The sequence below is a fragment of the Gossypium hirsutum genome, chromosome D06 (genome assembly GCF_007990345.1).
Source record: "Gossypium hirsutum isolate 1008001.06 chromosome D06, Gossypium_hirsutum_v2.1, whole genome shotgun sequence".
In the NCBI taxonomy this organism is placed as follows: domain Eukaryota; kingdom Viridiplantae; phylum Streptophyta; class Magnoliopsida; order Malvales; family Malvaceae; genus Gossypium; species Gossypium hirsutum.
Window position 1 is genome coordinate 37,776,808 of NC_053442.1, and position 135,694 is coordinate 37,912,501.

The 135,694-nt window shown below is 35.5% G+C and overlaps 2 protein-coding genes and 1 non-coding gene across 9 annotated transcripts; 1 reads left to right on the plus strand and 2 right to left on the minus strand.

Moving 5' to 3' along the window:
* Positions 1-48,935: 48,935 nt before the first annotated feature.
* On the minus strand, positions 48,936-49,042 carry LOC121218909 (small nucleolar RNA R71). Its single transcript, XR_005915393.1, has one exon. It is a non-coding gene; the product is annotated as a small nucleolar RNA R71 (small nucleolar RNA).
* A 41,699-nt stretch (positions 49,043-90,741) lies between these two features.
* LOC107902039 (uncharacterized) lies at positions 90,742-111,394 on the minus strand. 7 transcript variants are annotated; one of them, XR_001685576.2, is made up of 23 exons: positions 111,067-111,303; positions 109,590-109,974; positions 108,648-108,761; positions 108,480-108,559; positions 108,055-108,201; positions 107,815-107,963; positions 107,604-107,734; positions 107,390-107,512; positions 107,198-107,271; positions 106,082-106,669; positions 105,835-105,946; positions 105,558-105,695; positions 104,956-105,285; positions 104,304-104,577; positions 102,591-103,840; positions 100,942-101,341; positions 99,882-100,813; positions 99,729-99,794; positions 99,504-99,629; positions 92,822-93,066; positions 91,535-92,712; positions 91,223-91,335; positions 90,742-91,114 (listed from the first exon to the last, which is right to left on the minus strand). XR_001685576.2 is itself a non-coding variant. In XM_016828278.2 (23 exons), the coding sequence occupies exons 1-23, from the start codon at positions 111,192-111,194 to the stop codon at positions 91,104-91,106; spliced, it is 7,089 nt and encodes a 2,362-aa protein (XP_016683767.2). In that variant the 5' UTR covers positions 111,195-111,303; the 3' UTR covers positions 90,742-91,103. The 7 variants fall into 7 exon arrangements, 5 of the variants coding, with proteins under 5 accessions (XP_016683767.2, XP_016683766.2, XP_016683768.2 ...); XM_016828278.2 differs by having other exon boundaries at positions 91,540-92,712; XM_016828277.2 differs by having other exon boundaries at positions 90,742-91,335; positions 91,540-92,712; positions 111,067-111,394.
* A 3,217-nt stretch (positions 111,395-114,611) lies between these two features.
* Positions 114,612-119,721, plus strand: LOC107902040 (conserved oligomeric Golgi complex subunit 4). The gene is made up of 2 exons (XM_016828281.2): positions 114,612-116,460; positions 118,980-119,721. The coding sequence occupies exons 1-2, from the start codon at positions 114,847-114,849 to the stop codon at positions 119,607-119,609; spliced, it is 2,244 nt and encodes a 747-aa protein (XP_016683770.2). The 5' UTR covers positions 114,612-114,846; the 3' UTR covers positions 119,610-119,721.
* The last annotated feature ends 15,973 nt before the right edge of the window (positions 119,722-135,694 follow it).

The following is a 135,694-nucleotide window of genomic DNA, read 5'->3' on the forward strand; positions in this document are numbered from 1 at the left end:
ATAGGTTTGGATAACTCTCTTTCATTGTATCTTCTGACTCCCAAGTTGCTTCTTCAACTCCATGTTTATGCCACAATACTTTAACTAACGAAATTTTCTTATTTCGTAATTCTTTGATCTCACGAGCCAGAATGCTAATCGGTTCTTCTTCATATGACATATCAGAGTTAATTTCAATCTCCATCGGACTAATCACATGTGAAGGATCAGATCGGTATCTACGGAGCATCGAAACATGGAATACATTATGAATATTTTCTAACTTAGGCGGTAACGTCAATCTATAAGCAACCGGTCAAACACGCTCTATAATCTCATACGGTCCAATGAATCTCGGACTCAACTTGCCTTTACGACCGAATCTAAGTATTTTCTTCCACGGTGAGACTTTCAAAAACACTTTATCTCCGATCTAAAATTCTATATCCTTTCTTTTCAAATCCGCATAAGATTTCTGACGATCCGATGCTGATTTCAGACTATCCCGAATCACTTTCACTTTCTGTTCAGTCTCTTTAATCAAATCAACCCCGTGTGTCTTATTTTCACTAAGCTCGGTCTAATACTATGGTGTACGACATTTACGACTGTATAAAGCCTCGTAAGGTGCCATTTTGATACTAGATTGAAAGCTATTATTATAAGCAAATTCAATCAAAGGTAAGTGTCATTCCCATGTACCTTCAAACTCGAGAATGCAACATCTCAACATATCCTCAAGTATCTGAATGATTCGTTCGGATTGACCATCTGTCTGCGGATGGAAAGCTGTGCTAAAATGTAGTTTTGTACCTAAAGCATCTTGTAGTTTCTTCCAAAATCGCGATGTGAATCTCGGATCTCTGTCTGAAACAATAGAAATAAGCACACCATGCAATCTCACAATTTGAGAAACATACAACTTAGCAAGTTTATCGAGTGGGAAATCCGTGCGAATCGGAATAAAGTGTGCCGATTTTGTCAACCTATCAACAATAACACAAATTGCATCTTTCTTGCTCTGTGTCAACGGTAAACCGGATACAAAATCCATCGTAACTTGATCCCATTTCCATTCAGGTATCATGATCGGCTGAAGCAATCCAGATGGTACTTGATGCTCGGCTTTTACTTGTTGACCTATTAAACATTTCGAAATAAAGTTAGAAAGGTCTCGTTTCATACCATGCCACCAATAATGCTGTTTCAGATCGTTATACATTTTCGTGCTACCCGGATGAATAGAAAATTGACTATTATGAGCTTCATTCAAAATTATTTGAATTAACTCTGAATTTTTTCGGAATACATAATCGGTTTCTGAATCTCAAACAATCCTCAGCATCAACTAGAAACTCTAAATCAACATTTAAGTCACACTGAACTCGTTTTGCAATTAAATCATTATCGACTTTCTGAGCTTCACAAATCTGTTGAACAAATAACTGTTTTGCTTTCAACTCAGCTACTATCGCACCATCATCAGACATAGCCATATGCGCGTTCATTGCATGCAAAGCAAACAGTGATTTTCGACTTAGGGCATCAGCAACAACATTAGCCTTTCCCGGATGATAGTCAATCACAAGCTCGTAATCTTTTAGCAATTCTAACCATCGGCGCTGTCTCAAATTCAGATCCTTCTGAGTCATCAAATACTTCAGGCTTTTGTGAACGGAATAAACATGACATTTTTCACCAAACAGATAGTGGCGCCATATTTTCAACGCCAATACAATAGCGGCTAATTCCAGATCGTGCGTTGGATAGTTCTTTTCATGCGGCTTTAACTGCCTCGAGGCATAGGCTACAACTTTGCCTTCCTGCATCAAAACACAACCCAAACCATTTAAAGATGCATCACTATAGATAACAAACTCTTTACCCGATTCTGGTTGAACTAAGACTGGAGCTTCGGTCAAAAGAACTTTCAACTGATTAAAGCTCTCTTGACACTTTTCTGACCACTCAAACTTAACATATTTTCGTAATAACTTTGTCATCGGGGTCGCAATCATAGAGAACCCTTTCACGAACCGTCTATAATAACCAGCGAGCCCCAGAAAGCTTCGAACTTCTGAGACATTTTTCGGAGGTTTCCAATCAAGTATAGCTGAAATTTTACTCGGATCAACCCGTGTACCCGATGTTGATACAACATGGCCCAGAAAACTGACTTCCCGTAACCAGAAATCACGTTTACTAAACTTTGCATACAACTGTTTATCTCGCAAAGTTTGTAACACAAGTCTCAGATGTTCGGCATGCTCAGTTTCGTCACGAGAGTAGATCAAAATGTCATCTATAAATACTACCACAAACCGATCCAGATACTGTCTAAAGATCTGATTCATCAAATCCATGAAAACAGCAAGTGCATTAGTAAGTCCAAAAGGCATAACAAGAAACTCATAATGTCCGTACCTCGTTTGAAAAGCAGTCTTTGGCACATCAGAGTCTTTAACTCGTAATTGATAGTAGCCTGATCTCAAATCTATCTTCGAGAACACAATAACCCCTTTCAACTGATCGAGCAAATCATCAATCCGTGGTAACGGATACTTATTCTTTATAGTCACCTTATTGAGTTGTCGATAATCAATGCACATTCTCATCGTTCCATCTTTCTTTCTCACAAATAGAACTGGTGCCCCCCAAGGAGAGAAACTCGGTCGTGTAAAACCTTTATCAGTCAACTCCTGCAACTGTGCTTTCAATTCTTTTAATTCGGTCGGTGCCATACGGTACGGAGCTATCGAAATTGGAGTCATCCCCGGTACTAACTCAATACCAAACTCTACTTCTCGAATAGGTGGTAAACCCAGTAATTCTTCAGGGAACACATTTGGATACTCACATACAACAGGTACTGATCCAATCTTCTTTTCTACCACTTTACTATCAAGAACATATGCAAGATAAGCTTCACAACCTTTTCTCACATACTTCTGAGCCAACATAGAGGATATCACTGCCGATAAACCATTCAGATCATTAGATTCAATCCGAATAATCTCGTCATTCAGGCATCTTAAATCAATAGTCTTCCTTTTGCAGTTAACCACAGCATCGTGTAAAGTCAACCAGTCCATACCCAAAATTATGTCGAACTCGTCAAATGGCAACAACATCAAATCAGCCATAAAACACAAATCTCGAATCATCAACGGACAATTCTTACACACTTTGTCAATCAACACACACCGGCCCAAGGGGTTTGATACTTTAATTACAAACTCAGTAGACTCAACAGGCAGAGTCTTACTGAATACTAAGGTCTCACACACATAAGAATGAGTCGAACCAGGATCAATCAACGCAATAACTTTAGTATCATAAAGAGTGAAAGTACCAGTAATAACATCTAGAGAAGAAGCCTCCTCTCGAGCTCGGATAGCATATGCTCTGGCAGGTGCACGAGCCTCAGATCGAACTGTTGTGTCCTTTGTCCCTCTCTGACTACCACTTACATTACCCAAATGCCTTGGCGGTCTACCCCGTACTGACACATTACTCGGTCTAGTATTCTGCGCAGTATTTTGATCAGCTACCATCGGACACTCTCGAATGAAATGATCCTTTGAACCACACTTAAAGTAAGAATGATCATGTAATCTGCAATCTCCAGGATGCCATTTCCCACAATGCTTGCATTCTGATCTATTTTGTCGAACACTACCAACACTAGCAACTGAAGTAGCTCGTGAACTCACAGGGGGTCGATCTCGATCATGCTTAGGAAACCCTGCAGTAGCTTTAGATCGGCTATGATCCTCTCTGGATTTCCTTAAGGCCGACTGGAATGATTTACTAAATGATCTTTTACGGGAATCTCGAGCTTCATAGTCAGCTTTTCTCTTCACTTTCCCGAGCTCTTCGGCTTTACAAGCTCGTTCAACAAGTACTACGAACTCCTTTATCTCAAGTATTCCAACTAACAGTTTAATATCTTCATTCAGCCCATCTTCAAATCTTTTACACATAATAGCTTCAGTCGAAATACACTCTCGAGCATATTTACTGAGTCTCACAAATTTCCGCTCATATTCTGTCACTGTCATCCGACCCTGTTTCAATTCAAGAAATTCCTTACGTTTCTGATCAATGAATCTCTGGCTAATATATTTCTTACGGAATTCAGTCTGAAAAAATTCCCAGGTCACTCGCTCTTTCAGAACCACCGATACTAGTGTATTCCACCAGTGATATGCAGTGTCCCGTAGCAAGGATATGGCACATTTCAAGCACTCGTCAGGGGTGTAAGATAACTCATCAAATACTCGAATAGTATTATCTAGCCAGAATTCAGCTCGCTCAGCGTCGTCATCATCAGTAGCTCTGAACTCTTCGGCCCCGTGTTTTCGAATTTTATCAACAGGAGGTTTAAGTAATCTCATCGGATCACTTACTTAGTTATAACAGGAACCAAAGATGGATTAGTCAGGGGTGGAGGTTGTTGTACAACCGGATTTGTTTGGACATATTGAGTAAACCAGTCATTCATCATTTGGTAAAAGGCTTGTTTAGCCTCTCCCTCTTGGTTACTCGAGGTCAGTCGAGAATCTACCGGCTCTGTCCCTTGCGCGAGAGCAGGCACTATACTCTCAACATCATCAGCTACGGCTCGTTCGAGATCCATTACTATACGGAAACACATTTTTAGATGTCAGCAGTCATCACACTATCCAGTATAAAAATTATGGCATGTATAGCTAGACTCATACACACTACGTTAGTCTGAGAATCGACTACCGTAGCTCTGATACCAATAAAATGTAACACCCCTAATTCGTATTCGTAGCTGAATTAGGGTTACGAGGCATTACCGAACAAACACAACCATTTTTAAAACCAAACTGATCACAGAAGTGGAAATTAAAACATTTTCGCATTGCTATGTATATACAATCCAAATCTAACCAAAATCATACTCAAACCTATACATGCCATAAGATCAAGTTCAAACTGTTAACAAAATACCAAAAGAAGTCGATAGTGTGATAGACTATGCTGATGATCCCCGAGCTCGTAACGCGTCTCCAAAATCTATAAAACAAATGAACAAAAACAATCAAAGTAAGCTTTTATAGCTTAGTAAGTTTATAGCATAACCAAAATACATATAAACGATCATATGTATAATCATTATATACCTAAAAATCAAGTTACATACATAATCATTAATTGCATATATATATTCCAAATATACTTATCATTTGCATTTCATTGAATGCTTGTTTATGATCTTTCAAAAACATATGTCAAAAACTTATATTTCCACTTATAAACTACATGAATCATATGCACATTTATAATTCTAATCCACATATGCCGATTTCGTACAAGTATATTCAACAACTTTCATATCAACCAATGTATATATGCCTATTCACTAAACTTATAGATTGAAACATTTATAAGCTCATCGAATACATATAAATAAATATTCATATACTTATTCATTATATATATAACCCAAAATCAGTTATATTTATATATCTATCTAATGCATATAATCACATAATTTAACATATTCACCGGCACTTAGCCTGCTAGGCTTATAGCCTGATTCATATCACCAGCACGTAGCCTGCTAGGTTTATAACCTAATTCCGATCACCGGCACTTAGCCTGCTAGATTTATAGTCTGAAAAATTCACCGGCATTTAGCCTGCAAGGCGCTTAGCCTGAAAATTTCAATTTCACAGATACAAGGATGATTTCTCATATATTTCTTAATAGCAACACACGTTCATAACATTTATGTATAATTCACATCCTCAACTCTATCCCAAGAAAATTTATAATCCCTGTTCGAATCATACAAGCATTTACAATTTATACTTTTAATCCAATGCAAACCTTAAACATATATATATACATATACATTTGACCATATATATATATCAATATATAATTCCATACCTAATTTCAATACAAGAAATTATACCTGTACGTAAATATATATATGCATAACTATATATTCGAACCTCACACATATGCATATATATATAACACTCATACTTAAAATTCATTACAAGAACATATATGTAAGCATACTTTTTCAAATATAGCATATACATATAAATTACAATTCACATATACATATCTATTCGAAACTTCTCATACAATCATGGGTTACATAACTTTAAATAAATCCAAGAGTTTATACATGTATATACGTATATATATATTCGCACCATATATATATTATACATACCTTTGATTAAAATCAAGAATTTATACCTATGCAACATTCTTACTTTAACTAATTTCAATAACTTTTATATATATGTATATATATTCTAGCATTATATACATATATATATACATACTCATACCTTTATCTAATTTCAAGACTTGTTCATGTATTTACATATATATATTCGAATCTAACATATGTATATATATCTTTCTTACCTAAATTTAATACAAGCGATTTACATATATATATACATATACATGCTTATTCGAATATCAACTATACTTTTATACATTTCTTACCTTTATTTCAACCATAAATCTATACAAGATTTTACTTGTATATTCGAACATGCTATATATATATAAATATCATCCATACTTCAAAATTTATTCAATCAATATACTTTTAATTATAGCTCAACACATAATACAATTAGTATACATGTATAAATATTGATTTAATAACTTTTAATTGCTAATAGACTTACCTCAGACGATGGAAAATCGAAGTCGGACGATTATTCGACTAATTTGGCTTTTCCCCGATCTAACTCCGATTTCTTTGGTTCTCGATCTAAATATATTCAAAATAAGATAATTTATTTATTAAAACATTCAATTTAATCCAAAAACACATAATTTGGCAAATTACTATTTTGCCCCTAATATTTACACTTTTTGCAATTTACTCCTTATTGCATAAAACACAATTTACACAAAATTTGCCCATAGCACACAAGGGCCGAATATTCATGGTTCTCATACAAGTCCACACATTGCATTTATTTCACACTTTAGTCCCCAAAAATTTAATTTTATAATTTAGCCCTATTTACTCAATTTCACTAAAAATTCAAATACAAAACATATTAATCTAACAAATATATTTCATATTTCACCTACTAACATCATAAAACTCAAGCATTCATCAATGGCACATTTCAAAATCATCCATAATTCACAAAATTAAGATATGGGTTTTGAAGAACACGAAGCAACGATCTCAAAAACGTAAAAATTATCAAAAACCGAAGTAAAACATACCTTTAATCAAGCTAGTTTTGTGCCGAAACTTTAACAAGCATGGATGAATTCTTTCTTTGCTATATTCGGCCAAGAAAGATGAAAAATGACCTTTTTTATGTTTTAATTTAACATATATTAGCATAAATTTTAGTTTACAAATTTAACCTTAAATAAATAAATTATAAAACATATAATATAATGGCAATGTTGACCATTGCCACCCACTATCATCTAAATGGCTTAATTTCCATTTAAAACCCCTATTTTTGAAAGACAACAACAATTGGGTGCTTTTAGATTTAACCCCTAAAATTTCATTTTATGCGATTTAATCCTTTTATTTAATCGGACACTCAAACGGCGAAATTAAAACACGAAATTTTCACACTAGTAAATTCACACATAATAAACACAAAAAATAATATAAAAATATTTTTCTAATTTAGATTTGTGGTCCCGAAACCACTATTTTGATTAGAGTCAAACCGGGTTGTTACAAGAATTCCAATATTTGATGCAAGAGATGCGTAGAATGGCGAAATAGAAATTTGATAAATTGCATGATCGATTGGATCGAGTGGAGGAAAGAGCCCGACGAAAGCCAAATTCACCGGTACGAGAGACGGAGTTAAGATCATCACGATGACACTACTCGACAAGAGACTCTTATCAAGACTCCTATTCAACAAGGCGTTCGAGACCAAGAGAAGCAAACTCCGAGTTTGAGTCTTTTCGAGATGATAAACAAAAAGGTAGACATGTCTCTACAAGTGCATCAATTTATTCATCTGTGAAGGTTGGCTCACGAAGAGGCGAACGTGTATCAAGATCATCAAATTATTCGGCCACGGAAGATCTATCACAAAGAGATGATTGTCATTTGTATGAAGAATCCTTATTTTATTCTCAACAAAAGGCTCCCCATTTTGATGATTTTTTTCTTTTGTAATGAAATCGAAACAGCATGTGAAAAAGAAAAAGAAAAAGAAATTGCAAAAGAAAGAGAAATAAAAAAAGTGAGAGAAAAAGAAATCAAATAAAAGAAAATTGAAAATGAGATTGAAGAAAGAAATGAGAGTACCAAAGAAATGAGTGATATGATTAAAGAGAGAGGGTTTGAAAATGAGTTGGAAAATGAAATAAGCGAAAAAGATGAAGGTGAAAAAACGATGAGTATTTGTACTAACCGTCCTATGAGTTCTCCTTGTATTGTTTCTACTTTCCAGGTTTCTCGAAATCCCATTGATAAATTTCAACTTCAATACTTTTCTGAGGAGAGACGATTTCGATTAGTTGAGGAAGGTAAGATCGTAACTGACCCTAGTCCACCAGCGCCTAAAGGTAGGCACGGTAAGGGTTCTATGTTAGTCGAGCTTCAACAAATTCATATGCATGATAATGGTGAAATTGCCAAAGACTTAGTTAGTAAAAGAATTTCCTATCTTGATTTTTCTAAGTATCAATTTTTGATTGGTGATGACTTTGATTGGGATGATGGTTTGAAGAATTTTTCTCAAGATATGTCTGGTGTTGACAAGTTCGATGATGAAGCAATATTAAAACAACACAAACAAAATTTGGGCTTGTGTGATAAAAAGTTGACATCTAATTTGTTTGCTTGTGTTGATCATGTGAATTATCTAATTTGTGGTGTGAAATTTCCATGTTTACGTGTGCGAATGAAATATGAAGGGTTTGTGATATAGGGTTGCGCGTGGACCAAGATCGAGTTGCCAAGTCATGGGAAACTCCTACGAAAGCTCTAAAACGAACAGATCTGAAAATTAAAACAAAGAACAAGATTAAACTAATCAGATCTGAAATTAAATTTCCAAATTCAATTAAAGGAGCAGCAAGAAACAAAGAAATAGAATAGATGAATCAAACGAAATTGGAAGTATAGAAAGATTGCGAATCGGTCAACAGATTGATTCGGCCAAGAATGCCCAATTTCCAGCAATCAATTGATTCCCAAATTGAAAGAAATCCAATTGGCCAAACCCTAGGAATTGGGGATTTTTGGGTTCGAATGGGTGCTGCCAATAGGAGAACAACTTAAACGATGAGATCTTGAGTTTAATCAATGCTGGAAAACAAACAAGAACAGCAAAATATTAGATGAGAAATCGGCACAAGTATAAGCAAAGAAAAGTAAAGAAAGAAATTGAAAACAGCAAGAATTAAAGGATAAGTCCTAAAGATCCTTGAAATCTCGAAATATTTCACAAATCTCTTCAAACGGCTCTAATCTCCCCTCCAAAGAATATCGATGGCAAGAAGAAGGTTGAATATGGCTCCCACAATCAAAAGATTGTTAAAACAACTTCTAAAGAAAGCTCAAGAGAGAATTCTTGGAGAAAACCCCAAAGAAAATTCTGCACTCTAACAAACTGAAATTTAATGTATTGAATGATAATAAGATGTTTACAAAGGGTGGCTGGCCAATGCTTATATAGGCCTCCAACAAATCCTAATCTAATTAGAAAACTTAAAAAATTTAAACTTAATTAAAAAAACAAAGGAAAATTCGGCCATGCATCCTATTGGGCTGTTTTGGGCCGAATTTAACATGTGATATTCCTAAAACTTAAAAATTAACTTAAACAACTAAAATGTTTACAAATTGGGCCCTTTGACATTTTGGCCTGATTTTCAACTAAATATGTATGGATTTCTTGATTGGGCTGGGAATTTGCTTATTGGGCCTCGCCTTTAAGAATTTGGGCTTGTGATCCATCTCCTACCGAAATTGGGTCGTTGATGCTCGTGATGGAGATCCACGCGCTTTGGCTGCAAGATTCGGTTTCTTGGACCAAGATTTCCAAGATTTGAAATCTTGATTTTCTTGATTCTTGAAATCGCTCCGAACAGCAAAATTGGGCCAGGATTCGATTTCTTGATTTTCTTGAAAATAAGAAAGTGAATCTTGATTTTCTTGATTTGAGCCCATCACCTTCTTAAGCTTGGGTTGGGCCTTTGTGACTCGTATCCGTTTGATTGCTCGAATGTATGTATGCCTAAATCCTATTTGCTTGACATGTGTGATGTGTTGGTGAAGATGAAATTTTTGTTGCATTGCGAAACGACTGATGAAAATTGCGTTTTTAAACCCGAGGTATATATTCCTAAGTTGTTGTCAAGCCAAGGTGAGTATCAAAATTGTGTTTCGAATCAATGTGTTGACCCCTTCTGTTTGCTTCCGGCGTTATCTTTATCTAGTTCGAAAATAAAGCATGCGAATATCATTGGCTTGCAAAGCCAAAATTCGATTTTTGATTCTGAAAATTTCTCCATGTTGTGGTTTAAAGGGTTTGAACTTGTTTTGCATAAAAATGACATAAGATTACATTTTGTCCTTTCTATAATGCCAATCTTGAAATTATCACATCAAATTGAAATGGCAAGAGGAAGCTTTGTTTTTGACCCCGAAGATAATTATTTTTTGTTCTTATTAAATGGGCTTGGATTTTGGAATTTTAACCTTCGAGATTATGCTTTCGACTGTTTTGTGGATCGGGTTTGTTTCTATCTATGAACTTTTTGATTTATTTTGGAAAGGTAAGGCCAATTTTCATTTTTGATCCTGGCATTGGGTTAAGCATCCTAATTTTGAATAAGAATATGAAAAGATCCTTTGTGTTTATAATTCTTAGTGTCCCTAATTCATTCCATTCTCGTGTAGGTGACACTCTAAAATGATTCCCTCTTAAAGAGGGAGGCCATGAATACAATCTGTTTTCTTTTCAAGTTATGTTTGATTTTCAGGTTCTTGGGAGCAAGTTTGTTCCAATAATCAGCAAAGGGGTTTGTGACGAAGAAATATTTTTCGCGAGCAAATGGCCCGATTTGGGGACAAATCTCTTTAAAGAGGGAAGGGATGATACGACCACGCCCCGGGAACACTTTTGAACCAGCTCCCTAAGCATTTCTTGCAAACCCATACGAGCTGAACTAGTTCATTTCCATCTCGTTGAGCTCCATTTAACTCATTTCCAGCTCTAAGAGCTCGAACTAGCTCAATTTCAGCTCGATAATTTTTGTTTCAGCTCAATTTCATTTATGCGATTACATAGTTGCTGAAATAAATTAATATGTTAATTTATTTAGCTCAATTTATATTCGGTGTTTAATTGGTTAAAATCTGGACAAACATTATTAAATTTGTGTTTATTGCATGATATTAAGTTGTCCTAATTACTAAAGCTCATAAATAAGTTTGTGTTATTGCATGCTTTTAATTCGTCTTATCTTATTTCAATTAAGTGTGTTTAGTTTTAATCATGTGTTTTTAATTTGTCCAGGTTATATTCTTAATTATATTCAGCTGAATTTTGCATTAATTAAGTTCATTCATCTGTGTGTAGGTTGGCCGAAAGTGGGAATACATTAAGCAAGGTGCATGCATGTTGGGTTCAATGTACCTGGCGATACATGCATGGAATGTCAGCAAATTGCTTGTTCACACCATGAGACTTTACAAAACCGTCCATTCACACTTCCAAGGGCTGCTCAAATTCTACTTAAATGCTGGTGATGTTTCAGCAAGAGTTGCTTCATAAATGGGCCAAATTAAGATCATTAACTGAATTTAGTTGCTGCCAAGAACTTTCAAGATTCATTTGCTTAATTGAGGAGCTGATTTTTATTCTTCATTCAGCCGAATCTACCTTGGTCTTCATTCATGAATTAAAGCTGGAATTTAGTTCAATGTTTGCTTAGATATTAAGTCTTGAATCTGCCCATTCGGCTACTAGACTTTAGGCTATAAATAGTTGCTGATTTTCTTGTAAAAGGACTTTTTGTCAAATTTCTGAATGAACTATTATTCTTGTGAGGTTTCTCCCTCTCATATTTCGTGTGAGTTTCGATTTGGCTTATCTAGCGTGCTAGTGGCGTCAACCGAACTCTTTCTAAACTTATCACCAATCCTGGTGTGGCATTCATCCATTTCAATATACCTTCGGTTCTTACTTTGCTAAGTAACTGGTCGAGGTCCATAATCCTGTTTCCATCTTTTCACCTTAAACCATATAAGATTTGGGGTGATACTCATTATAGTATTGAAACTTTCTTGAAGTTTAAGTTCTATTTTCCATATCCATCATTTACCTTTTTCTATCCTACCTTGTTTCTATTCTAAATCGAACCTACCAACACCAAACCACTCATCTAAACCCCTTTCAAAGGTTCCGCAAACCTTAGCCTAAATCACCCAATTTTGACAACTCCAACTACTCCTAGTCGACGATAGGGCAATCAAGTGAATCGACTCAATCAACTGAGCCGGATCACATCACTCACTATCTCAGCAATGTAAATTTTTGTGAGCCTTTGCAAGGTGTAGCTTGTGCGAACATTTAGGAATTATGCACTCTTGGTAAGGCAATCCACAATCACCCAAACAGCATCTTTCTTTGTTGAAGTCAGGGGCAAACCTGACACAAAATTCATGGTGATTTTTTCCCACTTCCACTCTAGAATTCTGAGAGGCTGAAGTAGTCCTAAAGGATACTGATGTTCTGCTTTCACTTTCTAACAAGTTAGGCACTTTGCCAAAAAGTGTGTAACAGCTTGCTTCAATCTCAGCCACCAATACATTTCGCAGAGGTCATGGTACATCTTGTTTCTTCTTAGGTGCATTGCATAAGAACTATTGTAGGCTTCACTAAGAATAGCTTTTTGTAACTCATTGTCATTTGGCACGTAAAGTCTTCCAGAAAAATAGAGTATCACTTCTTCATTTAGTGCGAAGTCCCCTCGATCTCTTTGTTCCACTTGGCGAACCCTCTTTGCCAACTCTCCATCTGAGGCTTACTTTTCTTTGATTTGTTATGACAATGTTGGTCTCACTTGCAGTTCCGCGAGAAATCCCCCATCACTTGTCACGTTTAGCTGCACGAGTAGAGCTCACAGCTCACTTATGGATTTTCTACTTAGTGCATCAGCTACCACATTAGCCTTGCCAAGGTGATTCTCTATCACATAGTCTTAATCCTTCAAAAGCTCTATCCATCTTCTCTGTCTTAAGTTCAACTCATTTTGAGTGAGCAAGTGACTGCCTCTGAACATACCATCATCCAAATTGTGAATATTGCAACTAAATAAAGTATACGGGTTAATAAGTATTCGAGTCAAGTTGTAATGTAGTTACAATGAAGTAGGTAAGTACTCCAAGGATCGTACCCAAGGGAGGGAGTACTAAATTGATGTCAACCTAAATGCAAATAGAAGTAATTAGTAATTTAAATAAACTATAATACAATAAAGCATAAAAGGAAATATTTTCAAGTTTTTATAAATAATGAAATAGAAATAACAAAAACCTAAATATAAAGAACTTCAGAAAAACTTTAATCAATTCAAGATATGGGTGATTAGCTCGCTTTGGTGGTCATAACTAATTCCTATTTTTGGTTTCTATTCAATCAACTAGTCATTAACCTAGTAGGATCTCTCAGTCGTCCACTAAACTAATGAGTCAGCAAGAACTATTTATCTCTCGACCTTACAGTCCAGACTGGTTTAGTTCTAAGGTTTTAATGGATAAGCCATACAATTTTTGGGTTAATTCCCACCTAAATGATTTCCTAGGGTCGTCAAGCCTAAGGTTTAAGTTATTTCTCTCCCAAATAGCTGACCCACTGGGAAAACCCTACATAAGAATCAATCAATCACACCTCCAGTCGCTAATCCCCCATAAAAGGATTAGTTCCTCATGGATTTAACGAAAACAATAAGATAAACATAAATAACAAATCAAGAGTGGAGTTTATAGAATCTTGTTTGTATTTGATAGATGAAGCGTAGAAAATCCACTAGTGTTTGATCGCGTTTACAAACCATATTCGCTGAAGAACATAAAAATAAAAGAAATAAAAATAAACCTAAAGCCTAAAACTAAAAACTGAAATTACAAAGAAAAACTTAAAGTCTAAAAAATTGTCACTAAACAAGTGTTTTAAAAGCCTATTTATAGAGTTGGGGTTGTCGACGTCCTCAACATTAGGTCAGCTGAAGATCTCGTGTTTAATTTTCATTGTACGAACCAAAATACCCCTAGATCGTAAGTATTTATGGTACAAGGTTGATATCGTGACACCCTAGTGCCTATGTCGCAATATTGAGAGCACTATGCTCAATTTCTAGGTAACTTAAAGGGTGGGTCGTGGCATCTCTTGGCTATGTCGCGACACCCAAGTCAGTATAGCAATTCCGGCATTCTACTGCCTATGTTGCAACATTGAGCATCCTGTGTTGCAACATAGTGACCAACTTCGAGTTCTTCTACCTTTGAATGGTCTCCTGCACACTTACTAAGTACATTAGCTCGCCTTTTGGCCTCATTCGACCCCTAAGGTCAATATAAGACTTAGAATGCACTTTTTATTGAATTTAACTAAATTAAGAAAGCATAACTAAATCATACTAAAATTTATCGTATTCAAGCTCCTCAGGTACAAAAACTAGTTTAATCCATTACACCGAATTACGACAGATCATCAAGTACTTGAAACTCTTGTGGTTCATATAGATGGTACACTTCTCACCATACAAGTAGTGTCCCTGAATTTTAACATTGAACACCACTGTTGCTACTTATAAATCGTGGGTTGGGTAGTTTCTCTCATGAACCTTCTGTTTCCTAGAAGCATAAGCTACCACCTTTCTTTCCTGCATTAGCACGCAACCCAACCTCATGTGTGAGGCATCACTCAAAATTTCCTTCCTTGGTTCTTTGGTGTGTATCATTTTAAGTTTTTCAAATCTCTACTGTCTTTCTTCTATCCACGCGAACTCTTCTTTCTTCTGGAGCAACTTTGTTATGGGTGTCGCTATAGTGACCAACCTCTCAACAAATCTACGATTGTACCCTGCGAGCCCTAAGAAGCTTCACACTTTAGTAACACTTCTTGGATATCTCCAGTCCATAATGGCTTTGATTTTTTTGGGTTTACGCAAACCCCTTCAGTTAAAACTATGTGCCCCAAAAATGCAACTTGCTTAAGCCAAAACTCATACTTGCTGAACTTTACGAACAATTGTTTCTCCCACAAAACTTAAAACACAGTTCACAGATGAGTGCCGTGCTATTCCTTAGTTTACGAATACACTAGAATGTCATCTATGAACACCACCACATAACAATCCAGGTATTCATGGAACTCTCGATTCATTAGGTCCATAAATGAAGTAGCTGCATTTGTTAACCCAAAATGGAGCATCACTAGAACTCATAATGCCCACACCTCGTTCTAAACAATGTCTTCAACAAATCAAACTCCTTCTCCTTAAGTTGGTAGGAACCAGATCTCAAATCGATCATTGAAAACATTATGGCACCTCGCAGTTGGTTGAATAGATCGTCAATTGTTGGCAAAGGTTAATTATTTTTTATAGTCAGTTTGTTCAACTGCCTGTAATTGATGCACATCCTTAGGTTATCATTATTTTTCTTTACAAATAGCATTAGCGATCCCCATGACAAAGTACTTGGTTGAATGGTGCCTTTGTCAAGAAACTCTTAAAGTTGTATCTTCAACTCCTTAAGCTCCATAGGTGTCATGCGATATAGTGAAATGGGCACTGGTGAACTATCAGGGTACAACTCAATAGTGAACTCCACTTCACGGTCTGAAGGTAACCCAGGTAACTTGTCAGGAAACACATTAGGAAAGTCTTTCATAATTTGTATCTTGTAAAATCCTGTCTCCATATCCTACGAATCCATCACAAAAGCGAGATAGCCTTCGTAACCTTTACCTAGCATCTTTTCTACCTTCAATACCAAGACCATGTTAGATATAAATTGAGCTCACTCACCATCCACCAAAACTTCTCCGCCTTCACTACTTCACAGAGTGACCCTTTTCAACTCGAAGTCAATCTTGATGCTTAGTTAGCCAATCCATCCCCAAGATCATGTTGAACCCATAGAATGACAACTCCATCAAGTTTACATAGAAGACTTGAGCTTTAATCACTAGTGAACACCTACAATACACTCTATTGACCAACATACTATCCCTAAACGGACTATTGATAGTCACACCTTTATCTATGGTTTCTACAAGGATTCCCAACTCACAAGCTAGCTCATTCAAAATACAAGTGCGTTGAACTAGATTCGATCAAGGAAAACAATGTAATAGTTCGTAGAGTGAAGGAACCTATAATGACATCGGTGGCACCTTGCTCATGTGATTCCCTCATACCATAGACTCATACGAGGCCTCCTATCTCATATTGGGTTGCGACCATGCAAGCTAAAGTTCATTGCCTAATTTGTCTTGTTTCACCAGCTCACACTTGAGTAGGGGTCGCAGTTTGAGCCTACAGTCCCTCCTGACGTTTTGGGCAATTCATAACTCTTGAAAATATTTATATTTAAGGCCTCTATGTAACACCCCCTAAATTGTATCCGTCGCTTGAATAGGGCTACGGATAATTACCAAAAAAAGGTAACTTAAAAACATACATTTTGTACATCAACATCATCATAGCATAATCCATTCGTTTACATGCATATAGTCCCTTATCTGAGCCTTCGAGGCCTTAAATACACTTTAGAAATAATTCGAGACTATTTTGGAATAAATCAGAAAGTTCAGGAAAAAGTTAGAAAATTTAAACTGTAGGGGTCACACGGCTATGTGGCTAGGTCGTGTGACTCACACGCCCGTGTCTCAGGCTGTGTAACATTCGAAATAGGGACACATGGTCATGTCCTAGCCTGTGTCCGTGCCCGTGTAACTTTCAAAGTTAGGTCACACGGCCAAGCCACAAACTCGTGTGCCAGGCTGTGTGACTCTCGAAATGGCCACACATGTCCGTGTGCCAGGCCGTGTGCTAGGCCGTGTAACTGCCTGAGTTGTAAACCTTAAAACCAGTAGGGGATGCTCGACAGTGTCCCATGGTCGTGTGTCATACATGGCTGAGTCGCACGCCCGTGTGTCATACACAGTTGAGTCACATGCATGTGTCTCAGGCCGTATGGACATGAAATTGGCCAAAATCAAGCCATTTCCATCACCATTACAAGCATGTACCTACAAAAAAATTGCACCCTTGACCAAGGCATTACAAAAATACTAAAACTTGCATAAAATGATCAATTCAAATGACCAAAACCATTCAACCAATATGCCATATAAGGCACCTCAAAAGCAAGCATACAAACTTATCTATACATATGCATATTTGACCATTTTTCAGTCATAACATTTAGTCAAATACCATTTCATAACATACGATAATTATGATCCTTACAACTTCCACACAAACATACCATTTGGTCATTCAAACATGCACCATAACTTAGCCATATTAACTCACATCATCAAGGCATCAAAAGTACCAAGATTACATCAATAAAAATAACATATACATGCCAAACTTATCAACTAACATTCAAACACAAGTCCACCTATACATGCGATTATAACCTTGGCCAAAATATTAAAAACTATGAATATAATCGATGGATAGTGTGATAGATCTCCGATGAACATCCAACCCGATCAAGCTTCCGATTATCTATAAAACATAGTAAAGAAACTACGTAAGCATATAATGCTTAGTAAGTTTGTAAAACATAAACATAACTTACCATTTCAATGCCTAACCTTAAATTAAACATGATACAATCCAACCATAAGCTTGGCACAAGCCTAAGCATCACCAACAACACATGTTAGTGCATCAACTCATAATTCACTTGAAATAACATAAGATAAGTCATTATACATGAACAACATCATTTGAAATCATCATTTTCATGAACATAGAGATACTTTCATTGAACATTTCCTTTTCAATCTTTTTAATAGATTCATGACATAAGTCATTTGAACACTTACTGTTTGTTTCCTTTTCATGCCCATTGAACTATTTAGAATAACATAGGATACGTGGGGAAGCTCACACAAAGTGTGCTAAACATATAACCTTTCATTTCCTTTTCATTTAAATTATTTCTCACACGAGCTATGAAATGGGTTTGCTCACACATGTTGTAGGTCAAAATGTAAACTACACGATGCTGCTCACACAAGCTGTAGAGTATCCACAACAAATGCAAGACCTCAACCATCGGTAGGACATTCAAGACCAGCACCCGAAACATGGTAACCTTAATGACATGTCATTTGTATCCTACGTATTTTTAAGGTTCAAATGAGGCTCTATAATCATTGTAACATTGTTGGATTTCCATCATTTAATTTCATGGCAAATAATACATGAACATATAGATCCATATAACATTAAAACATTATTTAATCATATGAACTTACCTCGATGACAAAAACATCAAAACGAGATCAACTAATCCAAGGCTTTAAATTTTCCTCTATCTAGATCCGTACGAGGTCTATCTTGATCTAATAGGCAAATTAAATCCATTTAATACTTTCCTATTCAATTTTGCCCCTAATATTTTATCTTCTTTACAATTTAGTCTTAAAGCTCGTAAATTGAAATTTAAGCAATTTCATCCATATTTAATGCTAGTTGAATGCACTTGGGACCTCTACCAACCTATACAAATCAGCACTTCAAAATTTTTTCATTGAATTTTATTACTTTTATAAAAAGTCCCTAAATGACAATTTCATTAAAAATCCCTTTACAAAACTTGTTTATTTAACAACAAGGACTCATAATCTTCCACCAAACATCTAAAACCCATAAAAGCATATTCATGGTAAAACACTAGACGTTTAACAGTTTTGCAAATTAACCCCTGGGCTAGCTAGATTAAGCTACAGCGACTTCAAAAACATAGAAATCATTAAAAACAAGATAAAAAATTACTCACATGCAATAGATGAACTAGTCAAACCTTCAAGCACTCTTCAATGGAGTTTTTATTTCTCATTTTCGGTGGGAGAGATGGGCTAAAAAGATGATATCCTTTGTTTCTTTATTTTGCTTTAACATATTTATTCCTTTATTAAATTAACCTTGTTAATTAACCTTAAAATCACTTAGTTTTATGTCCATAAATGTCCACCAATAATAATAACGGTCTAATTACCACATAAATCCCCTTACTATAAAATTTCATAGCTAATTGATAACTTTGACTTATAGAACACTACTTTTGCACCTTTTACAATTTAGTCCTTTTCACTTAATTAAACATGAAAACATCAAAATTTCTGAACAAAATTTTTATACGACCTTATTAACTCTCCATAGAAGTTAAAATAATAATAAAACATAAATTTTCTCATCAGATTTGAGGTCCCAAAACTACTGTTCTGATTTCACTGAAAGCCATTTGTTACACTCTAGATGGAATTAATTGTTTGAATTTAAGTACATACATCTGCATTTTTAGGATAATTTTAGAACATTGCATAGCAAAGCTTGGGTTGCACTACATTGGCCATTATTTGTTATTTTTATCACTTGGGGAGGAAAGGTGTGGTTGTGTGTGAATACAGGTGTAGGAACAGCAAGAAGATGATGTAAGAAAATAAGGGAAGTGAAACATTACCTTGACAAGTGGCAAGATTGATTGCCAATAGAATTACCATGGCAATTATGGGAAAATGACTCAACACTCTATCCACGCCACTCTCAACTAACTGGAAGTGTACAAAAGAAACCAACCTGAAAAGAGGAATGAAAAATGTGTACTGAGGTGGGACGGATCTACCCAAGAAAAGTAGAAGAGAGTAGAAGAAAAAAGAGGAGAGGAGAATTTGTGTGAGAAAGAGACTGGTGACAGCAATCCTCTCTCTGCACAGAGAAAAACTCCATTGGAAAATTTTAGAAAAAGAAAAGGTTGTAGCTATAAGAAAAGAATACAGACGTGAAGAAGGGGAAGAAACATCTATCCTGGATTCGCAAACGAATAAAAGAAAAGTAGGAGTGTGGCAAGAAATCCTACAGTTTTGACTTTAGTTTTCCTGATTTCTATGATTCAAACTTCTTTAAATGTTGATGAATGATTTAAATTCAGTGTTTACTTTTCCACCCATGAACTAAATATTTTCTAGTTTGGAGTTTTTGGGTGGATGTTTATCATCTTTAATGTTCATGATTTGAAATTTCCTATATCACTATTTCATTCAATTTATGCCTATTTTAAATACATGCATGTAAGCTCTAGACATAGTTAATTATATGTTGTGTTCATAGATGTATTTTTAATTCTGAAAAGGTTAAATATATTGGATCTAGAATCATGTGGTGCAAGCGAATATTCGCCAGAATACTCATAGCACTATAGATATAGATGTTGCGAGTTGTGCAGAGAAGATCGTCCACTACAGTTATTAATCCAGAGTTCTGTAGATCTACTGCACCTTAGATTTCTAGCTTAAATCTAGCTATCGAAAGAGACAACTTACAGTAGTAATTTTCTGAGCAGTTGATTAGACAATATTTTTCCATGAAATTATTTTGATATGAGCATTTCACATGAATAATTCTAGCCCTGTTCATTCAACAACAGAATTACTCTTGCTTTTCTTTGTAATTTGCCACTACATTTTATTTGCCATATCAATTTTCTGTTTTGAGCATTAAATTACATTAATTCATTATACCAACTTCTTATTCATTTTAAAATTATTTCCTGCTCTTTAGTATAGTTAATAGGATTATAATAACCTAATCATTTTTTTACCAATTTCTGATCCCTGTGGAGACAATACCTATCACTTTATTACCTGAATAACATGTACACTTGCACAATTGCATTAGATATTTACATGTAATAGCAATTCATAATCAATTGGACCTTCAAAACACACTTAAAACAACCCAGAATCACTTTACGACACTCACTAAGATGTCTTCCCTCACAGTGCTCGCAAAGTGGCCAACTCGCAGACTTGTGTGAACCCTTTTTTCCATCCTGGGTCTTGTTCTGTTGTCATGAATGATCCAATATGAAACTTAGTTTAACATTCCTACCCAAATTTTGGAGTCACGATCCCTTTTGAATGCTTGCCCAGACACTTGCTTTCCTATTCCATCTTCGGTTTGGGGGGCCTTAATTTTCTTGATGACTTTAGCTTTATCAACCAATTCGTCGAAGTTCACAACATCATGAGTCACTAAATAAAGCTAGATTCCAAAATGTAGTCCAAAGCAAAACCTTTTACAATGATTCTTCTCTTGCGAGACCATCTCTATTGTGTATTGGCTTATTCGAACAAATTTTGCCTCATACTCAGTCACAAATAGCTTGCCTTGTACCAAATTGATGAATTTACATTTCTGAGCTTCCATATCTCCTTCTTAAAAGTTCCAAAGAAGAACTCCTATGTTAACCAATTCGTAGTAATTTCTTACTTCATAGTGTTTCACCAATAATGGGCTTCATCGGTAAGTAAGGACCCAATGCATCCCAACTTCTCAAGATTAGAACATGTCATCTGTTCAAGGATTTTCTCCGCACCCTCAAACCAATATTCATCCTTGGTAGGACTAGATCCTCTAACACCACTGAATTCCTTACTACTTAGATCTCGCAGACGTTCTAGTGGCAATCCACGGATCATAGGGGCAGTGTTGGCACCATTAGCTCACTGAAAATCCCTAACCATAGCTTGAAAAAATGGCTTCGTCCCATCTTCTAGAACATTTTACCTTTGAGGTCACTCATGCGTAACCAAAGTCACGTCCCCTGCAGAGGGGTTGGCAACTTCATTGACACGGTTCACATTCACTCTACGGGGAGGCATTCTTGCTTTCTCTAAACGCACACGGGACACTAGATTAGGTAAGACATCAAACACATGTAATTGGGTATCCATACTTATAGACACACTTGCGAACACATTTCACACACAACAAACATACACGCGAACACAATTCGCCAAAAAACTACTACTTATAGGAATGACAAACAGCGGAGGGATGATCTGAAGCGTAAACCTGTAAAAGATACAGTCAAACCAAGGCAATGTTTCCCAATCTTACTCCAATCAAGCAGTCATACGTATACATATAGATCACTTCAAAATTCATAATTCGGTGGACTTACCTTATTAATCATGGCAAACTTGCTATGCTAAACTGACGAGCTTGTCTTGCCACTTCAGCGACCTCACCTGTCAGCCTAGCGAATCAACCTAGCTAACTTTGATACCAACAAACGTAACCCCCAAACCCAATCGAGTAGTTTTGACCTGAATTGACGAGCTACATTAGCCATCAAAGAGACTCTCCATTTACTCCCAACCTAACCTCCAACACACCACGTATGTACAACATATAATCTGCTAAGTTATAACACAGCAACAGAATAAAAGTATACATAAAATGTAAAACATGTGAGCTTATCGAACAAATAGGGAAAACGGTTCGCATGCCACCTAAACAGTAAGACTTAAAGGCTCACATGATATCAGTGGTTCGTATACAACCTAAGTTCACACATAACGAAAACACCATGGGTTCGCATGCAAACGGGCTTCACAACAAAAGAGTTCATTCATTCAGGGTTCGCTAAATAATAGGGTTATCATAACTAAGGGTTCGCATGCATAATGGGGTCGCAAACATACAAGGGTCACAATAAAACTGGCTCGTGTGAAGGTAAAATGAATACTTTGAAAAAATTAAAAGAATACAATATAGCACGGATGTAAGGAGAAATAAAGAAACATCAAACTTTGTTTAGACCGAAGAGAAGAAATTAAGAACATAGGTTCAATTAAGGATTTTACAAAATAAAATAAATCGAACTTAAGAAAAATTGTTCCAATAATACTAGCAACTATAATAAGACTAACCCCACACAGTTAATCCCATCGCCTTTCTCCCGGGTTCACTGGTATCTGTTCAGGAATTAACCTTACCCAAGTCATCTACCTCGCCACTGCAATCCGCAACCTACTTACCTGCAAAGTAAGAGAGGAGTGGGTGACTTAATTGAGAATTCAGTGAATATTCAAAAACCATCAAAGTATGCTTAAAATACAAATTTTAAAACAGAAATGAACTTAGTTTGAAAATCATTTTGCTTGTTAGGTTCACCATAAAGACACGAGACCCAGTTCACATATCCTAATTGTCAGAAAACATATAAGTTTGTAAAACAGTTTCAAAGGTGCTTGTTGGAAATTGTACTTAAAACTGGGCTTATTCTTGTTCATATAGCATGAAACATACTCTTATACTTGTCTTATCAAAATAGTAGAGGAACATGAAACATGTTATTAACACTTGTCTTAACTTACTATTGAATAAGCAGATCTCCTTATAACACCTCAGAATGACTCAAAGAGTCCATACATGTCCCATAACTGTAGCATAAGCTAAACACTCGCCTGTACCTCAACAGGTCCAATTGAATTGAGTCTAGCTCGACATTCCCGTATCTATCCACATGTCCAAAGGCCTCAATGCCCAAATCATGAAAATTGTAGGTGAGTACTCACATTACTTTGGTATACCAATATATCCAACATAAAGCTCACAAAGGAGCTCACACAGAATACTTATCACATAGAGCTTACATATGGAGCTTGCTTGAAAACACTTGTTTACATAGAGCTCACACAAAATCTCGTAAAAACACAATTTATAAAATCGTACTATAAAAAAAATATTTAAAACATAGGCTCACATTGGAGCACGAATAAAACATAACTTGAAAATAGATTTTATAGAAAAGCTTACATTTCAAACTTAGTTTAAAACCTTAAGTTTTTAAAAGCATAATAGTACAGACTTATTGAAAAATATAATAGTTAACACGCATTTTACAATTAATGGACACTCACCAAAAAATTGAGAATTTTAAATGATTTTTTCTTTACCTTTATCCTTGTTGGTAGATAGTCCAACTGGTTCGCAACATACATAACCACGCACACAAATTACTAAACAAATAAAACATACACTAACACATAAGTGAACCTAGCTTTCTAGACAATCAAACCTAGCAGGACAGAGATTCACTCTGGTTGCTACGAACTTGATTCTAAACTGAGACTTGACAATAGAATAATCGATGAGAGAATTTTCAAGGAAAAATGGCTTATTTATAGGCACTAAGTGTCTTAGTATTCTTAAGATACCCTACTTGAATTAGGAAACCCAAGTTGGTTTAGAAGAATGTTATGTACACAAAAAGTATCCTAGATACACAATATCTTAATTTCCAAATTCAAGTCTAACTCAAATTTGGCTGGCAAACCCCAATTCGCAACTCAACTGACGAACCCCAACTCGCCAAACCAACTGGCGAACCCAACTTGCAATGAATCTGGTGAACCCACTTACCGCATCTTTTGGCGAACACTGCTTCACCGTCTCTCTGGCGTACTTTTTACTGGTATTCTTTTGCCAAACCCTCAATTCACCAATAAATTGGCAAACTTTCACTTGTGAGGCCATAACTTCCAGGCCCTATCTCGGGATGTTATAGTGTGAGAAACTATGATCCTGTCCATCATTTGTCACTCAAAACATATAGACTACATGACCGTGTGTCAAACCGTATGTGCCTAATTGGAACCTTACAGAGAAAGTTACCATACCAAACATCTATATATACCACAACCATGCAATATACCATTTCTCAACCTATCAAAAGAAACCAAAGGCATGCCAAAACAATACTTATATTATTCATCTTAAGTGCTTAACCAATATGCCACAATTGGCACCTCAATTCAACAATTCATATCCTACCATTCATCAACAATCATGCATCAATATTCATACTTAACACTCACATATGTTCATCATTTCAAATAATAAGATTTCATCAACAAAGTTCATCATTTGTAAGTGTCAAAACTCATCAAGTAAAATACACCATATTGACCAAAACATATATGCCACTCATGTTGCAAACCAACCAAAATAAGATCATCACTTTCAAACATTACCCTTATATCCACATCAAAATGAACCAAAATATAAGTTTCAATCTCATTCACATATGCATATCCATTATCTTGAGTAAATCACATTTCAAGTTGGCTATTCACTTGTCACTTCATATATCATAATAATACCAAATCATCTAATATCATCAACATCATTAGACTAAGACCATGAACATCCAAAATAACTTAAACGCAAATACAACCCTATATACATGCCATATAATTGAATCTGGAATAAATAAAAGACCACCAAATCAGAGAATGGATAGTGTGAGCTTTGAGTTGATCTGACTGATGCTTTCCGCAAAATAACCTATTCAATGACAAAAAAGCAAACAAGATAAGTATTACAAATGCTTAGTAAGCTCATATGAAATTTACAAAACGTACATTGACCTTAAACTAAATTAAATTATTAAACCAATTTGGTAATTAATACGACATCATTGTCTTCCTTGTACTTCCATATGCATGTTCACAAAAACAATCAATAGGTTAGTTTATTTATAAAATAATAACTACTAATGCAAATCATAAATACTTAGTTTACGATTTAATACAACAAAGCATGAAATACCTAATTCATCCTCAATTTATAAACGCATATAATTAAGTTCTCTTTCATATCACAATCAATCATGCTCATTTTTCATTTCAATTTAATTCATTCGCTCTTTCTTTCACAAGCAATTCATACGTATAACAACCAGCTTAACATTTAACCTTTTTATTCATTTTAGAATCAATTAATTGCTATTTTTGCTTGGAGAACATTAGTAAATTAACTTCAGATAATCGGGGTAACTTTGCTCACACAAGCTATCTATCTGGACATTAACCATTACTTGATGCTACTTACACAAGCTGTCAAGAATCCGCAAAAAATGCTAGATTCAAGCCATCGATATGGTATCCACCACCGGTACATAGTACCTGATAACTATAACACTGGCACATAGTGCTTGATAAATATAACACACGTACAAATTACCTGATAATATGGTCTCCGGTAAATAGTACCTGATAAATATAATCACCCGCACATAGTGTTTGATAAAACCTAATGACATGTCATTTGTATCTTAGTTATTCACTAAGTTCACACGGGACTCCATATTCATATTTATTTCATCCCAATTCATTGAACATTTACATATGCATGTAATTCAACCATATACATTCTCATATTCATTCACATTTATAACCTTTATCTCATTTCAGAATTTAATCCTTTCAATACTGAAGTCGTTATTTTGCAACAACTTAATCACAATTAGTATACATACAACTCAACATAAACATGAATTAATTGAACTAAACATCATACATATATCATGGAATTATATAACAATTTCACAATCATCCAATAACACATCTATTCATTTTATCATATATTTCATTATTTTTCGATATAATCCATTTGATACTAGAACTTTATATATATATATAATTTCTAACTAACATTTAAATAAAATAACACAGTTGCATCAAAATTTAACAAGTTAAGTCCATACAAACCAACACAGCCTCAAACACGACTATAATGACTATTTCACAATTTTTCCTTTTTTGTGTTCGTCTACTGATTGGTTCAAATCTCAATCTATAATATAATTTAATTCAATTTATCAATTTCAAGCATCACAAAATAGCCTATTGTAATCATATAATAGTTCAATTTCATTTTTCAAATGTTTCCTAAACTTTTACATTTTGTTCAATTTAGTCCCTAAAATCGAAATAGCTAATTCTTTCAAATTCAAGCTTTGTTTTTTCAATTTGATTTCAATTTCATCCCTTTACAACCCTATAAATTCAATAATTACAAAAAATTATGTTAATTTTGAAATATTTACATTTTAATCCCTAAACTCAAAATTAACAAATTACAGTTTACAAATTAGTCATATTTCTTTTCTACGCTTCAAATTATACCATTTAATATAAAAAAATCAATATTCATCAATGGTAACTTTTAAAACATTTGACAGTTTTATGATTTAATACCTAGAATAGCTAAATTAAGCTACAACGATCTCAAAAACATAAAAACTACGAAAAATAGACCTCGAATAAGCTAACATGCAAGGATCGATTGTTGGGAAAAGTTTGAAACTTCTGATCTCCCTTCAATGGTTGTTTCAAAGGTTTGGAAAGATGAGAAAAACAATTTCTCTGGTTTGGAAAGATGAGAAAAAAAATTTTCTCTTCCCATCCACTAATGTTTCCTTTTTAAACATTAACCTTTTTTTTATTTTAACATAATAATTAACAAACACCAAGCAAAATCACATGCTTAGTCATCCCATTATCTTCAAAGTACTTAATTTTCCATTTAAACCCCCAAACATTTATTAATTAAGCATTTTAACTAATAAAAATCAATACCAATTAACTTTTATGGTTTTTACGATTTAGCCTTTATACCTTAATTAACCATTTAATCAACCAAATTATTAGACCAAAATTTAATATAACCTATATTACAACTCTGTAAATATTTTTATTAAAGATTTACGGGCTTGCTTTATGGAAATGGGGTCCCAATGCCTCAGTTTCTAAAATCACTTGACTTTAGGGTCAACCAGTTGTACACTAACTAACCAATTAACAAAAATTATCATATCAAAATTCACTAAAAACTATAATAAACTTGCAAATATTATTAAATAATATTTATTGACTCAATCATCAGAATACGGAGTTCAGAAACTACCATTTTCGATACCACTAAAAAATGGTTTGTTACAGATACCTTAGGCTAAAACTTGAGTTTAATGGAATAGATGAGAGCATGAAGTGGTTCTCCAAGTATTTTTCCAAAAAACTCATGGTGGTTATTGAACTTTTTGAAGAGATTTCAAGAAAAGCTTGAAAAATGAAAGAAAATAAAGTCACCGCGGGAAAAGAGGAGTGGTCGGTTGCAAGGATCAACGGGGACTTCCTACCTTCAGTTCTTTCCCTATAAAAACCATCTAAGTAGGCCAAAGGCCGAAGTGTAAGTTTTCTAAAATTTATGCCCCGTTTCCCTAATTCGTGACCCAAATGTCCAAATTTATTCTATATACCAAATATCTCATTTAAACAATATTTCTATCATAAAATTCTTCAAGAATGGCCAAAATACCTTTTTTGCCTTTTTGCCTATTTTATGCCTTTAAATACAATTTCTTCACAACAAGTAGTTATTATGTCACACATGATTTTCATTACAGTCCCGAAGTTAAGGGAGAGTTGGGAGTTAATTGAATAAAATAGTAAGTTGGTGGGTTGTACTAGAAATTTGGAAATTTTTGTGGCTAATTGGTAATTAGTTGAGTTTAAATTTTCGTTCAATTATGTGGAATTGGCTGGTTCATTAGTGGGAGGAAAAATTATTACTGATGAATGGTTATTTGGGGAATTAGACCATACGTAAAGAGAGTTATATTTATGTGTGAGGAGGATTATTTTGGAGGTAAAATTCTCCTCATTTCTATTTTATTTTATTTTCTTCTCTTCTACGTCTTCGACGGTTCCTTCAGAAAAGAGGAAGTTGAGGAAAGCTCTACATGGGTCAGTGAACATGAATTGCAAGTTTGGAAATAAGAGAATTTAGTGAGCTACTACCTGGACGAATGAGGCTCTGGCATTTGGAAAAGCTAAACTGGCGAGGACAAAGGATAGCAGGTGAGTTTCCGTACTCCATATTTGGGTGTTTACTAGTTGTGCTGGTTGTATATTTTATGTGTCTGTTTACTCTGACTTCTATGGATGTATATTATTGTGGTGAATGAACAAGTCATGCAAGTAAAAGGCTAAGTGAGTGCATGAAAGTATACAAGTATGCTCTATATGTTAGAAATGTGTAAACGATGTATTGACATGTGGCGTGCTTTTTGTTATCATAGTGTATATAACATTATGCATGATATGTATGTTAATAAAATAAGGAGTAAGGAGGGAGTTACTTTAGCGGGTTAGTTGAAGATAGAAAACATTGGCATAATGGAGCAATAGACTGATTGATAGGGGATTTGAGGAAGTCTGGCGACATCGTGGAATGGCTATCTACTGGCTCTTCAGAGCGACACCGCGTAAACAGTATACAAGCTCTTCAGAGCGACACCACAAAAGATGTTTACTGGCTCTTCAAAATCTAAAGCCCCTGGCTAGTTATGGAATGATCCATTGGTGAACAGGTACACCTTATGGCGAATTGATCTCCTGTCACACCCCAAGTCTGGCAAATCTAAGATTTTCACGTTTAGTGGCAAAATAATCTGTTTGGCAAAGTGTAACCCGCCCATATGTTTCTTTTGGCTCATATGTGGGCTTATAGTATCTATTGTGCAAGTAAGTGTAAAGATTTTATTTCAGATTTATTCTATTATTCAAAGGTTTTTTCATGGGGTTTATCAATGATTAAAATGATAGTAATTTGTATGTTAATGAGTTTTAATGATGGTTCTATATTCTGTAAGTAGTTGTTGCTGCTAGTTCGAAAAGGATGGTTGAGTTTGGAACCATGAACTACCTTAGGTGAGTATCAGGTGAGTCTTTACCTTGACTCTTAAATGTGAAATGTTTAAGTATAAGTATATATATAAATATACAAAGGAGAATGATATCTAAAGTAATCGGTAAGAGTATGAATATAGTAAAGATGAGATGTGTCATATGATGATATGTATAAATTTTTGTTAAAAAGAGTATTGTTTGGTAACCATGTAGGTAAGGTCTGAGATACGAGATGTATGAATCAGTGAAAGGTGAAATTTTGGATAAGTAAATGTTGAATAATGTCCCTTTGTGAAGCCTTTGGTAGGGCAGTTATATTGCTAACCAGACTGGCAAATCATGCTACGAAAACAAGCGTAAGACCATCAGGTTCAGACCTATGGCATCTTAATATAATTTGGAAACACTCATGGTATAGCCTCCAATAAGAAGAAGACTGAATTGGCAGATCACAATACATGAATGTATGTATAAGTCCATGTGGCTGAAACCCATGGCAGGATATGTCTACATGTACATTCATGGTGTAGCCTTCGGTAAGGTGTAAATCGAATTGGTAGATCACGATACATGAAATTATGTATAAGTCCATGAAGGAGAAACCCGTAACACCTTCTGTGAGAGTCCATCGGGACAGTAAACGCATGATTCTATATGATGCCTTTGTGGCATGTTCTGTATGATGCCTTTGTAGCATATTCCATAAGTTGCCCTTATGGCGTATTCTATTTGGTCCTTGTGGTATACTCTGCTAAGTTTGTATAATGGGATGTGATTATCCGCCCTTTTGGTAAGTTCTGATAATTATTTGGTAAGTAACTCTATGATAAGGTTACAACACATCTGAAGTTAATGTGGTTGTGTGAGTTCTATGATGCAATCAAATTAGTCTAATAGGAATTTCTTAAAAATAAGTGTGTATTTGTATGTTCAGAGAGAGTATCCGCCATGACAATCTGTCAGTTTGGGATTTAGGTGTATTCATAGATATGAATGAGATATATACCCATAAGTCTAGTTTAGCTATAAAATGTAGGGTTGAATATGAAGTTATCTGGAATTCTGCCATATCTATGTTGTATTATATCTTCTTCTAAAATCATATAGAATCTAAGTTATTATCCTGAGTATCTGGGGTTCTAAAATAAAGTTGTGTGGAATTTATTAGAATGATGGTATTGAACAAGAATATAATTTTATTGGCAAACTGATAGTATTCAAATCTACATAAGTGTTTTCCAAAAGTGTATGTATTCGCTAATGATCAGTATTTGTGAATAACCATTTTGGGTTAAGAGTAAGAGTGATGAGATTATCTATATGAAGTGGGCTCTGAAGATATATTCTTTAAAAAGTACTTTTGCATGTGTAGAAGAGAGAACTAGTATGCTAAGCATGGAAGTTGGTGTAAGTGTGAGCTTAAAATTTTGAAAGTATTTGCCCAAAAGTAAAATGTTAATGATGGTAACAATGTACAGATATTCACTTGATGTTATAAAAGTATCCACCAAGGTAATTTTGAGTTAACTCTCACTAAGTTCTTATAAACTTACAAAGGTTATGTTTGTGTTTCAGGTAGTGTGGTACAAGATACATCAGGAGGGACGACGTTAGAAGTACGCCAAGAAAGCGACAGATTGGGTTATTATGCATACCATGGAAATTAAATTATTTTCTTAACCCAATTCAAATCCAGTTAAAATCACAACAACTTCACATTACTAGAATCTATGAGGAAATAAATTTAATTAACCTGTTCTTATCAAACTTGTAACACCTCAAACCTGGCCTAGACGTTATGGCCGAATCTGACGTGTTATATAGAAGTGTTTTACGAAATCAAAGTCTAATGGGGAAATTCGTTTAGTAAATATCCAATTAGTTATTGTAGTTATTGTAGGTTTAGGGTTAAAATTCGTTTAACACCATTTGGTAAGTTATAAAAAAAACACCACACGGTAAAACGGTTTGTTATTGTAGGTTTAAAATTTGCGGAAGCTAATTAAAAGAGTTTGTCCGTGTTTGCCTTGAAAAATAGGTTTTGTTGTGAAAACTTATTTGAATCCGTTAAGCAGTTAAAAATAAGCAATTAGAAACCCAATTAAAAGAAAATTAAAATACCAGAGGCCTTGTTACATAAAAATCACCCCAAAGTAAAATTTAAGGAACTGGTCTAAGATAAATTTTAGCGGACGTGTGGCCACCTCCGAGTCCCACGGGGCGCCAAATCATCTAAGGTTGGGGATTACCTGCACGGTAAAAAATAAAAGGGTGAGTGACGTGAACTCAGTGTGTAATCCACTATCACACAAAAACAGTCTGGCTCGAGCCCTATTCAGTATCAGTGCAGTGTGGCCTTAGCCCAATATAGCATCAATGTCGGCCTAAGCCCGACAATGTATCAGTATGGTGCAAGTATGCAAACCCACCCCAAATCCAGCCAGCACACCACCCGTACCAACCCAACACACCATGTGGGAACTAAGTCGCCCCACCCAGCCCACACACTAATATTGCCGCATAGTTGCCAGTAATAATAACGCAGCAGAGCTGCCAGTACAGTATATGTGGCAAAGCCACCAGTAACAATAATTGTGTCAGAGCCACCAGTATTAGTATGTGTGGCAGAGCCACCAGAAACAGTACTTCCTCCATAACACAATCCCAACCCCATGCAATATGTCGTGACATAAATTATACGTGTATGTAGTATGTCCTACTCAGTTAGTCATATAAATATATCATAGAACCCTAATAGTCATTTTACCCTATCGAGGGTATTTCGATAACTTTACCCATCGGGGGTATTTCGATAATTTTACCCATCGAGGGTATTTCAGTAATTTTACCCATTAGGGGTATTCCGGTAATTTTACCCATCGAGGGTATTCTGGTGATTTTACTCATCGAGGGTATTTTAGTAAATTTACCCATTGAGGATATTTCGATAATTTTACCCATCGAGGGTATTTCGGTAATTTTACCCATCGAGGGTATTTTGGTAATTTTACCCATCGAGGGTATTTTAATAATTTTACCGATCGAGGGTATTTTGGTAATTTTACACATTAAGGGTATTTCGGTAATTTTAAACCCATAACGGCATAAGCCCATGGAAACGCCCATGGGGCCTCTACAGTCTAACGCCCAGTCTCGTGGGCTCGATTTTCCCGTACGACCGATCGCAAGCTCATGTGGCCTCGATTGCCATGTTTCTAACTTTTCGGCTTTTGTCGATTCGTAGTAGAGAGGGTGTGATTACACACCTTTTTGCAGAGTCATTCCAAGATCTACGAGCACCTAACCTAGCATTATCGAGATCCGATGTTAGTTCATAATTGTTAGGGTAACACCCTCTTAATGACACTTAATCCGAAATATCTTTCTTATCCCGTTTGAATGAGGGTGACCTTAATCCCTCAATGCTCGCTGTTCAAAAAACGATCACGCCTTTGCTACCTCCTAAAGAATAGTCAAGAACCAATTAGAAAATGGTAGGGCATATTCGGCCATCCCCAAAAACAAGAGGTAAACTTATTACCTTGCTAGATGTTTAAGATCAAAAGTGTGACTCCTCCAACCCGACCACACTTCGCAACTCCTCGAGGAAGATCCTAGAATCGCAAAGGGTGCAGTACAAGAAGAATGAAATAAAAACTGGTTAATGGGGTTATTCGATTTTGGAAAAGAAAAGAAGAACACAGGTGCACACGATTTTAAAAGAAAAGCAGAAAGTAGCCTTTGATCACTTACCGATTGTTAGAGCCGTTGCAGGATCGAAATAGATAGGGGAGAATTTTCAGTCACAAACCGAAGAAGAGAAAGAGTTACCAAGACTAGGGTGATAGGTTTGGCCAAAAGAATCAATGGTCAAGAAGGGGTGATCAGGTAGTTGGCCGAAACTAGAGAAGAATAGAGAAGAGAGGAGTTTCGGCAAAAGTTAATACCAAAGGAGAGAAGAAATGGTCAATTGCAAAAGAAAGAATAGCAAAATCTAAAACAAAGATGCACAAGTGGTAAGTTGTCAATTCGACACTAGAGAAAACAAAGAGAAAATTCTAAAACCGGTGACAAAAACTGACCAAAATGAGGAAAGAAACCCCTTAGCCGAAATTCTTAGACTCCTCCTACCCATTCGGCACAAACACTCCCACACTTCCTTGATTTTCTCCACAAAACTCTCCCTTAATCCTCTCCATGATTTGCTCCTACAATCTCTCCATAACCAATTCAAACAACTCATCATCAGTGTTTCAATCCAACTCTTATACTTTCCCAGCTCATCTGTAAAATAAACACTCTATTGTTTATCCCAGGATTCAAACCTCAAATCTCATAGGTACACCACACACCACTTGCCACAAGCTCTTTTTGTGTCTTAAACCAAACGTTAATTTTAATAAGCCTAAGTGCCAGTGTCCAAGTTCATTTAAGGGAAAATTTTAAAATTTTTGTAAGAGCCAAGACTTGAACCCAGGCTTCTCAAACACTCCCAAACATACCCAAATCACTTAGCCATTAAAGCAAACAAGTAATCAGTGCCAAAACATTCAAAAATTAAATACTAGAATTTTGGGGCGTTACAAAATTATTATAACTTAATAAATTTAATTTCCTACTTGAACTTCAATTATTTAATTAAAAATTAGTAAAAACAAAACTTGAATTATGATCAATCATTAATGAACTAATAAAACTTCATTAATGAATTAATCATGATTGATGATAATATCATAACAAACAATCGTAGAGCATTTAGTATTCTTAATATGATTTATTTACATGTTTAATTTTCATTTACTCACAAATTAACCTATTTTTTCATTTTAGTATCATACATAATTCATTTATTTTAATTAATTAGTTTCAAACCATAAATTTCATTATTTATTATATATTATATTCAAACACACCTCTATGTTCTAAGTACGTAATTTTCACACTCATACACGTGTGATAGGTATAATAAATAAATTTTATTATATAATTGACTAAAAAAACTAAAACAACATAATTACCCTTATATATTATTTAATTTATATAAAAATAAAAATTTTAATATTTTTTACTTTTGACATTAAATTTAACCTCATCTATTATATGTAGTATAAAAATATATAGATAAATAATAGAATCAAAATCTTCATCTTTCTTTGTTCTCTAGGTGTTCAAATCCATGAAACAAGAAAATTAATAATACTTAAATTATTGCACACCTAAAGCGTGGGTAACAAAAATTTATATAATAAATTTATAAAGAAATTGATATAGAAATTAATTGTGATTTTAGTTAAAATGATAAAGTTAAGATTTGAAGATTATGATATTTTGGGTTCAAATTTTATCATTTGTCTTTATATTTTAATTTTCTATAAAAATTAAAAAAATAAAGAAATGCTCTCAAAATAATATTTGTTGTTTTGTAAAAAATAATGAAATTTTGGTAAATTTATAACCATGTTAGCACTAATTTTTTTGATACAATGCTAACATTCAATTTTATTTTAAAATCGAGTGAAGCCATGTTGAAATGGTTAGGCCTAAGTTAGATACATAATTTAATTAATTAATAACCTCAAAAAAGTTGAATTAATCTATTCATTGATAATTAAGACTGACTGTGAAGGTCGTAATGGTGGTACCTTGGTTATGTGATGGGATCATATTAAATACAACAAAATATTCTGCGATTTGGAGGATATTTCTTTTAAAACTTGGTTTACTTGCATTTATGATGGATCAAGACTATATGAAAGAAAAAAATTTTGGGTCAAACTTATCAAGCTCTCAAATACAATAATCGATGATGAAAATTAGTTTGTCTTGAGTGATTTCAATCAAGTTCTTTGGTACAAGGATAAATTTTTCTCACTCAGATGATCTAAAAGTGGCTAGAGACTTGCTCAATTGTCTTCAAAATCTTGGCAAAAGGATCTTTTACACGTGGACAAACAATAGGTTGTCTAGTGATGTAGTAAGGAAAAGGCATGATCGGGCTTTTGCAAACTAACAATGTTTAAATAATTGTAATAATATGTCTATTCTTAATATGCTCATCATTCACTCTAATCACGAAACTATGGTTGTCTCTACCAATAAAAAAATTACTTTCCAACAATGACCTTACCGATTCAAGGCTATATGGGCCTTGCACCTTCAATGCATGAATGTACTCGATAGTGCTTAGATACAAATGTTGAGGGGTCCCCAATCTATAGATTGGTTTGCAAGCTCAAAACTACAAGTTCTTTCCTTTGAAAAAGGAATAAAAAAGGTTTTTGGTGATATCAATAGTAAGAAATTGGAATTGGAGAAAACTTTCACGAAGCCCCAATCTTGTACCAATTCTCCATGCTTTTCAGCCACATGAAAAGAAAATCCAGAATCCACTTCGACTCCTTGAAGAACAAGAATAGTTGCACTAGCTTTAAAAATTAATGTTAGAATGGAATAAATCGGGGATCAAAATACAGAAAGTTTCCACCTTACAACAAAATAATGAAGATCCAAGAATAGAAATGAAGGAAAAGCTATTTGAAGAATTTGTGGTTTGATGACCCAAATATGATGAAACAAGTCTGTTATGGTACACACTATTAATGACCCGTCACCCAATTGGGTCTTGGTCGAGTTCTACACGGTTCGCACTTTAATAACTCTTGAAAAGAGTTATATTTCATGCCTTTAGACCTAGCAAATTGCTTGAGCTCTGGTACATTTAGTTGCATTTTAGGACATTTCATTTGTATTTTTATCATTGCATTAGGAGCTTGGAATGTATTTAAATGTTAGCTACTTTTAATTGCGTGTGGAAGGGTTGTGTTTGGTGGTTTGGCAGGTGCAGGATGTGGAGAAAAAAATAAATGAGGGAAGGTTTGTCAGGGCAAAAGGTTGGATAGTTTGCCAACTTGTATACCGTAGCAAATCTAGGAAGATGACTGAGTTAACACTCAACGCATACCATTATCAGCCAAACTCTACTTGTACCAGAAAAATCTGCCTAAAAAAAGGAGAAGATATCATGGGCTGTTGGATTTACCCTAGGGAAAAAGCTTATAAAAAGCCAAAGGAGAAAACCCTAAAGTGTGTGGAGATCTAGAGGAAAAAAATAAAGGGTAGCGACTGACTAGAAATAGAAAAAGAAAGACAAAGGTAGCCCCTCTTAGCCACCACAGGACACTGTGCCGCAAGAGTGTGAACTGGACAAGCAAAAGCTATCTTCCTGAAGTTCTTCCATATTTCTTACCTTGTTCCTCCGTGAATTGATTTGATTGAAACTATGTTGGATGATATTTTGGTTTTGAATTTTACTTGCCAACCCATAAGCTAAATCTTATAAGGCTGGGATTACATGATGAAACTTTATTTTCTTTAATGGTTAAAGCATAGATCTAAATTAGTTTACTGTTTCATTCAATTGTTTTTATTTCTAAATTGTATGCATGCAAATCCCTAGACATAGATGACTGTGCAGCATGCCCATAAACTAATCTAATTCTAAAAATGTTAGATTAGTTGGACTAAATTTGAATGATATGAACAAGTACTCGATCGATACTTGTAGTAGGCTCTAGACATAGAGCAATATTCATATAGAAAGAAAACAAAACAATGCAGGATACCATGCTAAAGGCCTATAGACATATACCGCTTAAGGAAAGGTAACTTGAGGTTTTTGCTCTCAAAAGAAGAATACCACTTTAGAACTCTTCTAAGCAGTAGATTGAGTATAATTTTGCTGAGGCATTATTGATAGAAAGGGTAGATTCTTAGTAATCCTAACCTTCTAAATCAAAATCATATATCCTCTATCCTTTGCCGTAGTATCTTGCCATAATATATTTAGTTGTTTACATGTTAATTACATATTATTCACGTAGTTATTCTCGTAATTATCGTTGCATTTTTACTCTTGTTTTGCCTTAGCATTTTCCAGTCTTAGTTAGTACACATTTAGCAGCACACATTATTATTCTTTTAAATTAGCACTGCATACTTATCTTTGTTTTGCCATAGCATAATCATAATTTGTTATAATAACTTAACCACTTTTATACCTAATCTGATCCCTATGGAGACGATCTTACTTATCACTCTATTACTTGATTCGACATGTATACTTGCACAATTCACATATCATTTTACACGTCACAAGTTTTGTGACAGCCCAAAGTTGACCCTAGTCGGGAAGTAGTTTCGGGACCGCTAAACCGAGTCACCGAAATGTTTGAATGTGATACTTATTGTCTAGAATATGTAATTATGAATGTGTGAAAATTTCAAGCTTCAATTTGGTTGATTTCATGTGAATTTAGTCAATAGGACTTATGTGAGAAAATTCTAAAATGTGATAGGTCAATGTGTGAGGACCTATTAGTGCATGTGGACAAAGGGGGGACTTGCATGTCAAATCCCCCCTACTAGTAGTGGCCGGCCATGACAAGCATGGTAGACCAAGTTTGATGGCCAAGACATGTCATAGACATGTTTTGTTGGTGCATCATGGGTGGAAAAAAATAAAATAATAGGCATGGAAATTAAATAATGAAAAGGAGTATGATGATTACACAAAAAAAAGGGAGTAGTTGATTCTTTTCCCCCCCATTGCCGTGAGCTAAAGAAAAGAGAGGAGAAGATCTTTGTTCATCCTTTTCTCACCTTCATTTAGCCTAAATTAGAAAGAAAAACAAAGAAAAATTTTCTCATCCTTTGGTTCATCCTTGGCCAAAAATTTTATGGAGGAAAGAAGAAGAAAGGTGAAGAGATTCGGCCATGCATGTAGCTAGGCTAAGGTATGTTTGATGATGTTCCATGAGATGCATGCATGTTTTAGTTGTTAGCTTGAGTTCTACCTAGCCCATGGTCTAAATCTTGCTATGTGATGGAAATGGCACTTGACCATGGATGCATCATTCTTGGTTGATGTTTGATGTTGTGGTGATGAGGCATGAGGATGAGTTAAGATTCGGCCTAGGTGGAGGTCGTGTTAATGCCATTGCATGCAAAATATGAAGCTTGTTAATGATGCATGTGATGATGGCTTGATGATTCTTGAACCTCCTTTTTAGCATTTTTGTGTGAGCACATATGTGCATTGGTTGCTAAATGGAGAAGAATCGGCTAGCAAGATGTGTGCTAAGGCCGAATGTAACTTTGCATGTTAATGAGCAATGCATGTGTTAAATTGATGAAAAGGGGGAGGATGCTTTACTAGTGTGTATATGTGTGTATTAAGTGTTGAAATCGACCCCAAAAATAGACATGCATATTCGGCCAAGGGGAAAGAAATTAGCTAATATGTTGTGTTGGTGCATGATTTTTGCATGTATGAGACTTTAATGTCTAATGTATAAATATGGGCTAAGTGCCTTGTGTTCATCTTTTTGATGCCTAAATGATGAAATCAATTTATTTGTTTAATTAAGCTCAAGAGCAAAGGGGAAATAAATCCGATAAAGGGAAGGAAAAAGTGGTCGAATAGTTAGCGGAATCGTTCGACAACACCCGAGGTAAGTTCTTGAGTAAGAGAGCTTAAATTACGATGTGATTAAATCATGCTCTATGTGTGGCTATTGAGCCGAATGTGCAAGGACGATATGTGCCTTGTGTTTGAGTTTCGCAAATGAAAATGAAATATGAATGTGCCATGAATTATTGTTAGATGTGCATGATTAATTGAATGCTGTCCGGGCTAAGTCCCGAAGGCTTTGTGCTAAGTGAATATATCCGGACTAAGATCCGAAGGCATTTGTGCGAGATACAAATTCCGGGTTAAGCCCCGAAGGCCTTTGTGCGAGATACTAAATCCGGGTTAAGTCCCGAAGGCATTCGTGCGAGTTATTAAATCCGGGTTATGTCCCGAAGGCATTGTGTGAGTTACTAAAACCGGGCTATGTCCCGAAGGCATTTGAACGAGGAGCTATATCCGGTTAAATCCCGAAGGTACGTGATTTGGTAATGAATGAGCTTGCTGTAAAATTCCAGCGAATACTCGAAAAACATCCCAATATGGGGATATGTTACGTATGTGTTGAATTTAATCGAGCCCTTACAAATAAATGTTCGCTCAGTTGATAAACGAGCTACCGGCCTTCGGCTAAGTTAGTCTATTGTGTATGTACATAAGGGTTGTTAATGTTGTGAAGCAAGTTTGATATCGGTAAATTGCGTATTGTGAAATATTCCGTTTAGCTAAATGTGTGTTATTCTTTGTTTATGCTGGAATTCCTTGCTCAAAACTTACTAAGCATAAATTGCTTACTCGTTACACTGCTCCTCTGTTTTATAGATTTTTTGGTTCTCCAGCTATCGGACTCGGGATCTTGAAGTCGAAGTCGCCCACACTATCAAAGGCTCTTTTGGGTACTATTTTGGTTGAATTTTGATATGGCATGTATAGGACTACCCATTGTGGTTTTTCGAGTACTTTATGAAATGTATAAGTGTACAGCCATGCGAAAATGGCTTGTAGAAGTGGAGTATGGCATTAGACCATTCGTGTTTATGAATGTATAGATGGTTTCATGATGTAACTATAGTTGGAATGGAAGTGTTGAGCAAATGATCAGCCATTGGAATGGCTAAGTATGATCATATGTGGGCATATGTATGACAAGGCCCTAGTTGGTCCATGAAACCCCGAAAATAGGTAAGGTTTACTTTGAAAACAGAGGCTGACAGCAGCAGTGGTGTGGATTGGAAAAATCACAAGAATTCGTAGGAGTGGAATTAAATAGTGAATAAATTATGTAATCGAACCTTGATGAATCTACTTTCATATGAAAGTAACGAAACAATCATATGAACAGTACAGTAAGAGATATTCAGGTTCTTGTGGAACAGGGCCAGAACAGTTTCTGGATTCCCTGTTCCGACTTTGGAAATTCACTATAAATTGACCAGAGATAATTAGGAGTGATACCATATATGTATGGATTCCTCTCTGAGTCTAGTTTCCATAGAAACAAACGGCATCAGTATTGAAGCTCTGTGCAGAGAGATATCCAAGTCGTAATGGGAAAAGGTCAGTGTAGTCGACCCCTGTAACATGGGAGACTTTGACTAATAAACTGTACTAATTGGCCCGACCAAAAATTCTAGAAAAAAATACATAGGTAGGGACATGAGTCTAGTTTCAGGGAAAAATCACAAAACTGATTTTCGAGTTGTGAAACTCAAGATATGATTTTTGAAGCGACTAGTACTCAGACTGGGCAGTGTCTGGAAAAATTTTTCAAAGTTTGTTAACATCTCGTGTCCGACTCCGGTGTCGGTCTCGGGTTCGGGGTGTTACATTAAATTGGTATCAGAGCTACGGTTTAGTCGATTCTAGGACTACCGTAATGTGTTGGGTCTAGCTATACATGCCATTTTATGTGATTACTTGATAGTGTGGTGACTTCTGAAAATGGTAAATGTGTTTATAGTAATGGATCCCGATCGTGACCGAGAGGTAGCTGATGATCTTGAGAGTGTAGCGCCTGCTCCCGCACAAGGGACAGTGCCGGCAGACTCTCAACCTAATGCTAGTAATTCGAATGATGAAGTTAGACAAGCATTCTATAGCGTGATGAATGATTGGTTCAACCAATACATTCGAACTAATATGGCTGTTCCACAACCTCCATTCCCGACAAATACTACCCCCGCACCTACAATACTGCCGGTAACGGACCAAATAAGGCCAAATAAGCCCCCAGTTGATAGAATCCGAAAACATGGGGCTACTGAATTTAAGGCTATGGATAGCGATGATGCCGAGCAAGCTGAATTTTGGCTGGACAACACTATCCGAGTACTCGATGAGCTATCTTGTACATCCGATGAATGCCTAAAGTGTGCCATCTCCTTGCTACGTGATTCTGCCTACTATTGGTGGAGTACTCTGACTTTTGTTGTGCCTCGAGAGCAAGTAACTTGGGAGTTTTTCCAAACTGAGTTTCGGAAAAAGTATATCAGTTAGAGATTTGTTGATCAAAAACGGAAGGAATTTCTTGAGCTTAAGCAAGGCTCCATGTCGGTTACTGATTACGAGCGAAAATTTGTTAGACTTAGCAAATACGCTCGGGAATGTGTTTCGTCCGAAGCTATTATGTGTAAACGCTTCGAGGATGGGCTGAATGAAGATATAAAAATGTTCGTTGGCGTTCTTGAAATACGAGAGTTCGTGGTACTTGTTGAACGAGCTTGTAAAGCCGAAGAGCTTAGAAAAGAAAAGCAAAGAGTTGATGAGGGAACTGGAGAGTTTCGTAAAAGATCCTCGGGAAGGTCTCTTCAACAGACATCGAAGAGATTTCGAGATGATGCGGGCCAGTTTAGAGGCACTTCGGGCCTTTTTAGACGAGATCGTGATCGACCCCCTGTGGGTACACGAGGCACTTCGGTCGCCAGTGTTGGGAATGAACGTCGAGATAGAACGAAGTGTCGATATTGCGGTAAATGGCATTCGGGGAGTTGTAGATTCCCTGACCGCTCCTGTTACAAGTGCGGATCAGTTGACCACTTCATTAAAGATTGCCCGAGGTTGTTTGAACAGAATGAAAATCAGAGTGGGAAACCGGGTGCTACCACTGCTCGAGGTAGACCATTTGGAATTACGGGCAATGCTAGTGGTGGTCAGAGAGGATCTAGAGATGATATAACCAGATCCGAAGCTCGTGCGCCTGCTAGAGCTTATGCTATACGTGCCCGCGAGGATGCTTCTTCGCCTGATGTTATTACCGGTACATTCACTCTCTTTGATACTAATGTAATTGCTTTGATTGACCCCGGTTCTACTCATTCTTACATATGTGAAACCTTAGCATCCAGTAAGACTTTACCTATTGAGTCTACTGAGTTTGTAATTCGGGTGTCAAATCCCTTGGGTCGTTACGTGCTTGTCGACAAAGTGTGTAAGTAATGTCCCCTAGAAATTCGAGGTGCGCAAATAACGAAGTAATCCGAGTTGAGTCTACGGACTTGGAGGGGATGCCAGCTGTAATATCAACAATGTTGGCCCAGAAATATGTAAGAAAAGGGTGCGAAGCATACCTTGCGTATGTACTGGATGACAAAGAATTAGACAAGAAACCCGAATCTGTGCCGGTGGTTTGTGAATACCCGGATGTTTTTCCGGAAGAATTACCGGGTTTACCACCTGTTCGGGAGGTAGAGTTTGGTATTGAGCTTGTACCTGGGACTACGCCGATTTCGATAGCTCCGTATCGTATGGCACCAACCGAGTTAAAGGAGTTGAAAGCTCAGTTGCAAGAACTGACGGATAGAGGTTTCGCTCGACCAAGTTTCTCACCTTGGGGTGCACCAGTATTGTTCGTGAAAAAGAAGGACGGAACCATGAGGTTGTGCATTGACTATCGTCAGCTGAATAAAGTGACGATAAAGAACAAATATCCGTTACCGCGCATCGATGATTTGTTCGACCAACTGAAGGGAGCCTCAGTGTTCTCAAAAATAGATTTGAGATCGGAGCTTTTTGGGGCTCGCCGGTTATTACCGACGATTTATGAAAGGTTTCTCGATGATAGCCACGCCAATGATGAAGCTACTTCAAAAGGATGTTAAGTTCGAGTGGACGGAGAAATGTCAGAAAAGTTTCGACCAACTGAAAACTCATTTGACTAAAACTCCAATTTTGGTGCAACCCGAATCAGGTAAAGAGTTTGTCATTTATAGTGACGCATCCCTACTTGGGTTGGGTTGCGTATTGATGCAAGAAGGTCGAGTCGTGGCCTATGCGTCGAGACAATTGAAGCCACACGAGAGGAATTATCCGACCCATGATCTCGAACTAGCTGCCATCGTGTTTGCTTTAAAAATATGGCGACATTATCTGTTTGGTGAGAAGTGCCATGTATTTTCGGATCACAAAAGTCTCAAATATTTGATGACTCAACGAGACTTGAATCTGCGACAAAGACGTTGGCTTGAGTTGTTGAAAGATTACGAGCTTGTCATTGATTACCACCCGGGAAAGGCTAACGTGGTTGCGGACGCCTTAAGCCGGAAGTCATTGTTTGCTTTACGAGCGATGAACGTGCATTTGTCTGTTCTACCAGACAATGTGTTAGTAGCTGAATTAAAAGCTAAACCATTATTGACTCACCAAATTCGTGAAGCTCAGAAAGTCGATGATGAATTGGTTGCAAAACGGGCTAAGTGTTTTCCGAACGAGGAATCGGAGTTTCAAATTGATGATGATGACTGTTTGAGGTTCAGAAATCGTTTGTGTGTTCCAAGGAATTCGGAACTCATTTCGATGATTCTGAACGAAGCCCATTGTAGCCGAATGTCAATTCACCCGGGGAGTACGAAAATGTACAACGATTTGAAACGTCAATTTTGGTGGCATGGTATGAAACGGGACATCTCCGACTTTGTTTCGAGATGTTTAATATGTCAACAAGTGAAAGCGGAACATCAAGTGCCTTCAGGATTACTCCAGCCGATCATGATACCCGAGTGGAAATGGGATCGAGTCACAATGGACTTTGTGTCCGGACTGCCCTTGTCAGCAAGTAAGAAGGATGCGATATGGGTTGTTGTTGATAGACTGACTAAGTCGGCTCATTTCATCCCCGTACGTACGGATTTTTCATTGGATAAACTAGCTGAATTGTACGTTTATCAAATTGTGAGATTACACGGGGTACCTGTTTCTATCGTGTCGGATAGAGATCCGAGATTCACCTCACGATTTTGGAAGAAATTGCAAGAAGCTCTGGGTACCAAGCTGCATTTTAGCACTGCTTTTCACCCCCAAACCGATGGTCAATCCGAGCGGATAATTCAGATACTTGAGGATATGTTGAGATGTTGCATCCTCGAGTTCAGTAGTTCATGGGAACGGTATTTACCTTTGATTGAATTCGCTTACAACAATAGTTTTCAATCAAGTATTAAGATGGCACCTTACGAGGCTTTGTACGGTCGTAAATGCCGTACACCATTGTTTTGGACCGAGCTCGGTGAAGGTAAAATTTTCGGAGTTGATTTGATTAAAGATGCTGAACAGAAAGTAAAGGTAATCCGTGAAAGTCTGAAGGTAGCCACGGATCGTCAGAAGTCGTACGCAGATTTGAAACGAAAAGACATCGAGTATCAGGTGGGAGACAAAGTGTTCCTTAAGGTTTCACCTTGGAAAAAGATACTCAGGTTCGGCCGTAAGGGCAAGTTGAGCCCAAGATTCATTGGGCCGTACGAAATCTCCGAACGAGTTGGTCCGGTTGCGTATAGATTGATTTTGCCCCCGGAGCTTGAAAAGATTCATGACGTCTTCCATGTTTCGATGCTTCGACGCTATCGATCTGATCCATCGCATATAATTAGCCCATCAGAGGTTGAAATTCAAGTCGACATGAGCTATGAAGAAGAACCGATGCGTATCCTAGCTCGTGAAGTGAAGGAGTTGCGAAACAAATGAGTTCTGCTAGTAAAGGTGTTATGGCTCAAACACGGGATCGAGGAAGCTACTTGGGAGACCGAGAGCTCGATGAAAGAACGATACCCAAACCTATTTACCGGTAAGATTTTCGGGGACGAAAATTTCTTAAGTGGGGGAGAGTTGTGACAGCCCAAAGTTGACCCTAGTCGGGAAGTAGTTTCGGGACCGCTAAACCGAGTCACCGAAATGTTTGAATGTGATACTTATTGTCTAGAATATGTAATTATGAATGTGTGAAAATTCCAAGCTTCAATTTGGTTGATTTCATGTGAATTTAGTCAATAGGACTTATGTGAGAAAATTCTAAAATGTGATAGGTCAATGTGTGAGGACCTATTAGTGCATGTGGACAAAGGGGGGACTTGCATGTCAAATCCCCCCTACTAGTAGTGGCCGGCCATGACAAGCATGGTAGACCAAGTTTGATGGCCAAGACATGTCATAGACATGTTTTGTTGGTGCATCATGGGTGGAAAAAAATAAAATAATAGGCATGGAAATTAAATAATGAAAAGGAGTATGATGATTACACAAAAAAAGGGGAGTAGTTGATTCTTTTCCCCCCATTGCCGTGAGCTAAAGAAAAGAGAGGAGAAGATCTTTGTTCATCCTTTTCTCACCTTCATTTAGCCTAAATTAGAAAGAAAAACAAAGAAAAATTTTCTCATCCTTTGGTTCATCCTTGGCCAAAAATTTTATGGAGGAAAGAAGAAGAAAGGTGAAGAGATTCGGCCATGCATGTAGCTAGGCTAAGGTATGTTTGATGATGTTCCATGAGATGCATGCATGTTTTAGTTGTTAGCTTGAGTTCTACCTAGCCCATGGTCTAAATCTTGCTATGTGATGGAAATGGCACTTGACCATGGATGCATCATTCTTGGTTGATGTTTGATGTTGTGGTGATGAGGCATGAGGATGAGTTAAGATTCGGCCTAGGTGGAGGTCGTGTTAATGCCATTGCATGCAAAATATGAAGCTTGTTAATGATGCATGTGATGATGGCTTGATGATTCTTGAACCTCCTTTTTAGCATTTTTGTGTGAGCACATATGTGCATTGGTTGCTAAATGGAGAAGAATCGGCTAGCAAGATGTGTGCTAAGGCCGAATGTAACTTTGCATGTTAATGAGCAATGCATGTGTTAAATTGATGAAAAGGGGGAGGATGCTTTACTAGTGTATATATGTGTGTATTAAGTGTTGAAATCGACCCCAAAAATAGACATGCATATTCGGCCAAGGGGAAAGAAATTAGCTAATATGTTGTGTTGGTGCATGATTTTTGCATGTATGAGACTTTAATGTCTAATGTATAAATATGGGCTAAGTGCCTTGTGTTCATCTTTTTGATGCCTAAATGATGAAATCAATTTATTTGTTTAATTAAGCTCAAGAGCAAAGGGGAAATAAATCCGATAAAGGGAAGGAAAAAGTGGTCGAATAGTTAGCGGAATCGTTCGACAACACCCGAGGTAAGTTCTTGAGTAAGAGAGCTTAAATTACGATGTGATTAAATCATGCTCTATGTGTGGCTATTGAGCCGAATGTGCAAGGACGATATGTGCCTTGTGTTTGAGTTTCGCAAATGAAAATGAAATATGAATGTGCCATGAATTATTGTTAGATGTGCATGATTAATTGAATGCTGTCCGGGCTAAGTCCCGAAGGCTTTGTGCTAAGTGAATATATCCGGACTAAGATCCGAAGGCATTTGTGCGAGATACAAATTCCGGGTTAAGCCCCGAAGGCCTTTGTGCGAGATACTAAATCCGGGTTAAGTCCCGAAGGCATTCGTGCGAGTTATTAAATCCGGGTTATGTCCCGAAGGCATTGTGTGAGTTACTAAAACCGGGCTATGTCCCGAAGGCATTTGAACGAGGAGCTATATCCGGTTAAATCCCGAAGGTACGTGATTTGGTAATGAATGAGCTTGCTGTAAAATTCCAGCGAATACTCGAAAAACATCCCAATATGGGGATATGTTACGTATGTGTTGAATTTAATCGAGCCCTTACAAATAAATGTTCGCTCAGTTGATAAACGAGCTACCGGCCTTCGGCTAAGTTAGTCTATTGTGTATGTACATAAGGGTTGTTAATGTTGTGAAGCAAGTTTGATATCGGTAAATTGCGTATTGTGAAATATTCCGTTTAGCTAAATGTGTGTTATTCTTTGTTTATGCTGGAATTCCTTGCTCAAAACTTACTAAGCATAAATTGCTTACTCGTTACACTGCTCCTCTGTTTTATAGATTTTTTGGTTCTCCAGCTATCGGACTCGGGATCTTGAAGTCGAAGTCGCCCACACTATCAAAGGCTCTTTTGGGTACTATTTTGGTTGAATTTTGATATGGCATGTATAGGACTACCCATTGTGGTTTTTCGAGTACTTTATGAAATGTATAAGTGTACAGCCATGCGAAAATGGCTTGTAGAAGTGGAGTATGGCATTAGACCATTCGTGTTTATGAATGTATAGATGGTTTCATGATGTAACTATAGTTGGAATGGAAGTGTTGAGCAAATGATCAGCCATTGGAATGGCTAAGTATGATCATATGTGGGCATATGTATGACAAGGCCCTAGTTGGTCCATGAAACCCCGAAAATAGGTAAGGTTTACTTTGAAAACAGAGGCTGACAGCAGCAGTGGTGTGGATTGGAAAAATCACAAGAATTCGTAGGAGTGGAATTAAATAGTGAATAAATTATGTAATCGAACCTTGATGAATCTACTTTCATATGAAAGTAACGAAACAATCATATGAACAGTACAGTAAGAGATATTCAGGTTCTTGTGGAACAGGGCCAGAACAGTTTCTGGATTCCCTGTTCCGACTTTGGAAATTCACTATAAATTGACCAGAGATAATTAGGAGTGATACCATATATGTATGGATTCCTCTCTGAGTCTAGTTTCCATAGAAACAAACGGCATCAGTATTGAAGCTCTGTGCAGAGAGATATCCAAGTCGTAATGGGAAAAGGTCAGTGTAGTCGACCCCTGTAACATGGGAGACTTTGACTAATAAACTGTACTAATTGGCCCGACCAAAAATTCTAAAAAAAAATACATAGGTAGGGACATGAGTCTAGTTTCAGGGAAAAATCACAAAACTGATTTTCGAGTTGTGAAACTCAAGATATGATTTTTGAAGCGACTAGTACTCAGACTGGGCAGTGTCTGGAAAAATTTTTCAAAGTTTGTTAACATCTCGTGTCCGACTCCGGTGTCGGTCTCGGGTTCGGGGTGTTACAAGTTTTTGGCATCGTTGTTGAGGATCAGCAATTTGGTGATATTTGGTTTTGTTATTTTACTTAGTTCCATTAGTTTTATTTAACTTAGTTGTATTTAATTTTTACAGGTTTACCGTCAATGTATGAGAAGAGACATTCTTGCTAAGAACGAATATCTTTTTGACCTAGAGATCGAAAGAACTTTACAAAGAAGGCGGAAAGAACTACGAAAATGGCTAGGTACGAGAATCATCTTGGTCTCAATGATAATTCGAATGGTCAGGATGTTAATCCTCTTGTTCGTAGGGTGAAAGATGACCACAACAGACCAATCCAAGAGCATGTTCTGCCAATTTAGGATGATTTGAATCCAAGGATAGTCAAACCATAAATTCAAGCTCAGCAATTTGAGCTGAAACCAGTAATTTCTCAAATGTTACAAATAGTAGGAGATTTTAGTGGATTACCTACTGAAGATCCAAGACTGCATTTAAGACTCTTTCTAGAAGTTTGTGACTCATTTAGATAACAAGGTGTTCGTGAAGATGCCCTGAGATTTAAACTATTTCCATATTCTTTAAGAGATTGTGCGAGAGTATGATTGAATGCTTTACCGTCAAGAACAACAGCATCATGGAATAACCTTTTCCAATGGTTTTTGCTACGGTATAATCCACCAAATATGAATGCCAAGCTTAGAAATTACATCACATCTTATCAGCAATCAAAGGATGAAACACAATATGAAGCTTGGGAACAATTTAAAGACTTAATTTAGAAATATCTGATGCATGGATTTCAACACTGGACTCAGATAGAGATATTCTACAATGGGTTGTGTAATAACCAATTTTACCCGGACATTTTAAAACTAAATTAAAATAAAAAAAATCAAATAAAGTGTCCAGTTTAATGTCCAAATACATAGTCCCAAATAGTTTTTAACCCACTAGCCTAGCCCAATATCCCAATCCAGTAAACCTAAACTCGATTCTGAGCCCAGCAAACCAACGCGGCCTAAAACGGTGGCCCAATTATTATGTGGCTCAACAACTGCAGCAAACCCTAGCAACATTCAGCCTCCAGCGCCGCGGTCACCAGGGCCTTCCCTCGTACGTGCGCCTCTATGTCACCGCACCTCTGTACGCTAGCTAGCCACCGTACTTGCAAGGAGGACAAACAAACAAGCAGCGAGACATATAACAACAAAAAAATGAGCATGTCGTAGATTGACAGGAAATACTAGGGGAAAATAGGAAGAAAATGTAAAATTTAGAAAAAAATTTATTCTTTTTCTCAGAGTGGCTATAAAGAGGACCGATGGAACTATGTATTTTTTTTACGCATTGAGAATACAAAGGAGGAAAAAATATTGAACGGTGATTTCCAAGTTTCTTTTTTACTTTCATTTTCGCTAGTATCAGTTTTTTTTTCTCTTATTTTTGTGTTCAATAGTCATTAGTTAATAGAGAAAACAATAAAGAGGAAAGGGAAGGACATACCTGAAGACGAGATTTTTGCTCACTCCGCAGCCATCGGAGTTGGGGCGAAGATCGGAGGTCTTCGAAGTCGATATGTCGAACGGCGCAGAGGGTTTTAGTTTAGGTTATGGTCTTTCTGGTGAAAATGTTAGGTTTTTGTTTATTTTAGTTTTAATCTCAGAACTTGAAACGTCGCCGTTTATCATTAATGCAATAGATTCAAAACGGCGTCATCTGATGACCCAAACCAGAGCGGTGACCCGCCCCGGGGTAGGATCCGCGTCCTTTGGTTTGTTGGTCTATTTATTTAGCAAGTCCCTCCGTGTTTAATGAAATTATGATTTGGTTTCTGTTTTTGATTTGTAATTTATACCTCGAATTTAATTCTGTATTCATTTAGATCCGAATGTAAGCGACGTCGTTTCTATGATTTACTTGGATTGTTATGATGTTTCTGTTTAATTGCTAGTTTGGTCCTTCAATCTTGAAACAGATTTCGATTTAATACAAATTCAGCTTTCTTTTAAAAAATTTTCACACATTTTTAATTAATTAAATCCTACTTTCATATATTATAATATTTAATATTATTTGTAATATTTATATGGTGTTTAAATTTATTATTATTATAGTTCAAAATGTAACAAATTACTTTTTTTAAAATTCATTATACACTAATATTTTGAGTCAATTGTTTAAATTTTGTTCTAATTTAATTATTATCTTAATCTTATTTAAGTCTCGATTTAAAATTTGTTGATTATTGTTCTCAACTACAAAAATGTTTTGCATATTTAATTTTGATTTCAAAAGTTTTTTTCAATAAATCGACTTTTATAATAATTCGTTATTTTTAATATCATTTTACTATTGGCTAATATTATCATAATTTTTGTTATCAATTTTCAAAATTATTTCTCTCATATCTAATGTTGTCTTCAAAAGTTTTAGATAAATTAATTCATATTTTAATTCATCATTTTAAACCTTATTTTAATATTTAGCTTATTATTGAATTTTAAATTTGTTTTTAAACCTTCATATTAATTATTATTTTTATTTTATTTAAATCAAAGTATCCTTAGGAATTTGATTATTGATTTATTAGAGGTTTAATTATTAATATAGATGAATTATATGTTTGGTTGCTTTTTAATGTAAATTTAGATTACTATTTATCTTTTGCATTATATATTGCTACTCAATTATATTGTTTGTAAGAATTGCATTTCATTAAAGCATCATAATTGTTTTATTTCACAATCCCGAAAAAGGCTTGGTGTTCATAAGTTCGCGAGAGAATTGTGCCCTAACTTACTGAGCTTCAATTCTTCTCGATGAATTTAGATAATCAAGTACTTATTTTACTAAAATCATACTAATTGTTAAAATAAAATTCTTAAGATCTCAAATGTCAGATCCTAACTTACTGGATACGACATTTTGTTATCTCAATTTTAAAATAAAGGCAATATTTGTAGTTTAAGAATTTCGAGAAATTGAACCCTAACTTACTGGATTCCAATTCCTCGATTGACTGAAATGACCGAATATCCTCCTCAAAATATATTTTAAAAAGGGACGAATCTAATCTCAAAGATGAGATCGTTGCGCTCTAACTCACTGAGTGTAGCGGTATATTTCTTTGAGATGGGTCCGTCTTTTCTATCAACTCAATTGTTTAAGTTTTCATGTCATGGGATTGTATTTTAAAATCTTTTCAAAGTTTCGACACTAAGCCATTAAACAATCGATTCGGTACCAATCTTGGGCGTTACGAGGGTGCTAACCCTTCCTCGTGCATAATCGACTCCCGAACCTGTTTTCTCAAAAATTCGCAGACCTAAAATTATTTTCAAGGTGATCCGATCACACCACAATAGATCGGTGGCGACTCTCTATTTTTATTTTCAAAGTCGATTCTTATTTTTTAAATATAAAATAAAAGTGGTTTCGACAGCTTGGCGACTCCGTTGGGGACAAAATAGGAGAGTCAGGCCGTAAAATTGATTGTTTTTGTCTTATTGTTGAAAATTAAAAATTTGATTTGAAAAAATACTATCTTCTCTTTGCATTTGTTTACATGATTACTGTAAATTGAATTATATATTTTTTGTCATCATATTACATGAAGGCTATTTTTGTCTTACCCCTCTAAGTGGGAGTGAGAAGCTACTCCTTCGTGAGGTTTTCACCTCCGTGCAGGATAGTGGATCACTTTCGGGATACATTCGTACCTATGTCTTCGTGAGATCTGCATCTCCGTGCAGCCATAGGGAAATGTATTCCCCTGAACCGAACTCGGTCTATATGAGCCTATAATGGGTGAAGATCGAGGAATCTGCTGGTTTAGGTACCTTGACTCTAGAACCAAACCTCATATAGCTAACTTAGGAGACCAACCTGGTTAGAATTATTTCAACCTCTAGCGATTACCCGGATAGGTGCTTGATTTTCTTATACTTGCTTTGAATTGTTGTGGTGTTATACTGACTTGTTTGTGTTTTGTTGATATGTTGCATGTCATTGCATATTTCAAGGAGTGTCGATTCAAGTTCAGTTACCAAATTAGAAAATTGTCATGGCAAACAATTTTCTTGATAAAGTGGAGGACAATGCCATTATCTGTATATGGTCAGAGAAAGTGCAATTGGAAAAAGGAGACAGTCTAGCTAAGGAATATAGGTCAGAGCTTTAGGACTACACTCGTATTAGTGTGACGCAAAATAGCTTTCAGGAGTTGAGTGAGATTTGGGATTGGTGGGATGATGAAACCAAGCAGTTGTTCTACTCTAATTATGGGGACTTGCCGTACTTACTTAACATCAAGGTGGATGAACGACCGTTTCGCGCTCTCGCTCAATATTGGAATCCTGCATATAGCTGTTTTACTTTTGGGAATGTAGATTTGGTGCCTACAGTAGAGGAGTATACGGCTTTATTGCACTGCCCTAGGCTTCAGGTTGATAAAGCATATTCCAAAGCCGCATATGTCCTAGCATTTTGGAAGAAATTAATGAGTATTACGGGAATGAGCGAACAATGGATCACGGCCAGGATTAAACAGAAGGGTGAGTGTAAATGTATCCCATGGAGGAATTTGTGAGACTTGATCCTAGCACATCCTGATGGAAAAAAGAAGGTTGATGTGTTTGCTTTGAGTATCTACGAGTTAGTGATTTTCCCTAGGGCACTGGGGCATGTTGACGAAGCTGTTTTAGATCTTTTTGATCGGTTGGGTAAAGGGGTTACACCTATTCCTGCGATTTTGGCTGAAACATTTAGATCTTTGAACGCGTGTAGGCGAGCTGGTGAAGGCAGATTTATAGGTTGTGCGCAACTGTTGATAGCTTGGTTCCATAGTCATTTCTAGAAGGTTGAAAAATTATCGTATTGGGTTTTCTCTGAGCATTACTCCCCGTTAAAAGAGATAGTGGCTACCCCCAGAAGGGACGATATATCAGAAGAAAATTGGATAGCAATTTTGCAAAATCTTCAAGAGGATGATGTGGAATGGAGAGCTCCTTGGTTGATTCCTAATGGAATTCTCTACCATTGTGGAAGCTTTGACTGGGTTCCGTTGCTTGGGATTTGGGGAGCCGTCAGATATGCACCTTTGCTGGTCCTAAGGCAATACAATTCAAGACAGTTTGTGTCGGCAACGTATGGTTTGGCTCAATGTGAGTTCTCGTACCGAGGAGACAATTACAAGAAAAAGGTGAACAAAATTTCTCATGCTTGGAATTAGGTTCACAGGATGAAAAGGCTAGCTGTGGGTTCGATGACAACTCTAGAGTACGGTGAGTGGCTACGTAAAAGGATTAATGATAACATCCCGGAGTTAGACTTGGAGAGTGTTCGACCAATGGAAGAGTATCTACAAGTGATCCCATCAGAGTTGGAGATTATAAAACAAGATTTTGAAAAGAGGAATTTAGAACTTCAAAAGAAAATAGAGCGGTTGGAAGAAGAGAAGATGCATTTGAGGCTAGACGTCGACGTCCAAAAATTAGAAGCTGAAAAATTAAAGAATGGGAAGAATAAACTAGAGGAGGATCTCGATAGCTTATAGATGGACTACAAGAGGTTACAAGTATCAATGAGAACTGTCGGGCTGGGAAAAACTTTAGAGCAGTGGCGATAGGAGATCCAGAAAGAAAGAAGCAAAGTTGATCGGTGGGAAAGAAGGTCCCGGGAGACTCAAGTTCAAAAAGAGACCTTAGAGCGGCAGGTGTTAGAAACTCAAAACTATCAAGCGGACTTGAAAGCTAGAATAGCGGAACTCGAGAGATCATTTGCTGCGTATGGAAGTCGTAATTCTATAGTGGAATTAAGGGCAAGTCTGTGCAAGATTGAAGAATTGAAAAAGAGGATAGAAGGATTGGAGTACACATTACAAGGCTGTAGACAACGGATCGAATCCTTGGAAGGAAACGAAGAGCGTTGGAGGGAGCAACTTCATCATTCGCAGAATCAGATTCAAAACAGGGATTACATTATGGGCAGAGCTATTGCTCAGGTTCGGGAGGTAGCTGATCATTTGTAAACAATGGCGATTCAGACTGATGTTTTAAGTGTAAAGTATGAACTAGAATCGGACCAGGGTCAGGAGTTAGCTTCATTGTTGAAAGAAGTTAGAGCCCTGAGCATTAGGGCAAAGCGATGTCTATAGTTCATTTTATGTAAAGAATTTTGTTTATCAATAAAGTTTTCTAAGAAGAAATTGAATCATAATTGACACTCCTTTTTTGCATTCATTTAATGCATCTGCATTGCATGTCATCATTTGCATTCAAGATTATTAAAAAGGGGTTTTAATTGGTTAAAATTGTGCTTCAGTTAATCTAGAAACCGGCAAAAACTCATCAACCAAACACCGCTACGGTACCTGTGCAAAATCAAGGATTATGGATCAATGATTGGAAAAGTTAGAGCGACTTCAAAAGGAAATGCAAGATCAGTTACAGATACAAATGAAGGAACAATTTGAAAAAATTCAATAGGACATTTCAAAAAAGATGTTGGAGTCTCAAAAGGACATGATGACTAAGCTGACGCAATTATTAAAATGATTAAATAAGGGGAAATGCCCTATGATCAATGATGATGAAGAAGATAAGACTGGGTCCACCTATCCTCCAGGCTTTACGCCTCCGTATGCGCAGGTTCAGACTGAGGTGCAGCCACGTAGATCCTCTGTTTCAATAAGGTCTAAGCGGTTTCAAGCCGATACTCCAATACCGATGAACTCCCAAGCTAGATCAAGTTCTAACCCCAGTGAAAACCCAGTTAATCTTGCTATCCCAGACTTCGATGAAGCAGCTGAGAATGATAAAGAAAAGGAAGAATTACCAAAACAGTTTGAGGAGAAATAGAAATGGATTGAAGAGAAGTTTAAGGCGATAGAAAACATTGAAAGTTATCGTGGAATAGAAGCAAAAGATCTAAGTCTGGTTTTGGATTTGGTACTTCCTTACAAGTTTAAGATGCCAGAATTTGAGAAATATAGTGGGACCAGTTGCCCTGAAGCCCATATTACAATGCTCTGTAGGAGAATGACTGGGTACATTAACAAGGATCAACTGTTAATACATTGTTTTCAGGATAGCTTCATTGGGGCGGCGCCTAAATGGTATAACCAGTTGAGCCGGGCCAAAATCAGCACTTGGAGGGATTTGGCGCAGGCTTTTATGAGACAGTACAGTCATGTATCTAAAATAATACCTGATAGAATTACTTTGCAGAACTTGGAAAAGAAATCAAACGAAAGTTTTAGACAGTATGCACAGAGGTGGAGAGAGATTGCAGTTCAAGTTCAGCCACCACTTTCGAAAAAAGAAATGATGATGCTTTTCTTCAACACATTAAAGGCATCATTTATCATGCACATGTTAGGAAGTGCCTCAAAGAGTTTCATAGATATAATCATGAATGGCGAAATGATTGAACATGCTATTAAAAGTGGAAAAATAGACGGTGGGGAGAATAATCGAAGGTTAGCTTCAAAGAAAAGAGAAGGTGAAGTAAACAATGTGAACGCATACAGTAAATCAATTACAGTGAATCAACCAGGGAAGATGGTTGCTAATCAACAAGGCTCATCGAAACAAGAATCGGGAATGAGGCAAAGTATTGAGAAGCTCCAATTTACTTCCATTCGAATGACATATAAAGAGTTGTATCAGAAGTTATTTAATGCACATGTTATTGCTCCTCGTTACTTGAATCCTCTACAACCCCCGTATCCAAAATGGTATGACACGATCGCACAATGCGACTACCATTCGGGGATTTAAGGACACTCAATAGAAAATTGTACCGCTTTCAAGAAGGTTGTAGAAGGACTTATAAAGTTGGGTGTTGTCAAATTTGATGACTCACCCAGCACAGAAGGTCCATTTCCCAATCATGATGATAAGGGAGTGAATATGTTGAGCGAAGGTACGGGGGAAGGAGTCAAGACTAACATCGCTGAAGTAAGAACTCTATTGAAGTGGGTACGAAAAGAGATGGCAAAAAGAGGGTTAGTTATTTCAGATTTGGAGGAAGGGTACGAGATGAGAAATTATTGTGAATTCTACCATAAAACAGGGCATGAAATCCAAGAATGTGAAGGATTCAGGGCTTTGGTTCAAAGCATGATGGATAATAAGGAGATAAGGTTTTATGAAGATGCGGAAGAAAGGAGGAACATATGTGCGATAGAGTCGGGAATAGGGACCCCGAAAATAAATCATCCTGTAGTCATTATCTCATGCCCTAAGAGTAATGAGGCTAGGGCTCAGGTAACACCAAAAATTGTAATCACGAAACTGTCAAGTTTCACATATAAGGATGACAAAATGGTCCCGTGGAATTATGGATGCAATGTGACAATCCCAGGGAAAGAAGTTGAGGGCAATATAGTAAAAGAATACCAGGAAAGGGGTTCTTATACATGTAATAGGAAGCGTTACGACACTCGAGCAGAGTTGCCAAGAGAAAAGACTCCGACGGTGGAACAGAGGAAAGGGAAGGCGGTGGAATCTGAGCCATTGGTTAATGAACCAATAAAAGAAGAAGCAAAAGAGTTTTTGAAGTTTTTGAAACACAGTGAATACAATATTGTGGAGCAACTGCACAAACAACCGGCCCGCATTTCTGTATTAGTTTTGCTCCAAGTTTAGAAGTACATCGAAGTGCGCTGATGAAAGTACTAAACGAAACATATGTGGCTGATGACATCTCAGTCAATAAATTAGATCGCTTGGTCAACAATATAAGTGTTGACAATTTTATCTTCTTCAATGATGATGAAATACCGTCTGGAGGTAGGGGTTCTACTAAAGCTCTACACATTACGACCCGATGTCAAGGGGACACATTACCGGGGGCTTTGATCAATAATGGATCCGTATTGAACATATTGCCTTTGTCCACTCTTAATCGATTACCTGTGGACAGTTCACATATGAAACCCTGCCAGAATATAGTAAGGGCATTTGATGGAACATAAAGAACGGTTATAGAAAGAATTGAAATACCATTAAGAATTGGCCCAATTACTTATGAGGTGGACTTTTTAGTAATGGATATTAAGCCTTCCTGCAATTGTTTATTGGGGAGACTGTGGTTACACTCGGTAGGGGCAGTACCTTCATCGTTAATCAGAAGGTGAAGCTAATATTAGAGGGTTGATTGGTAACAATAAGTGCGGAGGAGGATATTATCGCGATGGTAACGAGTGATGCACCTTATGTAGAGACCAACGATGAGGTGGTGGAATGTTCTTTCCGGTCCTTGGAATTTGTGAATGCAACGTTTATTGTTGAAGGAAACAGGATCCCGGTGCCAAAGATATCCAAGACTACTGAGATGGGTCTGCAGTTTCTGGTAGGAAGAGGAGCTTCGCTAGGAAAAGGGTTGGGAAGGTACCTTCAAGGAAGGGTTGAAACACCCATGCTGAAGGGAAAGTTTGATCGTTTTGGTTTAGGTTACAAGCCTGATATGAAACAAAGGAGAAAAGAAGTGGAGAAAAGGCAGGAGAGAAGAAGGGCACGTTTAAGCGGAAAGGAAGTCAAGTGGGAGCCTTTAACCTTCCCTCATATATCTAAATCCTTTATGTCGGGTGGGTTTATTTACCCTGAGCGAGGGGTGTCCAGAAGGGAAGGCATTGAAGAGATGTTCGAAAAAGTTCATATCAATGCTATAGAGACAGCTGAAAGAAGGTCATTGCTGGAGATTTGCCCTTACGAACCTGGGAGTGAGCTAAACAATTAGACTGCGGAAGAAATACCTGTAGTCTTTAGAGCTTATTCAGAGTAATATTCAAAACATTATTGTTGTTTTTAGCTTGAGAATGATAAGAAATCCTTTGTGAAATAGGCTTAAGTCTGAATATCTTTATCCTAATAAAATACATCTTTGCATTCATTTCGAGCAATTATTCTTTTATTCTTTCCAAGCTAGTAAATATTTGCCATTTGATTAATTGTCTTCCAAATATTTTTCATTTATAACCTGATCGTACAAATAATTATTCATAAATTTACACTTTGTATATTCTTTGGTGTATCCCCATAGGTCCTCAGATATCAATGACATGAGTGATGTTGTTTCAAACACGGAGTCTCTTTTTGAGCAAGACATGTGTTTGGAAGGATCTCATGACTTTGAAAATGACGAAGACTGTGGTGTATCTCCGGACTTGTTGAGAATGGTGGAGCAAGAGGATAAACAAATCCTACATCATAAGGAATCATTAGAAATTGTGAGCCTAGAGGAAGGAAAAGAGGTGAAAATCGGAACTGATATCACCGCAAAGACAAAATATGACCTCATTGAGTTACTCCAAGAGTTCAAAGATGTTTTCGCATGGTCCTACCAGGATATGCCAGGGCTAAATACTAGCATTGTGGTACATCGTTTACCTATAAAAGAGGATTGCAAACCAGTTCAGCAGAAGCTCAGAAGAATGAGACCTGATATTGTGTTGAAAATAAAAGAGGAGGTCAAAAAGCAGTTCGATGCTGGGTTCTTACAGGAGGTTAAGTACTCAAAATGGGTAGCAACCATCATCCCTGTTCCCAAAAAGGATGGAATGGTACGAATGTGCGTGGATTATAGGCACCTGAATAAGGCTAGTCTAAAAGACAATGTTCTGCTGCCGCACATTGACACTTTGGTAGATAACACAGCTGGCTACTCATTATTTTCTTTCATGGATGGCTTTTTTGGATACAATCAAATAAAGATGCATCTTGAGGACATGAGGAAAACCACATTTATTACCTTATCGGGAACATTTTGTTACAAGGTAATGCCCTTTGTATTGAAGAATGCGGGAGCAACGTATCAAAGAGCTATGGTGACTTTGTTTCATGATATGATGCATAATGACATCAAAGTCTATGTTGATGATATGATTGCAAAGTCTAGAACTGAAGAAGAGCATGTTCAAGTCTTGAAAAAATTGTTTTTGAGATTGAGGAAATTTCAGCTTAAGCTTAACCTAGCAAAATGTATGTTTGGAGCTAGATCAGGGAAGTTATTAGGCTTCATAGTTAGCAGAAAGGGGATTGCAGTTGACCCAGATAAAGTTAAAGTAATACAAGATTTACCTCCTCCGCGCACTCAGAAGGAAGTTCGAGGTTTCCTTGGGAGATTGAATTACATTGCTCGGTTCATCTCACAACTGACAGAGAAATGTGATCCAGTATTTCTTCTTCTGAAGAAATATAATTCGGGTGAATGGGAAGATGAATGTTAGAGGGCTTTTGACAAGATAAAGCAATACTTGGCTAATACTCCAGTGCTATCACTGCCAAGTCCAGATAGGCCATTGATACTATATCTAACGGTGTTTGAGAATTCCATGGGATGCGTATTGGGCCAACATGATGAGACGAGAAGAAAGAAAAGGCAATATACTATCTCAGCAAGAAATTCACTGATTGCGAAATGAGATACTCATCAATTGAGAAGTTATGTTGTGCTTTAATCTGGGCAACCCGAAGACTAAGGCAGTATATGTTGTATCATACGACTTGGCTAATTTCAAAGTTAGATCCTTTACAGTATATGACGGAGTCAACTGCTTTAAACAGGAGAATGGCTAGATGGCAGATCCTGCTCTATGAATTTGACATAGCATATGTAAGTTAGAATGCAATAATGGGGAGTGCAATAGCTGATTTCCTAGCTAGTAGAGCCTTGAGGACTATGAGTCTTTGGACTTTGATTTTCCAAATGAGGACCTGATGTATGTGGCGAACACTGAAGAAAATCCTTAAATGGATCACGTATGGAGGTTAAATTTTGATGGAGCTTCAAATGCTACGGGTAATGAAATTGGGGCAGTTTTGGTATCCCCAAATGGAGATCATTATCCTGTTGCTAGCAAGTTGGACTTGGATTACACAAATAATATGGCAGAATATGAAGCATGTATTATGGGCATTCGTGCAGCCATTGAACGAAACATCAAAGTGCTAAGAGTATATGGGGATTCCGCATTGGTGATATACCAACTCAAAGGGGAATGAGAAACTAAAAACCCTAAGTTAATCGGTTATAGAAAATTGGTCCTCGAATTGGCTGATGAGTTTGACGATATGACCTTCTCTTATCTCCAACGAGAGGAAAACCAGATGGCTGATGCATTGGCTACTCTAGCTGCGATGATTCAGGTGAACAGACTCGAGGTAATGAGGCCTATTCAGATGAGCAGATATGAAGTTCCGGCTCATTTCTACAGTATTGAAGAAGAGGGAAATGATGATCACCATTGGTATCAGAGTATACTACAGTATGTGAAGAATCAAAAATACCCTAATCAAGCGACAGAAAACAACAAGAGAACGCTGAGAAGAATAGCCATTGAGTATGTCTTAGATGGGAAAGTGTTGTACAAAATAGGGAAAGATCAAGTGCTGTTAAGATGTGTAGATGTCATGGAGGCTAGAAAGATCCTAGAGGAAGTCCATGAGGGCATTTGCGGAACCCATGCAAATGGTTTTACAATGGCCAGACAGATCATGAGATTTGGATACTATTGGTCTACTATGGAAGGGGACTGCATTAGCTATGCCAAGAAGTGTCATAAATGTCAGATTTATGGAGATAAGATACATGTACCTCCCTCACCTCTGCACGCTATGACTGCTCTGTGGCCGTTCTCCATGTGGGGTATGGATGTTATTGGGCCAATATCACCAAAGGCTTAGAATGGGCATCGTTTCATATTTGTGGTCATTGATTACTTTACCAAATGGGTGGAAGCTGCTTCATATACAAATGTCACGAAATCGGCGGTTAGTAAATTCTTGAAAAAGGAGATCATTTGTCGATATGGAATGCCTAAAAGTATTATATCCAACAATGAGTTGAATTTGAATAATAACACAATAGCAGAGGTTTGTAGTCAGCTCAAGATCAGTCACCATAACTCGTCCCCATATTGCCCAAAAATGAATGGTGCAGTGGAGGCGGCCAATAAGAATATTAAGAGAATTGTGGGAAAAATGACAGAAACCTACAAGGATTTGCATGAAAAGCTATCATTTGCTCTCTTAGCTTACTGAACATCTGTTAGGACCTCTACTGGGGTAACACCCTTTTCTCTAGTTTATAGGATGGAAGCTGTTTTACCCATTGAAGTGGAGATTCCTTCTCTTCGGGTATTAGCTGAATTGAAATTGGATGAGGCAGAATGGATTCAGTCTCGATACGACCAGTTGAACTTAATAAAAGGGAAAAGGTTGAGAGCCATCCAACATGGTCATATGTATCAAAAACGGATGATGCGAGCCTATAACAAAAAGGTTCGTCCTAGAGAATTCCACGAAGGGGATCTGGTGTTGAAGAAAATTCTCCCTATACAAAAAGACTTTAGAGGAAAATGGCTGCCAAATTGGGAGGGTCCTTAGGTCGTAAAGAAGGCCTTTTCTGGTGGAGCTTTGATTCTAAGTGAGATGGATGGAAAAAACTTGCCAAATCCTGTAAATTCAGACTCAGTCAAGAAATACTTCACTTGAAGGAAAGGGATCAAAGTGAAAACCCGCAAAAGGGCGCTTTGATTCCTAAAAAAATTGATGATGAAAAAATAAAAATTGAAAGGCTAAGGGGAAAACCCGCAAAGAGCACCTTAGGCCAAAGGGGGATTTGAGTTGAAAACTCGAAAAGGGCAGCTCAAATATTGATCAGAATAGGGCATGAAGTGTTTAGAGGAGCTTGTATCTTGATCAGATCGGGGCGTGGCAATCTTGCTATGCCTGAATCAACAAGAAGGGATAGGCGACGTCTTAGGGCATAACAAAGCACTGAAGATCTCCTAAACACATGTCAAACTCAGAATGGCCTTTAGAAAGTTTGTACAGAGAAGTTCAAGCTGCGATATCTAGGGGACCCAATTCTCCTATTATTTATATTTAATTTGTTGATTCTTGGAATACTTTTTTTTCTTTTCCAAGATATACATTCCCAATCAATTTCTTTATTATCCTTCTTTACTATTTGTGATAATTTATTCATTTTGAGCTAGGCCCAAAACCAACTCTATTCTTATCCATTGTTATGACCATTTTTGCAAGCATGTTGCATTGGAATAATGATTAATGGACTAATAAAACCTTCACAAAGGAAGTTTTGTATATTACTCTGAAAAGTTTCTAAATAATATAGGAACCTGAAACAGGACTATTGTTTAGAACACACCAAATTTAAAGGTCGGAAATTTGAGAAGGAAAAATCTAAATTTGGACTTTCTCTTTAGATTTTGTTGTCAAATGCATTGATTGAACAAAATAACAAGATGTCATGTTAAAGATAAAGCTTAAATAAACGAGTAAGCAATGACCATCAGGCAATAGGAAGAGGTTACCTCAGAGAAAAGAGCTTTCACTTGTGCATGAGTCTTTGGTACGACACCCCAAAAATGGTGTAAGAAACCAGAACGATCCAGATCCTATATCCTTGAATTGTGATAAGAGAGGATTGAGGAAAAGCCACATATTTCTACCTTTGGGTTACAGTGGGAGAGTGATGGTACAAATTTTGGGGCCCCAATTGATTAAACTTTAAGGTTTATAGTGGGGGCAATCTGACTAAGTGATGCTTTGAAGAAGCCGGTCAAGCGAGAAGGCGTTGTAGCACGTCAGTGTTAAAGCCTTAATAAACTTCGAGTAATGACAACCTAAGCGGGATCATTTTCGAAAAAATAAAATTCTGCACTCATGCAAACACCATTTACACATGTCTAGTTAGGAGCATTTGATTCATTTTGATCATGCCATCCTAATCATTAGGCATAATTAGGTTCATTATACAGGTCATGTTCCCCAGAGAACAGATCAGTAAAGATCGAAAACAAAGCCTTGCCTCCATCGGTTGCAGTGGAGGTGGTTAAAGATAGTAGATCTTGCCTTCCTGCATTGACAGCGAAGCAGATCGGAAACAAAGCCTTGCCTCCAGCGGTTGCAGCGGAGCTAGTTAAAGATGACAGATCTTATCTCCCTAAGCACTAGCGGAGTAGATCGAAGACGGTGAATCTTATCTTCCCTAGGAGTAGGGAAACAGATTTAAGCCACAAGTCCTATGCCCCTGACGAGTAGTGGAATAGGTTGGAAACTACAGATCTTGCCTCCCTAAGCAGTAGCGGAGTAGATCGAAGACGGAGGATCTTATCTCTCTTAAGTTACAGTAGAGTAGATCGCATCAGGTCTTATCTCCCTGAGATTACAGTGGAATAAACCGAAGAATCTCAGATCTTATCCCCCTGAGATTACAGCGGAGCAGATTGAAGCTAGTAATCCTATCTCCCTGAGATTACAGTGGAGTAGATTAAAATAATAGATCTTACCTCTCTGAAGTTGCAGTAGAGTAGACCGCATCAAGTCTTGCCGCCCAGAGATAGCAAATCTTGTTCTTTCAGGAGCTACAAGCTACGAATCCTATCTCCCTGGAGTTGCAGTGGAGTGGATTGAAACGCCGATTCCTATACCTCTGAAGATGCAGTAGGATGGAATAAGGCTACATAAAGATGAACACCAAGATCCAGTACGATTGGGCAAAATTTGTTATTTTTGAATCTTTGCTTCGTTCCTGTTGCACGACAACGAGCAAAGAGGGGCAGTTGTAATAACCAATTTTACCCGGACATTTTAAAACTAAATTAAAATAAAAAAAATCAAATAAAGTGTCCAGTTTAATGTCCAAATACATAGGCCCAAATTGTTTTTAACCCACTAGCCTAGCCCAATATCCCATTCAGTAAACCTAAACCTGATTCTGAGCCCAGTAAACCAACGCGGCCCAAAACGGTGGCCCAATTATTATGTGGCTCAGCAACTGCAGCAAACCCTAGCAACATTCAGCCTCTAGCGCCGCGGTCACCAGGGCCTTCCCTCGCACGCGCGCCTCCACGTCACCACACCTCCGTACGCTAGCTAGCCACCGTACTTGCAAGGAGGACAAACAAACAAGCAGCAAGACATATAACAACAAAAAAATTAGCATATGGTAGATTGACAGCAAATACTAGGGGAAAATAGGAAGAAAATGTAAAATTTAGAAAAAAATTTATCCTTTTTCTCAGAGTGGCTATAAAGAGGACCGATGGAGCTATGTATTTTGTTACGCATTGAGAATACAAAAGAGGAAAAAATATTGAAAGGTGATTTCCGAGTTTCTTTTTTACTTTCATTTTCGCTAGTATCAATTTTTTTCTCTTATTTTTGTGTTCAATAGTTTTTAGTTAAGAGAGAAAACAATAAAGAGGAAAGGGAAGGACATACTTGAAGGCGAGATTTTTGCTCACTCCGCAGCCATAGGAGTTGGGGCGAAGATCGGAGGTCTTCAAAGTCGATCTGTCGAACGGCGCAGAGGGTTTTAGTTTAGGTTATGGTCTTTCTGGTGAAAATGTTAGGTTTTTGTTTATTTTAGTTTTAATCTCAGAACTTGAAACGTCGCCGTTTATCATTAATGCAATAGATTCAAAACGGCTTCGTCTGATAACCCAAACCCGAGTGGTGACCCGCCCCGGGGTAGGATCTGCGTCCTTTGGTTTGTTGGTCTATTTATTTAGCAAGTCCCTCCGTGTTTAATGAAATTTATGATTTGGTTTCTGTTTTTGATTTGTAATTTATACCTCGAATTTAATTCTATATTCATTTAGATCCGAATGTAAACGGCGTCGTTTCTGTGATTTACTTGGATTGTTATGATGTTTCTGTTTAATTGCTAATTTGGTCCTTCAATCTTGAAATAGATTTCGATTTAATACAAATTCAGCTTTCTTTTAAAAAAAATTCACACATTTTTAATTAATTAAATCCTACTTTCATATGTTATAATATTTAATATTATTTGTAATATTTATTTGGTGTTTAAATTTATTATTATAGTTCAAAATGTAACAAATTACTTTTTTTTAAATTCATTATACACTAATATTTTGAGTCAATTGTTTAAATTTTGTTCTAATTTAATTATTATCTTAATTTTATTTAAGTCTCGATTTAAAATTTGTTGATTATTGTTCTCAACTACAAAAATGTTTTGCATATTTAATTTTGATTTCAAACGTTTTTTCAATAAATCAAATTTTATAATAATTTGTTATTTTTAATATCATTTTAATATTGGCTAATATTATTGTCGAAACCTTTTTTTTGAAAAAAAAATTAGATTGTCAACTTTAAAAAATGAAAATTGGGAGTCGCCACCAATCTTTTATTGAGGTGTGATTGGGTCACCTAAAAACGATTTTGGTCTACGATTTTTAAAAAGCAGGTCCGGGAGTCGGTTACGTATGAGGAAGGATTAGCACCCTCATTACGCCCAAAAATTGGTACCTAGTTACTTAATTAATGTTTTAATGTCGAAAATTTGAAAAATATAATCCTTAGGAAAAACTTAAAAACGTTACGTATTAAGACCCTTATCATTTCAAAGAAAGAAAATGCCACACCCAATGCGTTAGGGCACGACATTCTAATTTCCTCAAAAATGAATTAGGCCAGAATACTCGTGTAATAAAAATTTAAAAGAATATCCATTTATTCAAGATTTAAGAAATCGCGGCCCAATACGTTAGGGCACAATTCCTCCAAAATCCCAAACTTGGAATATTTCCTTTATTATTTTTTAGAAAAAATCTTCATTTCGAGAAATCAATGCGTCACATCCAATACGTTAGGACACAACGTGTTGAATTCCTAATAATGAATTCTTATTTTTGATTAAAGAGAAATACTTGATTGTTAGATTTAACGAAGAAAATCGGAACCCAATACATTAGGGCTCAATTTCCTTGAAAATCCTAAATACGAGTATTATCTCTATTTTGAAAAGTTCTATTTTTAAATTCAAGTAAAAAGATGATGTAATGTTATATTGAATGCGTGTGATAAAGTCACAATAACAAGTACAACAATTGTATAGAAATAATATAAACAATAAATAAACAAAATTAACATAAAAGCATGCTTTTAAAACATAAATAAAAACATAATATCGATAAACAAAAGAAGGAAATAAACAAAACGCATAAAGAATAAAAAGGTAGATAATATATTTATTGAAATTATGAGGAAGAAAAAAACAAGCACAAGATTTACATATAAAATTTTGAATTATAAAATTTATATAAATATATAATGCATTTATGAAATAAAGAAAATTTTAAAAAATATATAGATTAAAATATGTATTAAAAATATATATGTATGTGAGCATTTTAAAAAACATAAACATATACACGTATATAGATAAATATAAAAATATTCATTTTAAAAAATATAACAATATATTTACATATACATATATATAATAAATCTGTACATATATATATAAAATAATTACATATATACATAAAAAATAATGATTACTCTATATTAAAAAAATAAATATGCATGTAAGAAGATAAATGAAAATTAATGTACGTATCAATTATGGGAATAAAACAAAAATAGTAATAATAAAATAATAATGCTAAAAGGTAATAAATTGAGTAAAAAAAGTCACATTGTAATTGAAATCGAATTAGCAGGCAACAAATGGGATTAGAAGTAAAATGAGGGGCGAAAATGCCACACGCGAATGACATGGGGGTTCCAGATGGGCAATAACCCAACTTCCCAAAACGATGTGTATTGACATAGGCTAAAGTGAATAAATTGAAAATGAACCGGGTAAATTTAAAAAATAGATCTGGAACAATGTGAAAACACCGAGGGGCAATCGGACAAATACCGAGGGGCAATCGCACAAATTACCCATTTAGGGTGAAAACGCGCGGACCCAACCTGCGGGTCGGGTCGACGCGCAGACTCACCCCCAAACCGAACGGTGTCGTTTTGCCCTTAGGTTTTAAAACAGTTTTCTTCCTTTTTTAAAAAAAAATATTTACAGTAGAAAGAAAAATAAAAAAAACAAAAAAAATGCTCTCTGCTAGGGTTTCTTCTTAACCCATTTTGTGTCGCTGTTCGCTTATGCCAACACTTCGATCGCGACGGAGATGGCAACCATCCGACGATTTCGACGAAAAAAGGTAAAATCCCTTTCCTCCTTTCTTTTCTTCGTATTTTTAAGCGGAATAAATAAATAAAAATAAAATAAAAAATGAAACTACGAATGAAGAATACCAAATGGAAAAAAAATAACCTTCTGTGTTAGAAAATTTTGTATCTCTCGCTATTTGAACTCTCTGTGTTGCAAAAATAATAGCTTTCTTTTTATTGATCTCCTCCTCTTCTCAATGAAGGGAGAGGACTCTATTTATAGCTTAGCCTCCCCAAATCCAACGGTACAGATCAATTACATCAACGGCTAAGATTAAAGGGTATCTACAAATTAAATCTCTAAGATTACAAAATCATATCTTCTAAGATTGTATATATCATATCTAAGATTGCATATATCATATCTAAGATTGCATATCATATCTAAGATTGTATATCCTCGAAAATTATGTTTCTATATGTGAGCCTGGGCTAAAATTGGGTATTACAGCTGCCCCTCTTTGCTCATTGTCGTGTAATAGGAACGAAGCAAAGACTTTAGAAATGGCCAATTTTTGCCCGATCATGCTGGATCTTGGTGCTTTTCCTCTTTAAGTAACCTCATTCCTTCCTACTGCATCTTCAGAGGTATAGGAATTCGTGCTTCAATCTACTCCACTGCAACTTCAGGGAGATAAGACTTATAGCTTCAACTTGATCTGCTGTAACTTAAAGATGAATTTGATGCGATATACTCCATTTCTTGGGTCTGCTCCATTGCAACTTCAGGGAGGTAAGACCTGATATGATCTGCTCTCTGCAACTTCAGAAAGATAAGATTTGTGGTTTTAATCTGCTCCACTACAACTTCAGGGAGATAAGATTATTGGCTTTAATCTACTCCACTGCAACTTCCAAGAGATAAGATTTGTCATCTTCAATCTGCCCCACTTCAACTTCAGAAGGATAAGACTTGCTGGCTTAAATCTGCTTCCCTCTATCTTGGAAAGATAAGATTTACCGTCCTCGATCTGCTCCACTACTGCTTAGGGAGATAAGATCTATAATCTTCAACCTACTCTACTGCTACTCAGGAAGACAAGGCTTGGTGGCTTAAATCAGCTTCCCACTATCTTGGAAAGATAAGATTTGCCATCTTTGATCTGCTCCACTATTGCTTAGGGAGATAAGATCGACAATCTTTAACCTACTCCGCTGCTGCTTAGGGAGACAAGGCTTAGTGGCTTAAATCTGCTTCCCACTACCTTGGAAAGATAAGATTTCCATCTTCGATCTTCTCCACTACTGCTTAGGGAGATAAGATCTACAATCTTCAACCTACTTCGCTGCTGCTCAGGGAGACAAGGCTTGGTGGCTTAAATCTGCTTCCCACTATCTTGGAATGATAAGATTTGCCGTCTTCGATCTTCTCCACTACTGCTTAGGGAGATAAGATCTATAATCTTCAACCTACTCTGCTACTGCTCAGGGAGACAAGGCTTGGTGACTTAAATCTACTTCCCACTATCTTGGAAAGATAAGATTTGTCGTCTTCGATCTGCTCCACTACTGCTTAGGGAGATAAGATCTACAATTTTCAACTTACTCCGCTGCTGCTCAGGGAGAACAAGGCTTGGTGGCTTAAATCTGCTTCCCACTATCTTGGAAAGATAAGATTTGCCGTCTTCGATCTGCTCCACTACTACTTAGGAAGATAAGATCTACAATCTTCAACCTTCTCCGCTGCTGCTCAGGGAGACAAGGCTCGGTGTTTCACCAGTTTGTTCTCTGGGAACATGACCTGTATAATTCATTTTATGAACATAATCATGCCTAATGATTAGGATGTCATGATCAAAATGAGTCAAGTGCTCTTAACTAGGTATGTATGAATGATGTTTGCATGAATGCGGAATGTCATTTTTTTATAGTGATCCTTCTTTATCATTGCTCAACATTTATTAAGGTTTTATCACTGATTCACCGTAACGACTTCACTCAGCTGGCATTTCCATTTAGTCAGATTGCCCCTACTGTAAACTTCAAAGTTCAATCCACTAGGATGCAAAAATTTGTACCATCATTCTCCCACTGCAACCCGAGGGTAGAAATATATGGCTTTTTCTCCATCCACTCCTATCACAATTCAAGGATATAGAATGTGAAATTCTTTGGTCCTTTTACACCATGCCTAAGGTGTTACACCAAAGGATCATGTGCAAATGAAGGCTTTCTTCTCCGAGAAAACCTCTTCCTATTGTCTGGTGATCATTGCTCACTTATCTATTTTAGCTTTGTCACCAACCTGACATCTTATGATTTGGTTCAACCAATGTTTTTGACCACAAAATCAAAAGAGAAAGTCCTAGTTTAGACTCTTCCTTTTCAAATTTCCAACCTTTAAACCTGGTGCGTTTTAAATAATAGTCATGTTTTAGGCTCATGTATTATTTAGAAACTTATAGAGTAATATGCAAAACTTCCATTGTGAAAGGAATAAATTATCAAAAATAGTAAAGAAGGATAAAGAAATTGATTGGGAATACGTATCTTGGAAAAGAATGAAGTATTCTAAGAACAACAAATTCAAAATGAATAGTATAGAGACGAGGTGCCCCAGATATCGCAGCTTGAACTTCTCTGTACAAACTTTCTGAAGACCCTTCTGAGTTTGACATGTGTTTGAGAGATCTATAGTACTCTGTCGATGCCTCAAGATGTTGCCTACTCCTTCCTAATAATTCAGGTATAGCAAGATCGCCACATGCCCCAATCTGGTTAAAATTTGAGTTGCTCTAATCACCTCGTGCCCCATTCCAATCAATATTTGAGCCGCCCTTTTCGGGTTTTCAACTCAAACCCCCTTTGGTCTCAAGGTGCCATTTGCGGGTTTTCACTTTGGCCTCTCCATTTTCCTTTTCTTTTTCTTTTTATCACTTTTTCTTCTTTTTTTTCTTTTTTTTATATTTTGATTTTGACCCCCTTTTTTTGAATTTGAACTCATAGGATTAGGCAAGTCCTCGTTATCCCTTTCGATCAGAACCAAAATTTCATTCATAAAGCCTTTTGGGGCGAAATTTAACTATGACAAATACTTTGGATCTTCTCATTCAATTAAGATAAAATCCAACAACAGAGAAATGGCAACTTGACTTCGACGGGCTAAACCATGATGAGCCAAAGAAGAAGGCATTATCCCAGCAAAGAATCCTAAATGCATCGTTCATGATGTTAATCTTGAACATATTGTAAATTTTTGATATCGTATTGTTGTTCAGATTACAATGTTAGTGCTTACCCAAGCATATCCTGATATGACCATACGAAGACATCTTTGAACTCTTTGAAGTAACTCAACAAGGTTCTGCTTCATTTCTTCGATTATGCATGTTCCCTTAAGGTCACAATCTCCATTGTCTCCTCATGAGGTAAGATTTCATTCCTGTTTTACCATCCTCAACAAGTCTAAAAATAGGCTACAATCTATGTCATCTTTAAAGTCATGAGATCCCTCTAAACACAGATTCCACTCAAAAGGAACTTCTGTGTCCGTAACAGCATCACTCATGCCATTGATATCTGGGGACCCATAGTAGGTACCAAAGAATATACAAAAGAATGTATGAATAATCATTTGTACAATTATGAATGAAATAAAAGAATAATATGGAAGAAGATTCGAAAGAATGAAAGTATAATTATTCGAAAAGAATGAAAGAATATTGGCTTAAAAAAATAAATGCAAAGATGAATTTTATTAGAATAACAACGTTCAGACATGAGCCTATTTCATAAAGGAATTCTTATTGCCTCTAGGCTGAAGGCAGCAAGTGTGTTTTGAACATTACTCTGAGTAATCTCTAAATACTACAGGGGTTTCTTCTGCAGTCTAATTATTTAGAACACTCCCAAGTCTATAAGGGCGAAAATCTGACAAGGTCCCTTCTTCAGTTGTTTCATCGTGAACACTTCTCGACACCCCTTCATATATTGCATTCAATCATGACTGGGTACTAGATGAGCCATCCATCTTAACAATACCCATGTTGATGAATTTTTCAACTAGCTTTTTGAAGGTAATGCAATTCTCTATAGAGTGTCCCGTAATTCCCGCATGATAATCGCATTGTGCACTTGCGTCGTACCATTTGGGATATGGAGGCTGTGGAGGCTTCACATGTAAAGGAGAAACAACATGCGCATCGAATAAGCTTTGATACAGCTTCTTGTATGACATTGGAATTGGCGTGAACGGGAGTTTTTCAGTACCTTGCTTCACATATGATTCTTGTCTTGATGAACCCTGCTGATTAGTAATCGATTTACTGTACGTGTTCACGCTGTTCACCTCATTTTCTTTTTCTTTTTCTTTTTCTTTTGAGTCTTGCCTTCTGTTATTTCCTCCAGCATCAATCTTCCCGCTCCTTATGGTGCTTTCAATCATTTCACCATTCATGATTATCTCAGAAAAGCTTTTTGTGGCACTCCCTAACATATGTGTGATTAACGGAGCTTTCAATGTATTTATGAAAAGCATTGTCATTTCCCTTTCCAGGAGCGGTGGCTGAACTTGGATGACGACCTCTCTCTATCTCTGTGCGTATTGCCTAAAGCTTTCATTTGATTTCTTTTCCAAATTCTACAAGGTGATTCTATCAGGAACCATATCTGTCACATGACTGTATTACTTTATGAATGCCTGCTCTAAATCCCTCCATGAACCAATCATGGTATGGCTCAATTGATTGTACCATTTAGATGTTGCCCCTACGAGGCTATCCTGGAAACAATGTATCAGCAGCTGATCATTATTAACATACCCAGTCATCCGCCTACAAAACATAGTTATATGAGCTTCGGGGCTACTAGTTCTATTGTACTTCTCAAACTCAGGCATTTTGAACTTGTAAGGGAGCACTAAATCAGGAACCAAGCTCAATTCTTTAGCATCAACCCCATAATAGCTTTTAGTATTTTCCATCGCTCTAAGTTTTTCCTCCAGCCATTTATACGTTTCTTCGAGCTGTTTTGGCAAGTCACCATTCATTTTCTCTTTTTCAGCTATTTAGTCGAAGTCAGGGATATCAGGATTAACAAGGTCGTCTCTGGGGTTAAGGCCTGATCTAGCTTGAAAATTATTTGGTGTTACAGCACCGACCTGAAACTGCTGAGGCTTGATGGTAATAGAGGATTTGTGCGGATATACCTCTACTTGGGTCTGCCCATGCTGAGGGGTCAAGCCTGGGGAATAAAGAAGTCCCTCCCTGTCTCCTTCTTCAACATTGAGCACAGAGCCCTTTCCTTTATTAGTTCCTCCGGTCAACAACTGAGTTAATTGAGCCATCATACTCTCTTGGGATTCCATCATTTTGTCCATAATTTTTTGCTGAATTTTCTCAAGTTGTCCATTCATTTGTTCTTGCATTTCCTTTTGGAACTGTTCTAACCTCTCCATCCTTTGGTCCATCTCTTTAGTTTTTGATCGAGTATCGTAACGGTGTGTGGTGGGTTGGTTGGTTTCCAGATTAACTGAAGAATGATTTATATCAATTAGAATCTTTTAGTGGACTTTAATGTTATGATATCATGTAATGCGAATGCATGAATGCATAAAGAGACGTTGATTCTGATTCAATTCCATTTAAAGAACTTTACTAGAAAACAAATCTCTTTACATAAAATGAATATTTATACGGCCTTGCCCTCATAGGCGAAGACATTCGATCCTCTTCTTCATTCGAACGTTAAGATAAATCTCACGAATTTTTAAAAAGGACATCTCTTCTATCTCCTCTTTGCTCGATCCGGGCCATAACTTGTTACTCGCTCATCCTCGTGATGCTCGTTGGCTTCTCTTTGAGAAGGTTCAGCAGCTCTCGAATAATCTTTGTCATCTTGAATCCTTGGGCAACGGAGCCATAGTCGTGTAGTCCTCCATTGAATTATCATCCTTCTCTTATCATGTGTTCTTAGACCATATTCGGACAACCATATTGTCATCCACTTTATCAAGAAACCCATTTTCTTATGACCAGCTCTCTATATAGCAACTGAACGTGAATCAACACCTCTTTTTAAGATGCAAATGCAATGCAATCATAATAAAAAACAACATAAAAAACACGTTAGTACAAAGTAAAAGTAAATGAATAAAGTACCTACTCGGGAAACCACTAGGGTTTGGTGTAATTATTCCTAAGGTGGGCAACTAGGGTTCACATATGTAGTTTGGCTCTAAGGTAAGGGTACCTGAACTCGCAGATTCCTCAATCCTCACCCATTATAGGCTCATATGGACCGAGTTCAGTTCAGGGGAATACATTTCCCTATGGCTGCACGGAGATGAAAATCTCACGAAGACATAGGTACGGATGTATCCCGGAAGCGGTCCACTACCCTGCGTGGAGGTGAAAACCTCACGAAGGACTAGTTTCTCGCTCCCACTTAAAGGGTAAAATCATTCAACTCATGTAATGTGTAGTGCAAACAATACTTAAATACATTAAGCAAAAAGATAATGAATGCAAAAAGATATCATGAAAATTTTTTTCTAAAAATACTTTCTCGACCATAAAACAAAAATTAATCAACTTTGTGGCTCGACTCTCTTATTTTTTAAAAAAATTTCCCCAGTGGAGTCGCCAAGCTGTCGAAACCATTTTTTTGAAAAATAAAAATTTTAGATTGTCGACTTTAAAAAATGAAAATTGGGAGTCGCCACCAATCTTTTATTGAGGTGTGATTGGGTCACCTAAAAACAATTTTGGTCTATGATTTTTAGAAAAACGGGTCCGGGAGTCGGTTACGTATGAGGAAGGATTAACACCCTCATTACGCCCAAAAATTGGTACCTAGTTAATTAATTAATGTCTTAATGTCGAAAATTTGAAAAATATAATCCTTAGCAAAAACCTAAAAAAGTTATGTATTAAGACCCTTATCATTTCAGAGAAAGAAAATGCCACACCCAATGAGTTAGGGCATGACATTCTAATTTCCTCAAAAATGAATTAGGCTAGAATACTCGTGTAATGAAAATTTAAAAGAATATCCATTTATTCAAGATTTAAGAAATCGCGGCCCAATACGTTAGGGCACAATTCCTCCAAAATCTCAAACTTGGAATATTTCCTTTATTATTTTTTAGAAAAAATCTTCATTTCGAGAAATCAATGCGTCACATCCAATACGTTAGGACACAACGTGTTCAATTCCCAATAATGAATTCTTATTTTTTGATTAAAGAGAAATACTCGATTGTTAGATTTAACGAAGAAAATCGGAACCCAATACGTTAGGGCTCAATTTCCTTGAAAATCCTAAATACGAGTACTATCTTTATTTTGAAAAGTTCTATTTTTAAATTCAAGTAAAAAGATGATGTAATGTTATACTGAATGCGTGTGATAAAGTCACAATAACAAGTACAACAATTGTATAGAAATAATATAAATAATAAATAAACAAAATTAACATAAAAGCATGCTTTTAAACATAAATAAAAACATAATATCGATAAACAAAAGAAGGAAATAAACAAAACGCATAAAGAATAAAAAGGTAGATAATATATTTATTGAAATTATGAGGAAGAAAAAAACAAGCACAAGATTTACATATAAAATTTTGAATTATAAAATTTATATAAATATATAATGCATTTATGAAATAAAGAAAAATATAAAAAATATATAGATTAAAATAAGTATTAAAAATATATATGTATGTGAGCATTTTAAAAGACATAAACATATACACGTATATAGATAAATATAAAAATATTCATTTTAGAAAATATAACAATATATTTACATATACATATATATATAATAAATCTGTACATATATATATATAAAATAATTACATATATACATAAAAATAATGATTACTCTATATTAAAAAAATAAATATGCGTGTAAGAAGATAAATGAAAATTAATGTACGTATCAATTATGGGAATAAAACAAAAATAGTAATAATAAAATAATAATGCTAAAAGGTAATAAATTGAGTAAAAAAAAGTCACATTGTAATTGAAATCGAATTAGCAGGCAACAAATGGGATTAGAAGTAAAATGAGGGGCGAAAATGCCACACGCGAATGACATGGGGGTCTAGATGGGCAATAACCCAACTTCCCAAAACGCTGTGTATTGACATAGGCTAAAGTGAATAAATTGAAAATGAACCGGGTAAATTTAAAAAATAGATCTGGAACAATGTGAAAACACCGAGGGGCAATCGCGCAAATTACCCATTTAGGGTGAAAATGCGCGGACGGTCGACGCGCGGACTCACCCCCAAACCGAACGGTGTCGTTCTGCCCTTAGGTTTTAAAACAGTTTTCTTCCTGTTTTTTAAAAAAAATATTTGTAGTAGAAAGAAAAATAAATAAAAAAAACAAATGCTCTCTGCTAGGGTTTCTTCTTAACCCATTTTGCGCCGCCGTTCGCTTATGCCAACACTCCGATTGCGACGGAGATGGCAACCATCCGACGATTTCGACGAAAAAAGGTAAAATCCCTTTCCTCCTTTCTTTTCTTCGTATTTTTAAGCGGAATAAATAAATAAAAATAAAATAAAAAATGAAACTAAGAATGAAGAATACCAAATGGAAAAAAAATAACCTTCTATGTTAAAAATTTTTGTATCTCCCGCTATTTGAACTCTCTGTGTTTCAAAAATAATAGCTTTATTTTTATTGATCTCCTCCTCTTCTCAATGAAGGGAGAGGCCTCTATTTATAGCTGAGCCTCCCCAAATCCAACCGTACAGATCAATTACATCAACGGCTAAGATTAAAAGGTATCTACAAATTAAATTTCTAAGATTACAAAATCATATCTTCTAAGATTGTATATATCATATCTAAGATTTCATATATCATATCATATCTAAGATTGCATATCATATCTAAGATTTATATCCTCGAAAATTATGTTTCCATATGTGAGCCCGGGATAAAATTGGGTATTACAATTATCATAATTTTTTTTATCAATTTTCAAAATTATTTCTCTCATATCTAATGTTGTCTTCAAAAGTTTTAGATAAATTAATTCATATTTTAATTCATCATTTTAAACCTTATTTTAATATTTAGCTTATTATTGAATTTTAAATTTGTTTTTAAACCTTCATATTAATTATTATTTTTATTTTATTTAAATCAAAGTATCCTTAGGAATTTGATTATTGATTTATTAGAGGTTTAATTATTAATATAGATGAATTATATGTTTGGTTGCTTTTTAATGTAAATTTAGATTACTATTTATCTTTTGCATTATATATTGCTACTCAATTATATTGTTTGTAAGAATTGCATTTCATTAAAGCATCATAATTGTTTTATTTCACAATCCCGAAAAAGGCTTGGTGTTCATAAGTTCGCGAGAGAATTGTGCCCTAACTTACTTAGCTTCAATTCTTCTCGATGAATTTAGATAATCAAGTACTTATTTTACTAAAACCATACTAATTGTTAAAATAAAATTCTTAAGATCTCAAATGTCAGATCCTAACTTACTGGATACGACATTTTGTTATCTCGATTTTAAAATAAAGGCAATATTTGTAGTTTAAGAATTTCGAGAAATTGAACCCTAACTTACTGGATTCCAATTCCTCGATTGACTTAAATGACCGAATATCCTCCTCAAAATATATTTTAAAAAAGGGATGAATCTAGTCTCAAAGATGAGATCGTTGCACTCTAACTCATTGAGTGTAGCGGTTTATTTCTTTGAGATGGGTTCGTCTATTCTATCAACTCAATTGTTTAAGTTTTCATGTCATGGGATTGTATTTTAAAATCTTTTCAAAGTTTCGACACTAAGCCATTAAACAATCGATTCGGCACCAATCTTGGGCGTTACGAGGGTGCTAACCCTTCCTCGTGCATAATCGACTCCCGAACCTGTTTTCTCAAAAATTCGCAGACCTAAAATTATTTTCAAGGTGATCCGATCACACCACAATAAAAGATCGGTGGTGACTCCCTAGTTTTATTTTCAAAGTCGATTCTCATTTTTTAAATATAAAATAAAAGTGGTTTCGATAGGTTGAATTCGGATACAAGGATGGTAATTAATGCTTCATCCAATGGCACGTTGTTGGATAAATCTTATAATGAAGAATATGAGATCTTGGAAAAGATTGCCAACAATGATTATCAATATTCAATCCCAAGAGCCAGGACGGTCAAGAGAGCTTTTTGTACTATAGAGCTTGATGCAATAATTTCATTGACATCCCCGGTATCTTCTTTGTCTAATATGATCAAAAAAAGAAGAAACCTCCTACAGTTTAGGAGATGAAAGCAGTCGAACTATCATGTGTTTATTGTGGTGAAGATCATGTGTTTGATGAATGTCCATCAAACCCAACATCTGTGTACTACATGGGTAATTTTAACCGGAATAGTAATCCATATTCTAACACCTACAATTCAGGGTGGAATCAATATTTGAATTTTAGTTGAAATAATAAAGGTGCAAGGAATTCAAACAATGTTGTAAGACAAAATGCACCGCCTGATTATAATCATCCTCTACTGGGACAAAATATTCAACCGGGTCAAATATCATCATCCTTGACATCCATTGAAGCCTTGTTGAATGAATATATGTCTAAAAATTATTTTTAATTCAGAGTCAGACTGTTGTAATTCAAAGTCAAATTGCGTCTCTCCGAGCTCTTGAGAATCAAGTGGGGCAAATAGTAAATGCTTTGAATTTGAGGTCACAAGGAGCATTGCCAAGCAGTACAGAGATTTCAAGAACACAAGACAATGAACATTGCAAAGCAATTACTCTTAGAAGTGGGACTCAGCTGGAAGGCATTGTTCAAGATACCACTATAGTAGAAGACAACTCTAGACTCAACCAGGGAAAGAATTTAGATTCATCTGAAAAACATACTATAACTAAAAAGTATAAGCAACAAAATGTTGTCGCAGAATCAGATCATGTTGTCAATAAAATTGCTACAGCAAAACAATATCAGCAACCTGAAGGACGACCACCTCCACCTTTTTCTTAGTGATTCCAACATTCTAAATAGTATGTTCAATTCAAATTATTTTTGGAGGTCTTGAAGCAACTCTATATCAACAGACCGTTAGTAGAAGCTTTAGAGTAAATGCCCAATTATGTGAAATTTATGAAAGATATACTGTCAAAGAAGTACAGAATGGGAGGATTTGAGACTGTTGCTCTCACTGAAGGGTGCACAGCGATATTGATGAATAAGTTACCTCTAAAGTTGAAGGACCGAAGGAGTTTCACTATCTCATGTTCAATAGGAAATCAGTATGTTGGTAAGGCATTATGTGATTTAGGAGCAAGTATAAATCTAATGCCTATTTCTATTTTCAGAAAGCTGAGAATTGGGAAAGTAAGACCTACTATGATTACGTTGTAACTAGCTGAGCTATCCTACGCACATCCGGAAGTTAAAATTGAAGACAAACTAGTAAGAGTAGATAAGTTTATTTTTTCGACAGATTTCCTTATTTTAGAATGTGAAACTAACAAAAATGTGCCAATTATTCTCGGAAGATCATTTCTTGCTACAGGTAGGACTTTAATTGATGTGTGAAAAGGCGAACTGAATATGAGGGTAAATGATCAGCAGGTTACTTTCAATGTATTTGATGCTTTGAAATGTGCAGATGATAATAAAGAATGCCATGCCCTTGGTTTTCTAGAAACAACAGTGAAAGAAGAGTTTGCAAGACGTTTGCCACAACAAAATCTTCTATCTGCAACAATTCATTTGAGCAACAAGTGCTTAACTCACTCGGTCAATTGCAGAAGCAACTCAATCTCTCTGAGACACGACAACTCCAAATTGTTACGGAATTGGAAAAAGTGTAAAAAAAATCTTTTCTATCTTTCTTTTCTTTAAGTACTTTACTTTAATTTCATTTTTATTATTTTTTTCTTTAATTACTTAGCGTTATTTTCATTTATGATAGATCATCTTATTAATGAGATCATGGAGTTTGATAACGAAGGGGAAGATATGCACCCAATGAAAAGGAAAATGTGTTATAAGATCTGTGCACGCAAATCTAACTGCAAAAAAGAATAAAGTAACCATACTTCACTCCAAGTTAAGGAGGTTTTCTTTCTTTCGTTACATCATACATTCTATTTGTTTTTCCATGCCATTTTTCTATTCATATATAACTTATCGCATTCATGTTTTATATTTTTACATACCTTGAGGGCAATGTATCCTTTAGGTTTGGGGGTGTATTGTACATTTAGGCTGCCTTTTATATTTAGTATGTATGATCATTTTAGTATAGTTATTCTAGTATAGTTAAAATTGTTTTGCCACTGCCATGTAACTATTAAGTATTATTTTTCCTACGAGGATTACAATCTTAACTTATGATGTTCAATGATGAGCTTAAATTCTTCAATATACCTAGAACATGTGAAAGTGGATTAGGTGAAATTAGCTTAGGTTAGGTTGCTTGAAAATTAATTCCTAAAAATGAGATGTCCTATACTCAATTTTTTTATGGCAAGTGCCTTTTAATGAATTTAAGGACTTTTGAAGCCAAACTCAGTCATATTACCACAACATTATTAAAATAAAGGATAGTAGGCACTCAAATGCTTAGAATTACAGAGTAAGTCAACACCACTTTGTTTGCTCCATCATGTTGTTGACTAGAAAGGTGAGTTTAAGTAAGAGTGTGCAATAAAAAAGAAAATAAATTAGGGGCACTCCAATATAGTAACGGGTTGAGTAGCTAAGAGGTAGTTGTTTGCCCCATCCATCTTCTAAGTCAAAAGCCTTAGCTTCAAGAGTGATTTTTATTTAAATTTTTACATGATTGAGTACTAGGTAATTCAGTGCATGCTCTATTTTGATTATCAAGTCAAAGAATTTTGTAACATGCTAAATCCTTAAATATACTTAATAAAAAAACAAATACAAATAAATATTTTGAGTAGGCTTAGAGAAAGGGCTACAAAGTAACTTGAGTTTAGGTAACAAATGAATTGAGTAAATTAGGAGATGTTTGCTATAGCCAGAAATCACACATGAGTAATTAGCAAATTTTGTTTATAAGGAGAAATTTTCTACACTGCCTTTGTTGAGTGAACCTTTGAAACTTGAACACGTTTTAGAGAAAGAAGATTGCTGAGAACTGATGAATATATTATTCTTTAAATAGACTAGCAGTACAAGATGGTTACCTGTGCTAGTAAAAGTTTTGCATTCATGCATATTTTGCTTGAGGACAAGCAATAACTCAGGTTTGGGGGTGTGATAAGTCTTAAAAAGAGTTATATTTGTTGCCTTCAAACCTAAATAATTGTTTGAACTTAGGTATATTTAGTTGCATTTTAGGACATTTCATTAGTATTTTTATCATTGCATTAGGATCTTGGACTGTGTTTAAATATTAGGAACTTTTAATTACTTATGGAAGGGTTTTGTTTGGTGGTTTGGAATGTGTAAGATGTGGAGAAATAAATAAATGAGTGAAGGTTTGTCGGGGCAAAAGGTTGGATAGTTTGCCAACTTGTAGCCGTGGCAATTCCAGAAAGATAACCGAGTCAACACTCAATGCATACTAGTCTTATCCCAACTCTACTTGTACCAAAAAAAATCTACCTAAAAAAGAGGAGAAGATATCATGGGCTGTTCGATTTACCTTAGGGAAAAAGCTTATAAAAACCCAAATGAGGAAACCCTAAACTGTGTGGAGATTTGGAGGCAAAAAAATAGAAGGTAGCGATTGAGTAGAGATGGAAAGAGGAAGACGAAGTCAGTCCCTCTCAGCCACCACAGGCCATTGGAGTGTGAACTGGACAAGCGAAAGCTATCTTCCTAAAGTTCTTTCGTATTTCTTACTTTGTTCCTTCGTGAATTGATTTGATTGAAACGATGTTGGATGATATTTTGGTTTTAAATTTTACTTGCCAACCCATAAGCTAAATTTCATAGGGTTGGGATTACATAATGAAACCTTTATTTTATTTGATGGTTAAAGCATAGATCTGAATTAATTTACTGTTTCATTCAATTATTTTTATTTCTAAATTGTATGCATGCAAATCCCTAGACATAGATGACTGTGCAACATGCCCATAAACTAACGTAATTCTGAAAATGTTGGATTTAGTTATACTGAAATTGAATGATATGAGCTAGTATTCGACCGATACTTGTAATAGACTTTAGATATAGAGCAACGTTCATATGGAAAGAAAACAAAACAATGTAGGATACCATGCTAAAGGCCTATAGACATATATCGCTTAAGGCAAGATAACTTGAGGTTTTTGCTCTCGAAAGAAGCAAACCATTTTAAAACTCTTCTGAGCAGTATGTTGAGTATGATTTTGCTGAGGCATTATTGATAAAAAGGGTAGATTCTTAGTAATCCCGACCTTCCAAATCAACATCGTATATCCTCTATCCTTTATCGTAGCATCTTGCCATAACATATTTAGTTATTTACTTGTTCATTACATATTATTCATGTAGTTATTCTCGTAATTGCCATAGACTTTTTACTCTTGCTTTGCCTTAGCATTTTCCAGTATTAGTCAATACACATTTAGCACACATTTTTATTCCTTTAAATTACCACTGCATACTTATCTTTGTTTTTCCATAGCATTAATCATAATTTGTTATAATAACTTGACCACTTTTGTACCTAATTCAATCCCTGTGGAAACGAGCTTACTTATCACTTTATTACTTGATTCGACGTGTATACTTACACAATTCGCATTTCATTTCACACGTGACACTTCAAGTTTGTGTGATTCTATGAGTTTGCGTGTAAGATACTCATACCCTTCTATGAGATCACACAATGTAGGTTTGCACGCAGTCACAAAGGTGAACCCATATCGTATAAACATGTGTTAAACCTAGAGTAGGGTACATGTCGACATGCATGAAACCTACCTACAATATCACATCTCTGAATAATAACCATATAATATAAATACACAACTAAACCCATTTAAAGGACACACAGAAACACTCAATAATATGGTGCTTGTGAGCATGGACAGACTTCTGATCTTCATATTGCTAAAAAACCAAAATTACTCATCCCAATGAGAATTTCCCAACTAATTCCCCGTCAGGACAAGCAAGAGGTTTTGGCACTGGAAGTCAACCCAACGAGATAGACATTTTTGTTGGTTGGCTTGTCGACCGACCAGAGAATTTTGGTAACTTGGGCCATGCAAGTGTTTCCAACTCTTTAGATCTCAACGCTCCTTCTGGTCATGGATTTTCATTTTCCTCTGATCAGGGAGCATTGCCACAACAAGTGTTAGGTTTGTAGGAGCAGCTGAGGTTGATAAAGGAGTAGATGGCTCAACAAAGTGCTAAGTTCGAACAGCAGCAAGCATTTCAGTAAGAACTATTAAGACAAAATGAAAAGTTGAGGAGGAAAATTCAGTTTGACAACTCTGATCTTCTAGATAAATTCATGTCTACCCATGAGAAGGATGTAGAGGCACATGCAAAACCGTGGCAGAGTGAAATGGATGCTCTGCGTAGAGATGTGAGAGCATTGCATCCAAATGCCTAATATATGGACTGGTTGTTTTGTTCAAACAATCTATTGGCTTCTGAGATACTAGTTGTGAGTCTACCAGTTGAGTTTAACATTCTGAAGGAAATGTTCGAAGCAAGAAGGGATCCACGAAAACATCTCATGTAGTACAATGATTATATGAATGTGCTAGGGACCTCTGATGCTACAAAGTTTAAAGCCTTTTTTACGGCCCTTCAAAGGAAGTGCGAAAGATTGGTATTTGTTTTTACTATAGGGCTCCATCTAGAGCTTCTCACAGTTGGGCCAAATATTCTTGGGAAGATTTCAAGCTCATAGAACAATAATAAGAAATCCTATGGGTTTGATGTCAATAAAAAATAGGGATAAAGAATCCTTACAAGATTATGTTAAACGTTCCCATGCAGCAATGCTAAACACAAAATATTTGTATGATTAGTAGGTCATTAATGACTTTATCATGGGTCTTTAGAATGAACATGTGCAATATTCATTCACTTATAATAGGCCATAGAGTTTGGCAGATTTGTATGAGATGGCTCATCAGTTTGCTGAAGTAGAAAAAATTAAGAGAGCGGCTCGCAATACCTTCTAGAGGGGATGATAAACAGTTTAGAAACTGACAAGGAGTTTGCAGTCATCATGTCCCTATTTCTCAGAGTCTACGCATACAAGGAGGGGACAACAGAGGACTTATTCGTAAAATGAATCATCGAGACCATTTCAATGATCTCAAGTTTAGCACACAATAAGGTATGTTCCTCATGGAAAATTTGAAACCTATACTCCCTTAAATGCCACACGTGTCTAAATTCTTAGTCAGGTTAAAATTTTAGGCATCTTGCAAAGAACTCCACCCATGTCACATAATTAGTCCAGGTCAAACTTGAAGGACAGGTGTAATTTTCACAATGACGAAAAACATAAGACAAAAGATTGTTCTTCTTTGAAAGATTCTATTGAAGAAGAAGTGAGGAATGGAGAGCTTAAAGATTTTGTGGCTCGGGATGCTACATCGTCAGGTCAAACTTTGCGAAGAGATGATAAGGGTAAGCAAAAAGTTAGAGGTACAATACATGTGATAATTGGTACAGATGAAGAGTGGACGACCTCCAACACAAAGAGAAGGCTCATCTTAGAAGTGTAATGTCAATTAGTTCACCAAAAAGGTTGTTGCATCAACAAGAAAAATGAACGGTGGAATTTAATGATGAGGATTTGGTGTGTGATAAAGAAAGAAATGATCCAATGGTAGTGTCAGCAGTTATAGCAGGGTTAGAGTTACAGAGAATTTTTATTGATAGTGGAGCGTTTTAGAGGTGTTGACTTCGGATGCATACCAAAAAATGGGGTGTAAAGAGAAAACTAAGAGGAGGGAAAGCCCTTTGTATGGTTTTGTAAACTATCTAATTGAGGTGAAAGGATGCATTAGTTTACCCGTTACCTTGGGGGATGGTGAGCACACTACAATGGAATATGTTCAATTTTTTGTCGTAGACCTTCCAATGGCCTATAATGCAATTTTTGGACATCTCACCATCAGAATGGCAAAGATGATGATCACAACTTTTTGTATGAAGATCAAGTTTCCTACAAAAATAAGGATAGGTTTTATTAAGTCTAATCAGCGAACAGCTAAACAGTGTCACCTGTTATCAATCAAACAAACACACGAACTGGTGTCGCTGGGATAAAGCTCACAGTAGACAGGAGTGGTTGGTCAAGTTTTGGACTTGGATAGTTTAGATGTCAGAGGTGAAGAAAGAACTCATAAAAAATAAGTAATAGAGGTCAAAAACTTTACAGTTATTCTTTGATAACACGGATAAGTTTGTAAAGATTCCTCCAACATTGGTAGAGGAGGAAAAAGAGGACTTGGTTAGTGTTTAAGGGTGAACTCTAAAATTTTTGCATGTTCAGCTACAGACATGTCTGGTGTGGATCCTTAAGTGGTCGTTCATATGTTAAATGTATCTCTTGAGATCAAGCCAGTTAAGCAGAAGAAAAGAAGATTTGCTCCACAAGTTATGAAGGCCATAAGGAAAAACGTACAAAAACTACTTTCAACAGGCTTCATTAGAGAGGTGGCATACCTTAATTAGGTTTCAAAATTTTTGGTGGTGAAGAAGGCTAATAACAAGTGCAGAATGTGCATTGATTTCACCAACTTTAACAAATCTTGCCCTAAGGATAGTTTTCCTTTACCCTCGATAGGTTGGTGGATGCATCCTCAAGTCATAAAGTCATGAGTTTTATGGATGCATTCTTGGGCTATAACCAAATTTCCATGGCCCCAGAAGATCAAGATAAAATAGTCTTTATCATAGAAGGCTTCTTTTGCTATCGAGTTATGCCCTTTGGGTTGAAGAATGCAGGTGTAACCTACCAGATAATAAGATTTTCAGAGAGAAAATCAGACGCGATGTTGAGGTTTATGTTGATGACATCTTGGTAAAGAGCTCCAATCTAAGGGGACATATCCAATGTTTATCTCTATCTTGGGAGCTCATAACATGAAGTTGAATCCAGAGAAATGTGTTTTCAATGTAAGAGCAAGAAAATTTCTAGGCTTCTTGGTTTTAGAGAGAGGGATAAAAGCAAACCTAGAGAATATTCAAACCATTTTAGATATGCCTCCCCTGGTTACCACTAAGGATATTCAGCGCTTAACGGAGAGGTAGTTGCGCCCAATAGGTTCGTATCTAGGATGGCAGATAAATGCTTACCATTCTTCAAACCTTAAGAACTTCTTTTAGTTGGACAGAAGAGTGTCAAGTTGCTTTTGAGAAGCTCAAGTCATATCTCACATCCCTACCGCTCTTGATGTCGCCTCGTGTGGAGGAAACTCATTATCTTTATCTGGCGACCTCAAATGAAATAGTAGTAGCGGTTCTGATCAGAGCAGATGGGGCTCACCGATTTCCAGTATATTATATTAGCAATGTGTTACAGAAAGGTGAACAAATGCATTCAAAGACAAAAAATCTCATTTTCACTTTAATTGTGGCAACTCGCAAGTTGCATTCTTATTTTCAGGCTTATCATGTGATTGTTATGACTAATCAGCCTATCAAAGATATTTTGTCTAGAGTGGATACTTCAGGTAGAATGACCAAATGAGGAACTGAATTAGCTGAGTTTGGAATAGAATATGCCCCTAAGAACAACAATCAAGGCTCAGGTCCTAGCCGATTTTATGGTGGAATGCTTTTTTCATAAATTATCAAACCCTGGAGGTAAATTTTAATTTCGAACATTATCATTCACACAAGATTATCAGAATTTTACTTAACAAATACTTATTTTTTTGTGATGTTTTATTATAAATGCATATTTGCCTCTAAAAAGAATATTCTATTCATCACACAAGATGTATTTAGCTCATAACAGAGGCAAATGAGTTCAGTTGCTAAGCCAAAGTGTTGGGCAGTTTATGTTGCTAGCTCCATAGCGAAGACTGGGTCAAGAGCAGGTGTTCTTCTAGAAGATCTTAATGAAAATGAGTGGCAATATATACTATATTTTGGCTTCCAAGCATCTAACAATGCTGTGGAGTACGAGACACTAATGTCAGGATTACAATTGGCTCTACAGCTAGGGGAAAGGGAATTTGGTCATATATACAAATTTTTAGCTTGTAACGAAGTAGATGAATGGTGAGTATGAAGTAAAAGAGCCAAGCTTCAAGAAATACCACTCCCTAGCAACTTAACTACTCACTCAGTTTGATAAAGCATATGTTAGACAACTATCAAGAACGAAGAACACCAAAGCTGATATTTTATCAAAGTTAGCATCCCCTATTACCATTAAACAAAGAGGAAAAATTTTGTTAGAATATATAGTCAAAGCCACTATTAAGCTTATACTTAATATGTATGTACTTGCAGCAGTTTAGGCGAAGGTTCGAATACCAGTTCGTAGTAATGGATTCCACATCTTCACGAAGAGAGAAATAAAATAAACCCACTGAACCCCCTCGATTTTAGGCCTTCAGTTGGTACAAATTTTGAAAAACAGCAATCAATGCACTTTTGAAAAACAGCAATCAATGCACTTTCTCCCATCGATTGCACTCAATGAAGTATGTCATTGCGACTCACCATGAAAAACCAGATAACTGCCCCGGAGATATCATGTATTCATCAAGAAGGTGACAAAAGAAGGGGTGGAGTGATAAAAAGAAACATGTCTCTATCACGTGCAGTGGAAGTAAAAATACCGTCGTTGGTGTCGCTCAACCGATTTAATCCTTCAGGGATTGAGAAGTCATAAGTGAAGTTCGGTACCTGAATTCCCCGAACAGCCAAAATGCGATTCATTTCTTCCACCTTCTTAGTGCAAACATAGGCATCAACCTCCACTGGAATACTCACTTCATGGCATTGCGAAGGGATGTTCTGAATAATGCGACCACTTCCTCTAGTCCTAGCCATGGTGTTCTAATAAAACTAGAAGATATTAAAAGAACGATGGAAATTTTAGAGAAATTACCTCTGAAATTGTTCTTCTCAACAACGGCTTCTTCTACACAATCTTATATTCAAATAATATAATTTTTAAGGTTTAGGTAACTTCCTTTTAAAAAGGTTTTTCACACTTTAACAATTTATATATCTGAGAATAAAGGCACAATCAGTTACTTACAATTGTACCCCTTCTTGACACATGGCGAAGTGTACGTTGCAAGTTAAGGTATAAAAATTTATTCAATAAGCTTCTCCTTATGTTACCTATTGTCTCATAAAACCAGTTTCTAAGAAAAGACTTTATAACTCTTTTTCGAACCAGGTGAGGACAAATTATTATGATACTTACTATTACAGACCTATAACCCGATTGGGTCTAAGTCGGGTTCTACACGGTTCGCACTTCAATTTTGCATGACACTATGGGTTCGTGTGTAAGGCACTCGCACCATTCTATGAGACCGCACGATATGGGTTCACACTTCGTCACATAGCCTAACCCACATTATATAAACACATGTTAAACCTAGAGTAGGGCACATGTCGACATGCATGGAACCTACCTATGATATCACATTTATAAACAGTAATCATATCATATAAATACACAACTACACCTATCTAAAGGACACACAAAAAAACTCAACAAAGTCTTTTTTTTATCATTTCAAAAATATCTACTGTAAACTAAACATCTCCATTTTTGGATTTATAACCGAGACATAAAGGGAACTCATTATTCCTTACCTTTTTCCCAGGGTGAAAAACTCTTCCTACATCAAGCCTTCACAAAGGAGAAAGTCAAAGAGGTTGCGCTCCAAATTGGTGCTCTAAAAGTTCCAGGGATCGATAATAAATTCAATTTTTTCTACCAACATTTCTAAGACAAAGTATGACATCTTAGCACTAACTCTACCTTATCCTTCCTTCACTTGGGATTTATGCTAGAGGAGCTCAATAAAACTATAATTACTCTCATCCCTAAAGGTGATTCTCAAGCCTCTCAAAACAATTTTAGGCTCATATCAACCTTTGCGATGTGGCCTACAAGATCATATCAAAGGTATACCAACCAACTTAAGAAAACTCTTCCCAGCTTTATCTCATGCCACCAAAATATGTTTGTCCCTAGTCACCTTATTTTAGATAACATTATTTTTGGAAGTGAAATTTTGCACACTATTAGGAGGAAGACAAAGGGAAAAAGACCTCTGATTGATTTTAACATCTATATAAGCAAGGCTTTCAATAAGTTTAGTTGAAACTTTCTTAAAGCCATAGTTGAAGGCATGGATTTCAATAAAAAAATATAGGTAAATCTAACCCACCAATATATCTCCACAAATCTAGGTAAACAATTCACTTACCAAACCATTCTAGTCCTTTACGAGACTTTGTCAAATTCATATCTTTTCGTCCTCTACATGAACACCCTCTCATTAATTTTCTAAAGTAAAGTTAATGTGTCATAAAAGGCGTGAAAATTTATAGAGACACCCTTTATCAATCACCTGTTGTTTGTTGCTAATTTTCTTCAATGCTTGTCTAATCTTGCAAAACCATCAAGGCTATTCTTACCAATTTTTGCAACTTATTTGGCCTTCTTATTGATTTCAACAAACCTGAACTCTACCTCAACCCTTCAACTAAATCACAAACAAATAGATGGTTCAGTGGTATTTCGAATGCTAATAGGGTTAATCATCTTAGCAAATATCTCGAGTTTGAAATGAGGAAGATGCACAAAAAAATAATTGTTCTTTCATAGCATTATTGACAATACTCTCACCTTGTAGAAATCTAAATGTCTCTTACTTCTTTTCCTTTTTATTCTTTCTCTGCATTCAAAGCTTCAACTAACGAGTGTGACAAGATTGACAAAAACCATTTATGCTTTTCAAATGAGGACACGACACAAGGGAAAAAAAAGCTTCATCTCTATAGTCAGGACAAGTTATGCACCCCTTCTTTCTAAACTTGCATGGAAAATAATGATGGAGCCAAATTGTTTCCTCTCTAGTGTTCTAAAAGATGAGTATTGCAAACACCCTTCAAACGATCTAATCCAAACAATTTTATTTATGGGTTTGAGAAGTATTCTCTTGAGTAGAGATGTGTAATAAAGGAAAATACGTTCAAATTTGGAGCGAAAAACATTGTTGGATTACCTCAGTTTTAAGTGAAACTCTTTTTGATATAATCAAAACTAATGAAATAGCCATGCAAGTTCAAACTTGCTTTGATTTTAGTAAGAAAGGTTGGAATGTAAGAAAAGCCATGGAAATCCTTGGCAAGGATTGTGCTTTTATAAGCTAATTTCACTCCAAGGAGGCAAGGACAAAATTGTGTGGAAAAGCGATCACAATGGTATCTTCACTGTGAAAAGTGCTTGTTCATTATCTTGATTGAATTTTTTTTTTCGATTATGTCAAATTAGTGCGGAAACTTTAGAACATCTTCTCTTGAAATGAAACTTTGCTAGAACAGTATGGTTTGGATCTCCCCTTACTTTTTGAGCTGAGTCCCTCTAGATCCTTTTAATTTCATCTTGGTTCTTCCAATAGCTACTTTCTAATAATCTTGAGTCCTACGACACGAGATTTTTATACACTCATCACCTGCACCCTATAGATAATTTGGAAATCTAAAAATGAACTTATCTTCAACAAAACATATCGTTGTAAACCCTTTAGGAACCATCAAAAAAGAAAATGAGCTTTATCTCCTCGTTCTTAGATTCTTTGAGGCTAACTCTCCTACAACTACACACCATGGCCCCCAAAGATCTTTGGAAGTAGGAGGCATGGACTCACAAAGGACAATGTCTTCACATTAACAAATGTCCAAGTAACAATCTCATTGGCGGAGAGGCAATTGTCCGAGGAAATGATTGATAGCAGTTCATCTCAACAAAGGCTACAAAACAACCAACCAACTAAAAGCTAAAATCCAATTCCTATTATCAATCTTAATGTTTTCTCAAAACTCACAACATTTCTTCCTGTAAGTGTCTCATTAATGATTGAAAATGAACAAACATCATCCTCGGAGAAAATTAGTGGGATGAAAACTTTACCTGACCTATAGTGACATCCTTGATCATCCCAACTCTACAACCATCCACAAAGAGGTCATTGACAATCCGCAACTAAGACAAGAAGCTAGAAGATGGGCTATTTGTGCATCAAAGACCTATATTAGTTTCTCGACTCTAGTATCATGACATTATCCTTCTTTGCTATGTACCAAAAATAAATGAACCAAACTCCAAAAGAAAGCTTAAGTTTTCAGGAGTAAAATACTTAAAACAAATTATAATGTACGTATGAGCAAAGCACATGGTTGATCTGATTTCAGTTAAACGTACAGGTTGTCCGAACCACACATGTAGACTACAACAATACAGATATATTATTACGTGCAAATTTTCAAGGCCATTTTTCTTTTTGATTGCATATATATATACATGCCATGTTAGAAACCAAGTTTACTATTTGTATATGATCAATTTGTCGAAAGCCCTTTTAAAGAATTCTAACATTACATATTACACATAATTTCTTTACAACGAAGCCTCATTCATATTAACACCTTCAACAAGAAACAAGATGAAAAATATCAAGCAAAAGGTGGGTCGCCAAAATTTAATCTTTAATCTATAAAAGCTACTGTGAACACGAATTTTCCTTCTTAAGATCTGTTTTGGAGAGTTTCAATTATGATTTGTGAGCTATCCATCAACTACAGAAACCAAGACACTTATCAAGTATTCTTCCCAAAAGACGAGAGGAATGCCTGTTAATTTCACCCCGTATTCCCACAATGGCTGCAAACTCAGCAACTTTCTTGCTTCTTTACAACTTAGAAAGATGCTGATAAACACAAGCTCCATTTAAATTCACGGAAGCTAGAACCCAGTTTTAGATCAAATAATTATTATAGGAAAAGCAGAGAATGTAGCCACTTTCTTCCGTTTCTACCTGTGTATATAAGAAAGACGGCAGCAGTCAATTGAAGCTCAAAGAATATCTCCTGAACTGAGCCCTTGATGAATCTGATGGCGTGGTGCCCTTGTTTTAGGAATTTGGTGGACCTGTAAGCACAAAATAGAGAATATCAAAATCACCCATATAAATCATGCTTGGACCTCAAGCAGAAATGTTTCAATGAAATAAAAATGAATTAGCATTTCAATCAACCATGGCAATTGGCAGGTACATTGCTTACAGTGTAACCACAACCAGCTAAAACATAAATCAGGAGTTGCATTGGGCAGTGAAGCAGTGGTTAACCTTTCCTTTTCTTTGGTGGTTTGAAGCTGCCGCTTGCAACTGAAGGTGGGACAATTGACCTTTCTTGGTGCAACTTTTTGGATGATTGTTCGGACTTTTTTGAAGGAATTAGACCAGAGAAAAGAATAGCATCAACAGCTTCCCGTTGCTGTTTCCGTTTCAGAAATAAATTCTGAGAAGTGGCAACCTCCTTAGGATCTCTACCACCTTTATTTGATTCTCTCTCTTCATTGTTGCCATCAGGTCGGGGGGTAGAAACATTTGAACTTTGCTCCTGCACAGAAGATTTCTTACTCTCTTTTGACATCTTATTTTTGCCACTACGACCCACTTCTTGTCCACCATTGTCATTTTTGCTTCTCTGGTTTTCCCCCATTTTGGCTTTTACTTCACTACCCTCTTTTTCTTGGCTTCCACTAGAGATAAGAAGTTTCTCTGGAACCCTGGACTTCACTTTCTGCGGTCGTCTTCTATCATCATTTGCAGATGCAGACAAAATAGTCCTTCCAGGGGGAGGCTCACAATCATCTTTTGCTATTCTTTTGCTACGATGTTTATCTTTACTTTTCACAGAGTCAATGTCACCTCCAGCAGAAGACCAGTTACAGTCAGCCACACTGTCGATATGCTTTCTCTTCCCTTCAAACTTCAGCTTTTCCCGGCACTCATTATGTTTGGCAAGTTGGCCATCACCTCTGACCTTTTCAACATGCTTCATCTGACTCAGATGATTATCAGAACCTTCTGGAACAAGAGTCTTCCCAGTGTTTGTTCTAAAAGAGATACTGTAAGGCCTTTTAATTGATAGTACCAAATTTCTCTGCTTAGCATCCTTCACAAGAGCAGACCAATTACGGTCTGTCTGCAAAGTCCTTGTGTTGCCCAAAATCCAAAGAGAAAGCTTAGCTCTTGTCAAAGCAACATTCATCCGTCTCACATCAGCGACAAACCCAATACTACTGCTTGAACTTACGTCTTGAGAAGAACTTGATGCTCTAACAGTGGAAAACACTAATATATCCACCTCCCGGCCTTGAAAACCATCCACTGTGTTGAACTCTATATCATTAATAACAGAAGAACCAAACACACTAGAAAAGCGAGATCGCAAAAGTGAAAGCTGACACTTGTATGGAGTTATTATACCAATCTTGCAAACAACAAACTCTGACGGATACCTATATCCCAAAATAAATTAAATTCAGCAAGATGAATCATTCTACTATTCTAAAATCACATAAAACAAAGAAAAAAAAAACAAAAAGGAAAGGACAAAGAATAATTAACCTTTTCCTGAAAAATTTAAGCAGCTCGACTGCTGCATCAGCCTCACATTCATTATAAAGAGATAATGCACCAGAATTCTTTCCATGAAGCTCCAGACCATCAACAACATCATAAAACACATATGGGCCAAGGCCTTCAGTTCCATGAAATGACGCTGATTTGCTCAAGACTGTATCACCATTCAGCAACTTCTTGTCATAAAAGTGCAAAGAAGGAAATCGACATATCTCTGGATGCATCCTATACTGTAAACAGAAAGCTCTTAAGCAAAAGATTAATATGCCAAGTATTGCAAAGATTTTATGGAGCTGACACCATGCCCTCATGCAACAAAAAGTACCATATATAAAATACATGATAAGAATTAAAATTTCGTATAACACATACACAGTACTTCACCTTCCTCAATTAATTAAATTACTGTTGAAGTGATGAATTTTCAATTTACAGATCTCATTAAACAAAGTGCAATATATGCAATGAATACAAACATTGTACAAAAAGCATCAAGGTACGACCAAGAAAAAGAAGGCCGTACAAGAATGAATAGCATAAAGAAAGGAGGTAAAAGGAGGATTCCCTCTAGTTTATACAGTTCGATAAATAGACTACAAACCCTTCATAAAGATGGATTAATAACAGCTGAAAGGAAATTCACGACATACGTGCAAATGAGAATCTTCATAAAGACGGTTTATCATCAAAGAATACATAAAAGCTAGATAAATAACCGAAGAATACCATACAAAATACTAGAATGTAAATATATATTTTTTTTGGAAAGACTTCGTTGTAAATATCTAAATATACAGTGTTAGACAAACAAACTGGAGAACGGGTAAACTGATTTGTATCAAATAAGAGCAAGAATACAAAAAGTCTCTATTGCCTCTCATGGTTTCGTTCTTTAGAACATAATATTAAGCTAGGCAATGTGTTGCAATATGTTGTAACTATTTAAGAAGTGGATGAAAGCAAAGAATTAAATTTCAAGATAAACTCTGGTCAAACAACATTTTCAGAGAATCAAAGTAAAAGATAGAATTTGACACAGGAGCTTAAAATTAAAAATAAGTATATTTTATTATTTCAGTTTATTTTATTTAAAGTATTAGATATCTTTTTTGACAGCTAGGATTATTATTACTTGGGGGTTAAGTCTAGTATTATTAATTAAACTTTATTTGCAAGGAAGAGTAGAAACTTTGCTTACAAGGAAGTTTCCTATATATATTTTGTAAAAGAAGTTACAGCAGCAGACTTTTATTATTATTTCCTTGAATTTAATAAAGAAAACTAGAGATTTTTATAACCCTATGTTTCTAGAGTTCTAACTTCTTTCCTATTCGTTTGTTAAGCCCTAATTCTTTTTTAATTGCTACTGTTTTCTTCCCCAATCTACATCAATTTGGTATTAGAGCCTAATTAGATCCTAGGGTTTATATTAGGGTTTGCTATTAAGCCATGGTTGGACGCATTAGTGGTCGAGGAAGAACAAATCAGTGTCAAGAAACAGAATTGGCTGCACTATGACATGTGACTGAAGAATTGTAGTGTGCAGTTTATGCTTGGCTGTGACAGGAACAAAAAGGAACCTTGATGGAGATTCCAAAAGGTGCTCACAACCAGTTTGACATACTGGAAGGTAGTCTTGCTGATATATTTGACTTTGGTGATGAAGAAAACGTCCTTCATGAAGCTGGACCAACAAAGTTTGCGGTATGAGGTGGATTGAAGGAGCAGTTGATACATGCCCCTCAATTGAACGAGGGCGGAATCAATATTTAAGTTGTTGATTCTCTTTGCAAGATGCATGTAGAAGAGAAAGATTATGAAATGTTAGAACTGATCTATGATGAATATCCTGAAGAAAGTGAAGAAAATGAAGCGTATCCAATTAAAGGAAAATCTTTGTTTGTTTATATAATGACAGCCACAACCATAAAAGAAGGGGAGGATTGGAGGCGAATTGGAAATCTCCTAGACATGTCCTATGATGATTTTGGAGTAAAAACAATTAACCCTGTTTCCGTATGCAAATCAGATTCAGCCAAGAAAAAATTGTGTGAACTCAAGGAAAAGTTGGAAAGTTTGAAGGCAAGTCATAGTGCAAAATTGATACCGCCTTTTGAAGAAAAAATACCTGCAACCAAACATGAAAGTTGTTGCTGAAAATCGAGCTCCAATGGCTTCTAGAGGAAGTCCGCTGCTAGTGAATGAAATTCATGGAATAGGTTCTAATGAGGACTTTTTGTTGATAATTTCGCATGACTGTTTTCCTTGGCACCCAAACAACAATTATTTGTTTGAACCTCTTGGTCTAGTTGATTTTTTCTCTGAGAAAACTTTTAAGACTATAGATGGCATGTACAAATTGTTAGAAACATCAAGTGCATCTACGCGGATCATGAGTGCGGTGGGCAGACGACTCTAGACATTGCAAAACAGCATGCAGCTGTTGTAACAGCTACTTTAAACGCTGTAATTTCCTCTGGAACCTGCTCAAGAGAAACTAAAGATGGCAAACATGCTGGGTGTGAGAGCAAGGATATTGCTCACATGTCAAACAAGACATTGATTGAGGTAAACGACAAAAATTTAGATGGAAATCAGCTGTCGGTACACCAGCTCATGAAAAAGTTGCTTTAGCTTGTGATGTTCCACAAGAAAGAAAAATGTATGTTCTACTCAAGCTGGTGCAAGGGAATTAGACAACAGTGTGGAAAACAACAGATCTCTTGCAGTTACAGCCTTTGTTCAAAGAGTTAATTCTTTGAAACATGAGTGCAAAAACTATATTGGCTTAGAGAATCTTGCAAGTTCAAAACGGATTCCAAATAACAATTTAATCACAAAGAGAAAAAACGGAGGTTGATAGTACTCGCCCTCAGAATGCTGGTGACAAAAAAGATGTTTCTCAAGGAACTCTTACTTATGATGGTGATCAAACAGGTATGGTGGAGACTTTTATTAATGATTCTGAAATCAAAGAAGAAAGTCTTGGTATGACTGCTATAGATTCTGGAATTGAAGCGAAGCCTTCTTCGAAAGGGTATCTTAGAGCTTGTAATGGAAATAGTAGAAGTGTTGCTCTTAAAGATATTGCTGCAGGCACATTGGTTTTTGATATATTTGCTGCTTGTTTGAGTAGAGTATCCTTTGACAAGTATGACTTGATTTCTATAGTTAAGAGGTATTTCATAGCAGCTGTTGTTTCTAAAGGTTTCAAAGCTTTAGAAAACACAATCTTGGAGGTAGTTCTTTGGTGGAATGCACAACTCTAGTCTATGGGACCATTACTTTGGACAAGACTTTGATAGACAATTGCAATCTGGAATTGGGTGGCATTGGAGCTAAGAGGAACTCTATGCCAGAACATGATCTCTCTATTGCATTGATATACAGTGTGTTCGGCAAGATTAGGTGCCATTGACTCATTTAAGCATGGATTTTGTCTTGGGATTACCAAAGACAACAAAGGGTTATGATTCAATCTTTGTTGTTGTGAACCGTTTCTCGAAAATGGCACATTTCATTCCTTATTCTAAAACTTCTGATGCAACTCATACTGCTGAATTATTTTTCAAGTGGTAAGGCTACATGGTGTTCCTACACCTATAGTTTCCGATAGAGTTCTCAAGTTTGATGGACACTTTTGGAGGACTTTTTGGAAGAAAACGGGAACCCAATTGAAGTTTTTCAGCACTTGTCATCCACAAACAAATGGGCAAACTAAGGCTGTCAATCGATGTTTAGGAAATTTCCTTAGGTGTCTTGTTGGGAATTGTGAGAAGAGTTGGAATTTGATTACTCCTCAAGCTGAGTTAGCATCCAACAAGTCTGTGAATAGAACAATTAAAATGACACCTTTTGGAGCTTCCTATGGACTCAAACCTCAAACACGTTCTTGATTTAGTTCCTTTGCCATTTGGAACTAAGGTGAGTGATGACGGAGAAGCTTTTGCTGATCATATAAGACAAGTCCAAGAGGTGATGGCTGCCTTGAAAGCAAGCAATGAGGATTATGCTAATGAAGCTAATCTACATCATCGAATTAAGGAGTTTAAAAGAGAGACTTAGTTCTTGTACATTTGAGGCAAGAAAGGCTTCCAAAGGGTACTTAACACAAGCTGAAACCAAAGACGTTTGGGCCATGTAAGGTGTTGAAGAAAATAAGTTCGAATGCTTATGTGATTGAGCTGCCAACTGATTTGCTCAACAGCCCAGTTTTTAATGTTTGACTTATACTCTTTTAAGGGTTTTGATGGGAATGCTGCTGAAATTTCAGACCAAGTGCAGCAACTTCCCACGACTAGGCTGGAGGTTATCGAAGATGTGTTGGATGTTAAAAAGGTGAGGTCTAGAAGGGGTAACAAATATAGGAGGTTTCTGGTGAAATGGTTAGGCAACCCAGCTAGTAAAATTACTTGGATTGCAGAAGAAAAGCTGCAAAGAGTTAATCCAGAGATTTATGCTGAAGTTGTGAAGGTTTTTTCACCGGAGTTGAGTTTTCCAAGCCAAGGAGAATGACACAGGAGCTTAAAATTAAAAATAAATATATTTTATTATTTCAGTTTATAAAAAGTATTAGATATCTTTTTTGACAGCTAGGATTATTATTACTTGGGGGTTAAGTCTAGTATTATTAATTAAACTTTATTTGCAAGAGTAGAAACTTTGTTTACAAGGAAGTTTCCTATATATATATATTGTAATAGAAGTTGCAGCAGCAGACTTTTATTATTATTTCCTTGAATTTAATAAAGAAAACTAAAGTTTTTTATCACCCTAAGTTTCTAGAGTTCCAACTTCTTTCCTATTCGTTTGTTCAGCCCTAATTCTTTTTTAATTGCTACTGTTTTCTTCCCCAATCCACATCAGAATTAAGATGCAGTCACCATGTTTTAAACAATTGAGTTTATTCAAGAGAGAAATCAAGAAAAAGGGAAGGAAAAGGATTCTTTTTGGTTGGATTTACTACTTTCAATTTAGGTAGAGAGCTTAATAGTTAGTATGGCTCAGCCTGTCTAAGATAATAATCAAATAGGTTAGTCATTTTAAAGCCACAAAGAGATGTGTTAATCCTGTTAGTATTTCCTCAACACATTATTGGTCAGCATTAGTTCCATAATTAATCTGTTTCGATTTCACAAATTTTCAGTCTAGGAATTAGTTTATTATCAGCTATTAGGTTTTGGAGAAGCTTGTTTCGTCATGCCACTCAAAAGACATAGATGCTTAACGTGATAAGTGGAACTTAAAGGCCTCAATTTTTTTATTATAACAAGAACGTAATCTGTTCTGCTAACAGCATTCTTTCTTCCCCCATTGTTTTTCATTCTTTTCTAGATTTCACTAGATTGGCACAAGTGAGGTCAACTTAAGATATGCTTTGGAATTATTAAAACAATTTATCTTTAAAGTGCATCCTGCATTGATGCTGGGTGGACGTGAAGAACAAGACTATGAACCAACTGTGATAACAAGTTGGGCAATTCCAGCACATCAACTACATAACCACATTTCCAGAGGCACAGCTGATCTCAAACACTTCTGCAGGTTCTTGTTAGATGTTAGACATTATGTTAATTTGAAGACAGTCATCAAAGAGTAATTAAGTTGTTATGCTACCAGTATAAGCAATATTAGAAAACTCCAAGAGTTCCCACAAAGATGAAAATATAGAACCAAATGTCAAAGAAACATCAGATAAGCAAAGAAAAATTACATTTAAGAAAGCAAGCGAAAATGGTACATATTATTGCATAGGGAATCAAGACAAGTTAAAATAAACAGTACAGATGTGCAATTAGCAATCTGATCAAAAGAGATGATTATCAAAATAATGAGAATAAGGAGCACCCCCGTCAAGTCAGTCCAGACAAAAAAAATATAAAAGGCAGTATCAGAAATAGAGCCAGAGCCACCGTCAAACTAACACCCTTACAGACAAAGCACAACACATATGACCTTTGAAAATAATGTTAAGAATATGTAAACAAAAGTTCCCAATCATTTAGCAACATCAAATCTATATTCTTTTATATGCCAAGGAAACTTGACCTTAATATTCCTTAAAATGTGATCAATCTCATTTCGATATTAGATAAATTTAATCTTAACCTTAATTAACCTTAAGACATGACTACACTACTTCCGAGTGCTGATCTTTTTCACCTTGAGTAGAAATGGTACGTCATACAACTGGGAATAGAATTCCAGAGCAGAAAAGAATTTGAAGAAACGTCAAACCAAACTTCACAAATCATATAGCAACAGCTGACCTATGACTTTTTGTATCCATTAAACTCTTAACTTTACTAACCTTTAACATGATCACATTCATGGTAGGTCTTTTGTTTCATATCCAGAAAGCAGCCACTGTAAAAAAAATTATTATTTGTGCCACCACATTTGTCCCCCTAATGTGGCAAAAATATATTCGTTTAACTGTAATCTCATTTATGAATCAGTTGGTTTACCCATAAATTAATAGACTCCACCATTGAATTTGTCCAAAGACAAGGAGTATGAATGTCTGAGATTAAAAAAAAGGTGGTGCAAGTATCATGACTCGTGTAGAAATGGTACAAATGGAAGATAGTAAAAAAGATTACAAAAAAAACAAAGGGCTTTATGTTTAGACACTAAGCAAGGAATAAGCAATTGCAGTGAAGGCTACCTGTTCAGTAAGCATAACAACAGGATGACCAGCTCTTTGTAAACGCTCAAACATGCTGCATTCATACATATATTTGCTCGCAACATTAGAGAGAACTGTTGCAGGAAGCTGCTTTGGATCACCAACCTTTAGGAAAGACTCTTTACTTCAGTGTTGATTCTCAAGTTCAGAAAATACAATGCTAAAGACAATTAAGTAGTTAGTTCTTAGTATTTTGGCCCATACCATGATACATTTTGTCCCTCTTGACTTTAAAAGCTGAAGAGGAATCAAAGTAGCTGGTTCCAAAGCCTGCAATGACAATTTCAAACCTTAAAACAAAGAGAAAGCAACAATAACAGAAACAAAATGGAAGCATTGCAAAAAGGGGGCAATTACTTGAGCAGCTTCATCAATCACAACAGCATCAAAAAGAGTATGTTCAGATGGATTGCCAAACTTAAAACTTGATATGGTTTCAGCACATACACCATAGAGATCTCCACCACAACCACTTAATGTTGTAACGATTATTTCAGCTTCCTTTAAAATAGACTTCCGCAGTTTATGTCTTAATGCTTTGGTTTCCTCATTAGTCTTCTTCTCTTGTGCCTGAGCAGCACTAAGATCTTTATAAATTTGTTTCTTTTGCTCATACAATCGTTGTAGCTTAGCCTCTAATTCCGGACCAGCCATTTCTTTTACATCCATTTCCTTATTAGATCCTTCTGATGTTTTCTTTATGCTTGAATTGCCATCCCTTATGTTTGCACGCTTGGTTTCGCAGAATCTGATGTTTTCGACTACCTTCTCTAGATTAGAACGCAGTACTGTAGAAGATGACTCCATACTTAAATCATTTCTAGCATCATTTGTATGCATTTTCTCTTCTGCCAACCGATGATCAACAAGTGTATCAATATAGAAAGGTAGTGAATTTGGATGAACTGTTTTTGCATTCCCAACCCGTACAAGATACGGTTTGTACCTCTTCCCATCTCTCCCATATAGACCTTCACTAGATATTCTTGACACCAGCTCATCAACTGCAGCATTTGACTGAGCACAAATTAACACCCTTCCTCTTGTAGAACTTTCTATTGACTTTTTTGATCTTTCAACATCTTCATTTAATTGTCTAGCCAGGGCAGCATCCTGCCAAGCTCTTGCAATGGCAGTGGCCTCACTTACTCGTGCATTTGAATTGGTGGAAGAATTATGGCATTGTCTCAAATAACCACTCTGAGAATTCTCTGATTCATTTGTTCTCCGTTGAAAGGAAGCTAGCAAAACACCAACCATGGCCACAATAGTTCGGGTCTTTCCAGTCCCTATTGAATCAAGCAAGAAGCTCTAAATACAGAATATGTTTATGGTTTGCTACTGATTGAAACATTATCTAATATAACAATATACTAAAAGTAAAAACTAAAGTAGAAGCCAAAACAATAGAGCCTACCTGGAGGACCCTGAATAAGAGACAATTCAAAATCTTTCTTTATCTTCTGTGATCCAACAGCAACATTCAAGGCTTGCAGTTGGCTATCATTGAAGGATGACCTCAGTAATTGCTGCAGGGGCTGGGATAGCTTACTGAAATCTAGTGTTGGTTTATACGAGATGGTAGGATCACTGACAGGGTTTAAAATGGCAGGAAGCAAGGGGATATCCTTTATTGATGACAGTGCATGAAATTCTCGGATCTGGGGTGTAATGCTCATGATACGACTGGCATGCCATTTACTACGTTCAAGAAGCTGCCTCCTAGCTTGATTCAAACGTATTGAGCCATTCTGAAGATAAAACCGAATCAGCAGCATACTTGACTTCCTTTTATTGTCTCTCTCACGTCTTTCCACCTGTAGACAGGGAAGTTGCTTTGGTGAAATATGGACAGTAAATTTTTAAATCTTTTCAATTTAAAGAAAAATAAATTACACCAACCAATGACAAAGTGACATTACTTTATTAAAGCTATGGGAAATCAAATCTTTTTCAATTTAACCTCAGCAATTATAGAAAAGTAAATAAATAGGTTGCTAGGTGTTTAAGCAAATGAGAAGAAAATTCAGCACAATGATACAGATCAAAAGTCAGGAAAAGTCCTCCAAATAAATTCAGGAGAATCAACCATAAAAAAATATGCAGATTCATTTGAGGATCTTGGACCACACAAAAACACCCCTCAGAACAGGTTTCGACAACATGAACCCTCAAGCAACTTTTCCACCAGATTAGATTAAAACAAGTGGTAATGCTAGCAAGTTGCCATAGAAGCCAGGTTACAGAAGATAAAATTTTAGATGTTTTCAAGACCAAACGACTAAAATATTAGTGAAGGTAGAGAGAAGCAATGAACAATCAGTTGATCTTTCTAAGTGGAAATTACTAAATAAAAAGATATTTTTACTTTTGGCAGTTATACAAATTTAGTAACTTCGGCATTAACTTGGGCAACAATAGATTAACCTTCATAATTTTGGGTTAAAACCCTCAAAGTTATTCAAACTCATTGCACTCTCTAAGACTTCATAATAATTAAATTTACAAATCATCAATCAGTATTTATTTACCACTGAAATCGACAGTTCAAAACCATATTTAACAGAACAGTTGACTAAAGAAGTCAACTAACATGTCATCTTCACCACCATGCAAGCATACTTAACCGACTACTGTAAGTTTAGGTTTTACACTTAAAATTATTGGCTTAACTGTTGCACTCCTATAGGAGCATCCTGATCATTTTTAATAACAAAACATAAACATTAAACAAATAATAAACCACTTTTAGAATCAAATATCTAAAGTAACATAAAATATTATTAAGCAAAAGCTAATAGAAAAAGTTACTTCCAGTCAATAACTAAATAGGATAAACAAACAGTTAATGATGCACAGCAGTTTTGTTCCGTTGGATGTTCAAGGTCAAGAGTAATAAATTAAAAAGAGTTATATATATACACACAAACAAAAGAAATTTGCCTGAAAAAAGGGTCAAAAGGTCTTGCAGAAAAATGAATTAAAAAAATATACAAGTGAGAGAAAACACTGCAATCAGAACAGGAATGATACGATCCCAGTAAATAGTATATTAGCACAAAATACCTTTCCAACCATATGAACATCATGGGAGGTACTTTTTGGAAGATCTTTAGTGAGTAAAACAAGGTCATTCTCTGACAAACTTTTAGATGCTGTAGAATCATCAATATCATAGACAAATCGAACAAGATGGAAATCATCAACCCTCTCAACTGACAGCACAGATATACTGCCACAGTGCATCTCCTCCCATGAAGACATCTCCAGAAAGGAACTATACAGTTGTGCCTTAAATTCCTCCAAAACCAAAGGCCGAAAAATGTTTACATACTGTTCAGGCGAGTGGAATGACACAGGGACCTCCTTTAATTTGTTAACGGTGCGACTCTCATCATCTTTTGCATATGCTAATCTCACTGTTACAAAGAAATCTACTTCTAGTATTGGCCTGTACCAGTCATCCAGTCTTGGAGGCTTGAACCTTTTAACCTGAGCTTCCGGCCTGTGTAGGCTAGATCTATTTTCAAAAGGTGATCTAAGTTGAATGACTTGCCTTTTAGGAGCAACAGGACCAGACTTTGCAAGAAGTGATGGCTGTACGGTTACAGTTCTGAAAGCAGCCTCCAACGGATCATCTGCAGCAACTACCTCCCTCAAAATTGTATCTTTGGTTCCAAAATTTATTTTTTTGCAACCTTGATTAATACTGTTTAATTTAACAGATTCATCAAACTTGTTCTCCTGATCAACTTTACTCTGAGATGAAATAACACTACTTCTGGAGTTGGAGCTTATTTCTTTCCTCTCACTATCAGGGCTTTTTGGTTTGGGACAATGTGGTGGCTTGACTCTTGATTTCTCAGGTTTCTGTGTCTGAGAAACAAGGGAATCTTTTTTCATGGGAGACTCAAGTAGATCCGCTGAAGTATCAGTACCAGTGCCATGGACAACCTTCTTGGCATGGTAAGTTTCTGAAGCTTGCTCATCAGTAGAAGGAAATTCCACCTGGCCATGCAACATTTGATGACCTGACTTACTAGATGCAATATGTTTCTCCTTCTCATCATCGGAAATAACAATCAGATTACTTTCATTCATTTTTTTTTCTGATTTTAAGGAATCGAAAACTTTTACATCCATTCCAGTAGAAGGAAGCTGCACATCAGCTGCAGGGTACCTTCCCTCAACAGATGCTCCAGAAAACAATTTTTTTGACCTTAAGGTTGAATGTCCAATAGCACAAGAAACTTCTTTAGATAATGTAACACAAAGTCGTGATACTTGTTCTATCAATTCATCCATGTCAACAGCATCTACATTGAAAAAGCATATAACACATGAATAATACCTAGCAATAGACCAATATTGATCACATGAACAACAAAAAGGGAAAAAATGAGAATAAAAATACAATTAACCGAAGTAGCACCCAGGAACTTACATCTATAAGAAGAAGAATTTATATTAAAATGTAGTACAATTTGTATAGTCACAATCTAAACAAAAATGAATTTTATGGTTGGTTACATTCAAATTCATAAATTGTTGGATTTTGAATGAGTAGTGAATTTAAAAAATTATCATACAAAAAAAAAGAGTGGACTTTGAATGCTATCTTTGCACACTTGTTCAAATAAAAATGTACATTTAATCTCTACTAATTCTTACATAGCTATATGGATCCTTACAGTTTGTATAAACTCCAAATTAAATATGCAAACAATTTTTTTATCCAAATGAAACATAAAAAATTAAAAGACAGTAAGCCGAACTTACCGCTTGAAATAAGATTTTCAACAGCCCCAACCATCAACAGAGAACTATCACTCCTTAATAGCTTGATTACATTCAGCAAAGATATTACAGCCTTTTTCCAATAGACAACAATGACCTTAAGTTGAGACTTTCCCCAGTCCATAAGATCATGAAGCCATTTGAAATCCACTAAATTCCCTAATGCTACTTTAGAATCTCCAAACAAACTAACAAGTGACGGACTGAGTCTTCCAAATAGAACAGGGAGGATCTCAAGCACACGAACACAAGTCATCTGAAAAGGAAGCAAATAATATCAACTATGCCTGCTAAATGGAGCTATTAAACAGAAATTTAATGCTTTTATTACCTGTACACAAGAATAATGACAGTCTCTTCTATAATTTGATAGCAGCAAAAGACTAGCCAACAATGCATGTGCAAAGGCAAATATACAAACAGATGGGGAGGCATTAATGCACATTCAAAAGCATTGTATGACGAGGTCATACAAAGTGAATTTGTAAGACCCAAAAAGTTAGTCCAGAAGGGACTAATTAACTCTCTTCAGATGCGTCCATAACAGCAATTAAATGTAAAATGCACTTCCAAAATATAATCAAGAATTTGCAAAAAGAAAAACAAAAATGCAATGAAAATCAAAGGATGATACCTGACAAAGACTGTAATTAACAAATGCTTTCCCTTCTACCAAGCACTTGCATAAGGCTGGCCACACAATTTCTGACAATGAGTAACAGAAATTTTCCCTTAATTTTGGGTCAACACGGGAGTAATTTCTGCCCATGTTTGCAGGCAAAGCATCAAACAATGGCTGCTTAAGAAATCCACCCTGAGAAGAGTACATCATGATATTTGAGGCATTGGAAGAATCTTCTGCTACTTCTGAATTAGGCAAGTCCTCATCTTTAAGTAATTTGCATAGAACAAAGAAAAAGTGGTGCAAAGTCTGAAATTTTAATAAAACAGAATCTAACTGGACCTGGAGAGTGCAAGAAAAAGACATCAGAATATGCCTGACCTTTATGCAGAAGTAGCAACATCATTGAATCACTAATGTGCTGTAAATCTACAGTAGCAGAACATCAATGATATTGCAAAAAAAAGCCCTTGTTCAGGAATGTCCTTTAATCTAGAGTACTATAAGCTGAGAGCATAATCAGTTTGTGCCAACAACATTAGATAAACAAGAAAATATAGCTAAATGCTCACTGTGCTTCTTTTAAGAGCTACTGCAACAGGAGTAACACTTACAAGTCTCAAGGCATGCCTCAAGCCCAAATAAACAGCAGATAGAGAAAGAATGTCAGAGCAAAGAAACTTCAAGCCACAACCAAGACCCCGTGTATTTGAAACTTGTTCCAAGATACACTTGCCAAACTGCCTCACATTCTGCATCAGAAAAAACAAGAACAAAAGTTTATGCACAAATCCTGAGAGACCAACCACAGCAAACTTTTTTCATCACTTGATCTATATCATAAAGGCAATACAAGTTAATTTATGAGATCTAGACAACAATTAGACATACATCATTTGGGTCCACAAGTGAGAGGATCAAGCTTTCACCCATCCTAGGTTCCCAAGACCACTGCTTTCGAAGTTCCCCTTGCCCCATTCGAATCAAAAAATGTGCAGTTAACCTGTCAAAGAGCATCCAGTATTGTAAATTGCATTTAACTTGATATGTGGGTTTCTCATTAGAGACAAATTGAAAACATATAACAGATTTTGCTATAAAGTAAAAGATGTAGACAAAGAAGATACATGCTAAGAACCTGTTGAAAGTCTTTATCAAAGGAAGACACATTGTTGACAACCTCATTGAGTTTTTAGATTCCTTCCCCCCTCCATCATCAGAACCAGTTGGTATCTTCCATCCAAATGTACTTGAGATTTCTGCAGCGGAGGATGAAAGCCAACCTCTAATATCAAGGGCCATTTCAGCACTATTCTCAGGTTCTATCATAGGGAAACGAGATCGAGCCCATAATACAGCCTTGGAAAATGATATTGGGAAAACTGAAGGATCAATATCAACAAGAACATCAATCCACAACATAGGAATAGACATCCATTCTCTATACTCTGGAGAAGTAATTTGGCTCTGAGTGCTAAATTCACTCCAACAACCAGTATCGCTATCTTCAACATACTGAGTAAATGGAAGCTTATTATGTCCTTCCTCGTCATCTAACTCAATAGAAGAGTTTTTAGCAATACTTGTAGCTATGCAACAATTCAGCATTGAAGTTATCAAGGCAGCGGCATCAGACACTAGAATCGTTTGTATGAGATCAAAGGCAGGCTGGCGCAGGGAACTGTAGAGTGAAGAATCCTTCAAAGAAGACACAAGAGAAGGACCCCTGTCCAGCATGATTGCTGAAATATCAGTCATAAATTTGTTTCTTTGCAAACTCCCTCAATATGAAGCAAAGAGTTCTGCATAAATATATGTCAGTACAGTATGTCCTTTAGCTAGATTACTAAATGCCCTAAGAATAAGTACCAAGACAGCAAGCTTTACAGCACAAACTTTTCCTTCAGTAAAAGAGGGGATATTTGGTTTCAGAACAGACAGACACTTAGAGAGAGCACTCCCATCTATTGCTGCTAGAAAAATTGAACTTCCAAATATTTATCCATGGCAAACAATAACTAAGGTCAAACTTGTACAATAATAATGCTTTAGCTAATAGAAACGCCATTCTCTTCCACCAATATCCATGTTCATCCAATACCATCTTGGCCCTCAAACCCTCTCTCTGAGAAGTAACAACTCAGAATGGGAAAAACCAAAACACATTAAATAACAGCATTTCATCCATCCCCAAATATTGATTCCTAAAAAAGGTTTGAAAATGTACAGGATAATGATATTCAATAACACATACCACATATGAGCACATTCAAAAGGAGGGCATGGTGGATTCATCTTGTAGCCTCGATGTATGATAAGAAGAGCAATCTGAAAATAAAATCTTGTAATAAATTGCACAACAATAGAACCATTACAACAAAAAGAAAGAGAGAATAAGAAAGTACAAAGCATTTCCATCCACCATATTCCAGAATATAGTAAGGACCTTGCAGGCTGTTTTTCTCGTTAAAACACTGAAGTTAGTGCTCACAGGAACTTGGTGGAGAAGAAAATAAAGGAAATGCCTGCGTTGCTTTTCATGTTCCCCGTCTTGCAAAGCTTCAAGTGACTAAAATAAAATTTATCACACATCAGCAACTTTATAACAACTATATATGCTGCAAAGTTAACATCAACTGACAAGTAAGAAAAGAACGTGCCTGCAGAAATGGCAGGAAAAGATCAAAAATATCTTTATGCATCTTCTCATTTCTAGTGTGAAAACACTGACCCAACAACGTGTTGCGCATCACACTGGGAGATAATGTAGCCCTTAGCCAAAGCTTACAACCTTAAGAAAGTAGAAAAACATAATTAGCTATTTGGGGGAAAAGGCAAGAGAAAAGGAAAATGAAAAAAAAGGGCTCATACCAAGCATTTTGAAAAGTTCTCTCAAGCAACTAACAGCATGGGAAAATTCAGGTGAATCACCACTTATATGGTTGAGCACAATATCAAGAAAGATGGGATAGCGCTCCAGTATTCCCTCTTCAAAAGCTGGAGGTTCCAAGAACTCAAGCCTTCATCTCAAGAGAAAGAACATTACATTACAGAGAAAGAAGACAAAATAAAAAGTTATAGATGATCAAGAATTTAACCCTACTTCCTTACAAGGATGTAATCCCAAGCCATATGGGTAAGCGGTCCAGCTGTGCTCTTGGCCTTGAAGTCTCTAAAGGTGAAGGCAATACTTCATTCTCCAAAAAGCCAATGAACTTTTTAAGCAAAGGTTGCAAAGGTTCCAGATCCATTGCTCTCCTACATAAAGACAGAACAAGTATAAGGAAATAAAGTGTGATAAATTAAAATGATATAAACCTTGGTTTCCAGGAATGATGGATGAACATAAATGATTGGATAATTAAAGAAAAAAAAACTCACAGCGACAAGCAAAACATTACAGAATGCACCATGTACAATAAAAGAAAACAATATTTGAACCAAACAAAAGGGACAACAATTCCAGATGAGCATAATAATAAAACAATAACAGAAGGGGAAATCAACATACTAGCATTGGTACAAAGCAACAATACCTCATTTTTCCCATACATTTAGCTAAACGATGACCAACAGTCCGCACTCTTCTATTGAAAAAAAGCAATGCATAAACACCCTGACAAACATGTCTACTTGATGAGGTGGAGATCAAAATGAAAAACCACAGACAGAAAAGGTGCATAAAAAACTTTGCAGTGAAATACCAGAAACTGTTGCCCAGCCAAAGCCAATTCATGCATATCATCAACAGCTTCAATGAACTTTTCAAAATCTATAAACAAGGCCTGATCATCTAATAGGGTGGGAAACATCAAAACCTGTGAGCAATTAGACAGTAAACAAGAAGCAAGGAGAAGTCAGCAGGGCAAAACAAAATAAAAACTAATATACATATACGTGAGCTATCTAATCAGCTAGAGCCAACATACCGAATATGAGATAATTAACTCAGAAATTTTGATCACTAAAGGAACTCAGCAAATTTGATCAAACCCAACCTACTCCCATGTGTACCACTTTCTTTATATACTAACTTAAAAACAATGATAATAGGGGAAACAAAAACAACAACTAGATATTATGTTTCATAACCAACTCTTTAAATTATTTATGGAAAAGATAAGTTTCATTCAAGATAAGAACCTACAAAGAAACAATACCAAAGAAAGCGCAAAAACAACATAATGGTTTCCTAAGTGTTAGATATTGATATCTAAATCATCAATAAATCATCAGAATAGCATAAAAAATGTACAAAACGCAAATGCAATTAGAATAAACACCCCATGCTCATTGCCTAACTATAAGATAGGTATCGTGTTAAACAAAGCCCTCTTAACCACCAAAAAAATTTTGCAACTGGATGCGAGTAAAGATGAGAGGGAGACAGAAACTTAATCATCCACCAGGGACTAGATAAATTGACTGGTGTGCTCCATCTCTGTGCACTAATAATCATTTATCATTCACCACATACCTGCAGCTTGTTCTTACAATTAAGAAGATTTTAAAGCATAAACCAAAAAGAAAAACAAAAACAAAACTAAATAACAGTTTCACCTTATTCTAGTTAGCATGATGGCAAATTGTCAAATGCAAGTACCAAAAGATAATACATGAAAGTAGAAAAAGAAGAGTAATTATACCTCATACATGAGATTGACAACCTCGGCATTATCACATACAGGATCATACTCCTGCCGCACCAATCTTTCATTGATCTCTCTCAAATGTTGAGTCACCCTTTCTTCATCAAGGCTCCGCAACACATCAAGAAGGGGACCTATGGTACACAACTCATACTCCGTGATGTACATCTCCTGGGCTTGATGGTGCTGAGAAACACATTGAATGCAATGGCGCATTTCCTCAGAGATCCTCTTCCATAGAAGCCGTAGAGGGGAATCATTGCGGTCATCTTTAAAATAATTGTAGAAAGTTTCCAAGAGAGGACCCATTATATCCCATGAGCCACACCAAATGTGATTTTCCTTTGGTAAACTTATCAACACACTGAATGCATCAGCAAACCTGGCATACGAAAAAGGCCAAAGAAATCCCAGCTTTGTAAACTTATAAAGGCAACAAAGCCTATAGAACTGGAAAACTACAAACAATTTCCTCAACAAATAGGAAACCGAGAACAAAGAATTAATGAAGCTCAAAAGGAGAACCTTCACAGTGATAGCATGCAAGGAATTTAGTAACTAGATAAGTTCATCTATCAATGAAATTTTCAAAAGAAAACAAATAAATAGTCAATATTATAAACACATATACATAAAATGGAGAGAACCTCCAATGATTAAGGGGAAAAAAAAAGGGCTTCGAGAAAAGTTTTCCCAAAATATAAAACGACCTCAATAATATTGGCATCAATAATTCATACATAAGAGGAAAATCACATCGGCATGCACATAATAATTTATGGTGAATTTACTTTGCACGAGGTAATAATAAAACTGCACAGGAAAAGAAGTAATCAAGATCCGTCATCATTTTGGACAAGAAGGCAGTTATCTTCTTGACAGAAACAACTAAAGTACAATTGCTTTTAGAACTGAAAAACAAGAAGAGGAACAGCAACACATTCAAGTTCCATAGCAAAATTTTCCAAAATAAATTAGTCACGTAATTGGCCACAAAACTAAATGCCAATATCCAACATTTCTGAAACTTATAATCAAAACTTTTCAAATGCAAAACCAATCTACGGATATATATTCTTTTAACTTTCAAAACTTTTCAAATGCAAAACCAATCTACGAATATATATTCTTTTAACTTCCGTTTATTTAAATTATGGAAAGCAGAACTACAATGGTCAAGAATAAGCAATGCACCAGCTCTAACATAATTATTCTCACAATAGTTTCACAACCCAATGTGAACTTCAAGCAAAATTCCGTTTCCAGAGCTCTTCTCAATAACAAACAGTCAGTTCAGTAAAACAAAAACAACGAAAAATGTGACAATGTCAAAATCAAACTTATGGCATTTTACTAATTTTCTTTCATTTCGATATCAGCGGGAATGATCAGTAAAACGAATAATAAAAATAAATATCTTGAAGCAATTGCACAAGAAAATACGAGAGAGAAAAAAAGAAAAACGAAAAGAAACCATTCTTCCTTGCGCTTGTGAAGACGACGTCGCATAGAAGGATCAATATCGTCGCTTTCTTCTTCCTCTTCTTCGATGCCGCTCCATCGTTCCAACAACTCTCTTCTAGAAGCAACTTTCTTGGCCATTTTCAAACTACTTTTTCTTAATTGATAAAATATTAAACAAAAAACAATGGAGAATTGATATTGGCAAATAAGAAATATATGATTTTAGGGTTTTTCCATTTGCGAATGACTCGCTAAAGAAGACGTTGGTACATTTTATGATTTATATAGACATGAATGAAACGGCGTCGTTTAACTTAAGACTTTCGCGCCTCCCGGCACTAAGATTTTTCTTTTTCCTTTTAAATTAAGAGATGTTAGATAAAAGTAGAGTTCCCAGCTGGATTGCTTTCTATCGGTTAAAGCGTACTAGAAGTCCCTCTCCTATAGCAAGAAATTCATTTTAGATCATCTACTTAAAAATTACTATAGATTAATCTTTCATATTGTAAATTTTACACATAAAATTGATACGTGTATCATACTTAACTAATTCAATTCATAAAAAATCTAACCATAAAATAATCAACACATTGGCTAAAAAAATAATCCATGTCTTTTATAATCAAGGTAAAAATGGTCAATGTTGAAAAATTAAATTATCATAAATAATCAAGTTCGTAAGTGAAATAGCCACAAATGGAAAGTAGTCACAAATGGAAAATTCATGAGCTTTTTGGAAATGTGTTCTATGAGGTTTTTCAACAAAAGAATATTTTAAAGATACATAAATGTGATATGATATATTTTGTTCAAATTATCAACAATTTAATGACAAATTTTAGTGATGTAATTATCTAAATAAATTTTTAATATATAAAAATTAATTTGAAGCAATTTTTTAGTAAAGAGATTAAAATGAACTTTACATAGTACTCCTAGTAGACTTTGATTGTTTAATTCAAGCTTATTAATATATTAGATTATGTCACAATTATATTGTAGGTGAAATTTTTTTAGGGTAAACTGAAAAAAGATAGTTACTTAAAATATTAGCGTATTTTTACTTTGGTCATTTAGATTTAATTTTTTTATTTTAGTTACGGATGCTATCGAAATTTAATATTTTTTGTGTTAAATAGTTAACGGTTACCTTTTTTAATGTTATAATACAAAATTTAGCTTTCCAATGTTTACAAATTCTATCAATTTAATCCTAAATCTTAAAAATTCAACAAACTAACCATCAACTTTACACATTTTGTCAATTTATATATAAATGTATTGATAAATATTCATTTATTTTAATTATAATGATAAAATTGTTTAAATATTAATTTAGATTACAAAGGCATATTTTAAAAATTTCTTTAATTAATATCACAACAAAAAATATTATTAAAAAATACATTGAGTGAACATTAAAAATATAAATAAATATATTAAAACATTGAAAAATTCAAGTTAGTTGAAACATAAAAACAAATAAAATTACTCAATAAAAGCAAATTTGAAAAATGAAATGTGTAAGTAAGCAAGAAGAAGAAGAAAAAAGCATCTTTTAAAATGAAAGTTTAAATTTGAAAAAAAAGTTTTTATTACGTATAATATTTATAGAGTTAACGGTGAGTAATTAAATTTAAAAATAATTATGATTTAAATATTAATTTATAAATTTAAGAAATGATGATTTTAATATACTTATGATTTAAGATGTAATCTAATATATAATGAAAAATTGAATACAAATATATATATTACATAAAAAAAAAGAGATAATATATGTTTGATTATTTGAAAAATCTAATCAAATAGGTAATTTTTATTTTTTAAAATAAATTATGATATATATTTGATTATTTAATTCTAGATAATAAAACTTTGGTTTTAAATTTTAAAATTTAATTATTTAAATATATTATTTTAAATATTTGATTATTCAAATTTATTTTTTGCATTATATTATTAAGTTAATATAAATATATAATAATTATTCATAAAGTTGTTCGAAAATATGATAAAACCTAATGAATAACTCAATTATGTAATTTAAAAGAAATACTTCTTTTAAAAATGTGATAATGAATTTTAACATTTTTTTATGTTAATATCAAAATCTATAATATATATTAATATCGATAATATTTAAATAAATATTTAAATTGAATCAAATTGATAAATTATCTAATTAAATATTTATTTAAACTTTAAAAATTCTATTTATCTAATTAAATATTTAATATAATATAAATATGTAATAATTATTTTTAAAGTTATTTGAAAATAATAATGAAATCTAATGAATAGATCAATTATAACTTAAAAATACTTTTAAAAATGAGATAATTAATTTTTTAAAATTTATGTTAAAATCAAAATTTAACATACATAATAATATATATAATAAATAAATGTTTATATAATAATATATATAATAAATAATTAATTATCTAATTAATTTTTTTATTTAATTAAATATTTATCTAAATAGAAAAAACATAGATTCATAATTTTAATGGTTGTGTACCTTATTATATGATATATGATATATGATATAGATTGTTATTTATATATATTTATAATATTTCTGATTTTCTTTTTCTTATTTTTCAATATTTTGTCCAATTAAACCAATTAATTAAAAATTGATATTTTGAGTCGTAAAACATGGGTAAATTATTCTTTAAAATCATGTCATTCCTATTTTTATTATTCTAAGATAATATTATTAAGGACTACTATTAATAACTTTAAGCATTTTGGTCACTCAATTAAGCATCAAACGATTGTGTCTGCCATGTGTGTTTTTTTTTATATGTTATTAAATTAAATTCCCAAAAAATTTAAATCGTTTTGGTTTGCCCCAACAAATCCAACTTGAAACTGCAACGTAAGAAACTCAGATTTTAGTTTTGCTTAAATTGTTGTTTTAGCTCGAGGAAAAATAGCTTAAATGAAAGATGGGAAGATTTTATATACATTTGATACTAGATAACCTTCGATGCTGGACAGACATATTGCTAGCTTTCTAAATGGCAATCTTCTCAAAAGCTTCAATGGGACGCACAGAGTGTATGTTGACAGAATTACAACACTCATTGCCCTCATTTTTGAACCCATAATTGAGAGCACAAAGTTGATGGAGGTGACAATGATAGATGTTCCGGGTATACACTATCGCATGTCATCCACACACCATAGCTAGAAACAGGTGTTGCATATCTGCTCACGCTGAAACAAAGCATTGCTTAAACCTGTCGTTATCATGTTGTAACCAACCTTGACGAGGTCCTCATATCCGCAAGCACCGTCGACGACGTCACGAGGATCTGATGTTGGTATCAAGTGGCGCATGCGAAGTGCCAAATGGAGAATTAAGGCACTGGTGGTAAGAATAGTATTGGGAAGTGACGGTAGAGATGAGTGAGAGTGAGAGGAGAAGAGCTGCTACTACAGTTATAGATGGCATTAAAATACGATCGTTTTGGATAAAATGACTTAATTTTTTAGGGAATTTAATTTATGACATGTACTTCACAGGCATGTACTTCACAGGCACAATTAGCATTCTGTTTGGTGACCAAAATGCTGAAGTTATCAACAGCAGCGCTTAAATTGATAAATTTTATTTTAATGTGAATAAAATAGGAACTGGTAATTTTAGAGGGACTAATGGATAGTTTAGCCTTATCAGTTAAGCAAACCGTTATCATAGTAATGCGTAAAGTCGAAAAACGAAGCTAAATCTGAGTCAGAACCTCCCAAGAAAGGTTAGCATTGAGGGAAGAAAGAAATGCCATTGATGAGAAGCAGCTCCCTCCCCAAACCAGCCGAATCAGCGGAGCACCGAACTGACACCTCAGTTAAATTCGGCACTCCCGAGGCCCTCGACTACGTCCGCTCCCTTACCGACGTGGGAGCCATGACGCGTCTCCTCCACGAATGCGTCGCTTACCAGCGAGCCCTCGATCTAGACCTCGACACCCTCCTCTCCCAGCGTTCCGACCTCGACAAGACTCTCAACAACCTCCAAAGATCCGCTGACGTTCTCGACATCGTCAAGGCCGAATCCGATCACATGCTCTCCAACATCACCTCCACCTGTGACCTCGCCAACCAAGTCAGCCGCAAGGTCCGCGAACTCGACCTCGCTCAATCCCGCGTTAACTCCACGCTCCTCCGCATTGACGCCATTGTAGAGAGGGGGAATTGCATCGATGGCGTCAAAAGCGCTCTCGACGCTGAGGATTATGAGTCAGCCACCGAATACGTACGGACGTTTCTGGAGATCGATGATAAGTTTAAGGATTCTGAATCCGACCAAAGGAAACAGTTGTTAGCGTCGAAGAAGCTGCTGGAAGGGATTGTAAAGAAGAAACTCACGGCTGCCGTGGATCAAAGGGATCATCCTACTATTTTGAGATTTATTAAGCTTTATTCGCCCTTGGGGCTTGATGAAGAAGGCTTGCAAATTTATGTTGGGTATTTGAAGAAAGTGATTGGAATGAGATCTAGATTAGAATATGAGCATTTGATTGAGTTAGTGGAACAGAGCCATGGACAAAATCAGAACCATCAAGTAAATTTTGTTGGGTGTTTGACTAATTTGTTTAAAGATATTGTTTTGGCTGTCGAGGAAAATGACGAGATTTTAAGGAGTCTTTGTGGAGAAGATGGAGTGGCGTATGCAATATTTGAGTTACAAGAGGAATGTGATTCAAGGGGTTCTTTGATTTTGAAAAAATATATGGAATTTAGGAAATTGGCTAAGTTGTCTTCTGAGATCAATGCTCAGAATAATCATTTGTTAACTGTTGGAGCACCCGAAGGACCCAATCCGAGGGAGATTGAGTTGTATTTAGAAGAAATACTGTCCTTGATGCAACTTGGTGAAGATTACACAGAATATATGATCTCAAAGATCAAGGGGATGCCAACTGTGGATCCAGATTTAGTCCTGCGGGCCACTAAAGCTTTTAGGGCAGGAAGTTTTAGCAAAGTTGTTCAAGATGTTACTGGTTTTTACGTGATTTTGGAGGGATTCTTTATGGTGGAAAATTTGAGGAAAGCAATTGGGATTGATGAACATGTATCTGATAGCCTTACTACTTCAATGGTGGATGATGTGTTTTATGTTTTGCAAAGTTGCTTGCGAAGGGCAATTTCTACTTCTAATATTAGCTCCGTGGTTGCGGTACTGAGCGGTGCTAGTAGTTTGCTGAATAATGAATACTATGAAGCTTTGCAACTAAAATTAAGAGAACCAAATCTTGGGGCAAAGCTGTTCTTGGGTGGTCATGGTGTTCAAAAGACTGGGACCGAGATAGCTACAGCACTGAATAATATAGATCTTAGCAGTGAGTATGTCCTGAAACTAAAACATGAAATTGAAGAGCAGTGTGCCGAGGTCAGTGGTTTAGCTGCTTTTTGTTCTTCTAATTTGTTCATGCATCTAATTGCTTACAATTTTATCACCTGCGGCATATTAGTGAATTTCCATGATTTTTGTTTACTTATTTCAAGTATATAGTTTATTTCTTTCTGGTTTTAGGAGTTATAAAAACATTGATGGTTCTCCATAATTACAGTTTAAGAAAGCTCAGATCTAGAGACAAGGTTCATAGGGACAGTGGGGCACAGACAAAGAGAGGAAAAGAGAAAATAAACTATTAAAATAAAGTTAATAAAAGGATCACTATTATTATCTGCTTGCTCAGTGAATTAAAGTTTACATCATTTAACTGCCAATGGTTGGATCTTGTTGTTATGATTTTATGAACTGGGTAATCTTTTGATAAACTTAATACTTAGGGAGTTTGGTAAGTCTGGTGTTAGGCTGAGTTCTGAGGATATGTAGGAAAGATGTATCACTGCGAGTATTTTGAATGGGAACAATTGTGTGAGAATTCAACTTTCAAGGAAAGATTGGTTTGAAGGGAAAGTAGAAACTCTGAGTGAATTTTCTTAACTTCTTTTTTTTTTTTTTTTTTTGTTCTGTAGGGATAAAACATCAAAAACAGTTAACCATAACAAAGCCTTTGTTTAGCCACCTGACTAATAGCATCATGCAAAAGCATAAGAGTTTAAGGCTGAAAGGTACAGATTTAGTTTTTTTAATGTTATTATGAGTTTAAGGCTGAAAATGTAATAAATAACTCTAATGTCATCAAAAATGTTTCTTGAGCTATGATTGTAGTATTTAAGAGAAAGTTGTGTGAGATAAAGGAAAATTTCACTAGTGCAATGGCCATGAACAATGCTATTGTATATGCAGCTACATTTGTTAACCCAAGATATGTTCATGAATCGAAATCTCATTTTCTAGTATTGAGTATCATATCCAAGATGCGGTACAAATTTAGAATTAACTAAAAGAAACATATATATACACGTAAGATAAATCAAAAATATTATATCTATACTACATATTAATAGGATTGAGTCATTCTGTAAATGAAATAGAAACCATGGTTGTTTTGTAGTATATATTTTTAAATAAAAGGTTTCATGTTATCTTGCTAAGAAAAAGCCTAAAATTTTTACTTTTAGTTTAAAGTATTTAGAAAATATGTTTATAAGTTCTTTTGGGCTAAAAAAAAAGTATTAAAATTTTAATTCGGCCTGAACCAAATTAACCACGAGCGTATTGAAGTTCATTGTACAATACACGTTGATTTGATTGTGTATTGATAGGTACGCCAGCAATTCATAATAAAACCAAGTCTCCGTACAAATACATATTGATTTTCTAGTGAATCAAATCGGATGTGCTCCATAAATTTTAACATAGGGTCATTTGAGTAGGTCAAATCCCACAGAGATATTCAGGTACAAATAGAATTTTTTGGCTTAAAAGATATACAATTCTGATGCTTAAATGCACCCCTCCATCACTGGCCAAGCTACTCCCATGTTCTATATTGAAGACAAGGCCTTATCCTTTTGTAGACATATTTTGAAGCGTTTTATATAAGTTGTTAAGCAATGTTATCTTCAATCAGTTATGTATGTGTTTGATGCGGCTTTATACTCAAGTTAGGCCTCCCCACTTATTGTATTAGTGTTTAGGTTGGGTGCATGACATGGAACAACATAACGGCCCAAGTTTGTTGTCTTGTTTGTTGCTACTTATTTTTTCTGCCCACATTTTAGGCTCATTTGTTTTTATTGTTAATATTGGACTACACGTTAGGGATAATATTTGGTGGTGCTATCAATGCTAGTCAAGTATTGAGTTTCTTATGACTTATATTCAAATTGGACAACTTCACCAATTGTAATCGATTTAAGTTGGATGCTGAATACATGATAAAGTTTCAAAAGTGGGCTTTTATGTTCCCTAATATATTAAATTGTAATCCATTTTATAGTTGTGCATTATTTAAGAAGTTAACTGGTTAGTGCTAATGTATCCGAAAGTTCTTGAAGATTTTGTACTAGAGTATGTCATGATATTAGAGATTTTGCAAGTTAGAACTTCATAATATTCTCAGGTTGTTTTTTCTTGAACCAGCTTCGGTGCCAATTCTTGCTGAGCATATGACCGAATGGTTCATGCACCTAAAAAGAGAAAAAGTGCAGTTTAGAAATTTAGACTAACTGGAAAAGCTTTGATATCTTGTTTCTTGCAGCCTCTATTTTTGATGTTGGAATCAATGAATGCAGATTGGTCCAATTGCTAGCTATGCTATAACTTATATACATTATGTTGGTACCAAACAGTGATCCCTACTATATGATATGATAAGAGTTGTGTGATGACTTTTGTACTTTCTCTTGATGAATTCAGGGCTTGTGATAAATAGTTTCTTGGAACACGCTGAATTTTGCTTCTGTTGCTGGTGCTTATGTGCATTAACCTGTTTTTCAAGCTTGTGTTGTTATCTAAGTATCCACACTGTATTTACCATTTTGCATTCTCTTCAGGTGTTTCCTGCACCGGCTGAAAGAGAAAAGGTGAAATCTTGTTTGTCTGAGCTGGCTGACTTAAGCAACACTTTCAGACAAGCCTTGAATGCTGGTATGGAACAACTTGTGGCAACTGTGACACCTCGAATCCGCCCAGTATTAGACAGTGTAGCAACCATCTGCTATGAACTATCAGAGTCTGAATATGCAGATAATGAGGTTAATGATCCGTGGGTACAGAGGCTTCTTCATGCAGTTGAAATTAATGTGGCTTGGCTCCAACCTCTAATGACTGGTAACAACTACGATGCATTTGTACGTTTGGTGCTTGACTTCATCGTGAAGCGGCTGGAAGTGATAATGATGCAGAAAAGGTTTAGTCAGCTCGGAGGGCTTCAGCTTGACAGAGATACCAGAGCTTTGGTAAGCCATTTCTCGGGGATGACACAGAAGACAGTGAGAGACAAATTTGCTCGTCTTACACAAATGGCAACGATCCTGAACTTGGAAAAGGTTTCCGAAATTCTGGATTTCTGGGGTGAGAACTCAGGACCAATGACCTGGAGACTGACCCCTGCTGAGGTTAGGAGAGTTTTGAGTCTTAGGGTTGATTTTAAACCTGAAGTAATTGCTGCTTTGAAATTGTAAGACCCCGTAAAGTATCTCCCTTTTATAATGATAATTGTCTTGCATTCTTGGCCTTTTGCCATTGTCATTGATATGAGTAAATAATATAAAGTATCAAACAGAGTACATCTTCTGGATTAATTGACTATTGAGTTTGTGACCAAACTTATCTTTTTTTGGCAATTTATTGATTGTTTTAAAAAGTTCATGGAAATATTTAAATTGTGGACCTCAGTGTCTTCGGTGGGAGCCATTTCACTTCGATGATGATTTTCTTTTGTTTCTGCCTCTACGTCTATGCTATGCATGGTTGTGGATGGTTAATTAAGGTATGTTTTATTCTCATTTTGCAGTCCAATAAAATTCTTTTGATATTAGCAACTGCTCTATCATTTTAAAGTTTTCAACTTAAAATAAATCTTATTTCAAATAAATTTTGAAATATAAATTAATAAATGACTAAATTTAAAATATATTTTAGAATTAATATGTATTTAAATTTAATCTTAATTCAAAATCTAATTTGAAAATATTTAAAATAAATATTAAATTAAATAATTTTTACAATTTTATGGTGAAAAATATTGTATAAAATAATGAAAAATTAATTAAGAAGGGGAAGTTTTGTCTCAAAAATAAAATAACTTTCCAATTATATGAAAATGTTACTTGCCGTCATTATTTCAATGAATCACATTCTCATGGCTAAGGGAAAGAAATATTCCCAAAAAAGATGATACTTTTTAACATGCCAAATATGGGAATCGCTCTCCCACTAGTTAAATTCTCAGAAAAGTGATAAATTTCTATGGTACCAAATACTTTTATGATTGTCGACGATGAAAGCATCATTTTTAGTCTAAATTGGTATCTAAGTATTTTATGTTTCATTTGGTTCACGTATATTTGATTGACAACTTTTTTTCTTTAGGAAAAGATCTTAATTGCTCAACTTTTGCTAAATCTTAGCTTTGTTGGCAGCACCTTTGGTTTTGGGCTGATTGTTGGTTGTGACTTCTTTAATAGTATTCCTTCATTTTTATTTTATCTTTAATTACATTTCACATTATATTTCACATTATGTGGTTTTATTTGGTTCACTATGTTTTTTTTAGAAGCAATAATGATTTTAGTTTTTAGTTTCTAGTTGTCTTTTAGTGTATCTATGAGATTTGTCAAGGGTGCTACCAGATCTATTGAGAACCTTTCTCGGAGGGCATTGTCATGATAAAGCATAGTGACGGTATTTGTAAAATTAGAATCTGAGATGATGAGGAGGATAAGCCATCAAAGATTTGGTCTTTTATGCATCATTGTGCGGTAGGTCTCTTGGGGTTCTTGGTAGTAGTTTTATGGTTGACTAGAGTTCGTCGTCAAGTTGGTCTGTTGATGGTGAGATTAGGACACAATTTTCAATAGTTTGATCAAAGTGATGCATCTTTGATTTGTTTTTAAATTCTTTTAGTGTTGCATTTACCGTCAGTTTGTCTTTCTCTTTTTTTGGGATTATTTTACGCACATAATATTTGTGCATCAAATTGTAATGCCTTATTTATTATTTGTACTAAATGCCATGTGTTTGTATTCTTTATATTCATGGTTTTTATTAATGCTAGTATTTTATTTAAAAAAGTTCTTTTGGTTCACCGCAAAAAATTTGTTTGGTTCAAAAGTTTCGTGTGTTTTAATCACTTCATCTTGTTTCAATTTGTAATGGTGAATATTTGCTTATTTCGATGCATATGAGCCCCATATTGGTTGGTATGACATTTTAATATTTTAAATAGATTTATTTTTTTTATTTTAATTTTTTTACTTTTATAAATACATTTAAAATTAAAATTAAAATAATTAATTTAAGTTATAAATCTAATTTAAAATTTATATTTGTATATAAATATATTTTTATATATATTGTCGAAACCATTTCTATTTTGGAAAAACACAAAAATTAGTTGTTGACTTTAAAAAAATAAAAATTGGGAGTCACCACCAATCTTTTATTGAGGTGTGATTGGATCACCTAAAAAATAGCTTTGGTCTACGAGTTTTAGAAAAATGGATCCGGGAGTTGGTTACGTACGAGGAAGGATTAGCACCCTCGTAACGCCCAAAATTGATACCTAGTTAATTAATTAGTGTCTTAATGTAGAAAATTTAAAAATATGATCATTAATAAAAACTTAAAAAACGTTACTTATTAAGACTCTTATCATTTCGGAGAAAGAAAATGTCACACCCAATGCGTTAGGGCACGGCATTCTAATTCCTCAAAAATGAATTAGTCCAAAATACTCGTGTAATAAAATTTAAAATAATATTCATTTGTTTAAGATTTATAAAGAAATTGCGGCCCAATACGTTAGGGCACAATTTCTCAAAATCCTAAACTTGGAATATTTCCTTTGTTATTATTATTTTTTTAAAAATCTTTGTCTCGAGAAATCAATACGTCACATCCAATACGTTAGGATACAACATATTAAATTCCCAACAACAAGCTTTTCTTTTTATTTTTTGATTAATGAGAAATTCTCGATTGTTAGATTTAACGAAGAAAATTGGAACTCAATACGTTAGGGCTCAATTTCCTTGAAAATCCTAAATACGAGTATTATCTCGATTTTGAAAATTTTGAAATCGAGTAAAAAAATGATGTAATGCTACATTAAGTGTAAAATACAATAATAAATACAACAATGACATAGAAATAAACGAAATTAATGTACATAAAAAACAACGACATGTAAAGTATCAAATGAACAAAATATAAATGAAAACATAAATCAATAATCAAATGAAGGAAATAAACAAAAAACATAAAGAGAAAAAAAGGTACAAAATATATACATGAAATTATAAAGAATAAAAGACATACACGTGGGTTTACATATAAAATTTTGGACTATAGAATTTATAACAAAAAATATATAATGCATTTATGAAAATAAGAAAAATATATAAATATACATATATATATTATAACATATGTGTTGAAAATATAAGTTTGTATTTAAGCAAATAAAAAACATAGACATGTGCGTATATATATAAATATTCATTAGAAAAATATATAAATACATACATGTACATATATACAAAAGTAAAAAAAAAATTGAAACTAAATATAAAAGTATATATATGTATATAAAAGTTAGGAAGTAAAATAGAAAGAAAAACATATGTATAAACTATATATAAGCATACGTAAACTATATATAAAACAATATATATTACATAAAAACGATGCATGCGCATGAATATAAAAAAAATAATAATAATGATACAAGATTAATGATGCCACATAATAGTATTAATAATATTAAAATAATTAATTTAATAATAAAAAACTAAAATAACAAATAGAGGATTAAATAGCATCAATAATCAAAGACCAATGGATTTAAAACAAAGAGTATAAAATAAAAAAATATAAGGCCAAACAAAATGTAAACAAATTTGAAAATAATGAATTTGAAAATGAATAATAAGGGAAAAAGAGATTTGAAATCAACAATATACAAATTAATAAATAAATTATACACAAATCAACAAAATAAGAACGCAAGAGAGAAAGAAATTTGAGTAAATACTCTTAAGAATTATTATTACTCCCCACTTCCGTCCTTTACAATGAAGGGAGAGGCATCTATTTATAGTTGAGCCTCCCCAAATCCAACGGTACAGATTAATTACATCAACGGCTAAGATTAAAAGGTATCTACAAATTAAATCTCTAAGATTACAAAATCATATCTTCTAAGATTGCATATCATATCTAAGATTACATATCATATCTAAGATTGCATATCCTTGAATATTATGTTTCCATATGCATCAAGCTTGTAGATAGACCTTCAACCTTTTCAAGTAATGGACCATCCCAATCGGGCCAAATGATATAATTTTGGACTTTGTTTTATTATTTGGGTTTATTATTTTTTTATGAGCCCGAGCTAAATTGGCCTATTACATATGTAATTAAAATATATTCTCACGCATACATATTTTGTCATTAAGAAACAAGAAATTAGGTTATACCATATAAAAATATTTAAAAATGCTAATGAATTTGAAATGGTATATTGAAACACACCGATACAAGTATATAACAATAACACAAGAAAAATAATATACCCATATTATGATTTTAACTACCTTGATTGATGTTACAAATCTTCGTGTCGATTTTTTTTAATTTGTAACTAAATCAAACCAAGTTCAAGTTGGTAGAAAATCAAGCTCAATATCAATTCAAAATTAGTGATATGAAGTTTGTTTTGAACTTGATTGAGTTTCACTTTCAAATTCGAGTTGATTTGAGATTATTAGTTTTATTTTTCTAAGGTATCAATATTTGTCCCAAGTATTGATACCCAAGCTTGAAATATTGATAGATTACAAGATAATAGCTAAAAACACTTTCTAGGGGGGTAAAATATTGGTACCCTACTTAAAGGTACCAATACCTGACCCAAGGTATCAATACCTGACCTTTGACATCGATACAAAAGGAAGCCAATAGCCAAAAGCACAAACTAGAGGAGCAAGGTATCAATACTTGTTCTCAAGGTATCAAACCTAAACATTTCTAACAACTATTTTTACATGAGGTATCAACAATACTACTTGCAGAATGTCTTAAATGCGTAAATTTAATGCTTCCACCAACTAAAAACTCCCTCAACAACTACTAAACAAAGAGAGGGTATAAATAGGGCCTCAAAACACTTAAGAGAAGTTAGAGAACAACATTCATAGTTCAAGAGTTTAATTTCCATCATTCTTACCTTTATTCTTTCCATGCTCATATTTTGTACATAAACCCTTTTTAAGTTTATTTTTCATTCTTTCAAGTGTTTATTTGTATTTTGAGAGAGCTTAATTTGTAAACACCTACCTTAGAGAGATTCTTTTTACATCTTTTAACCTTTGTAAAAGGGGAAGAGGTTTTTTTAGTTAAGCCACAAAAACTAGGAAAAGGTTCTATCTTATCCTAAGTAAAAGATAATGAATTATAAAGATTATACAATTTCTTTGAAATATACTAATTAGTGAATTGGGGATTAGTTGAGGAAAGCTAAGATAGTGGAGGTAGATAATTGAGGTCGAACCACTACAAATTATTGTGTCAAGATTTAAATTTTAAATTTTAAATTTCTCATTTGAATAATCAATTCACCTCATCTCGATGTTTTTGAGCTTAAAAACTAGTATTTGAGCTAGAATTTTAGAGGCAATTTAACCACTAAGAGAAAATATCCAAAAGAAGCTCAAGTGATACAATAATGGAGATAAAAAATTTGTTAGAAAAATCAATTAAAATAGTTATCTTAGGTACAACTGAAGTTCAAAAAATTTCTTCGAAATTGAGTCATTGTGTTATTCATAGTAAGAAACTTAATAGAAATAATGAAACTAATGGATATTGTGACACCCCATACCTGACCCGATCGTTGGATTCGAATGCATAACATCACATTACATTGTTGGAGCAACTCAGACTAACTCAATATCATTCCATTAAATAACATGTATTAAAATAAATAAAATAACATATAAGCTCAATTGAAACATATGAATATAATCAATGGAAGTTAATGGAGCAAGTTTAAAATTTTCAGATGTTGTAAGAGGTTAAAAACAAAGTTAGGATTCGGACCCAAACTCATTTGTCCGAATTCTACTAGTGGTCTCGAGGCAAGGGTTTAATGTCTCAAGACATGATAAAATTGATTTTTTATTCAATGTTGAAGTGTCTGAGACATTAGGGTCACTGTCTCAAGACTAGTCTCGGGACGTTCTTCCCTTATTTTCCTAATTTAATTTCAATGTTTAGCTATCTTGAGACAAGATGTCTTGAGACCTAAAATAGGGCAAGTTTTTTTAGCTTCGATGTACCCATGTCTCAAGACAAAGACCACTTTGTCTGGAGACCTAAATGAGATTGTCTCGAGACTTACATAGTAAATTTTGAGACCATACTCAATGTGTTGCACCGAATGGTAAATTTTGTTATTAAGGTCTCAAGATACGTTTTTACTGTCTCAAGACTAAATGATATAATGGCCTAAAATGCACATTTCAATAATTCCAAAACTTAACCAAAACACACCTAAACTTACCCAAACTTACACCAAACTTAAAACACATTAACTTATTTGATCATCAATCAAACATATCATTTAGTGCATCACAACGTAGCAAAATTAGAATGCATAATTAAACACTTATAATCATGCATCATTTTTTTTACTAATCAAGCATCAAAATTCATCACTCCAAACATTACAGGTAAAAGTACCTAAATAAGCCAAAAATATTAAAATAGACATTAAGCCATAAGACCAACCTAGGTTGTAACACCCAAACTTGGTGAAGTCTTGAGTTTGGACGTGTAGGACAATGGAAATTTGGTTGGCACGATCTTACTCGCCCAATTGGTGTTTCGACATGCTAGTAGGGTGCATAGGCAATAATGGGAATTTAAAAGCAAGATATGTCCTCTGTAAAGTATGTGTATGAATATAAGGAGAGATTGATGTCAAGTGTTCATGAGTGGTAAGGGATGTCGCAAAGATTAAGGCATGCCCAGTTAGTTTAGTTAATGTGTAGGTTATACACTAGCAAGATAGTTAGGAATGAACAATAGGTCAAATTGAAAATATGAAAAGATTTTGGATTCTTATACACGTTTTTTCACAGTTGTAAGCCACCAATGAGGGCAAATTTGAAAGTTGAGTGACACGTGTCAAACGTCATGATGAAAAAAAGGATTTTACTAAGAAAGCTTCTGAAGGAAGAAAAGTTTTCCTTTCCTTTCTATTTAAAAGAGCACGATTGGTACCTTCCTATAGTTATTGATTAGAGGATTTTTCTACTACGGTAAAATTAAAGATTGAAGTTCAAGTATAGGGTTATTTGTTCACCTGGGGTACGTGTTTTGGACTCATATGAGTTTCTCATGTGAAAGTGGGCTTGCTTGAGTGTAAATAGAAATATGAAGAAGTAAGGCCATGCACAGAGTTTGTTTAGGTTCTGAATGTAAATAAGAGTTATGTGAATAAATTTTTGACAGCATTCCTATGTCTTACAAATAGTGACCTTCAAGAGTCCATATGTGGATGTGTGAAGTTAGAGACCTAGACTGCTATTAAGATTAACAGGTGAGTCTCTAAGATTGACTCTTACATTTATGTTGTAGTCTAGATATTTTTATGCAAAGTGACTAAAGCATGAAATTAAAACTACTAAAGCATGAGTCTATGACTCTGATAAGGAAAGGAATGGTATGCATGCATAAATGTTTGAAAGCATGAACATGTCTATCATGAGTTAGTCACGGTTTGAACGAATCTGATATGAAGTGCATTGCATCTGTAAATATGAATGTTTCTATTATGATGAAGTCTGAAAGGAATAAGTCTGTCAAGTATGAGTATGCATGAAGTGTCTGTGTTTATCTCTGGATTCGTCTAAAGGGGTCCGTTAGGACTAAAAACACGAATCTCTAAAAGGAAATTCCATGACAGTCTGAAGATCATATAGTGTAATACCATGACAGGGCTATGGCATCATATAGAATATGTAAAGGATAGCTAGGTGAGTACCATCGATGAGGGGCAAACCTTATAATTATGAGTTTAAGCGAATCCCTATCGTCAAAGATACCAACTTCCGTATAAGCAAACCTTTGTGGCAAATATCTGATAAGGAATACCTTTGTGGTACTCTGTAAGGAGACGCCTTTGTGGCGCAACCTAAAGAAGTGCCTTTGTGGCAATTTCCGTAAGGAAGCCTTTGTGGCGATCTCTGTAAAAAAAGAAGCCTTTGTGTTGATCTCTGTTAAAAAGAAAGGTTTTGTAGCGATCTCTGTTAAAAAAGAAGCCTTTGTGGCAATCTTTTTCAAAGGATGCCTTCGTGGCGAGACTCTAAAAGAAAGCCTCTGTAGCTATATTTGGAAATGAACGCCTTCATGGTGTAATCTGAAGAACGGTTCTCGTAGTGACCATTCGAAGACAACGCCTATGGGTAGACTCTGAATGAATGGTAAACATGGTATTTTGAGAATTTGGCAAGTGCTGATTAGCTTTGAAAGGAAAGCCAATATGAAAGTTTATGGCGAAGTCTGTACGACTGATAGGGTCAAAATTATGGACGAGAAATAAATGATGAAATCATTGAATAAGGACTTAGTTAAAAAAAGGTTTTCCCACTAAGTTCTATTGAACTTACCCCTCTGTGTTTTATGTCTTAAGTAAATGGGGCACCAAGAGGAATGACGCCAAGGCCGCGTTAAAGGAGTGGTGAAGTGGGTACCTATACATATAGAGCGGGTTGCACGAGCGTATTCGATTCTGATTGAAACATTTCGAACAAACCTCTAAATTTTGTTTGTAAGCCTTTTAGAGTAAATAGATTGTGCTGTTCAAATAATGAAGTCATAAGTATTATTTAGAGGTCAAATAAAGGGGAAAATATAGGCCAATCTGATGTGTAATAATATTTGTAAGTTCTGTACACATTGTTCGCCTAAATGCAACTTTGTTAGGTAATGTTATAAATAAGATGTATTTCTTTGAAAATTTGCATCTCTTAAGCATGTTTAAGTCTATAATAGTAATGTAACACCCAAGATCCAGATCCGGTGAATAGGTTCAGGTTGAGGGCATTACATTGGTACATGTCATTAACTATATACATACAAAGAAATACAACTCTGATATGAGTTGAGCTGACCTACTAAACTTGGATACAACTTCGAATCTTCTAAAACCCTATCCGAGACCTATGTACAAAAATAAACATAACCATACGCTAAGTATTGAGTATTCAGTAGTGTTAACATAATTAGAAATCGATTATAAATATATTAATGATCAGATAAACAAAATAAGTACATGTAATATTTATGATCAATATTCATTTCATCATCGATAACCATATCTATATCAGTGTAATGTTTACTTACACATATCGAAGTTTCGATGCACCCTTGTTGGATCTAGTGCCCTGAGCGTAGTATATTCATTTGTAAACTTGTAATTTTTTCGAATAGATTGAATAATAAAACAATTCATGGATTACATTATATACTTCGTATGATTGTCCTTGTACGGTTTTGCACGCAAAGCAAAATAGAAGTAAATGTTGCTAATTGGTTGTCTAACATTTAAACTAATACTAAGCGGTATTATGCGGTCGGATAGTAATATGGGTAGACAACTTGTATTAGTAGATAAACCTAAACATGTTCTTAGTCTAATTAGAAACGAGTAGACTGATTGAAAGTCTAATATGCCATTTATCAAGTCCAATTATGGAGATATTTTTTCTTGGGAATCAGAGCGGATGACTCCTAGAAGATAGAAACATAAATGTGATTGGCTAAACTAAAGTACATTGGATAAGACTTAAGAATAATATATCATGAATCCATTTATGGATTTATTCACTTGTGATATTCATAGTGTGACATACCTAAATACTGAGTGGATGATAAACTATGTATGCGTGAGTCGTACACTTTGATGTAAGTAAAAGCCTGAGTTTGAATAAATAAGGAATAGAGAGGTGGTGTGTTGGGTGTACAACTTCTACAGTATGTAGTGTAAAAACATCCTACACCCGATTTGATTTTCGGGTCTGGGTATTAAACGTCACAATTTAGAACCAAACGAACTGGTGAACCAAATAAAAATCTAACGCCTTGAGTTCGGAGGACTACTCTACAAAACGTGGCGTTAACCTAAATTTCGAATGACATAAGCTTTAAGAGCAGACTTTATGCGGTAATAAGCTATGTACAAATAAAAAATGTCTATCAATATTTGGCGAAAGCCCTTCAACCCTTGATTTATATATAGAATATAATTTATAATAGCTCTCATTCAGAAGTTCAAAATTTATTTTTGGTCGAAAGTCACCATTTAAAATAGTTTGGCTAAGTGCCCCAACAATACTGATTTAGAACCTAATAGTACAAAATCAATTGTTTAGATACACGTTTTTAAACTAGAAACTGGCAGAATCTAACATTTATCCTATTCCTAGCAAATACGTGTTACGAGCGTAAACAGGAGATGACTCACGAAAGAGGTCACGGTTTTGGCTGAATCCTTTCTAAATGCAATATTTCATCCAAAGCACCTGAAAATAAGAAAAAGAAACTAAGTAAGTTTATAGGAACATGGTCAGTTCCATATAATTACAACCTCGCATCAAGGTTCAACCAATACTGCATGACCAAATTACTTAGACCGTTTGAAAGACACGCCATTGCAGGCGGATGCAAATTTCTCTTCTCGAAGTATTTGCTGGCATATGACATCTGCAAGTGGATACATTCAATTGGCAGATATTATCCACTACCAGATACCAATATTTGGTGGACACACTCTATGATAACTTTATTAGCATGCCACCATTTTAAACTAACTTTTATAGCCATTTCAAAGTACTATTTACACTTCATGCAAATATCCGCACAACATCTAATCACATTTATGCACCTTTATACTTATACACATTCTTCCTTGTTCTAGCTTCTGATCTTTTTTTCGAAGAACCAATATTTTATTTCCATCATGTTACTCCGTAGAGCCAGTAGACCAATTATACCAATCAAAACTCCACAAATCATCCTTGTTAATTCGAATACCAAGTGTTCCTCCGCAATAGACCTGTCCATGGGCCAGGTTCGAGCCGGGCCCAGAAAAAATTTTTCGGCCCGCCTCTTAGGCCCGAGCCCGGCCCGGCCCAAAATATGGGCCTGAAATTTTGCCCAGGCCCGACCCGGGAAAAATATCATAAGCCCGAGCCCAGCTCGGCCCGGCCTATTTTTTAATAAACATTAAAAAATTATTTTAAAAATAAAAAAATAAAAAAATATTTTAAAAGTATTTTAAAATTAAAAAATAAAAAATATATATTTATTATATTCGGGCCGGGCCCGGGCCAAAAAAGTGGTACCCGAGGCCCATCCCGTTTTTTAAACGGGCCTTATTTTTTTACCTAAGCCCATATTTCAGGCCTATATTTTTACCCGAACCCTCCCATATTTCGGGCGGGCCGTCAGGCAGGGTCGGACTGCCCGGCCCATGGACAGGTCTACTCCGCAAGGCCTGGTATTCACCAATCACGGTTTGCATCAATGTGCCATACCAAAAGCAAAACATATAATAATGATTCCCGTTTCTTCTTTTGACCATCATACGTATCAACACTCTGATACCTCTTTTTTTCGATCTAGGTATAGAGTTAATGCACAAAGGAAGGAGTATTCATTTTGATGCCGGCCCGACGGCCCATGGACAGGTTTACTCCGTAAGGCCTGGTATTCACCAATCACGGTTTGCATCAATGTGCCATACCAAAGGCAAAACATATCATAATGATTCCCGTTTCTTCTTTTCACCATATACGTATCAACACTCTGATACCTCTTTTTTTCGATCTAGGTATAGAGGTAATGCACAAAGGAAGGTGTATTCATTTTGATGCACATGCATGATTTTATCTATGATTTACCAACATAACCAGTACGTGCATCATCTCACTTGCACATTCCTTTGACAGACACACCAAAACCAAAGGCTAGGACCATCATGCAGAAGTTAGGACAACTCACATGAGCAAACAGTAGGATAGTTGTAAACATGCTGTTACAATTAACAAACACAGATACAGATGAAGTCACCAGAAACCTTCACACAGGGTTTATCTACTCGATTGGTTCTTTCCCTTTACACCGGGACCTTCTCCTGTTGCTTTAGCTAAATCAATCAATAACTCTTTTAAATACAAAAACAACTTAAATTCAACACAATAGTAAGAATCGGTAAACATACAAATCAATTTTAGAAGGAAGGTTTCTTTCTATCCAGTATTTCAGATGAAAATCCTAATGAAAAACTCCTACAACTTCCTCTCCCTTTCTGGTAAAAACTTAAAGAAGGATTAAAGAATTTACTAGCAGACAACAAAAAGAAGGTAGTTTCTATAAGCTTAACGATTAGTTCATCTGTTAATAATGAATAACACTTCTGATTTTTCTTCGATGATAACGAATGTGACTAGGAAAGAGGAAAATAAAAGTCTTCTCTTTACTACCGAGTTGTCTTATATATAGAAAACTCTAATGCAAATCCCAACCTAAGTAGGTTCTCTCATCAATATCCTTGCACACTCGCTTCCACTAATTAATCACATCCTACGACATTCTCCAAGTGTCTTGGTTATTGACACGTTACCTTTATTAGGATGCCACATGACTTACACGTGTCCCACTCATCATGTTTTCTAACACAACTAATAAATTTACAACAATACAAATACGATTGACAAACTTATTAGCGAGAGGATCCGCTAGATAAAGATCTTGCCAAACAAAGAACTCTCAAATTGCAAAAATGAAAGCTTGCAAGGTTGGAAATCTCAGCGAAATGCTTCGCCAAGGAACTCACCAACGCCAACTAGTCTAAATCTCGCGACTTAGGTGATTTTTCTAGTACAACCTTTCAAAAATACCGATTCACCAAGTGAGGGTGTGACATGTAGTGTCATTCACAATAATAGAATTCATAGCTCGAGGGTAAATGATATCTTATCATTGGCATTACATGGTTTATGAAAAGTAAATGTTGCCATGGGTCTTTTGTCTTTGTGATGAATGACTTGATTATTATTTGATAGTAATTGACTTTTCATGAAGGAAGATGTAATGGTTACCATGAGATAAAATAAGATCATATTTAGAGAATGGATATTATCCCAAAGAGATTAAGATATCCTATGAGGGTAACACATTTATAGTAATGTAACACCCTAGGCAAATCCCAGGTCGGCAAAGCACGAGAGACACCTCGGCTATATAAAGAGGTGTAACACTTAAGTGGTAAGAGGCCTTTGGAGGTGTATGGGCGCTCTTAAGAGCAAAACCGTGAGGGCCACGTGCACTCAAAGCATACAATATCTTATCGAGCTAGGTGTTAGCTATGATAGTTATTGGTATAAGAGTTTTTGATTTAGTTGATCCTTTGGCAATTAAGTAAGAGTCAACCTTGTATGCATAATACGTTGGACCTGACTTAGTCTCTTAGGTAAGTAAAATACTTACGTTTAAAATGGATAAGTTGGTATATTTTGATGTTAAAGTAAGTTAGAAAGATGATAAGGGAAGGTAACGACTTCATTAAAAGGAGAAACAATTCTTACTACAAGAGTAAATGAAATTGGATACAATGAAGATAGAATAAAATTTTAGTTCCCTTCTTCAACAGGTTGGTCAATGGTTTCAGTAGGGACCTCCTCTATTTGGGGGAATTATTTAGGGCTTTCTCCAAATCAATAGAGCCTTCCAAGTCCTTTTTTTCATCTTCTACTTCAAGCATAGTGAGAATGAAGAAGCTAGTTGATTGCTTCCATTTCCTTTGAAATTCCCCCAATTTGCACCTTCGGGGTGATAGACATTAAAGCTTAAGGACTTGGTAGAGATATTTTAAAGGAAGTTGAAATATACTTGACTCAGATTTATATGGCCAACAACCACTTGGGTGTGAAAAGCCAGGTTAGACCTTAGCTTGGGTAGAGCTTCAGTTAAATTCTTCTTTGTGTCTTTCAGATATTTTCTTAAAGCTTCCTCGCTGGATTGGCATAGAGCTTCCAGCTCAGCCTTTTGGGGTTGCTCTTGAGTGCTAAGTTGCTCCTCTAGAGAGGATTCTCTCCCTTTTAGTAAGTTGATCTCCCCTTTCAGTCGTGTGCATCTAGTCTTTGTATATTTAAACTTAGCCTTCGAGTTGCTCGACCTTGTTCTCATAAATCTGACTAGTTCGACGTAGCTGGGCTACAGTCTGGTTGCCAACTTTTACGGCCTCCTTCATACTTTCTATCTTAGGAAGACGAACTTTGCTGGTTTCTTGGATGGCCCAACTCAAAAGCCCGTACTCCATTGATAAGGCTTGTGAAGACTTTGCCAAATTGAAAAGGGATATAACTTAGGATTTAAAGTAAGATAGGAAGAGAGAGCCTCTTTTACCTACTGAGGCACTAAATAATTTACTTCTGAATATGGAGCCCAGAAAGACTGAAGATATCCCTGACTTCAACAAATCACGCCAAGTAAAAAACTCTTTAGCTTCGTTAGAGGAAATATTAAGAGGTTGAGAACTGGAAGGAACCACTGATTGTTCTGGGCTTACAATTTCTATTGGAACCTCAGCTAGAGGGGGATTAGTGATGTGAACTGGGTCTGTAGAGTGGGTGGACTCCACTTGAAGTTTAGGAACTATAGGAAGGGTGGGAACTAGAGAAGTATGAGTCTTTGTTGTAGCAAACCCCTTCATTAGTCTATACAGTGTGTTAATTGTGGGTGATCACTTTCCTCAGTCTCTTGAGTGCTTTCTTCTACTGAGGCCTCTTTTGAGTCTTCTTAGCTACTATTTTCTTGATTGAGCAGCAACAACCCTTCTTTTGCATGGGGCTCATCCAAAATAGCTATGACATGTAATGCTCTAACCCAATCCTTAAGAAGGATCCAAGAATGACGCATCACTACTTTAAAATCACTATTTTTTTAAACCATGTTGGGTGCAAACCACAAGTTAAATTACACCTACTCATGAGCATATCTATATCTATATATCTATATAAGAAGCAAAATCATTGACCAATTGAAGTTGTACAAATTTGGGCTTAGTTATGAGACGTAATAACTTTACCTGAATTTTCTTCAGATCTATAGTTTCAAAAGCATAATCTTGAATATACAAAGTTCATTCTTCAAAAATATATCATCATGTCAACACCCCCATGTCATACATAATACTAAATAATTAGATGGCGGTGATTTATCCTCTAGCGTAGTCTTTTGAGGTTCCTTTGCTTGTCGGCGAGACTGAGAGGAAAGGTAATTAAGTAAGTCTGAATAACTTAGTAAGTTCTAAAGGTAGATATTCAATAATTCTATACAGTTCAAGTAAGCCTTTCCATCTCAACACAGTCACACAATTAGCTAGTTGGTGAATACCAACACAGATAGACAATGTTAGACACTATTCATTGGTGTATACACTACGCCCATGCAATCATACAAACAACCTTCTTCATGTTAGCGAAAACCCTAGTCCATATTTAGAATGATATCATTCATTCATTTCTTTTCATTTTCCATGCTTTGCCAATTTGGTTTGCAATAACACTTGCCCTACTAAAAGCTACATAACCATTTTCATGTATTGCAATCTGCCAGTTTAATGCACGTTTCATTGAAGGCATCACCATTATCCATTCTCTTTTCCTTTTAGACATATGGTTCATTTCAGAAGTGAGGGAGGGTAATGGCTCAACACAAAGAAAGGCCCTTACATATTTCACACAGACATGCCCAAAATAGACTTTTGACAACAACTTCTACTTCACTTGTACAAACATTTCTTTTTCACAAGATAGGTATACTTACCTAAAAGACATAAAAAAATCATGCACAACATATATGGAGGATGAAGGAATCACAGATAGTTGCAAAAAAGTTCAACAGCAAGACTGCCCTTATCTCAAGACTTTTGGATTTCTTGACCGCTATAGATATCAAAAGGTAATACTTACAGAACTTGCTCAAAAAGCATATGTTGGTTTTATATAGGAGAACACGAAAGGAAAACTTAGTGGGCAAGTTTTATTTCATCCACTACCCTTTCTTGACACCTCGTGTAGCGCACTAATTACAATTAAGATAGCCTCGAAGTTAAAAGATCTGGGTAGTTTTACAATCCCAATAGAGATAGGGGATAAATATTTTAGCAAAACCCTTTGAAATTTAGGGACTAGCATAAATTTAATGCCCTTATTGATCTATCAAACACTCAGACTTGGGATCTTAAAAATACCTCGATAATGCTACAACTAGCTGATAGATCCTTGGTACATCCAAAAGGTGTACCCTAGGATGTATTGGTTAAGGTACATGGATTCATAATCCTCGTCGACTATGTAGTCCTTGACTTTGTGGAAGATTGAGAAATCCCTATTCTATTAGGTAGGCCATTTCTAGCCACTTCTAAATCAACTATTGATCTCGAGTGAAATGAGCTAATCATAAAGATCGATGA

Bases quoted from the DNA above. Each gene is read 5' to 3' on its own strand.
- LOC107902039 (XM_016828277.2), bottom strand. From the start codon at position 111,194: ATGGCCAAGAAAGTTGCTTCTAGAAGAGAGTTGTTGGAACGATGGAGC. The intron at 104,578-104,955 runs GTATCATCCTTT...CTTCCTTTTCAG, and splicing joins TTAATTACAGTCTTTGTCAG to ATGACTTGTGTTCGTGTGCT. The intron at 99,630-99,728 runs GTATGGGCCAAA...TCTTTCCTAAAG, and splicing joins GAGGGACAAAATGTATCATG to GTTGGTGATCCAAAGCAGCT.
- LOC107902040 (XM_016828281.2), top strand. From the start codon at position 114,847: ATGCCATTGATGAGAAGCAGCTCCCTCCCCAAACCAGCCGAATCAGCG. The intron at 116,461-118,979 runs GTCAGTGGTTTA...CATTCTCTTCAG, and splicing joins TTGAAGAGCAGTGTGCCGAG to GTGTTTCCTGCACCGGCTGA.